This window comes from Neovison vison, chromosome 4 (assembly GCF_020171115.1).
Source record: "Neovison vison isolate M4711 chromosome 4, ASM_NN_V1, whole genome shotgun sequence".
NCBI lineage: Eukaryota > Metazoa > Chordata > Mammalia > Carnivora > Mustelidae > Neogale > Neogale vison.
Window position 1 is genome coordinate 226912004 of NC_058094.1, and position 141832 is coordinate 227053835.

Sequence of the window (141832 nt, forward strand, 5' to 3'; positions counted from 1 at the left end):
GACCCACCCCTGCTTCTCGGTCTACAAAGTGAGCGTGAACCCCAGTGGGCCAGTCTCAGAACCGCGGTGGGGGTGGAACGGAATAACCCAGGCAAAGCCTTCCGTGCACTGATCTGTGTTTAAAAAAACGGTCGCTATTTTTATTATGAGACGGTTTCCAACGCACACAGGGATCAAGCTCCAAAAAAAGCTCATTTTACATTCAGTTGATTGAATCTGAACATACTTGCCCACATGAAGAACATCGGGCATTTGATTCGATTCCCGGTAAATACTTCCTCGTGTTACTGACGGGGCAGGGACCCGGGTGTGCCTCGCAGGGGCGGGGGGCTCTGCCGCGTGGGAAGGGGGCAGGCTCCCACCCACCGCACCCCAGGGCCCTTCTCAGGACGCTGAGGGCCAGAGCCCCGCAAGCTGCCTTCAGCCCCTGTCCTAGGACAGGTTTTCCTTCACTATGATTCCCTTCCCGCAGCGGTAATAAAATATTCAGGTTGTTTGGCGGTTGTCCAGACCTTAAAAAATATAAACAGCTGTCTTCTCCCCGCCCCCTCTGCCCTCCGCGCCCTGCATCCAATATTCCCGTTTCCTCAGTAGTGGGCTCAGGAAAGCAACCGCTACTTTATGACGAAATCGATCCCCCGAGTCCCTTCCCCTTCCCAAAGTTATTCCCATTTTTAAAGAAATGGGATCTAGAATTTCAGGTGGTGACATAGCGTGAGCCCAGGATGGTAGCACCGGGGCGTTAAGAATGCCTTTCCTACAACGTTGTTTCGGGGCTCGTCACCCCTCTCTCCTTCTCCCGTTCCTGAAAGCAGTTTCTCCAAGAGCCACAGCACTGTTTCAGAGAGCTGCAAGGTGGAGGGACTCTGACAGACTGTGGGACCTCGGATGGGTTACGCGCTTGGTCAGTGTCACTGTCGGTGACGGGGATTGGCCATTATCTGTGGGACACAAGGAGTACGTCCAAGCCAGTGACGGAACGTGTGGTTTACGGGTGACTGATGGCTAAGGTACTCGTATTGTCCAAGACAAAAATTGGGATGCACAGTCTGGTACAAATACATTTACGGGGACCCAAATACATTTATGGGGCCGAATCTTTGAACCTGGGATGCGGGCCAGAGATAGGGCAGCTAAAAGAGCAAGGTGGTGGATGGCAAGGGGCGGGCAGCAGAGCAGTGGACAGGACTGACATGTCTCTATCCCCGGGGCACAGACAGAGACAGGCACGGATGACCCCGCCATGCCCCCGCCCCTTCCAAACATAACAGAGAACCTGTTCCGACCTTTTTGCATACTGGAGCCCTGAACGGTGCCTGTCCTCTCTGTATAGCTGCTGGCCAACCTTTCCAGCTGCCTCTGGAGCATCTTTCCCTGGATACCCCAGAAGTGCCTCAAAATGCTCCTGCTGGTCCTTCTTCTGGCCCATGTCACAGCTTTGCCATGCAGACAGTCAAAAATAGCAATTATTTTTTCTTCTTCCCACCCCCATCCCAAGCGGTCCCTGAGACCTTTTGTTTCTACCATGGAAATGTCTTATTTATCCCAAGTCCCACGAAGATCCATCTCCGTGGTTTCCTAAATTATTTCCTCCCTTATCCACCTCCTCCAGGCACACACTGACGTGTGCACGCACACATACACACACACACACACCCTAAAACACTTCTGGATATTTATTGTCTAGAATAAAGTACACATGTCCTGGATATAACAGATAGAATACGTGCTAGCTTGCACTGAACCCCGAGCCATTTCCTGAAGTCCTCTGCCCTCTGTAAATGCTGTTCTTCTTTTCCCACTTTTCATTATTTTATTTTTAAGTGTTTGCCTCTCAATGGAGCTTGTCCTAGTTCTCCTAATCAGAATTAATTGTTCTCTCCTTGGTGCTCCCTAAAATGACCCCACTCTGTCCTAGTCACAGGCGGACTTGTACGCGTCTCCTTCTTGATACAGCCTTGGAGGTCCTCCTCTGTACACCCCAATCCCTTACCCGACAGCCAGCATCTAAAAGGGCCTTAATAATTATGTGTATAAGATGTGCTGAAAACCTTTTATTCTGGCAGAGGGCAATTGCATCTTGGGGGCATCTTGTTTCCTATCTCTGAAGTTTGGACCAGAATATGCCACCCCCAAAGATGCCACTTTGGCATAGGATTATTTTGAACTGAAGGCAATTAAGCAGCAGATGCAGGAGGAGCTCTGCCCTCTCCCTTTCTGCCTGAAAGCAGGACGTACAGTTCCTTCATCGCAGGTTCCCCCCACCCCCCATTGCCCTTCTCCTGAACCAGGGGGAAGGGAACATCCCGGTCCCAGGACACAGAAAGTCAGCAGTAAGGCAGGTCTGCCTAAACAAAACTTACTAAATAACCCTTGTTTTCCATTAATTTTTTCCATATGTTTACCTTCCCATAATCTACTGCCACTAGAGGCCCACACCTCGTTCATTTGTCTTGCCACTTTCTCCCATATATTGTCCTCTGTTAATGCGGTATATAGATGCCCAGGCCTCACTGCTTTTTAGAGTTCTCACCTTTTTTTGGGGGGGGGCTCCCTGTGTGTATATGAAACAGACCTTTCTCCTGTCCCTTTAATTTGCGTGTCCCAGTCACTTACCTAAGAGGTTGGAGGAATTGTTTTTCTCCCCTCCCCTACACTTACAACTTGGCAGACAAATGTTGACATCAGGAGCTCTCACCTCCTGCCTCAGGGTACAATCCTCCTTCCTCTCCACGTGGCCCATTTTAATGCCTGGGGGGCAGCTCCTTGCCTTCTCTAAACTCCCCAGGATGGGGCCCCTCATTTTCTCACATGCCAGCTGTGTTTTGTCCATTCAGTCCCAAAAGCAATTCACTTTGTGTTAACTCCTACTCAGGATTCAAGAATACCAGGTTGGGAAGCTTCTGCAAGTGAGTCTTGAAGGCGGAAACTGGGGAAGGGCATTTGAAGCAGGAGCTCAGAATGCTGTGTGCAGCGGGTGGGAACAGGTTCTGTTCAGTGTATGGTCCGTGGGGGTGACCTGCGTGGGGTGTGTGGTTGCCTTCAGACCAGTAGCTACAGAAGTCCATTACATGGCCAAATACTGGCCATTCCCATTGGCTTGTTAAGGGGACATTCACTCTGTGTATCACCCAAGTTGGAGTCGGGATTGTCAGGTTTGGTTCTGATTCTCAGGCAGAAAACCCATTCTCCTTCCTTGCTTCACACAACAAAAGGGACTCAGGGGAAGAGAAGTTAATTTCTTTGGGGGGACTGTTCAGTTGACATGGGGCTTGAGTGAGGGGCGCCTGGGTGGCTCAGTCGGTGAAGTGTCCAACTCTTGGTTTTGGCTCAGACCATGATGTGGGATCGAGCCCTGGATTCAGGGCAGACTTCTTGAGATTCTTCCCCCCTCCTTTCCCCTCCCCGGCTTCTCTCTCTCTCTCTCAACTAACTAAACAAATAAAATCTAAAAAAAAAAAAAAAAAAATTGGTGCTTAAGTGAATCCTATAGGCCTTCCCTTCTCTCCATCCTCCCCCCCCAGTCCTCCCTCTCCTCTTCCCTTTCCTCCCCTCCCCTCCACAAAGAGTTGTAGATTTGCAGTGTGTGCCAGCCCCCCTGCTGGGTGCTGGGGACTGATTCAGAGATGGGCAAGGTAGGATCCCCGTGTCCAGCGGCCTCGTCTCCTTTGTCAGCTAGGGATGTAAATCAGGATGACAGTCCTGGAAGGTCACCGCTATAAGACAGGCATGGGCTGCAGCCAGTGCAGAATGGAAATGCCAGGCCCTCAGTTAAAAATATTATGAAGACTTTCCAGAAGGCCACTTCAGTGGAGCATTAAACCAGGCACGGGACCCTTCTCAGGCATGGGGCCCTTCTAGTGAGTGTGTTCAGAAGCCAACAAAGGCAGCCCTGCCTTGCACTGTGTTCCTGCCCTGTGACCCAGGCGCAGAAGGGAAGGGGCAGGCAAGAGAGAGGCTGTAAAACGAGGGGAGAAGAAGGTCGCTGAAATCATCTGAGGCTGACATTCCCCACAAAAGGCCTCTTGTCTGCTTTCTTGGAGGAAGTATCCTGACCCCGCGATTATTTGCAGAATCACATCTCAAAGGGACCTTGGGTCCTCCTTCCAGGTTTTTCTTTTTCTTTTTTTAAATCATTTTGGAGAGGGAAAGACACTGTCTTCTGATTTCTCTGCACCAAAGTTGGGTCAGGAGAATGGCTGTGAGGAGGAAGCACGGGAGGAGGGGTATGCAGAAAGGGGAGACAGTTCTGATACTTTACTAAAGATGCCATTTTCTGAAACTGGCCAGCAAGAATGCGACTGGCGGCAATTCTTTCAGTTAACTGAGTTCTAAATGGAGCTGTGTTTGGCTGTGAGGCGGCGGTCCACACAGAGCCAACGGGGTTTACAGTTCCTAAACCACAGGTGACCAGCTCCCGTGGTTGGCAGGTCGGTGGGAAGCAGGATCTCGAATACCCAGCCACCTCATAGGTGTGAAACTGTACTTACAGTGACTCCTGAGAGGTAGAGAACCCTGTATCATGATGGCATAAATATTCATCTTTATACACAAACTGTGGGGTAGAGAAAACATTAGCAACCTCCTCTTTGCCCCATAAGGAGAGTGTCGGGATCAGTCTGAGATCAGGCCAGAGATCAGTCTGAGCTACTGCTGTCAAGAACTGTTTTCTTCTGGGAGCCAGACCTGCAGATGGGAACAGAAAAGACACAACTCTTGTTATAGCCTTTGTTCTAAAGTCTATTTTATCTGGGGTGCTTGGCTGGCTCAGAAGGTAGAGCATGTCCCTCTTGAGCATCAGGTCTTGTGTTCAAGGCTCATGTTGGACTTAGGGTCTACTAATAAGAAGAGTCAAGTCTATTTTGTCTGATGTAAGTATGACTACTCTGGTTTTCTTTTGGCACGTTTTTGCATGATTAGTGTTTCTCCATCCCCTTGCTTTCAATCTGCAGCTGTCTTTAGGTCTAAAATGAATCTCTTACAGGCAACATATAGATGGGTCTTATTATTTTTTTTTAAATCCGTTCTGTTACCCTATGTCTTTTGATTGGAGGCTTTCACCCAGTTACATACAAAGTAATTATTTTTTAAAGATTTTATTTATTTAATTGAGAGAGAGAAAGAGAGAGAGAGAGAGAATGAGCGAGGAAGAGAGGTAGAGGGAAAGGGAGAAAGCGACTCCCTGCTGAGCAGGGAGCCCAATACAGAACTCCATCCCAGGACCCTGGGATCATGACCTGAGCTGAAGGCAGGCGCTTAATGACTGAGCCACCCAGGCGCCCTAGAATTTGCTTTCTTATTCAAGGCGGATGAGGTATTCAGCTTGCAATGACTGGAAAATTTCCCAGTGGTTGTTTTTCGTTAGCTGGTTGGGTTAAAAACTAAGTAATTACCGGGGCATCTGGGTGGCTCAGTTGGTTAAGTGTCTGCCTCGATTTCAGTTCAGGTCATCATGATCTCAGGGTTGTGAGACCGAGCCCCGGGTCACCGTCTGTGCTGGGCATGGAGCCTGCTTCAGATTCTCTCTCTCCCCCTCCCTCTGCACACCAGTCTCCCTGCTTGTGTGCACACATGTGCACATGCTCTCTGTCTCAAAAACCAAAAACCCCCTAAGTACTAATGAGGTCAGCCTCGAACACTTGATTCCCCTGTAGCAACAGTAATTATAACATTATAATGATGATAACTGTCGTTTCTCGAATGCCGGCTGGGTACCCGGCACCACTGTAGGTGTGTCACAAAGATTGTCTCTCTATTCTTTGTACCAGTCCTCATGAAGCAGGTCCTATTATTTCCTAAATTTTACCAAGATGGAAACTGAGGCACGGAGAGGTTAAAGAACTTGCCCAGGAGCACAAATTTATAAAGTCAGGGCTGAAATTCAAAGTCAGGCCATTTGAGTTCAAAGCTACGACTTTTCCCCAATATAAACTATTCAACTCTGAATTAGACAAGTTTTAGCGTCATGAGAATTCAGGGGGCCTTGGCATCGGGAGAGCTAGTGAGAGGATATAAGTGGTTAGATGCAGCTCGTGTCCATGCGTGGAAAAATGTCTCAAATCTTAAGTAACAGTGAGGCTCAGTCTATATTAACTCTTTTTAATAGCTTGGTTATCATCCAAATAGCCAGAACAGAAGTCAGAGATTGTGGCTAAGAAATCCAAGAATATGAGAATTACTAATTAGAGGGAAAAGCAGCTGCTGGGAGCCAAGACAATGAGGACAGTGAACACTTTCTAACCTGGCATTTTTATAAACTCTCCATGCAGCTCAGAAGACCCTTTCCTTACCAATAAGGACAGTAAAGCTCAGAGACTGTGAATAACTCACGCAGAAACACATTTAAGTTTCTGAGATGGCGTTTGGACACATCCACAAAGACTTCAAAATTTGGGCTCTTCCCATACTCTAATAAAGAAAATTAATTTTATACATTTTTATCATTATTAATATAACTAAAAATGTCTGGATTAAGAATACAGTATGATTTTTATGTTAACCAATAGCTATTTGTTACTGGCTACATTTATCGGGAACACAGTGACTCTTCTACAAATTGTTCTTGCTTAGAATTTATCTCGCACCTGGGTCAGTAAAGCGAACACAAGAAATAGTGATCTAAGACATGGTCCAGACACACATTGTTGCAACCAGAGTTTCCGCTGGATGAGAAGACACAGACTTAGCTGGCCTGGTTCTCGCTCCCTGCTCCTCCCCCCGCCACTGTTCAGGTGCTCCCCATCATTCATGCTGCCCTCTCTAAGTTTCCCTGCACCACTTCTCCAGCCCCAAAGGACCAAGTCAACATCTGGTGAAGCTATTTTGAAGAGGCACAGTCTTGCTTTGTTCATTCTAACAACCTAAGAGTTCCTGTTGTGTTGCTTTTAAAAGAACGTTCTAGAATGGACATCAGCAAGGAAAGGAGAGGCGCCTGGGTGGCCAATTCCTTCAGAACCTACTGCTTCTGAGACGGCACCCTGGCAAGAGACATTTGGACTTCGCTGTTGGCAGTACGCTCTGTCCAGAGTGCCTGGCGTCCAATTACACTACTCAGCGGTTTCATTCCTATTGGTAAAAGAATTAGATTTTTCTTGGATGCTGCTCAGTCTCTAGAACATATAGTGGTTGCCTAATGGAAGTTCATGGGCAGTTGTTACTGGAAATAGAAAACGTTCAAGGTGAAGAGCTCAAAATTTTCAAAGTGTCTTTGCAATGATCAAAGGACCAGGTTAGTCTGAAGGTCAGGCTGTTGGGATCCCTCCCAGCTCCGTATGCACATTATCTCCGTGCTTCCAGATGCTGGGGTACGACATGTTAGCACCAGATGCTGGGGTACGACATGCTAGCATTTCCATGTTTTCTCAAGAGGGCCTAAAGAAGGGGCCCTGAATGACAATGAAGTTTTAATATATCCTAATTTGTAAAGTTTGAGTCCCAGTTTTCTTTTTTGATTAAAAAAGGTATTTATAATACCTACCTCATGGGATGTGATGGAGAGTAAATGTGACAATGTACTGAAAATGCTTTGTAAACTAAGACATTATTGTAATTCAGTTCTCCATCAGAGTTGGATAGGACTTCATTACAAATAAAATTATAATACTATTTGGTAGAATAGTCGGCCTTATTAATATGCACATCTATAGATTTGTTTCTAGATTCTGACTGAGACATAGAACTGGTGATTGATCTGATTAGAGGTATAAAGAACCTCACCCTATTTTGTTTGAGAAATGAGGAAGTGGTTTTGAATTGAAATGGAAGGTTGAGTGAACTTTGAATGGAATCTTGAAGGATGAAGACGATGGGTAGGTGACGAAGAATGTTCTAGACTGACTGGACAATACAGAGCGTTTGGTGTGTGGTCTGGGGGGCTGCCCTCATGTGTCAAGAGCATAATGTGAGATGAGATTAGGAAAGTAACTCAGGAGAGGATCATGGAGGACCTTGAGGGCCACCATCAGGGTTTGGGTCAAATTCCATAGTAATTCATAGGGATTTATCAAAGACTATGGCGAAAGAGGCTGTTGGCATGATGTACAAATTCCCTGTATTTTGCCATGACGCCTCTTGTAACAGTATAACTTCCCCAAAAGATGTCTTGGACAGGCAAAGCACGGAGACAGGGCAGCTAGTGGGAGACCACTGAATAGTTCAGCCAGAGCGACGGTGGGATAGAAAGCCAGGCTGCAGACGCAGGCGAAGCGGGCAGCCTGAATTAGCCGGACTTGGCTGCTGAGCGATTTGGGAGGAGGGCAGCAGAGAAGGGCTTCCGGCCTGAGCAAGTGCCATGGGTGGAGGCAGGAACACACGGGAGCTGGAGTTGGTCTGAATATGTTCACGATTTCGGTGATTTCCTTACCCATCCTTTGGTTTGGGTCTGTTATCAACTCTTTGACACACTTAACACACTCTGGCCAATCAGCTCTGGTCTGGATCATTTCCTCCAGCGGTTGCCAAGACCTCCGGGAAGTCCATTGAGTGGTGTGACAGGCCCTTCTCTTAAAGGAGAATGCCAGCTACTTTCAAAGCAGTGGGTACTGAGTTTTTGGTACTCTTCTCTGTTCGCAATCTCATGGCAACGGGGAACACACAGATCGTTCCTGCTTACAAGCTCCACGATTTAAGATTCACAGAGCTGCTGGGTGAGCAGTTTTTGAAGACAGCCTTTGGTTTTTGTGTTCTTTTCCCTTCTTGGCCCAGCACAACTAGGGAAACACAGGAAATGAAGGTCACTTTGTCTGGGTGCTCACTGATTAAACTGCATGAGATTGGCAATCTCTAAGCCTTGATTGTTTTGTTTTGAAGTTGTCTTCTTGTGGGTACATATGCATCATTCCCGGCATCAAAAGGTATTTCTTAAAAGTTCCTTTGAAAGTGGTCCTGGGGCGCCTGGGTGGCTCTGTCAGGTTGTGATCTCAGGGTCCTGAGATCAAGCCCTGCCTGTGGGCTCTGCGCTCAGTGTGGAGTCTGCTTGGGATTCTTTCTCCTTTTCCCTTTGCCCCTTCTGCTCATGTTCTCTCTCTCTCTCAAATCAATAAACAAAACTTACAAAGAAAAAAGTCATCCTGAGTTATTCAGTTGTCAGGAGAGCAGTTGGGGAAGCTTACAACATGGGCCTTGGAAGAGATGTTGGCCTTTTGGGAAGTGTTCCGGCTTCCACATTTCTGCCTGTTGGGAGAAGGTGGAGTAGGAATCACGCTGGGGAGAAGCGCAATAAAAAGACGCCTCTTTCCGCTTAGGAAAGCCAACTACAAATCGAATGAGTAGAACTCTGCAAAGTATCTTGGAACTAACATCTTTGGCAATATAATTCCTAGAGGTCGTACTTGAAGCGCTCCTTTTAGAACGAGGTTCATTTCTCTGTGGGTGTTTTGTCCTAACACCGTGAAAAGCTGTGCCCTCAGTCTCTGATGTATAGTTTATAATCTAAGAAGAATGACACAGAAGCACATGTTGTAATATATAGAAAATGTGGCAAAAACATGAATGTACAAGTTATGCCTAGTGTTTGCTCTCCTTTGCTTTTGATGACAACAAAAAAGTAAATAAAAGCAAATGTCATGTGTAATTGAGAGCTTTAAAAATTTCCTGATGGCTTTTATTTATTCAATAATCATTCATTGAGGGCACGTGGGTGGCTCAGTGGGTTAAGCCTCTGCCTTCAGCTCAGGCCATGATCTCAGAGTCCTGGGATCGAGTCCCGCATCAGGCTCTCTGCTTGGCAGGGAGCCTGCTTCCTTCTCTCTCTCTGCCTGCCTCTCTGCCTACATGTGATCTCTCTCTGTCAAATAAATAAATAAAATTAAAAAAAAATCATTCATTGAAAGTGGCTACAGGGTGTTAGGTAGTATCCAGTGAACTGGACACAGAAGTATATAAAAGACATGCTTCTACTATCAGCGAGCTCCTGTGTATGGGAATGACAGAAGTGTCACCATCACAATGCCATCAAATAAGGCAGAGGTGGGAGGGGGCACAAGGCTCTCTGGGAGCACAGAGGAGAGAGTGATGAGGGGAGGGAAAGCTTCACAGAGGTGGCGTATTATTTGAGAGAGAGAGAGAGAAAGAGGGAGCACAAGTGGGGGGCGTGGAGGGCAGAGGCCAAGGGAGAAGCAGGCTCCCTGCTGAGCAGGGAGCCGGACAGTGGGGCTCGATTCCAGAACCCTGAGATCATGACCTGAGCCGAAGGCAGATGCTTAACAACAGAGCCATCCAGGAGCCCTGTCCATATGCTTCATTACTAGCTAGTCCCAGCTCCACTGAGGCATCTTTGCTGTCAAAGCAAACTGGGCCATATATGAGCCTTGAGGGCCTGCGGGGCTTTGTACATATTTCTCACCCCAGAAATACTCTCTCACCCCAAATTCTCCACCACGCAGCTACTCTCCACCCCACCCTCTGGGTGTCAGCTTAGATATCATTGCTTTGAGAACACTTGATTGACTCCCAGGTTTGGGTTGGGTGCCCTGCTAATGGCGTTCTGGGCACCCTGGACTTCCCCCAACTTAGCATTTACCACCTGGGTTGTGGTTGCCCATTTACTGTCTCTATCCCTCATTAGACTCTAAGGTGTGGAAGCAAAACCTGTGAGTCCTCTGATTCCTGTTTCATGTCCAATATAATACAAAGCCTACGTCACAGAAGGGACTTGATAAACATGTACTAAGTGAAAGAAAATAAGAGATAAGGCTGAGCCACCGTTTGCAATCCAGCGTTGACCTACAGCATTCTGACTAGGATCCTGAAAGAGCAGGAACCGGCAGGCCCTTGGCAACACCCAAAGCAGGCAGGTCACTGTTTGTCCCTGGCCTTGGGCCCTATTCTGGGATTTCTCCACCCTCCTGACCTGTCATTTCCCTCTCATCTTCTACTCCTCTCGCCAGTTCACTTTAGGGGGGAAAAAAGGAGTGAACATGGGTTACCTAGAAAGACTCACTCATCTGCTACTTCTTCTAGGAAAAAACACATTGCTTTAAATATTAGTCAAACTACATGGAACTAAGTCTCCAGAAAGCTCCTAAAAATTAATGTGAAGAATTTATGATAGGGCAGAGAGCTGGAGGCAAGTAGGGCTTTCGTGCCTTCATAATATAGTGGGTAGGTGCTTGCCTGCTTTGCCTCCCCTTCCCCCACTAACTCCTTCTAAAAGAAGTTTATTTATTTAGTTATTTCTACACCCCATGTGGGCCTTGAACTCAGGGCCTAGAGATCATAAGGCACATGCTCTACTGACTGAGCCAGCCAGGCACCCCTGGTCCCTGTTTCCCTAAGCACTCTGGGAGAATCATCTCATGTTTGATGCTTGACAACATCTTCCCATGATGGTCTTGCTGTGGTGTTACTCCATCTAAGGTCATGGACTCCATCACTTCTGACGGTAATTGTTTGTTTGTTTTTTAAAGATTTTATTTATTTATTTCACAGACAGAGATCGCAAGTAGGCAGAGAGGCAGGCAGAGAGAAAGGAAGGGAAGCAGGCTCCTTGCTGAGCAGAGAGCCGGACATGGGGCTTGATCCCAGGGCCCTGGGATCATGACCCGAGCCAAAGGCAGAGGTTTTAACCCACTGAGCCACCCAGGCGTCCCTGACGGTAATTGTTTTATCTTTAAGGTGAAGATTACTCATTCACTCAATAAACACTTATGTGCTTCCCTTGCATGCACCAGATACTGTGCTGAGCACCAGGTTGCCCGCGGTGAGACAGACACCAGCTCCATCCGGGTGGAGCACACAGTCCAGTGGGGCGGCGCCGGGGGAAGCACAGATAAACTAGCTTTAAAAATGTGCTCCAGGATGGCACCTGGGTGGCTCAGTAGGTTAAGCTGCTGCCTTCGGCTCAGGTCATGATCTCAGGGTCTTGGGATCGAGTCCTGCATCAGGCTCTCTGCTCGGCAGGGACCCTGCTCCCCCCCCCCCCGCCTGCTGCTCTGCCTACTTGTGATCTCTCTCTCTCTCTGTCAAATAAATAAATTAAAAAAAAAAAAAGGTGCTCCAGGCACTGTCGAGGAGAGCAATAGGTCTTGAGATGGAGTGAGGTGCAGGGAGGGGACCTAGTTAGGATGATTCGGGACAACTTCCTGAGAAGGTGACATTCCAGCCGAGATTTAAAGCATGAGAAGGAGCCAGGCCCCGGAAAGGAGGTCACGTTCACTGTAAGTCAGTTAAAAATAGCCCCCAACCTCTCCAGCGGCAGCATTGGACATCCACGCCGGGCGGCCTCGCCGCCAGTAGTAAAGATGGCGGGCGGGCGGCTGGGCGGGGCGTGGCGTGCCCGCGGCCTCATTGGCCGACGGCGCAGCGTCACGTGGGCGGCCGCCGAGCATCCGGGCCCCCGGCGGCGGCGCTGCGGAGGCTCCCGGGAGCGGGCGGCGCGGCGAGCGGACGGCGGCGGCGCCTCCCCGGCCGCCCGCGTGGGCCAAGCGGCACGCGCGCCGAGCATGGCGGGCTCCCTGCCTCCCTGCGTGGTGGACTGCGGCACCGGGTAAGAGCCGCCGGCGCCCGCCCCGCTCCCGCGCGGCCCGCCCCTGCCCCGGCGCCGAGCACCTGCTCCGCGGCCCGCCCCGGCTCACCTGGCGGCCGCACGACGCCCCGCCGCGGGCCCCGGCCCGGCTCCCGGCCGCCACCTGTGCGCCCCGCCCCCGCCTCCGGGCCCCGGGGCCACGCGCGGCGGCCGCTCACCCTGAAGGGCGCCGGTCGCCGCCGCCGCGCGCGCGCCTCGCCTCCCGCTGCACCCCTGCTGACGCTCCTTGCCTCGCACCTGCGCGGCCGCGCCCCTACCTGTGCCCCCCGGTGCATGTCACTTGTCGCGATCCCGGACCGCTGGCCGGGGCCGGGTTCACGTCGCTCCGCCCGCGCACACCCTCGCGCGGCCGCTCGGCTCTCTCGGGGCGCCGGTGGCTCGCGCGGACCGGGCGCTCGCCCCGGTGCGCGCCCCTCGCCGACTCGCTGGAAAACAAACGTGGAAAAGGCTCCATTTTGAGCAACAAAGTCTGGATTTGGGGCAGCCTCTGTGTGGCAGAGTTTGTTTTTTCCCTTCCCCTCTTTACGTTGTGGTCCAGGGTGTTTCTTCCGATGTTGTTACGACGCGCGGAAGGGACCTCGGAGCGTCTCCTGCACTTGGTGGCCCGAGCCTGGCCGGGCGGGGCAGCGCGTCCCCGGGCCCGGCCCGCGAGTTCGGGCGCCGCCGCCGGGGGGCCGGAGTCGAGTCGCTTCCAGATTTCCCGACACGGGATGTTACGTGTTTTTGTCAGAAAATCTCCCACGGCACGTTCACCCTGGCCTTGATTCTTGCCTGTAGGAGAACGCGCTGGGGTTGGTTTCCTTGGCAACCTTGCGGGGGTGTCGCCTTCAGTTTGTGACAGTCCATCTCCTACGGATCAGCTTTCCTTTTGCTGCTGAAGCCACTGGCCTTGGTTCCAGACTGGAAAGAGCGGCCTCTCGGCTTGTGCTGATTCTTTCTGAAATAAGTCTTGTATCAGAAGTTTCGCGGCCCTTTATTTTAGAAGTTGCTCTGCTACCCAGAACACAAGCCCAAGTCAGAATTGCTGTGACCTGCCCCCCATCGCTGGATCCTCATGCATTCCCTTCTCCCGCAGTGTGGGTGTTCATCCCGTGCCCCCCGAGTTCTGGTAGTGTCAGGAGTGAAGGCAGCAGGTCAATGTAGTTTTTCCACCTGTGCATGTGAAATTTCGGCTTTTGTATTTTTGGTCTTGTAAACCTATGGAAATCGAGAGCATTTCTTGGTAATGGCATTAAAGTAATGCCCCCAGAGTTTGTCCTACCTTAAATATTAGTCAGCTGGGGCCTTACTCATCATTCTTGCTATAAATGTCTAAGCCGTGGTGCTGACCTTTTGAGGTAAGCGGTAAATGCAGCTTGGAGATGTAACTTCAGTATATCATCGTTTTATGACCCCAGATCAATGCAGTTGTCTTTTGTCTGTTGTACGCTTTGGCAGTCTGTTGTAGACAGTGGCAGGGAATCGTCTTTCTAGGTTTCACACGGACATATTCTGTCCTGGAAGCGACTGTGATTTACCGTGGATTCCCAGGGTCCCGAATACGGGCAGGAGGAACAGCCTCGGAGGGCTTAAATTCATCTGAGCATATCAGTAGTTCTTACATTTCCCAGAGAGCGGAAATTGTTCTTGACTTTTACATCAAAATAGGACCCAAAAAAGGGTAAAATGCCCATAAAAATAAGGACAAAGGAAAAAGACCTAGGTAGTCATCCTAAACTGTAGACCAGTGGTCACTGTGGTTGGGCCCCACATTTGACCTTAGTCTGCCTGTCTGACAATATTATTAGTCATTGTCAGTTACTGCAATTCTTGTCATCAAGAAGGAAGAGAAATACCCTTCTAGGGTGAAAAAGCATTTTCCTAGTACTAAATTCTAAAAGAAAAATTCATGTGGAACTACACGTAATGAACAGTAGTGATTTAGTAGACAGTGTACCAAATACTACTTTTTATGGTAAATAAAATTCATCCCGGTAGCCGTGCATCCTCCTCTAATAATTCCTGAGACCAGCTCAGCACCAGTGTGTATGGGGGGGATGGGTAATGCGGACCAAGGTACCTCTTTCTTCCAGAGATAAAGCTTATTTTATATAAAGGGATTACAGCACTGCCTTGTTTTCAGAGAATATTCTACAAATTCTAGTCTCACTTCTCCTGCCCTTTTTTTTTTTTTAAAGATTTTATTTATTTATTTGACAGAGAGATCACAAGTAGGCAGAGAGGAGGAAGCAGACTCCCTGCTAAGCAGAGAGCTGGATTCGAGGCTTGATCCCAGGACCCTGAGATCATGACCTGAGCTGAAGACAGGGGCCTAACCCACTGAGCCACCCAGGTGGGCTCCCTCTTTTGGTATTTTTTTTTTTTTAAGTTTTTTTTTTTTTTTTTTTTTAAGTTATCTTTATACCCAGTACAGGGCTTGAACCCACAATCCCGAGATCAAGAGTTGCATGCTGCACTGACTGAGCCAGCCAGGTGCCCCTTTTCTTGCATTTTAAAACTTACTTCGAAAAAATTTCAGATCAACTGAAAAACTGCAAGCAGAGTACCAAAAAACATTACCCCCCCCTTATTTTTTTTTTTAAATTTTGTGGGGGAGGGAGGGAGAGAGAGAGAGAGGAGCAGGTGTGGAGGGAGGGCAGAGCGAGAATCTTAAGCAGACTCCACACCCAACGTGAAGCCCGACACGGCAATGATCTCACAAGCCTGAGATCATGAAGTCAGCGGAAATCAAGAGCCGGATGCTTAACTGATGAGCCACCAGGCACCCCTCCCTCTACTGTATATTTTTCATCCATTTTCACCAACTATTAACATTTGCTTTATCATTCTCTGTATAACCTATACATATTATTTTTCTGCACTGAGAATGAGTTGCAGATATTGTGCCCTTTTATACCAAAATAATTCAGTGCATACTAAGAGGGACTTCTGTATAATCAGAGACCATTGATCTAAAGTAAAAAAGCCTGACTTTGATGCAGTGGCGCTCTCGAATGTACTGTCTGGATTCCCATGAGTGGTCCCGTGTGTGCTGTGGACTCTTCTTCCTCTCCCTTGTCCAGCACTGCACCTGTCTTTCAAGTCTCATCCAACGGGACCAGGTCCTTAGCCTTGTTCTGATTTTCAGGACATTGAGATTTTTGGGAGCCAGTTGCTATGTATATTGTCCCCCGTGTTTCCCCATGACAGATTCGGAGTATGCATTTTTGTCAGGAATATTGCAGAAGCAACACCAGTCCTTTTCAGTGCATCGCACCAGAATCTCCCCAGCCCCAGCATTCCTGAGATCTAACCGACACGTGACATTGTATGAATTTAAGGTGTATGGCATTCTGATCTGATATATTTATGTATTGCAAAATGATTACCGCCATAGATGTAGCTCACACCTCCCTCCCATCACATAGTTGCCATTTCTTTTCCATAGTGAGAATGATTAAGTTCTAGTCTTTTAGCAACTTCCAGGTTTATAATACAGTGTTACTGACTGTAGTCACTGCGCTGTACATGAGAGCCCTCCAGTCGGATGGCTTCAAGTAGTGATATGCCTCCCCAAGTTCACTGGGCTATTTGGATAGGCAGATGTCCCCTAAATTCCCCCATTGCTTCGTTAGTTTTTTCCTGTGTTATTAGTGTCATTTATGGAGAGAGATTTTGAGATTATGTAAATACCTGTTCTTCCTTAAACTTTCACCCATTAATCTTCATATCTGTTGGTGATTTTTGCCTCATTGATAATTGTAGTGATGATGACCTGATTGTGATTACTAATACTCGGTGTTATGTCTACATTTATTAGCGAATGTTTTACTATGAGGGCACACTTTCCCATAGTTCTCATCTCCTTATCATTTGTGTAGATTATTTTATTCAAAAGGTCATTCTTACGATATTAAATGGGTTATTATCTGTTGTTGGCATTATTTGTTTTGATGCTTAAATTGTTTGAGATTTGACCAATAAAAGCCCATTCAAACTGTTTTCTGGTGTTCTTTAGACATGTCCCTATCTTTTTTTGGTTGTTTTTTGAGCCTGTTGCTATTACCAGTAGAGACTGCCATGATTGTCTTGCCTGTGCATGCCTCTTTTTGTATTTTTTGCTGGGTATCTCTGGGATAGGTTTCTAGGAGGGGGATTTCTGGGTTAGAGAGTAACTGTATATGTAGTTTTGCTAGTCGGTGTGAAATCCCACTCAGCAGTGTGTATCCTCACCAGCAATGTATGAAACTGCCTGTGTCTTCTTACAGACTCACTAACAGAATATATTGTCAATTTTTTTTTATTTTTACCAATCTAGAGGGTAAGAAATGATAATATAGTTTTAATTTGCATTTCTTATGTGGGAATAAGGGCATCTTTTCATTTGGTTAAGAGACATGTACTTTCTGTATTGTGTCTCATCGTTTCTCTAGCCCATTTTTCTGTGTGTTTTTGGTCTTGTGTTTATTTGATTTTGGAAATATTAGGGTGTGTTGGAGGTCCCACAGACTGCTCCTGGCTTCAGCGATCTGCTAGGAGCAATTCCAGGACTGTAGTGAAAAAGTACAAAGCAGAATCAGCCAAGGGAAAAGGCACATGAAGCAGAGTCAGGAGGAAACCAGGAGCAAGCTTCCAGAGTCCTCTCTCCCGGGAGCTGCACAGACGTGCTCCGGCAGCCTCCAGTTCTGACAGCACACCAAGGAAGCTCGTTAAAGACTCGGTGGCCAGTGTTGTTGAGGCTGGCCACGGCACCCCTGCCGTACGCATACCAAATTGCAGAGCCCCAGAGGGAAGGCAGATAGGTGTTCAGTGTAAACTACTATTAGCGTGGTTGAGGTCCAGTGAATGCCATTGAGGGAATGGCGAGAACCCTCCTGAACCCACAGTTCCCAGATGCCAGCTGAGTGGCCAAGCCTAGAGAGCAGTCTTGGGCCGGTGAACTCTTTTCTGCACTTTGGGGCGTTAGCTCTTTAGGGTGGAAGTCACAAATACATGTTTCCTGTAAAGAACTGAGATATTTTGCTGATTTTTTTCTTATTAATTTAATTGACAGAGACACAGCGAGAGAGGGAACATAGCAGGGGGAGTGGGAGAGGGAGAAGCAGGCTTCCTGCTGAGCAGGGAGCCCGATGTAGGACTCGATGCCAGGACCCCGGGATCATGACCCCCGAGTCGACGGCAGATGCTCAATGACTCAGCCACCCAGGTGCCCTCAAAGGTTTTTTTTTTTTTTTAAAGATTTTATTTATTTATTTGACAGACAGAGATCACAAGCAGGCAGACAGGCAGGCAGAGAGAGGGAGAGGAGGAAGCAGGCTCCCTGCAGAGCAGAGAGCCCGATGCGGGACTCGATCCCAGCACCCTGAGATCATGACCTGAGCCGAAGGCAGTGGCTTAACCCACTGTGCCACTCAGGCAAAGTAATCACATTTATTTATTTTTTCCTTATTGTTTCTAGATTTTGAGTTAGAGTTAAGAAAGTCCCCCCACCACCCCATTTCTAGGTTATATGGTGATTTTTTTCTAATGGTTTCATTCCTTCCCTCCCACCCCCCTCCCATTTAAATCTTTAATCCATTTGGAATGTATCCTGGGATATGGTATGAGGAAAGGACCCAGTTGGAACTACTACTGTCTTTTTTCCTTCTGCCTATCCCATTTGTTGCAGCATCATTTACGGGAAAAAAAAACCCAAAAAACAAAACCCCATGCTTGGAGATTCTGTCTTTATCATGTACTAAATTTGTCAGTGCAATTGTGTTTATTTCTAGACCTTGTTTCGAGTTGCCTCAATCTATTTATGCACAAGCCACCGCCACCACAGAGTTTTAATTACTGAGGCTCTAGAATGATTTCATACCTGGTGGGGCTGGCCTCGCCTGCACATCCTTTCTGTTTTTAGGGCTTTCTGCTAAGTTTTTGCTTCTTGTTCCTCCAAATGAACTTGCAGTCAGCTTCTCTAGTTCCACAGGGAGAAGGCCTGATGGCATTTTGATTTGGATTCTATTAAATCTATAAGTTAATTTAATGAGGACCATCATCTTTGTGATGGTGAGTCCCCCCACGGAAGAACAGGGCATCTCTTTCCATTAGATCAAGTCTGTTTTGTGTCTTTTAGGAACACTGGGTTTCCCCCAGGTAGATTTCTTGTTAATTTTACACCTCAGTGTGTGATTTCTGTTTTGCTCTCATAAATGGTGTCTTCTTTTTCTTTATGTTTTCTGTTTTTCTTCAATACATTAAGGATCTTAGTTTTTTTTTTTTTTTAAGATTTATTTTTATTTGTTTGACAGAGATCACAAGTAGGCAGAGCAGCAGGCAGAGAGAGAGGAAGGGAAGCAGGCTCCCCACCAAGCAGAGAGCCCGATGTGGGGCTCCATCCTAGGACCTTGGGATCCTGACCTGACCTGAAGGCAGAGGCTTAACCCACTGAATCACCCAGCCGCCCCAAGGCTCTTAGTTTTTTTGCGCCAATGTTGTAAACTGCTACTTTGCAAAATAGGTTGTATTTATTTAGGTTGTATAAATTTTTTCCCTTGATCTTTAGGGTTTTCCAGATACAAAGTCTTTGGCAATTAGACAGGGTTTACCCCTTCTTTTCTATTGGTAGGGACTCTATTTGCCTTTTTTTTTTTTTTTTTTTTGGACACACTGCAGTGACCATTATCTCCAAAATAATGTTAAATAGGAATGGAATTAGTGGGCATTATTCTTTTCTTCTTACTTTAGTGGGGGCAGCTTCTGGTGTTTCTAAAATAAGATGCTGACCTATGGAATGGGAGAAGATATTCACAAATAACAGATTGGATAAAAATCTACGAAGAACTTACCAAATTCAAACCCAAAAAACCGAAAATCCAATCAGGAAGTGGTTAGAGGACATGGACAGACATTTCTCCAAAGACGACAAACTTACGGGCTTACAGACATGAAAAAATGCTGCACATCACTCAGCATCACGGAAATACAGACCAAACCCACAATGAGGTACCAACTCACACCAGTCAGAACAGCTAAAAATTAACGAGTCAGAAAATAACAGGTGTTGGTGAGGATGCGGAGAAAGGGGAGCCTCCTGCACTGTTGGTGGGGAATGCAAGCTGGTGCAGCCACTCTGGAAAACAGCATGGAAGGTCCTCAAAAAGTTAAAAATAGAGCTACTCTATGACCCAGCAATTGCACTACTAGATATTTAATATGAAGGATACAAAAATAGTGATCTGAAGGGGCACATGCACCCCACAATGTTTATAGCAGCAGTGTCCACAATAGCCACACTATGGAGAAAGCTGAGATGTCCATCAACAGATGAAAGGAAAAAGGAGATGTGATGTATATCTACAATGGGATATTCCTCAGCCATCAAAAAAAGAATGAACTCTTGCCATTTGTAACTGTGGATAGAATTAGAGGGTATTATGCTAAGTGAAATAAGTCAGGAAAGACAACCATAGGATTTCGCTCATGTGGAATTTAAGAAACAAAACAGATGAGCATAGGCATCAGAGAGGCAGACAAACCATGAAAGACTCTTAACTCTAGGAAACAAACTGAGGGCTGCTGGAGGGGAGGTGGGTGGGGGATGGGGTCACTGGGTGACGGCATGAAGGAGGGCACGTGATGTGATGAGCACTGGGTGTTACACGCTACTGATGAATCACTGAATTCTACCTCTGAAACTAATGATACACTGTATGTTAACAAAGTTGAATTTTTTTAAAAAAGATTTTTATTTATTTATTCATTATTTATTTGACAGACAGAGATCACAAGTGGGCAGAGAGGCAGGCAGAGGGAGAGGAAGGCAAGCAGGCTTGCTATCAGGCAGAGAGCCTGATGCGGGGCTTGATCCCAGGACCCTGGGATCATGACCTGAGCCGAAGGCAGGGGCTTTAACCCACTGAGCCACCCAGGCGCCCCCAAAGTTGAAATTTTAAAAAAAGGTTTTATGTATTTATTTGACAGCACAAGAAGGCAGAGCAGCAGGCAGAGGGAGAGGGAGAAGCAGGCTCTGTGCTGAGCTGGGAGCCCAATGTGGTCAGTATAAGTGTGAGCGACTTGTAGTTTGTGTTTTTGGGGGAGTCCCTGTCAGATTTTGAGATCACTGTTAGACTCTCTTCACAAAGAAATTGATAAGTGGCCCTTCTCTTTCTGTGCTCTGGAATGGTCTGTTGTAGTGGGATTTTCTGAGAGTTAAGGTCTTGGTAGAATTACCGCATGAAACTGTCTGGACTTAATACTTGTGTGTGGGGAGACTGCTTCTCATCCTGTTTCTTTCTTTTTTCTTTTTTTAATTAAAAAAAATATTTTACTTATTCATTTGACAGAGATCACAAGTAGACAGAGAAGCAGGCAGAGGGAGAGAGGCAGGCAGAGGGAAAGGGGGAAGCAGGCTCCCCACCAATCAGAAAGCTCGACGCGGGGCTCGGTCCCAGGACCCCGGGATCATGACCCGAGCCGAAGGCAGAGGCTTCAACCCACTGAGCCACCCAGGCGCCCCTCTCATCCTGTTTCTTATAAGACTGTTGGACGTTCCATCTCTAGTGGAATCAAGTTTTTTTGTACTGTATTTGTCTAAACATTTTTCATTTCATCTAGATTTTTCAAATGTAGTTGCTTTGTGAAAGGCACTGCTGCCTCCTGGAGCGCCTCTCCCAGCTGTTGCTGTGCCGTGGTGCCAGCGTCCTGTTCCTAGTCTCCTGAAAGCATGAGAGATCTGCTTTGTCAGAAAGTAAAAGGATGGTCAAAAACGTACCGAACAAAGGCAGACCAGCAGAATGCAAGAGTATGATTTAAACGTGATGTTAAAAGTTTTGATAAAAATTTTGATTTCATGAGAGTAATATGCACACTAATTAAAAGAGTCAAGTAGTGCTCAGAGGCCAATGTGCCATCATGCGGGGTGCTGTCCTGCCTGCTGCTCAGAGGCCAGTGTGCCATCATGCGGGGTGCTGTCCTGCCTGCTGCTCAGAGGCCAGTGTGCCATCATGCGGGGTGCTGTCCTGCCTGCTGCTCAGAGGCCAGTGTGCCATCATGCGGGGTGCTGTCCTGCCTGCTGCTCAGAGGCCAGTGTGCCATCATGCGGGGTGCTGTCCTGCCTGCTGCTCAGAGGCCAGTGTGCCTGCGGTTCTCTGTCTTGCCCAGAAACAACTACTTTCAGCTTTCATCTGTGTCTTCCGGCGTTTATGGATGTCCATGTTTCTAAGTAATAGGCACATGGATCTATTTTTTGATTACCAATTTTTCACATTATCTGTTAATTTACTGTTGTTAGATGATGGTGTCTCTCATTCTGCCTTTGCCCTGTTTCTCCTTCCCTGTTCTCCCAATAGAGAGATATTGTTACATTTTCCACTTAATTTGTGATCAGCATTTATACTGTTCTGCCTATGCAAGTATATGTCCTCATTTATGAAAGTATACTACAAGTATTTTTGTTTCTTACATTTTGTTTTTATGGAAGTTAGTGATTGCCTTTTTTGTTTTCTTTGTATCCACTGCTAATTATTTTCCATATATTTTTTTAAAGATTTTATTTGTCAGAGAGAGAGGGAGAGAGAGCAAGCACAGGCAGACAGAATGGCAAGCAGAGGCAGAGGGAGAAGCAGGCTCCCCACCGAGCAAGGAGCCCGATGTGGGACTCGACCCCAGGACGCTGGGATCATGACCTGAGCCGAAGGCAGCTGCTTAACCAACTGAGCCGCCCAGGCATCCCAATTTTCCATATATTTTTTTTTTATCATGAAAAAACTGTATTTAGATTTAGCCAGCTGGACTCAGTTTAGATGATCCCAATTTTGTTGGCAACATCCAAAGCATCATAGTCAGGGGCCAGCCGAACGTATGCCTTCTTCTCTCCATCAGGCCTGATTAAGGTGTTGACCTTGGCTACATCAATGTCATAGAGCTTCTTCACAGCCTGTTTGATCTGGTGCTTGTTGGCCTTGACATCCACAGTGAACACAAGTGTGTTGTTGTCTTCTATTTTCTTCATGGCTGACTCAGTAGTCGGGGGAACTTGATGATGGCATAGTGGTCAAGCTTGCTTCTGGGGGCGCTCTTTCGAGGGTATTTGGGTTGCCTTCGGAGACGCAGAGTCTTGGGTTGTCAGAACATAGGTGATGTGCGGATCTTCTTTTTTTTGTGACTGTGGACGCCTTTAAGCACCGCTTTCTTGGCTTTCAAAGCCTTTGCTTTGGCTTCGGCTTTGGGAGGGGCAGGGGCTTCCTTCTTAGCTTTTGGCGCCATCTTCGTAAAAGGGATTTCCCCAATTTTCCATATTTTTAAGTAGCCAGCTTCTCAGTACAGTTTTCCACAAGGCTAATCACATTACAGATCCTACCAGAGTCCGTTTGTTTTTGGAGACCTCCCCTTTGCAGACCTCTGTCCTTCTCTCTGGGGTAATTGCCTCCCAGGTCTGCCACTTAGCCTGGGACTTTCCTTATAACCTTCTAGGCCTTTCCTTTGCCTTTCTCCTGGATTGAGTGTGTTTTCTGAATCCATTCCTTCCTGCTGTCTGCTTTCCTCCCTGCTCGTAGTCCTCTCAGCTTTGGGGGACAGGGGCGGTGACCTAGCAGTACAGGGGTTTGTGGTGAGTGCCTTTGCTGTGCCTGGGTCCTGAGTCTCATTTCTGCCCATCTGACTTGTGCACGTTTGTCATCCTGGTGTCTCCTGCCATCAGTCCAGGGGTTCATGAACCTCTCTCCTGTGTGTCTGTTCCATGTCTTCTTTTTTGGTTTTCTCCTTTGTTTTGGTGGAGGGCATCCTCCAGTAGCTTTCTCAGAAAGAACGTGTGGGAGGTGAATTTTTAAAATGTCTTGCTTTTCTGAAATGTTTTTTCTCTAATCCCTCACTTGGTTGATTGTTAGGGTGTAGTATTTGGTGTTGGAAATAATTTACCTTCAGAATTTTTAAGACACTGATTCTTTGTTTTCTTGCTTCTGGTTTTGCTGCTGAGAAGTCTGAAGACTTTGTGCCTTTGACTCCCCATTCTCCTTTTTGGGAGATTTTAGGATTTCCACTTGGTACTGGTTTCTGAAATTTCACAATGATGTGCCTTGAAGTAGGTTTGTTTTCCTCTGTGCTGGGCATTTTGTGAGTTCCTGCAGGCTGGAAATGAGCATCTTTGAGTTCTGGGTAATACTTTTAGATTATTTCTTCCTCCACTGTGTGTGCATCTTTCTATCTGTCTGTCCTCTGCTCACATGCATGCCCTGTCTGAGACTCCTGTGGTTTCTGTGTAGAATTCTTGGGCTGACTCTCTGATTTTCTTGTCTCTCTCATTTTTCATCATCCAGTCCTGGTTCCTTGCTTCTAGGATACACCTTGCCTTCTCTTCTTACCCTTCTCTTCAGTGTTTTCAATTCTGCTCTTATTTTCAATTTCCAAAATTCTTTGTGTTTTCTAAATGTTCTTTTACTAATAGCCTCTCATTTTGTTTTTTGGATGTGGTGTCTTCTCATAGGGTATTGAGGATCGTGGTTTTCTTGGTGGTTGTGCAGGTTTCTCCCCGAGTAGGTTTTGTTTCTTCTGAGTTGGTTTTTGATTTGCATGCTCTCACCCTATTTGATGATGGAGGCTTTCCTCAGATGTTGGTAATTCCTGGCTGCCTGCTCATGATGAGAAGTCAAAAAAATAAAATGAGCATTGGACTCTCAATGTGTAGATTTGCTTATTGATTTTGAGCTTCTCAAAGGGTGATACAGGCAGGTTGTTTTTTGAAGAGTCTTCTGGGATTTAGGGTCTATCAATCTTTCCTTTTGAACTGCTCATCTCCCCAGAGATTCTACTTGGGATCCTCCATTTGGTGGGCCGGGCCTGGGTGCTGGTGTTCTGCGAGAGGACAGGAAGAGAGAGGAGGGCGTGGGAGAGGGTGTCTGAGCATCCGTTTACTGTGGATGCAGGCCAGAGGGCCTTTGGTATCAGGATGGTGCTGGCTTCACCTGTGCCCAGTGACTCCGGGGCCAGAGACCTTTAGCTTTACCACCTCCAGAGAGTCAGCTTCTGGAGAATGCTGGGGTCAGGGAGGAGCTGTGGCCCCCAGCATGTGGGTGGGGAATCTCACCCAGGCTGCCTGGTTTGGGCCCTTCGGTCTTAACTTCCAGAGGCTCCTGTGCAGCTGTCTATTTCTGGAGCCTTTAAGGATGCAGGCGTGTGTGCTGGGCTGGTTCTCAGCTTTGGCCTCTGCCTGTTTTCCTCTCCCAAAGACGGTTACCCCGATCCTCAGCTCCTCTGAACCAAACCTTTGTTATCCTCAGCTCCTCTGAACCAAACCTTTGTTATTGGCGCCTCTTCTTTCCTTCCTATGGTTGTGGTTTAACACAGCTTTAAAAAAACCATTTTGCTTTGATTTTAGTGGGGCTTTGGGACAGAGTAAAATAATTATATTATATATTTAGTCTACCATTTTAACCTGGAAGTTAGAGTTCACTTTATAGTGATCAAAATCCACAAAAAGACCATACCTCATGGTCTTATATTTACCAAACACAGATCAAAAAATGCTGCTTATAGAAGGACAAATGGAGAAGTATATTCAGTAAAGGCAAATTCACAGATCACATAGACAAAGAAAAAAAGGTATTGGATTTAGAGAAAATAATGAGTAAATTTGAAGTTATGTATTAAACTCTTCGTCCTGGAAACCGAGACTACCCTTTTCTATTCAGTAGCCCAAGGAATGTTTGAAGCATTCGATCGTGTTATTAGTTTACAGTATACAATACAGAGAGGGCGTGTATTATTTAGAAATGGTAACTGAGATCTGGGGATAGTTTTAGTTTTTTTTTTTTTTTAAAGATTTTATTTATTTATTTGACAGAGAGAAATCACAAGTAGGATGGAGAGGCAGGCAGAGAGAGAGAGAGAGGGAAGCAGGCTCCCCGCTGAGCAGAGAGCCTGATGTGGGACTCGATCCCAGGACCCCGAGATCATGACCTGAGCCAAAAGGCAGCGGCTTAACCCACTGAGCCACCCAGGCGCCCTAGTTTTAGTTTTATCAGAACCATAGTCTAAGGCCATTGCAATCACTTTTTTTTTTTTTTTAATTGAAAACCTCAGGAAGGAGTAGGGCTGTTTTGGCTGAAGTTTGGGGTATAAGACTGGACCTCATTAGGGGTCTCAGTGGAAAGAACCTCCCTACAGGGTACAGTTTGAAAAACACTGTTCTAGGATGTGACATTTCCACTTTTAAACATAGATTAATTGAGCTTAAGTTGTCACCTTCTGCTCTAGACACATGGTTGTAGGAGGAATTTTAACTATATATAAATATGTTGAGTTGACAGTAGTCAGATTAATTCTCTTGACGGCAGAATTGAAAAGTCTGTGTGTTACTGCTGTGGAAAAATAGTGGCGTTTACCAGAAGAGTGAAAGAATCTTTGCACCAGGGCTGTTTAAAATGTTTGGGGCAAATGAGGATATATTGTATTTACAGGAGGAGACTTTGGAAGGACACGTAAGAATAGTAAGTGGTGGAAGGCAGAAGTGGGGTGCACGGGGCAGGATGGGGAGTGAGACTTCTTCATGGATGCCTTTTTATGGTGTTTTGAAGTCTGGACAATGAGGACAGACTTGTGTACAAGGCCGAGTGGTAACTATGGGTATTGCCTTATACAGCTCCTCGTTCTGTTGCTGTGTGAGAAGGGGTCTCAAGCCAGGGGACGTATGGAAGTAGCCTTGAGTTTGAGAATGTGGCGTAGTTTACATTTTCTTGAGAATGATGGCTACCTTTACTACGCTGGCTATCCTTTTGGAAGAGAGCGTTCAAACAAACAAAAAATCAAGGGCTTTTAACATCAGAATTGTTGGTCTTGATTCCTTATGTACACACCTGGGAAAATTTGATTGACATAGCTCTTCCCATTTGGATGAAAAGATATATAGACCTGGAAGAGAAATAATATGAAATTTTAATACAGCGAGGGACTTTCAAAATTGAAATGAGACAGGAAGTTATTTAGGAAGATAATTGGTAGATATGATCATCTCAACTGTCAACGGTTGTATGCCAGGAAATGTATAACTGGGAAAAATTGGTGATGTGTATAGGAGCAAGGATTCATATCCTTGGAACGTAAGGATTTGCACAAATTGGTAAGGTACTAAAGCTCTAGTAGAAAATTTTCTAAGGGTATTATGTGGAAAAATAAAGATAACTCAAAAACCTCAAATAACATTTTAAAAAAGATTATTTATTAGAGATGTGCATGTGTGTGCAGGAGGGGCAGAGGGAGAGAAATTCAAGCAGACTCTGCCTGGAGTGTGGGCTGTCGCAGGGAATCGATCTCACAACCCTGAAATCATGATCTGAGTTGAAATCAAGAGTCAGGTACTCAACCAACTGGGCTGCCCAGGAGCCCCTCAAAATGATCAAATAATGGATCCTTTTACTTTTTGAATTAGGAAATATTTCCTGGAAATGGTAATATGTAATATTTCCTGGAAATCAAACTGTTTAACACTAGGTAGGGATTATTGTTATTTATCTTTTACAGATGAAGAAGCTGATGTACAGTGGGATTAATTTACATGCCCAAAGTCATAGTGCTGTGTTTTGGACCCAGTGTTGCAAGTCCCATTAAACTCCCTCACATCACAAACATGTGCTGTTTCAAAGAGTGCATATTGCCTATCTGTGTATGGCACTAACGTAAATCTCCATTTTCAATGGCTGTAGAGCATTTTATGGAATTATTATGATTTATTTAGTATGTCCTGTGTTGATGCATTTGGGTGTTTCCAGTTTTTTGTTGTTGTTTTGCTATTATAATGCTGCAGTGAACATTTTTTGTTCTTTTCTTTGCCTACGTCTTAAAGTGCTGCTGTGGGGTAAATTCCCAGAAATGTGCTGTGTGTACAATAGGGGATACGCATTTAAAATTCAGATAGAGAATGTGGAACTTCCGTGTATAATGACTCCCCGGCCTTTCACTGCTGCCCATGTGTACTCCCTACCACCTTTTTCAGTACCGGCTGAGGCTGAATGGTCTTGGAATCAATTTGTAGGTGAATTTAATGCCATTTGACATTTCTTAAAAAAACAGTACTCTTCCTGTGTAAGAGTAAGGCCTGGCTCAGTTTATTTGCCGGCTTGTGTGTGGAGAGTTCCTCGTACACGCCTCTCCCCATCTCTGCATCGCTCTGTGTGTCGGTGTAGCGGAGTCTTGAAGGCAGTGTGACCCCGTGTTGTTGCCCTTGTGATCGGGATCTTTTCAACCAGTGTGGATTCTCACTTCTCGTCAGGTTTTTGTCTGTGTATTTAGTAACTGGCCATCTCACTGAGTTTCTCATTTCGTTTACTTTTCTACTTGGTTTCCTTAGGAAGTCCGGGTCTGCAATTCTCATTTACAAATACATTTTGTCTCCTCCTTCCCAGTGTTACTCGTTTTATTTAGTCATTTGTGATTCGTGTTATCTAGTGATTTCTAAGCATACTATCAGAACCCTGGGGTTGGGACGGGAGATGCTAAAGATACAGGAATCTGGGGATTCCCGCCAGGGGTTCTGGGACGGGTACTGAGAGTATATATTTTTGATGTTTCCTTGGTGATCTGTTCAGAAGGTTTGGTGCAGATTTTCTGGAAGCCTACCCAGGTGATCTTCAACCTGCCTGTCAGAGAAAGTAGGCCATGTTCCAATTAAATCAATTTGAAATCCCATTTCTAATAGGTAAACGTGTGGAGCAGTATTTTGAGGACCGGGGCCGCGCTTTTCTCCTTCCTGTCTTAGGATCCCCGTGGTACGCCTGCTCCATGCCGCTAGCTGGGAAACTGACTGGGAGAGAAAAAAAATGCTGCTTTGTTTTCATAAATGGTGTCTTGAACACAGTCCTTATTTAGTAGTTGTGTTTTATGTGTTGATTTTTTTTTTTTTTTTTTTTTGTTCTGCTCTTTATATAGTTGTAAAATTGCCTCTAAGGGGGCTGCCAGGCTAGAACTGGATTGTCGTCCTGGGAGAGGCTTATAGGGTGAGTGCTTGTTAGGCCACATTTACGCTGTTACATTTAATATGTTCTCATTGAAGTTTGGTATGAGCCTCGGTTGATGAAGATGTTATTAAAATAAATCTTGTTAAACATTCATTACATTGTGATTATTCAAAGAACGAAACCTCAAGTGTATTTGATGCTCTGTAAGGAGTAGCAAAATCTAAAGATACTGAGTTACCTTAAATAATCTGAGTCATTTGTACTTTTGCTACTGTTTTTAATGGTTTCAGTTTGGGTAGGGGAGCTTATTATAATTTGTTTATACATAAAAACATTCATATGTCTTTTTTTTTTTAAGATTTTATTTATTTAGTTGACAGAGATCACAAGGAGGCAGAGAGGCAGGCAGGGAGAGAAAGGGAAGCAGGCTCCCTTCCGAGCAGAGAGCCCGATGCGGGGCTCGATCTGAGGATCCTGGGATCATGACCTGAGCCAAAGGCAGAGGCTTAACCCACTGAGCCACCCAGGTGCCCCAAAACATTCATGTGTCTTAATATTAGTTTGCCTCAGTGATGAAAATTGTTGTTTGCTTAATGTTACTGATGCTCCATTACCCATGTGACAGATGACAGAAGGCCACCCTTGAGGGCTGTCTGTCCAAGAGAGTGCTGTGCTTGCGGGATCCCAGCATTCCAGCGGCTGCTGGCTAGTGGCCCGTGGTGGTGGCATCATCAGTTGAATTTTGGAGCTGTGGATCTAAGCGTGCCCCAGCCCATTTCTGCAGTCACATTTTGCTGCTCTGGGCTGTATTTCATGACTGCAGGGTATAGGACACAGTTGCAGAAGGAGAGCTGATATCTGCAGGGTTTACCATTTGCATTTTATTTCTCCCACCGCGCAAGGTGTTTGTCTCTGGCCTATAGAGTCACGTACAGCAGGAAGACTGAACACAGCCACAGACCATACTATGTGTGTGTTTTCTGAGATTTTTGAAATTTTAAATTAGGAAATTTTTCAAATGTACAGAAAAATAACAATAGTGAAAAAGTAAAACCTATAAATAGCATGTTCTAGCGCTTTCTCTGTTTCCCTATTTATATATAAAACGTACCCTAGGAAATAGGTTGTATTATTATCCCCATTTTACAGATGGAGAAACTGAGGTACAGATAGGTATGGTAACTTGCCCAAAGCCACACATTTGGCGAATAACGGAGCTGGGACTTGAACCCGAGCAGTCTTGTGCCAGAGTGTGTGGTCATAACCAGTACAACACACGCTTCACTTTCAGAAATAACACAGAATAGTAGATAGAAATGATACTTAGCACCTAATCTTAATAAGTGTTAATATTTTACTGTATTTGTTTCAGGTTTTTCTTTTCTTTTTTTGAAAATAATCTCATCACAGAGGCAAGTGCTTTTTCACCTATAAATGAAAGATTTTGCTAGATGATGGGTCTGGCTTTTTGTGGCCCATCACCTTGCATTTCTGACTTTCAGCATCCCCCTTTCTAACACTGCTCCTTTGCCCAGCAGTTGGACAGCAATGACCTTTCCTTACACGGCTAAGAACTCACTAGGCAGATCTTGCTGGAGTGCTTGCTGCGTCCCAGGCACGGTGCCGGGGCGGGGCTGCAGTCAGGAAGGAGTAGGTTCCCTCATCCTGTGGCTTGAAATCCATCAGTGTGGACAGGCAGAGATTCTTGAAGCTCGAGATGCGTATTTTTTGGGGGGTGGGTGGGTGGTGTGGCCTTTTAAATAACACAATCTTAAATTTGAGGATTTTAGTCATTTCTGACCTGCTTGCTGGGCTTCTTGAGCCTTGGGTCAGAAATTCAGTTCGTTTGTGTTGATTGTCTGGAATATACTTCCAGAATGGTGGTTGAATTGGGAATTTTTAGAAGTTCAGGATATGTTGTCTGTCTTCTGGAAAGTCCCCAGCTCGCTCTGGGTTGACTTTGAAACCTTCCTCTGGGCCTGGTGAGCCCTGGCATGGGGTCCACTTTGTTTGTGTGTCTGGTTATTTGTGGAACTTGGGGGGCCCTCAGGTGGGTCTCGGAAACTTCTTTTGGGGCCTGGTGGCTTTCAGAGCCCAGCCTTGCCTGGGTCCTTGTGGCACCAAGACGTCAGATTCCTGGAGACTGAGCAGTAAGGCGTGATTTAAAGGGAGCTCACTTGCCGTTTTTGGCTCACCAAAGCTTATTCATTCACTGTGTGTTCAGAAATAGTAAAATTAGCATATGGTAAAATACATTGAAAAATCATAAAATTAACTTATTAGAATTTGGAATGTACTACTACATCAAAAAATTTTAGTATTGAGCATCTTAAAATAATTTATAAAAAGGAATAAATTAATAAAGTCACTTTTAACACTGTTGGGGAGTTTTCTTCTTCATTACGAGCCTTACTGCAGAACGTTGGCTCACTTGTCCAGACTTTACTGTTCATTACCGTAGGCCTAATAAGAAAGGAAGAGCTGATGAGTCTTTTTGGTTTTCAATTTTTTATTTCCAGCAGATGGTTCTCAGTGGTGGTCCCCCCCACCACTTTTTTTTTTTTTTTTTTTAAGTTTAAGGGATTAGCAAATGCTTTTGGAACAGATAGTAGGATTTTGGCATTTGTTTTAGTTAAGACTTTTGGAATCCATCACACAGAGGATCTTGACAGAAAATGGGCTCCTTCTGAAATGAGATGATAAAGAGATGCTCCTGTCAGATAGTCTCAGGAGGTGGCAGTAGCTGTTTCTAGACATATGCCTTGACATTTTAAGAAAATTATATAATCATTTTTACCCCCCCCCCCAAAGTTCATGAAGTTTGAGAAGTAAGTACACTTCTTATGAGAGCCAGCTCTGGAATTTAGCCTGTATATTCAGATTGGGTTTTACCCACCACTGCCCCCCCCGCCCCTTCACCAGCTGCTTGGCTTTGGGCAGCTGAATTAGCTCCCCAGCGCCTCAGTGTTCTCATCTGCTAAATAGGGATAATATTTACTTTCTCTACGGGTTTTTTTTTAAAAAGCGGAAGAGTGTAAGTGCACTTGTACGTTGGTGGGGACGCAGAAATGCGGTTTATGTGTGATTGCACGTGTGCAAGCTTGTCCCCGGTAGAAACGAGCACAGCGTGTTCTGTTCTAACAACAGCTTGCTTATCCGAAACTAGGGTTTGCTTCTCAGTCATCAGAAGCTTTTTATTTATTTATTTAATTCAAGTGGCCGCTCTGAGGCTTGCTATTTTTGGACTTGGAGAGCTTGTAATAGAAGACGCTAGTGGGATCCAAGGGAGAGTATTATTGTCTAAACCTGTGTTGATGACTTTGTGCTTTTAGGTACACCAAGCTTGGCTACGCAGGCAACACTGAGCCCCAGTTCATTATTCCTTCATGTAAGTACAGCCCCCCCTCGCGTTTCTAAAGGATTGGGGTTCTCAACAGTCTGTTTTTCAAGGCGTATGATTTGACCTGTCATCTGCTTTCAGAAGGCTGTTCTGGGGACCGGGGAGGGTTGTAATATTGACACACCTAGTGGCTGAACATTGCTGTGGACTGTCACTGCGGCCTGAGAAACCCCAGCCTTCCGACCCTCAGCCTGTCTCCTGATGAGCCCCTTGTCACTGTCACTGGTGCTTCCCCCTGGTTGGTTGGCAGGGGCTTTTCCTTCAATCAAGAATTTCGGAGCTTCTTTGAAGAAGCAGATCGGGTCCTTTAAGGTTAATTCGTATCTTAAATGAGTCTAGTTTCGTTGACTTGGCAGCTCTGTGGACTAAATATCCATCGCGCTGCACTATTCACTCTACTGAAAGACCTTTTTAAATTTTTTCTTTCTTTTCTTTTCTTTTTTTTTTTTAATGAGAGGCCCGATGACTGTTTCATTTTGTTCAGAGTGTCTGCTTTTGTTTAAATTTTAGTCCATAGAGGATGATCAACTTCAAAGAAGAAATGTTCTCACATTTTGACAACAGTGTATCCTCCCCACTCTTTGTTCCCCACAGCAGCGTCCAAGGTCGGGTCCGTTGTTTATAGGGAAAAATTCTCTGGAAGTATTCAAATTCTGAGTTGTTACTTGGGGACGGTTTACCAGAGTAATGTCTGTCTTTCCAGAGTAAAGGGAAACGCTGCCTCCTAAATGTAGCTCTTGTAAGATGAGTTGTGATCTTAGAAATTCTGAGTGGTCCGAGGCCAGTGACGTTTTTGTAATGACTGGCTCTTGTGAGCAGTATGGAACAGGGAAAGCTTAGGAGAGCTGGGGACAAGGAGCTTAGCATTTATTCAAGGGAAGACAGAAGCCCTTTTGGGTGCATATGTGTATCCTCAGGTTCCTTGAGCACAGTTGAGTCACCTCATTCTATTTCCTGGCCGGCAGGATGAAGTTGATCGGAATTTGACGTCTAGGTTTGAATTACCATGGTGGGGTGTCTTCAATGAGAGGCATGATTTGTCTGCTGTATCTTTAGTTAAAATTCATAATCTGGTGTCACAGTTTGCTAGGGCTGCCATTACAATTACCGCAGACTGAATGTCATAAACAACAGAATGTATTTGATCCCAGAATGGAGTCCAAGATCAAGGTGCGGTCACTGCTGGATTCTGGAGTGGCTGCCCTCCTTGGGCTGCAGATGGCACCTTCTCACCCTGTTCTCACTTGGCCTTTTCCCTGCGCTCAGCCCCTGTTGTCTCTTCCTCTTCTTAGAAGGCAACAGTTCAATTCGATTAAGACTCCACCTTATGACCTCATTTAACTTTTATTACCTCCTCCTAGTCCCCATCTCCGAATGCACTAACACTGGGGGTAGGGGGTCCAGCGTAGGAATTTTGAAGGGACACAGTGGAGTCCGTCACAGTTGGCACTTTGTAGGCCAGATGAGTCTTTTGTGAATTTTATCATCACGAGTGCCCCAGAACTCGATTGTTCCATGCTGGACTGATAAATTGGACTTTCTGACTTCTCAGAGCAGATTGGATTTAACCTTGTTAAGTGCCACAGCTCTAAAAGGCTGACCTTGCACCTTTTACTTGAACGCGTTGCCATTTAAAACTGCTCGCAGCGTTCAGCGGGCTGGCCCATTTAGCCTGTCATCATTAACAGGGTGGGGAACCGAAGTCTCTTATTAGCAGGATTTCATTCGCTGTCAGACTGCAAGGCGGCTCTCAGACGGGTGCTGTCAGAACCTTCACAGTCGCAGAAGCTCGAAAGAGCACAGAAATGTTAAAGAGGTGGGAGTAAAAGAACAGGTACATTGTTGGCTGAGTTTGCTGCACGAGATGGAGAAGCCCCGGGGGGCGAGGTGGGAAGGTATTTGGGCAGAAGCAGGGCTGTTGGGGTAGGTAGAGGCCTCGGTTCCCTTGGGCTGTTGGCTTCACTGCTCGTCTTGGTTCTGGGAGTGGAATCATTCTTCTGGCTGGAGAGGCTCCATTCACAAGGTGAAGTTCAAGACCCGGGCTAAAGTGGCACCTGCTGAGAAAAGGTGGCGTTTGTGTGGACGTGTGGTCAGGCTCGCGGATGCTGGTGGACATAGGGCCGGTGGACACAGGGGCGAGGCACACTGGGCCTGTGGAGAACCGACGTGCCCTGATGGTGTAGGAGATCCCAGCCCTGAGCGGAGCGGTGGGGAGCGTGGTTGGAAATGTGCGGGAGGACTTGGACCGTGAGAGACTTGGTTCTCTTAAGGAATTTCAGTTTTATTTTGCATCCAGGAATTTTCAGATTGTTCCTTGAGGGGCTCCCTCAGGCCTGCCCCCTGGACTGGCGAGGTGCCCAGCCCTGAGCCCCGTCCCGCTCTACCAGAGCAGCTCCCCGGGTATCCCGTTTGTTTGTGCTTATGTGCGCGGGATTTTCCTGATGGTTTGAGCAAAGGTTTTCCCTACCTTTCTTTTGCTTTAAGTTGTCGGAGTATATGAAAGTCACTGAAAAGTTTCCAGCAGAGGAGTGAGTGTGTGTGTGGAGATCACCGTCTCTAGACAGAGGACGTGGGAGGTGCCGGGAGGGGTCAGGAGAAAGGAAGTACATTTCAGACATTCTGCGTTTGCAGAGTTGGGGTGTAAAAGTCCTGTGGGCATCGGGTGATAGGCGTCGTGCTCACGGGAAGGTCTAGACGGGAGATACAGACTGAGCCCAGATTTTTTTTTTTAAAGATTATTTATTTATTATTTTTTGACAGACAGAGATCACAAGTAGGCAGAGAGGCAGGCAGAGAGAGAGGAGGAAGCAGGCCTCCAGCTGAGCAGAGAGCCTGATGCAGGGCTTGATCCCAGGACCCTGGGATCATGACCTGACCTGACGGCAGAAGCTTTAACCCACTGAGCCACCCAGGTGCCCCTGTTTTTGTTTTTTTTTAAATGAATTTTTATCTCAGCCAGTAATTTTTAGAAGATAATATGGCGTAGGCCCATGTGCCCACCACCTGGCATGAACAGATGCTGCCGTGATTTCATCTGGTGCGTACGTAGTAAACACACGCATCAGAGTGGTGCAGCCCTCTCCCTTTTCCCCCAGCCCGCCCGCCTTCCCTAGGACTTCCTCCCCTGCCAGGTACTTCCTGTGGCCAGTGTGTTCTACCCTGACCTTCTAGGCACAGAGCTCCTCGGCTGGATGTCGCATTGGTCTGTCCTTTACATGTTTGCAAATGACACCGTACTATGAATTACTTCTGCATTGTCCTTTAAAAAAAATCCCCCGGGACGCCTGGGTGGCTCAGTTGGTTGGACGACTGCCTTCGGCTCAGGGCGTGATCCTGGAGTCCCGGGATCGAGTCCCACATCAGGCTCCCAGCTCCATGGGGAGTCTGCTTCGCTCTCTGACCTTCTCCTCGCTCGTGCTCTCTCTCACTGTCTCTCTCTCAAATAAATAAATAAAAAAAATCTTTAAAAAAATAAATAAATAAAAAAATCCCTCAATAATGTGTTTTTACGATTTATCGATGTTGATGTGAGAAGTTCTCGGTCAGAGTTCTAGCATTTGAATTTCAACAGTTCTTCTTTTCATTTGGGCATTTTTCAGTTTTCTCTGATATGCAGAATGGTGCTGTAAACCTTTCTCCACCCACACGTGCTAGCTTCCCAAGAGAAAGTAGCGCACACATCCTGCAGGTGGGCACCTCTTCAGCCTTGCGGCTGTTGCCAGGTGGCTCTTTGGAGTGCCTGTGCTGGTTTAGACTCTCATCACCGGGGCGGAGGGGTTCTGTTTCTGCACAGCCTTGACAGCAGTTGATGTTGGTAGACTTAAATTTTTGCCGGTCTAATGAATGTGCTTTTTCTCTGATGACTAGTATGGTTGAGCACCTTTCATTGCCTGTTCATCATATCTTTGCCCACTTTTCTTTCTTTCTTTTTTTTTTTTTTAAAGATTTTATTTATTTATTTAACAGACAGAGATCACAAGTAGGCAGAGAGGCAGGCAGAAAGAGGGGGGGAAGCAGTCTCCCTGCTGAGCAGAGAGCCTGATGCGGGGCTTGATCCCAGGACTCCGAGATCATGACCTGAGCCGAAGGCAGAGGCTTAACCCACTGAGCCACCTAGGTGCCTGCATTTTTTAGTCTTTTTTATGGAGTTTTATATACTCTGAATATTAATTTTTTTGCAAATATTGTCTCCTATTTTATGATATCTGTTTAAATGATTTTTTAAATGGAGAAATTTAAAATTTTGATATGGTTAAAATGTCATTATTTTCCATATATAATTTGTTTCCATCTTAAAAAATACATTTCTGTTCCAAAGTCAGACTTTCTAAATCTGAATTTTCTTCGGAAAAAATTTTGCGTTTGTTTTTTGAATATGCTGTGAGGTAGTTACTTCCTTTCCAAAAGGAAGGACGCTTGTCCCAGGGGCATTTATTAAAGAGTGCATTTTAATTTGTCATGCCTTTTCAATCATATTGAGGTACCATATATACTTAGGAATATTTCTAGTGTTTTTATTTTGTTTCATTTTAAAGCTGTCTAAATACTATTAATTTAGCAAGTGTCTCGATTTCTGGTAGGTATGGTTTTTCCTCCTTTGTATTTTTCAGAATAACCTTGGCTATTCTTAGGACCTTACTCTTTTTTTTTTTTTTAAGACTTTATTTATTTAATTGTGAGAGAGAGAAATTGTGAGTGGGCCAGGGGAGAGGCAGAGAAGCAGATCCTCTGCTGAGCAGGGAGCTCAGTGTGGGACTCAACCCCAGGACTCCAGGATCATGATCTGAGCTGAAGACAGATGCTCAACCCACTGAGCCACCCAGCACCCTTAGGCCCTTACTCTTTATTATAGATTTTAAAACCAGTTTAAGCTTCATGAAAAATTGTAATGGGATTTGGTTAGAGACACACCTAATTTATAGATTAATTTGGGAAAATTTGACATCTTTATGAATTGAGTATTTCTGTCAATGAATATGGTATATATTTTTTGTTTATTGATGACTCTCATATTTTCAGTAATGTTTCCTAATAGTCTCCATAAAACTCATACACCTTTTTTGAAAAAAAGATTTATTTATTTTAGAGAGAAAAAATGTGCAAGAGCAGGGGGAGGGTCAGAGGGAGAGGGAAAGAGAATCCCAAGCAGACCCCATGCTGAGCATAGCCCCCCCCCCCACACCTGACAAGGAGGCCTGATGCCAGGTCCCTGAGATCATGACCTGAGCTGAAACCAAGAACTGGCCATTTAACTGAGCCACCTTGGTGCCCCAGACTCATACACCTTTTGCTAGATTTAACTTTAAATATCTTTATGTGTTTGTTGCTGTTGTGAATTTTCTAAAATTACATTTTCTGATTAGTAATTGCTAGCATATAGGAATGCTATTGAGTTTTTTTGTTTTTTAGTCCAACAGTCTTACTTCTCTTATTTCTTTTGTTAGCTTGCAGATTCTTGTAAGTTTTCTATGCAGACCATTAACTGCAAATACTAGTTATTTTGTCTCTTTCAATCCCAATATTTCGTATTTTTTTCTTGGTCTTTTGTACTGGCTAGAACTTCTTCCTTGCCACAGTGACTAGAGCTGGGTGTTTCTGTCTTTCTGATTTTATTTTTAAAAAGTGTTAAGGCTGGGCGCATGGGTGGCTCAGTGGATTAAGCCGCTGCCTTTGGCTCAGGTCATGATCTCAGGGTCCTGGGATCGAGTCCCACATCGGGCTCTCTGCTCAGCAGGGAGCCTGCTTCCTCCTCTCTCTCTCTCTCTCTCTGCCTGCCTCTCTGTCTACTTGTGATCTCTCTCTGTCAAATAAATAAATAAAATCTTTAAAAAAAATAAAAAAAATAAAAAGTGTTAAGGCCTTTTAAAAAAGATTTATTCTTTTAAGGGAGAAAGAGAGCATGTGCACATGTGTGAGTGCAGGGTCCGTGGGTGGTGGTGGTAGCAGGGTGGGGGGCAGAGGCAGAGGCAGAGGGAGAGAGAATCTTAAGCAGACTCCCTGCTGAGCTGAATGCAAAGCCCAATATGGGGCTGGATCTCAGGACCCTGAGATCATGACCTGAGCTGAAATCAAGAGTTGGATGTTTAACCAACTGAGCTACCCAGGCGCCCCTGTCTTTCTGACTTTAAAGACAGTGATATTAGTGTTCCACTAGTGGTTACTCTTGGTTTTTGTGGAAATGCTTTTTTCAAGTTAATGCAGTGCCCTTTCTAGCCCTTTCTATTCCTAGTTTACTAAGAGGATTTTTTTTTTTAAAATTGTGGATGGATATTAACATTTAAGGCCTTTTGTCTATCTGTTGAGATGATTATATGGTTTTAGACAGTTGAGCTCCTAATATGAATTATATTAATATATTTTCAAATATTGAACTGTCATTTATTTCATTCATGAGATAAGCCCTACTTTTATGAAATACCAACTACCTGCTGAATTGTATTTGGCAATATTTATTTGGATTTTTGCATCAATGTTCAAAAGTGAGATTGGTCTGTAATTTTCCTTTCTTGTACTCTTTTTGTCTGGTTTGAAAATCAAAATCATAGTGGCTTTTAAAAATGAGTTTTCCAGCTTTCTTTTCTGTTCTTTGGAACAGTTTATGTAAGATTAGGATTATTATTCCTTGAAGGCTTAGTCAAATATGGGACATTCTTTTGGGAAATGTACTAGATATATTAATTAAAACATTACTATTGTCTGGTAACTACTGTGGCAAGTGTTTCTGAGATACAGAATTTATATCCAAGTCGATGTACTCGCCTCAGATACACTCTTCTGATAATCTTCCTTAGTTACCCTCAGATGACTTTTTGGCATTAGGAAAATAATCTGTCTCTTCTGGATACTCTTATTTATTTTTAAAGATTTCATTTATTTTTTGACAGAGAGAGACAGTGAGAGAGGGAACACCAGCAGGGGTAAAGGGAGAGGAAGAAGCAGGCTTCCCACCTAGTATGAAGCCTGTTGTGGGTCTCGATCCCAGGACCTTGAGATCACGACCTGAGCTAAAGGCAGAAGCTTAACGACTGAGCCACCCGGCGCCTCTCTTCTAGTTTCTCTTCTTCTGTACCCATGTAATTTTTTTCTTTTTCACCTGCAGAACTTTTATATTTTTCTTTATTAAGTTTAATCTTGTAAGTTTTGTTAACTTACAGGTAACTGAGGGGTTTTTTTTTTAATTTGTTTAAATGATTTGCAAACTATATTTTATTTGTCTTCAAATAAGTTATTTTGAATAATTTGAAATAATTATAGATTCACAAGCAGTGTAAACTATAGTGTGGAGAGGTCTTGTGCCCCCTTCTCTGTGTTTCATCATCAACTATAGCTTATGGGATTATAGCACAGCATTAAGTCCAGGAGCTGGACACGGGTGCAATGTGTGTGGATTTCTGTTCATTTATCCCATTTGTAGATTCCTGTAATCATCCCTGCAGTCAGGCTACACAGCTGTCACACCACCACAGCAATCTCTCCTGGGCTATCTCTTCATAATTTTTATTTTTACCTCCCTTCCCCCTCCATCATTCCTAACCTTTGGCATCTACTACTGTTTCTATCTCTGTGATTTTGTTTTTTTGAGAATTTTTAAAAAAGATTTTATTTATTTATTTAAGATTTTATTTTTTTGACAGAGATCACAAGTAGATGGAGAGGCAGGCAGAGAGAGAGAGAGAGAGAGAGAGAGAGAGAGACAGAGAGAGAAGCAGGCTCCCTGCTGAGCAGAGAGCCCCATGGGGGACTCGATCCCAGGACCCCAAGATTATGACCTGAGCCGAAGGCAGCGGCTTAACCCACTGAGCCACCCAGGCGCCCAAAGAGTTCATTTATTTATTTAACAAACAGAGACCAGGCAAAGGGGCAGGCAGAGGGGGGGTGGGGAAGCAGGCTCCCCTGCTGAACAGAGAGCCTGATGCGGGGCTCGATTCCAGGACCCTGAGATCATGGCCTGAGCTGAAGGCAGAGGCTTAACCCATTGAGCCACCCAGGCGCCCCTTTGAGAATGTTTTATAGCTGGAATCAGATGGTATATGTTCTTTTGAGATTGATTTTTTCACTTGGCATAATGCCTTGAGATCCATGTATCAATAGATTGTGTCTTTTCTTATCTGAGTAGTATTCCGGGGCATGGATATACCACAGTTTGTTTAAACATTCATCTACTGAGGGACATCTTGGTTATTTCTACTTTTTAGCTATTACAAATAAAGCTGCTCTGAAAGTTGTGTGCAAAAAAAATTGTGTACAGGTTTTTATGTGGACATAAATTTTTATTTCTCTAGATAAATACCGTGTAGTGCAGTTGGTGCATTATAGCAAATTTATGTTTAGTATTGTTAAGAAACTGCCAATGTTTTTCCCAGAGTGGCTGTTATCATTTTTCATTTCCACCAGCTGTGTGTGAGAGAGCCAGCTTCACTGCATCCTCACCAGCCTTTGGTTTTGTCACAATTTTTTAGTTCAGCTCTTCTCATCAGTATGTGGTGAGATCTCATCATGGTCTTAATCTTCATTTCCCTAATGACCAGTGGCGTCGAACGTCTTTTCATGTACTTATTTTCTGAGTATCCTGTTCCATTAAATGTCTCTTCATGTCTTTTGCCCATTTTCTAATTGGATTGCTTATAATTTTACTGTGAGGTTTTGAGAGATCTCTATATGTACCAGATATGAGTCCTTTGTTGGATATATGGTTTGCAAATAATTTCTCCCATTGTGTAGTTTCTCTTTCTGTCTTCTTCCCAAGGTCTTCTGCAAAGCAAAAGGCTTAGCTTTTCATACACCAGCTTTTGGATTCATTGGGTTTTCTCTGTTTTTCTATTTTAAATTTTATTGATTTTTGCTCTTATCCATGTATCTTTCCTTTTTTTTTTTTTTTGTTTTGGATTTATTTTGCTCTTCTTTTTCTGGGTTCTTAAGGTGCAAATTAGATGATTGATTTGAGACTTTTTCTCTTTTCTGTTGTAAGCATTTAGTGTTTAAAGCACTGCTTTTGCTGTGGCAATATCAAAATATCAAAAACACATTTTGATATTTTATATTTTCACTTCCATGTCTTTCATGTAGTTTTTGGTTTCCCTGAGATTTTCTCTTTGACTCATTTAGAACTATGTGGTTTAGTTTCTAGTTTGGGGGATTTTCTTTCTATGTTTTTGTTACTGATTTTTGAGTTTATTCCATTATAGTCAGAAACCATACTCTGTGTGACTTAATTTTTAAAAATTAAAAAAAAAGGCTTAATTTATTTATTTGGCAGAGAGAGAGAGAAAACAGGCAGGGGGAATGGTAGGCAGATGGAGAGGTAGAAGCAGACTCTCCACTGAGCAGGGAGCCTGACATGGGGTTGACTCCAGGGCTCTGGGGTCATGACCTGAACTGAAGGCAGACACTCAAACAACTGAGCCACCCAGGCATCCCTGTATGGCTTTAATTCTTGAAAAATTATTAAGGTTTCTTTTTGGGCCAGTATAAGGTTTGTTTTGGTTTGATGGGCACTTGTAAACAGTGTATATTGTGTTCTCATTGGGGTAAGTGTTCTTGCATATGTTGCTTAGTTCCTGTAGGTTGATGGTATTGTTGAGTTCTTCTGTCCTTGTTCTATCAGTTGTTCAGAGAGAGGTATTGAGGTCTATAACTATAATTGTGGGTTTGTCTGTTTGTCCTGTCAGGTTTTGTCTCATGTATTTTACATTTCTGTTTCTGTTAAGTGCACATTTAAGATTGCCATGTCTTCTTGATGGACTGGCCCTTTATTTTTTTAATGTTCTCTATATTCTCTTTCTTTGCTATAAAGTTTACTTTATCTGATCACAGTATAGCCACTCATACTTTTTTTGATTAACATTTGTGTGGATATCTTTTTCTGTCCTTCTGCTTTTAACCTACATATATCTTTATATTTGAAGAGAGTTTTTTGTAGACAGCATAGAATGAAGTTGGGTTTTTTAAATATACTCAGCCAATATCTGTCTTTTAATTGATGTAGTTAGACCACTTATATTTATTGTAATTATTGATTAGTCCTTTTTCTGTTTGTTCTGTTTTTTTGTTTCACCTAGGTTTGGGGATTATTTAAGCATTTTTATAATTTTATTTTTATTTATATGTTTTTGTTTTTTTTGAGTGCATCTCTTTGTGTAACTTTTTAAGTGGTTGGTGTAGCTATTACATCATCTATACCTAACTTCTTATTCTATTGATGGCAGCACCTTACTAGTCTGAGTGCAAGGTCTCTTTACCTTCCTGCCTCTCTAGTATAACATACATTGAGAAGGACATCAGTGTTATAATTTTTGCTTCAACTGCCAAACATAATTTAGAAAAACTCAAGAGAAGAAGGAAAGTAATTATGCTTATTTTTGTTCTTTCCATTTTTCTTCCCTCCTGATGTTCCAAGATTTCTTTTATCATTTCCTCCCTGTGTAGAGAACTTTCTCGAGCCATTCTTTTAGAGTAGGTATGCTGGTGACAAAATCCTGTTAGGTTTTGTTTATCTAAGAAGGTCTTGATTTGCTCTGCTTTTAAAAAAAAATTTTTTTTTTGAAGATTTTATTTATTTATTTGACACAGAGAGAGAGTGATCACAAGGAGGCAGAGAGCCAGGCAGAGAGAGAGGGGGAAGCAGGCTCCCAGCTGAGCAGAGAGCCTGATGTGGGGCTCAATCCCAGGACCCTGAGATCATGACCTGAGCCGAAGGCAGAGGCTTTAACCCACTGAGCCACCCAGGCGCCCCTGCTCTGCTTTTTTGAGGGATTTTTTTCTGAAAGAATTCTGAGTGGCCAGTTCTCTTAGTACTTGAAAAATATACCATTTCTTTCTGGGTGCCCTGATTTCTGATGAAAATTTGTTGGAGGCTTTCAGAATTTTTTCTTTGGTCTTCATTTTTTAGAATTTTGGCTGTAATATGTCTTGGCATGGATTTCTTTGGGTTTATTCTGTTTGGGGTTTGTTCAATGTTGAATCTGTAGGCTTATTTCTTTTTTAGTCAAATTTGGCAGATTTTTAGCCATTATTTCTTTGAATACTTTTCCAGCCCCACCTCCTCTCTCCTCTCCTTCTGGGACTTGGAATGCAGGCATGTTAGTGCTTTTATTATATATCCTATGTGTCCCTGAAGCCCACTTCATTTGCTTTGTAGTCTGTTTTCTTTGTTGTTCCGATTGGGTAATTGCTATTGTTATATCTTCAAGATCAGTGATTCTTTCCTCTGTCCTTTTCTGCTGAATTCATCCACTGAGGTTTTTATTACAGGTATGATGTTTCTTAGTTCCAAAATTCCATGTGGTTTTGTCTGTATTCAGTCTTTGCTTTCCTTTTGTGTTTCTTTGCTGAGACTTTCTTGTATCTTCCATTGTTTCAGGTGTGTTTGTAATTGCTCATTGAGGTATTGTAAGCTGGCTCCTAAAGTCTTGTTTAATAATTCTGTTATCCATGTCTTCTTGGTGTTGGCATCTGTTGGTTGTCTTTTCTCATTTCATTTGAGATGTTTCTGGTTCTTGCTATGGCGAGAGATTATTTTTACTGAAACCTGGACATTTTAGATACTATATTCTGAGATTCTGGATCTTGTTTAAATCTGATGTTTTGGCAGGTTACTTCTGATATTGCTCCAGCAAAGAAAGGGAGAATGCCCCCTTTAGTGCCAGTTTGGGGTTGAAATTCAGTGTCTCCTCTTGGCCTTTGTTGACATTTTGTTGGGTGTTCCTGCTCATTGAGGATGGGAGTTCAGCCTTCATACTAGGTCTCAGCGGGTGATACCCTGGCTGAGAGGGACAGGGGTACCTTGTTACTGCTGGTGATGGTGGAAGTCCTGATTTTCTACTAGGCCTCCTCTGATGAAACCCCAGCATTGGAAGCAGATGGATGGATTGATTCTGCTGGGTGGGGTGGAAGGCCGGCTTCCCCCCAGGGCGTCTGCACTGTGGTGGTGGTGGTTTCCCATGCGTTTGACTGGAGTCAAACAGGTGTTGTTTAGAAGTTTCTTTTGTTTGTTTTGTTTTTTCATTATCTTTTCAGACTGCCCCTTTTATCTTCTTAGGCTGGAGATAGCAGGCATTTTTTTGGAGATACCTTTTTTGTTTTGAGCTCATTGGTGTTTCTGGGTTGCCAGCTTCTCTAGCACCCAGTCTGGGTTATAGGAGACGAAAAGAAGACACAGAAAGTCACTGGCTTGTTGTTCCTGGGATCCGGTGGTCCCAGCCTGTCTGCCTGCTCTTCAGCTTTTGGCTCGTTTCTTTGGTCTGGAAGGTCTAGGGGTCCTGGCTGTACTCAGTAAGAGCAACAGGAAATTCCAAGTTTAATTAGTTTTGTAGATAATATATTCATATGCCATGGAAATTAAATGGTATAAGGAGATACATGGTGAAGAGTAACATCTCCCACTAACTTCCCCTCTTAGAGGACAGATGTCATTTCTGGTTTCTTATAAGTCCTTCCTGAGGTATCCTGCACATACCAGCAAACACACGCGGCATCTATTTTCAAACCCCTGGTGGCATTTTGCCATGTCCACTCTTTAACATCTCGTGGTTTTTTTTTTTTTTTTTCAAGATTTTATTTATTTGACAGACAGAGATCACAAGTAGGCAGAGAGGGAAGTGGAGAGAGGGGAAAGCAGGCTCCCCGCTGAGCAGAGAGCCCAATATGGGGCTCCATCCCAGGACCCTGGGATCATGACCTGAGCCGAAGGCAGAGGCTTTAACCCACTGAGCCACCCAGGCGCCCCCCACCTCATGTTTTTTCTCATGACGCTACATCTTAGTGATCCTTTTAGATTCGTATGTGAAGACCTGCTTTATTTTTGTTCATGGCTTCATGATGCTCCATGGTGTGGAGATGCCTCCTCCATGTAAGCAGTTGGAGTGTGTCAGTGTGGACACCATTACCAGTTATATTCGTTCTCCTTTCCTTGTCTGGGTCTTCTCTGCTTACACCCAAGTCAGGGTCTGAGACTGTATGTTGCGGGGGCCTGGAGATCGCGGTCGGGATGACACGGATCCTTACTCGGGGATATGTCATATGATCTGTGGATACTCATAGACAGTCTTAGATAGCGACTCTCAGACACATTTCTTTGCCATGTTCCTAAGGACTGTGTGGACCACGTCTTAAAACTCTTCACAGGCACAAACAAAAGATTTTGACTATAAGCTTTATATACCTTTAATCTGTTTCATGGATTTGGTTGCTTCTTATTATAATAATGGTTAATAATAGTTAAAAGAAGTATACTTTATGGTTTAAAAATTTTTTTTAAAGATTTATTTATTTATTTATTTGTCAGAGAGAGAGAGAGAGAGAGAGCAAGCACAGGCAGACAGAATGGCAAGCAGAGGCAGAGGAAGAAGCAGGCTCCCTGCTGAGCAAGGAGCCCGATGTGGGACTCGATCCCAGGACGCTGGGATCATGACGTGAGCCCAAGGCAGCTGCTTTACCAACTGAGCCACCCAGGCATCCCTGGTTTAAAATTTTTTTTTCTTATTTCTAATGGCCACAAAAACATAGATCTGCTATGATTTGGGGTCTGAGTATTTTGATTACCTTCTTGGGAGGGCTAAGATTTACTTTCTTTTCGTTAAGATTTTTGAGTGTGGAAATGTCACCTCAGTAAGTTTCACATTTTTCTCTGTGCAAGGTGGTGATTTTTCTTTTGCATAATATGTTGCCCCCAAATTCTTGGTAAACTTGAATGATGTCGTGAGTTGCAGAATCTTTATGCCCTTGTCTCTTCACAATTTTTTATTTTAACTTGGCAGTTTCATTCTAAATTCATGCATAATTAAGTTTGATCTTGCCCAGAGGGTAGACTCTGTCACTGTGGCACGCACTGTGAGGACCGTGGGGTCTGCGGCGAGCCATCTTGCCAGGGGCCCTTCCTGGCCATGACGTGCGCGTCAGGTGATCCAGTGGGAGTCTGTCTGTGTGTGGCGTGGTCAGTCTTCAGAGGTGGTTTTTGTTTCTACAGATCTTCTCAGCCAGTTAGGGCCCACCAGACCTTTCCGCCCTGTTACAGCCTCAGGGCTCTGGGCCTGCGCGCCGCCTCAGACTTGGACACCCTCCTTAGGCTCTGTCCCCGGCGTGTCCTCACCACACCTGCTTGTTCAGTCCCGCAGAAATCCTGTTGCTTGGATTTGTGCCACGTTTTGTAACTTGAAAGCTTTGAGTCTAAACGTGGCGGTGAGTTGGAGTGAGGAAAGGAGGTGGGCAGAGTGGTTTCTGTCCTGGACGTTTCCCTTTCACCTCTTCCCCTGTGATTGCAAGAGATGCCTTTCTGAAAAAAATTCAAATTCACTTGTGTAGCTTTATTGCCGTTCTTCGTTTGTAATAAGTTATCTGAAATAATATTTCAGATAATCTGCTTTAAAAATAATTTTATATGTTTACTAATTTGTTTTGGAGTAAATTCGATGAAGATGAATTAATGGGAGCTCAGAGTGTGACCACGGCTTAGGTCACCCTAATAATAATAATAAATTATTATAAAAACTATTTATTTATTTATTTAAAGATTTTATTTATTTATTCATGAGAAACAGAGAGAGAGAGAGAGAGGCAGAGGGAGAAGCAGCCTCCCCGAGGAGCAGGGAGTGATTCGGGACTCCATCCCAGGACCGCAGAATCATGACGTGAGCTAAAGGTAGACCCTTAACCATCTGAGCCACCCAGGCGCCTGAGACTTAGGAGTTTAAATGGGAAATTGAATCTTTGGGAAGCTTCCACATTTCATTAGATGTTTGATTTTGGAGTGAAGTCCTGATTGATTATTTACTTCTACGTATACTCCCAAATACCAAGGTTAACCTCTTTTTAAAATAATAGATCATGAAGCCATTGATATTTTTTTACATAAAATACCTATTTGATTATTGTACTTTTCATGATGGATTTAGCCAGCAGTTTCCTTATTTTTCCTTTAAATGAAGTCAGTTGTTTTTCTATAATAAGATTAAAAATTCATGTTTTAAATCTGATGCAAAGTTTTAGTAAGATGACTTGAGAGTGTATAGGTATTATTTTTTAGTTTTCTTTTTTGTGTCGTATTAGTAACTTGGTCTACTTCTATATTGTCTTTTAAAAATTGGAACCTATTGATATATACTGTATTCCATGGGCATTTCATTTACTATCTCGAGGGATTTTTTCCAGATGAAACTGAGAGATTTAGTGATGCAGTTTCTGTCTGATGAGCAGCAGATGAGTGAAGTTCCTTTGTGCCCTTCTGGAAAGAATGCTGCGACAGAAAACTTGTTTCTGTATTTTAGGTACTCATCGATGGTGCCTTTTCGGGAACGTCTCAAAGCCCTAATATTGAAAATGTACTTGTACATATATGGGGATTATAGTAGCCTTTCTTGGTCATTCAAATAAATGTGAATCGTGATGGAAATCTTCGTGCTCTTTTTTTCTTTTCTTTTTAAGGTATTGCCATCAGAGAGTCAGCAAAGGTAGTTGACCAAGCCCAAAGGAGGGTGTTGAGGGGAGTCGATGACCTGGACTTTTTCATAGGGGACGAGGCCATAGATAAGCCCACGTATGCCACGAAGGTGAGCTCCCGAGAGGAATTTGCTGCTTTCAGTGTGTAGCCAAGAGCGGACAGTGGAATGAGTAACATAAAATGAGATTATCTGGAAATCGTACTTAGGAGTTATGGGTCTATTTTTATTCTTATGTTTAAAAAGAAGGTTTTTTTTATTCTTGCTTGGGGTATTTTTGATGTGGGAAATCAAGTGAATTCAGAAAACTCTGGAAGACAGAACTGCCACAGCCTCGCTGGGTTACCCACGGGAGTGGGGTCTGCTGCTGTGCCATTGATTGATTAGCCTGTCCGGGATGGGCAGTTACAGATGGATTACTTAAAAAAAAGGACGAAAATTAAGTAGACATTTGTTCTAGGGAAAAAAAAAATGCTCCCGACTGAATGGTACTGGGGCTCGTCTGCACTTTTCCGTCCTTTGCCCATTGTTGGGATGGTTCTTTGTGCTTAGCAGTGGGTAGGAGGCGCGTGAACGCAGTGGGAGCCTCTCCGGGGGGTGGGGGGTGCGTGTCGTTTCTGGGCCCGAGTCAGCGCCAGGCCCATGCAGGAGGCCGTACCCCCACCCACCCGGTCCGCCCTGGGCCAGCGTCGTGGGGCTCTTGGTGTCACTGCCGTGAACTGAAGCTGGCGTGTTTTGGTCTCTCTTGCCGCAGTGGCCTATAAGACATGGGATAATCGAAGACTGGGATCTCATGGAAAGGTTCATGGAGCAAGTGATTTTTAAGTATCTTCGAGCCGAGCCTGAAGATCACTACTTTCTGATGGTGAGTACCTGCCGCCAGGAGCGCTGCGTCCCTCAAAATTCCCAGTTACGTGGATTGTGGGTTTTTTTCCCCCAGATTGCTTAGACTTTAAAATCAAGATATTCTTCTCTGGAGAGTTTTTAATTCCTGTTAATCTATTTTTATGAATCGGGGTGCTTTTTGGGCAAGTAACAGGAGGCTCCACAAAAATGTCTCAAATCAAAGGGACTCATTTTCTCTCAGAACAGGAAGGCCAGAACTGGGCGGTTCCCAGGCCGCCCACCTTGGGCTCTAGCGTGGCCTCCTGTGCTGGTTCCCTGCTGGCCCCAGGGTGGCCGCCCTTTCCCCGCACGCCCCCCCCCCCCCCCGTACCACCTCAGAGGTAGAAGTGCTTTGTAAGAATGAAGAGTCCCTTTCCCGGGAACCTTCCCAGCAGACATGTCCCATCTGTCCCCCTCTCCAGCAAGGGGGATAGAATTACCCTGATGGGTGTAGATTAATCACATTTCTTCCCTGGGGCTGGGCAGGGGACCATCGCTGATCACCCGCCCCAGGAGGGCAATACCTGAATTACCAAATAGGCCTCAATTTGTAAGGAAGGCAGAGGGAGGAATGCACTGGGGTAGGAAACCGACTATGTACATTGATAGCCCCCTGAGGTAACTTGATGACTGTGATTTTTCTTTTTTTTATTATATTTATTTATTTGACAGAGAGAGAAATCACAAGTAGGCAGAGAGGAGGCAGGCAGAGAGAGGGGAGAAGCAGGCTCCCCGCCGAGCAGAGAGCCCGATATGGGACTCGATCCCAGGACCCTGAGATCAAGACCCGAGCTGAAGGCAGAGGCCCAACCCACTGAGCCACCCAGGCGCCCCTGTGATTTTTCTTTATAGCAGAGGGAACTGAGTCAAAATATTATTTTGCCAGGGTTTAAATTTTTTTCTTTTTTTTAGCTTATTGTTTAAGTAATCTCTATACCCAACATGGGGCTTGAACTCATGACCCCTGAGATCAAGCGTCTCCTGCTCTTCCGGCTGAGCCAGCCAGGTGCCCCAGGGCTTGAATCTCATTATAAAATAAAATTGAGCTGAGTTATGGGTCCTGATTATGGTATTTAATTGATCTTGTTCAGATAAAATAAAACATTACAAAGAAATGAGGAGAAATGTCTCTTGGTTATGGAATCTTTTCTAGTTGTTCTACTCAACGTTATGTGTTTCCTTCCCTGAAATGTTCTTTTTAAGTTAAAATTAATTACATGTTCACAACACTTGCTTTAGAGAGAGCAATTGCATGTAACATAAGCTGCATATTCTTTTTTTTTTTTTTTAAAGATTTTATTTATTTATTTGACAGAGAGAGATCACAAGTAGGCAGAGTGGTAGGCAGAGAGAGAGAGGAGGAAGCAGGCTCCCCGCCGAGCAGAGAGCCCGATGCGGGACTCGATCCCAGGACCCTGAGACCATGACCTGAGCCGAAGGCAGCGGCTCAACCCACTGAGCCACCCAGGTGCCCCCATAAGCTGCATATTAAAACGTACATAATTTCGGGACGCCTGGGTGGCTCAGTTGGTTAAGTGACTGCCTTCGGCTCAGGTCATGATCCTGGCATCCTGGGATCGAGTCCCACATCGGGCTCCTTGCTCAGCAGGGAGCCTGCTTCTCCCTCTGACTCTGCCTGCCACTCTGTCTGCCTGTGCTCTCTCTCTCTCTGACAAATAAATTTAAAAAAAAAAAAAATAATAATAAAAAAAACCGTACATAATTTAGCTTTGGATTGTTTCCACCCAAGTATATTGTCAAATGGTCCCAGATCCGATTATATAATTCTTCCTAATGTTAAATATGGAGTGTACTTTAGAATTATCTGACTTAAAGTGTGCTAACTCTAAGGCTAGTATGGTAGTTAGGGGAATCTATATATTTAATGTCTATTAAAGCAAGTCCTCGAAAGTGCTCTGATCTTCCTTCTGGTCGTATCTTCGCAACTGGGAACAGCCGAGGATGGGTCCTGTGTTTTACAGGCCCCCGGGAAGTGTCTACGCTGCGAATCTGCAGAAGCCAGGAGACTGACCGCGTGTGTCTGCACGGCTTTGTCTTGAGAGCCAAAACAAGTTCCCACCTGCCACACTTGGCATTTTTCCTCCTCTAGCCCACCACGTAACTACCTGTTGGATAGGATTTTAGGAGCAGGCGCTGTGGCCAGCTGCTTCCTTCTGTCTGCCGCAGCTTGCTGGGTCAGGAGTTCTCCCCTTCACTCCACATGCAGGAGGCCCCCAGGACATCGCCACCCAGGAAGTTTCTCCTGAAAGAAATTTTTTTCCAGTTTAGCTGGCATATATGGGCCGGTGAGGCAAAACCACTTGCCAGGAAGGAATCAGACATGTTTGAATATGGAAAAGCTGAAGTCCGTTGGCCCAAAACGAGTCTCTGTAATGATTGTTGGTAAAAAAATCAAGTTTATTAAAGATAAGACAATATTATGTTAATGCACATTATGCTTTGAATTCTGCATGTCTCTTCATTGCAGGAGGGGCTTGAGGAAGTGGTGAGAATGGTAAATTTCTTTCAGGTTTATACCCTTAATCATCAGTTAATGGAATAGTTAAAGGGGAATAAAGCAAGTATGGAGATTTATGGCTAAGTCATAGAAGTTAATTGAAGACATGTACTGAACTGCTCCATCAGTAAGAGCTCATTGGTGTTCGAGAGTCTCAGAGGCCTAAACCATAGGCCCTCGGGGGCTCACAGAATTGTTCCTTCTGACTGCTGTGAGCAGTCGCCCAGACATGTGGGCAAGGAGACGCTGCACAGCTCGTATTTTTCGAGAAGTTTCAGACTCCCATCGTATTGGTCATGTGGACTGAGCAGACAGCAAACCGGAATTGTACTCTTTTCTTCAATACTGAGTTGCTCGGAGTTCAAAATAGAATCATGTATTTTAAGAAATGGCAGTGCTTTCGAGTAGAAATTGAGTTATAACTTCTGAAGAGATTTGCAGATTTTTTGACTATGAATCAAGCGAGAACAAGTGAGTAGCATGTGCTGTCCTAGAAGGCCTGAGGATGTGGAGCTCCGGCGTCCAAGAGCAGGGCAGGTGGCCGTCCCCGCTTGAGGGAGTGGGCGAGGGGAGAATCTCCCGTCCTCTGCCTTTTTGTTCTGTTCTGGTCCCACACACACTGGTGAGAGCAGATCTCTTTACTCAGTCTACTGAATGCTAATCTCCTCCGGAAGCAGCCTCACAACCTACCCAGAAATCATGTGTAACCCGCTCTCTGGGCATCCCTTAGACCAGTCAAGTTGACACGTAAAACTAACGATCGCACGTGGTGTGCCCCATTGGCGAATGGTGTAGACTGTCTCTGCATGGTCCCGTAGCCACCAGCCAGGGCAAGGGCAGAGCTGCACGTCCTCAGGTTCCCTCTGTCCCCACTGGCCATGTGCTTCCCGTACTCTGGTGTATTGTCCTCTCCCCTCCCCCCCTTCCTTGAGGATTTATATTTTTGAGAAGGTTTCTTTGTTGCTGTTAGAGAGGCATATGGGAGTAGAGCAGTATTAGGTACATGTGTTCATTTTGCTGTCTTTATCCAGAAATATGGATTGGTTTTTATGGTACTGATTAATTATTCATTTCTGAATCAATACCAGATGATATTTTACCATTGTTATGAACAAAAATGTTTATGCTGCTTGCATTCCTGGGATATTTTAATCATATGCTTCAGTATTTAAAAAAATAAAAACTCGATACTTCACCTTAGGTCTTCTTAAACATAATGGTTTGGGAAAGTTTTATTTAAATCGATGTGTGTTCGCTTTGGCAGCACAGACAGTAATTGTGGGAATGATACAGAGAAGATTAGCATGGCCCCTGTAGAAGGATGACATGCAAATTCGTGGAGGGTTCCATATTTAGAAAAAAAAATAAATTTGATCTCCTAAAGGAACAGCTATTGGTAGGAAGCATAGAAGAAATGGAGGATTGAGGAAGAAATGGATTTTTTATTATGTTGCTTAGAACCTTTGAAGATTTTGCCCTTAATAATGCTGAATTTGATTCAGGAATCAGGAGAACCTAATTATATTATAAATGTTCCCTTAAGTGGAAATATATAGATTTTAGTGTAACTTCTTTACAGGTGGTGAATTGTTTGGCAGCAAGTAATAAAAGTGTAGAAAACAGTCAATTAAACAAGTTAGGGGTTTTATTTTTCTTCAGTAAAAATACTAGGGAGGCCAGTGCTGTTAATGACAGTTCTCTGGTGTCATTGGAGATCTCTGGGCTCTAGTATCTTTAGCGTATGGCTTCTACTCTAAGGATGCCTCATGGCCACAAGTTGGCTGCTGCAGCTCCAGTCGACATATCTGCATTCCAGGAGAGAAGAGAAGTCTCCTCCGCAAATCCTAACCTTATAAGGAGCTTTCCTAGGAGCCATAATCTATCAGCTTTTGCTTCTTATTGGCCTGAACTTACTCACTTGGTCATCTCTGTCCACAAGGAAGTGTGGGAAATGCTTTTTCACAGGGCTCACTCCCACCTCCTGTGAGTGATGGGTACTCTGTCAGTATGGCAGAAGGGAGAGTGGATACTGCATATGATGTGACTGCAGGTGTGAGGACAGTGGCAAAACAAGAATTGAGCGGTTTGCAGAACGCTGGCTGGATCCTAGCTGTGTGGAGACTGCCGGGGGTTCTGGGGGGCCCGCGGGCAAGGGAAGGGCCCAGTCGGGGTGTGCTGCTGCTCCTGTGCTATGGCTCTCCTGCTCCTGGTGAGTCTCTCCGGGTGTGGACTCAGGAGACAGGGCGTTGTCTTTGGCGTTTCTGTGGCCCTTCGCCTACAGGCTGTGACCCAGGGCTTCGCCCCTCTGGGGAAGGTTTTCTTCCCGTTCCAGAACTGTGAGTATGACAGAACATTTGGAGACTGCCTCCGGGACTCTGTTCAGTCCTGTCACAGTAAGCGGACTGATTAACATCTGCTGTCTTCTCGTGTGTTTCGGTGACGCACACTGAGTACCGTGTCCCCTGCCCTCCCCTGGCCCTTCTTTCGTGGTGTCCGTCGCTCCTGTGCTAATGGCCCTGCACTCAGCTGTCCAGTGGACGCTTCCTGTCTGTTGAGCTGTTCTGGTCTCTTTAGATGTTTACTGTGTTTCCAGTTTCTTGATTTTATTAGAAACAAAACAGTCTGCCCATACAGTTTCTTTCTACATTTAGAACATTTTTCCTCTAAAAAGAACTTACTAGTGTTTGATATCGGGGTCCAGAAGTGTTAATATCAAGTCTTGGGGTACCTGGGTGGCTCAGTTGGTTAGGCGTCTGCCTTCAGCTCAGGTCATGATCCTGGGGTCCTGGGATCAAGCCCTGTGTCCGGCTCCCTGCTCAGCGGGGAGTCTGCTTCTCCCTCTCCCTCTGTGTTCTCTCTCTGTCAGATAAACAAATAAAAAGCACCGCACTCGTCTTTAGCTTTACCATCTCAGGCTCTGTCCGCAGCAGACAGAGGCCACTCTGTCTGTACTCCTGTCAGCATTGGTTGATACCTTTTTTGATTATTTGATGAAGTAAAAATTCAGCTTGTTTTTCATTTGCATTTTTCGAGAACTTGACCGTACACATTTTCTCACAGGTGTACTGGCTGTATTTCCTCCTGTGAATTGCTGGTTCGTGTGCTCCGCTCTTGTGCATTTCAGTGTTTTGTTGCTTCTCTTATTGCTATGATCTCCCAATTTTTTTGTGATAAAATGTACACACTATAAAATTGATCATCTTAGTTATTTTTGAATTTATGATTTGGGGGCACAAAGTACATTCACCCTGTTTTGCAGCCATCAGCACTGTCGCGTCCAGAACTTTTCATCTTCCCAAACTGAAACACTGCCCCCATTAAACACGCATCCCTGTGTCCTCCCCCAGCCCTGGCGCCCACCCTTTTACTTCCTGTGTCTGTGAATCTGACCACTCCAGGGCCCTCATGCACGGGGCTCCACACGGGATTTGTCCTTCGGTGACTGGCGTATATCTCTTAGCACGATGTCCGGGGTCATCCCCTGTAGCAGGTGTCAGGACGTCCTTCCCTTTTAGGGCTGAGGAAGATCCCGTTGTATGCACGTCCTGTGTTGTGTTTTTTCTGTGAGCTCTTGGGCAGAACAGGAAGCTTTTGTTGGCATCAGAGTGTTTTTTTTTTTTTAAAGATTTTATTTATTTCAGAAAGAGAGATCACAAGTAGGCAGAGAGGCAGGCAGAGAGAGAGAGGAGGAAGCAGGCTCCCTGCTGAGCAGAGAGCCCGATGTGGGGCTCGATCCCAGGACCCTGAGATCATGACCTGAGCTGAAGGCAGAGGCTTTAACGCACTGAGCCACCCAGGCGCCCCCAGAGTGTGTTTTTCTCAGTTGATTTTTTTTCTTTTGTAGGCTATGTTTTTTGAGCATCTATAACTTGAAATTTTCATGTAGTAAATCTAATTCCCTTTGATGTTTATACCCTGTCTTTATCCATTTGGGGTTATTTGGAACGTGATTTGACACTGAACTTGAACCCAGGGAAGATTTGGGGAGCCAGGGTTAATCTACTCCCTGCTCCCTGCTGGCAGTGTCTTCCTGGAGGCTCACCTTTTGCTGTAGGTCACGTAGGGAACTCCTTTCGCATGGGCAGGAAACACCCCCTGATCTGTGTGACCTATGCCCGTGCTCTCCAGACCTTCTCAACCTTTCTCTCTTGATGCTGTTCCCCTTCTATGCAGTTTAAGTGCCCCCCCTTTAAAATTTTTTTTTTTAATGTATTTTGACAGAGCGAAATCACAAGTAGGCAGAGAGGCAGGCAGAGAAAGAGGGGGAAGCAGGCTCCCAGCTAAGCAGAGAGCCCGATGTGGGGCTCGATCCCTTGACCCTGAGACCATGACCCAAGCAGAAAGCAGAGGCTTTAACCCACTGAGCCACTCAGGCGCCCCCGGCTTCCCCCTTTGTAAAAATAAACTTATTATTGAAGTGCTTGGATTCCTGTTCAAGGTGAGAAGACAGGATAGCTTTCTTTAGTTGATGTTGTTTCTGCTGGTCTGAATAGCATATATGGATAATCACAGCTGCATTTCTTGACTACGTGCCCTATGCCCAGGCTCCCCGCCTCCCAAGTATTAACGTGTATTAACTCCTTCATCTCATTCCACGACAACGTTGAAGTGGGTAGGTAGTTCCTAGGCCCATTCTTCAGACTGATGGGAGGTTCCGGAAGACAGAGGCCCTGCAGCCGACACGCTGGACTCCGCAGCCGCGACCCTGTGCGGTCAAGAGAAGTCTGTCGCAGTAGGCACTACCGTTTGCAGTGTGGAGTGTGTGCCCGGCACTTCACGGGTCCAACCGTCCGGTGGGGGGCACGTTAACATAAGTCAGATATTGTTGAGTGATTTTTTTTAGATTCCCTAATTACGACCTGCTTTTGTGGATGACTTCATTATTTCTCTCCTGTGTTTTAAGATTGCCTTCTCCGTCCCATCCAGGGAATATATTGCTTCTAATTATGGTGATAAAACTTTCTTGTGACACTCTGTTTGAGCTTTGTTCTCTTGCGGTGCTGGAGTTGAAACCGAAGGGGGCAGCTGGCGGGTCGCTAGGCTGGTTTGTTTGACAAGGTGACATGCACGCCGCGCAGAAGTCGGAAGGTGCTGGAGACTGTTGCCTTCTCCCCTCTGCTCTGGTCCCCAGACCCTCCTCCAAGAGGAAACCAACCTCCTCAGTTCTTTTTTTTTAAAAAATTTATTTTTTATTTATTTTCAGCATAACAGTATTCCTTGTTTTTGCACCACACCCAGTGCTCCAGGCAATCCGCGCCCTCCCCAATACCCACCACCTGGTTCCCCGACCTCCCACCCCCGGCCCTTCCAACCCCTCAGATTGTTTCTCAGAGGCCACAGTCTCTCATGGTTCACTCCCCTTCCGACAACTCCTTCTCCTCTCCATCTCCCCGTAGGAGGAGGCGCCTTTGAAACCGTCCTCAGTTCTTAACCAGCTCGTTGTTCTCTTCCAGAGGGAGCTGTGAGCAGGCAGACGGATTGTGTGTGAACTCTTGTTCTCGTACAAACGGTAACCACGTCTGCCTCTTGTACACCTTGTTTTCTTTCTATTTAAGAAAGTAAAGATGTGGCGCCAGACGTGTGAGGTGGAATCCGCCCTCCGGGTGGTTTGTGAATGTCTCGTCCGGTCGTGTTCCCGGTTCACGTCGCTGCGGGTGGGGCTCCTGTCCTGTCCTGTCCTTGTCCGCGTTTGCCCGTGGAGCAGCTCCCATCTCTCCCCGCGCTCTGCGTTCTAGAAGGTTCTCATTACAAGTCACGGACCCCGAAGATCCGTTGAGCATGTGTATGACTCGGAGACGCCTCTCTCTTTCCTGGGCAGCTTCTCCCGGCTTGTGTCCCCGCGGCGCAGAGCCCGCTCGCTCCTCCTGGCGGCCGCGGCGCCTTCTGCTCCGTGGACACGGCGTGACTTCGGTCCTCGCGGCCTTCACGGCGGCGCGGGGGCTTCTCGTCCCCTCACGCGAGGCCGCGACCTTCGCCCTTCTGGAGCATCTTGGTTGGGTGGCCCTCTTGCCTACGGGATGTGACTGGCTGTCGTCTCACGGTCCTACAGACAGACTTTTCTTTTCCGTAGCGGAGTTTCTCACTTGGGTTTGCGGAAGCTTTTAGTAAAAATAACTCACTTTCATGGAGCCCACGGCGTGTGCCAGGCGCCGCCTGCAGTTTCCTTACAGCCCGTCCGTCCCCCGCCTCTGGTTGCGGCAGACAGAGGGGTCGCTCCGCAGACGGAAAGCGAAGGCTGGGGTCGAGCCCCGCGGCCAGGACTTCAGAACCCTCGTGCGGACTCCGCGGGTCGCTGCGGCGGCTGCTGCTACCCCGACCATCGTGTTTGCTCTCTGATGAGCTCTTTACACTATGTTAAGCTTTCTCTGTTTAGTGTATCCTATTTATGTGTTAATTTTTCTTAAAACTCTGGCTCCGTGAGGCAGCTGGGTAGCTCAGTTGGTTAGGCGGCTGCCTTCGGCCCAGGTCACGATCCCAGTGCCCGGAAAGGCCCCGGGCAGGGAGCCTGCTTCTCCCTCTTCTCCCTACTGGTGCTGTCTCTTGCTGTCTCTCTCACTGTCTCTGTCTCTCTCTCTCAACTAAAGAAATAAAATGTTAAAAAAAAAGCAACTCGGCTTGGTTTTCTCTTTGCTTTGTAACAAGTGTGTATTCTTCCTAATAATTTGGTATTTTTAAAACATTTTTTAGTGTAACTATACATCTATAGTTATTTCCGTACAACTCTAGCTGTATATATTTACCTGGTATTTGTTTAGGGGTGAGTTACTGTGGTGAGTAGCACGTTGGTGCACTTCCACGTTTTCTTACCTCCTCTTCCGTTCTTCTACCCCCTGCTCTGGGTGGGTGGTTACCGATCACGTTCCACTGTCGACACTCATAACATTGTGTGTGCCAGTGCGTCCCGTGCCTGATCAGTCTAAAACAGTGTGTTTGATTCCATGACAAGAGGATATCACTGTCTTTATATTCTCTCAGCTTGATACTATTTCTGCTGTTTTAATTTACAACATTTGCGTGCTGTTCTGTCCGTCCCAGGAAAGAGCCATCTTTCCTTCTACCTCCTGCGTGGATTAATGGTGCCTGTAAGTCTTCGGCTGTACTTGGTGCGTTCTTCTTGTTTGGCTGAACTTTATCTTCTAGTAGAGTTAATTCCCGAAGGGCTTCTCCAAGTTCTTATATGTTTAAAGATAATTTCATTTTTGTAACAGGCTTGACCAGCAGTGTGACCAGACGTAGAATTCTTGGGTCACACCTTCCTGCTCAGAGGACTGTATGTATGGCCCCCTGTGTCCCAGTGTTAAAAGCTCTGTGTCTGCCCAGGGCGGCCGTACTTTCCCCGCTTGACAGGTATCAGAGTGTGTGCAAACTGCCGTGACAAAGTAGCACAGGCTGGGCGTCTGACACAATAGGCATTTGTGCTGTCACAGTGTTTGAGGCTTTAGGTGCGAGATCCTGGCGCTGTCCGGGTCATCCGTGGTGAGGGCTCTCTTCCTGGCTGGCAGGCGGCCGCCTTCTCGCTGTGTGCTCACGTGGCCTTTCCTCTGTTGACGTGTGGAGAGAGCTCTCGCGTGTCTCTTTCCTTTCTCAAAAAGGCATCAGTGCTAGTGGATCAAGGCCCCACTCTTAGGCCCTCATTTAACTGTGACCACCGCCTTAGAGGCGCCATCGCCAGATACAGTCACTGGGGTTGGGCTTCAGCATAAGAACTTCAGGACACAGTTCGGTGTATAATGAAGGGTAATGTGGACTTTTTTTTTTTTTTGGCCAAAATGCCCAAAGAATTTTTATTTATTCTTTTTTTTTTCTTTTTGCAGCATTATATATGGGAGGTATGTCCATATTTATTGACATGGAAAAATGTTCACAACCTATTGCTGAATGACAAAAAGCAGATTTATTTATTCTTTTTATTTTTCTATAATCTTCCTATTTGATAACGATGATTATTTTAAAATGGATATTTGAATTTTTCGAGCTGTTCTTGGTCTTGATTTGTATCTGCTTTGCTTTTATATCTTCCTGGGCATGTATGTTTTGTCTGCTGTTTGTTTTTCCTATTTTCTCTCTTTCCCCTCTTGTTTTCTTTTAGTGTTTCCATGTGGCGCCTGGCTGGTTTCCGTGCGCTCTTCCCTCACCTCCGACCGCCGAGTAGTTCTTCCTCCACTTGCTGTGTGCGTGACCTCGGTCTGGGCTGGGGGGCCGGGCGGAGTCTAGGTGAGGCTGCCTCTCGCCTGCGCTTTCCTGGCAGCAAAGATGTTTCCTGACCTTGCCTCCTGCATTCTGAGGGCAGGTGGGGCTCGGGGCTCGGGAGGCATCTCCAGCTCCTCTGCTCAAATGGACACTGTGGTTCCGAGCCAGGGCTGACGCTTCTGCTTCTCTGGGGAGAGCTCTGCTCTTTGCCTGGGATCAGAGTCCCTGGTGTTCCCTTTTGGTGTCCATCTTCACGTGTCTCGGTTGAATTTTTACTGCCCTTGGCAGCTTGCAACAGGTCTTTCCAGTTTCAGGGTATTTTAGGTGTTACGTTCTTCTCTGTAACTTGTTCTTGTTTTGGTGTGGTTAATAAAAGCAGGAATGTTTTGGGGGGTCTTTGCCATCTTCAAGCTTTTAGGACCCACGCCCGATTTCTTTATTTAATCACTGTAAATGTACTCTATCTGTAAAATTAGGGAATGGTACAGCACCCTAATTAATATGCTTTCAGGTTAATTTTTTTATGGCTGTGATGTAATTACAGGAAATTTGGGCAAAGGCTAAATATAGTCGGTGTTTTCTTACAGACAGAACCTCCACTGAATACGCCAGAAAACAGAGAATATCTTGCAGAAATTATGTTTGAATCATTTAACGTACCAGGACTCTACATTGCGGTTCAGGTAAAAACAAAGTTATTTTTACAATTCCCAACAGAGCTTAGCTGTCCACTAGTGGACGGAACGGTGATTCCAGAGGCTGTCTGTGGGAAGACTGAGCGGTGTGTCCTTGCCTTTCCCGCTCCCTTAGTGCACACCCCACCGCACTCGGGTTTGAACTCCAACATTGTAGAGAACATGTTCTGTGTTTGGTTTTATGTTTACACTATTGATACAGGATTTATCTGGCTGTTTGTACGTGCATTAAAATCTGTCGTATTTCTCTTCGGATGACAAGATCAGGAAGTAGGTGTGGGTTTTTTTTTTGTTGTTGTTCTTTCACTCCTGATCATAGTAGAGGAAAGATGCTGTAGAGTCTGTTAAAAAAGAAAATAAATAGCTTGAGAGGGTCCCCCTTATGGATTTCAGGCTCCTGTTGTTCCCTGAACCGACAACTTCCTCTGAAGCTCCTTGCTCATAGCGCGGGGGAATTTGTTGGTTTGGGTGGTTTTTTCTCTGCCATCCTATATAAAGGAATTGGCTGAAATTTTGGGGAATAATGGGGCAGGTGTTTCCCAAAATATTTTCTGCATCATACTAGTCCCTTTTAAGGAAAAGGAGGAGGAGTTGCATAGGAAAATAATTTGGGAGATCCCACACGCTGTAGCCTGCTGGTGGTGATTCACAGTGAGTAGCAGAGTAAAGGCCCTGAGAATGCCTGCGTTGAAGAAATCTGTTCATTCCAACACTTCCAAATTTATTTAACCAGAAATCTCCTCTTCCCCAAGTTATTTACATTCTCTGGAGTAGGAAGACACTTTAGGAAACACTGAACCCCAGCCAAGTGCTTTGAGGCTGCCTGGAGAGGGTTTTATGTAAGAACAGATTCTCAAGCTTCGTCTCAGACCAAGGTTTTCCAACCTCAGTGGTTCAGAATGCACAGTTCTCTGTGGTGGGGGCTGACCTGTGTGTTGCAGGGCGGTCGGCATTTCTGGCCTCTCCCCACTGGAAGAAACACCACCACCAGCTTCCTCTTCTCCAAGGGACAATCCAAAATGGTTCTAGACATTGCAGAGATTTCCTGGGAGGCAACCTTGCCCCGTCTGAGCACAGCTGCCCTAGTCCTACCAGATCAGAATATCTGGGTGTGAGGCCTAGTAATCTGTTTTTTCTTTTTTAAACTCCACAAGTGATCTTATCATATCCGTGGACCACACTGAGAACTAGTGGCTTAGAGATTAAAATCTTCTTCCTCTATAGTGAAGTTCCTCTCTCATGGGCTTTCCTTTGTAAACGTCGATTTATTGTATTGAAAACTTGACCCGTCCAGCTTAAGTGTACTAAATTTGTGTGTTGTGCAATTTGGAATTTGAATTTTGGAGCAGTGGGGGCTTTGACGGGGTTGGGGGGGAGGGTGGAGGGTAGGGCAGGTTGAGATTTGCTTGGAGTAGCTAAGAAAGAGCTTATCAATGAGCCCGAGAACATGCAGGCAGAACACTCGAGAAACAGTTCCCGTGTGCTCATGCTCTCTGCATCTTTTTATCCAGGCAGTGCTGGCCTTGGCTGCGTCTTGGACATCTCGACAAGTTGGTGAACGTACGTTAACAGGGATCGTCATTGACAGCGGGGACGGGGTCACTCATGCCATCCCAGTGGTAAGCAGGATAGTCAATGCCTCACTCTCTGTAGGCCTCAACTAGTTTTGAGGTAAGGGAAGAAATGAAAGAGAAAATCCCTTCTGTAATTAAAATATCACATTAAAAGTCATGGCTGTACTTAGAAAAGGTAACAAGAGGTTTTTAACCCAGGTATATGGGAAGGACAGATGTCTCTTCACCATGGCACTGGAGGTTTTCACTTTGTAGCGGCAGATGTCCGCAGTCGGGGCGTGAGCGGCGGTTCGGACTCCCTGGCCTCCGCATGCTCCTCCCGGGGTGGCGTCACCCGTGGACTTTCCCCGGCTTGCGTAAGGAGCTGCTGGGTAGATGTCATTGTGGAGACGGATTGTTGGCTTGGGGCGCGACCCCGTGGAGGGTTACTGCTGTGTTCTGGGACCGGGTGTGTATGGCTTTGAGCCTCTCATGCTTTAGAGGAATCATTCGAGGAATTGTGTCTTGTTTTTTAAAAAATGGATTCAAGAACGAAGAAGGAGAGATTGTACATTTTGACTTGCAGAGTGCTCTGCAATGTCATTTTTTTGGTTTTAATTTTTAAAACCTTAGAGAAGTGATTCCTAATTCAGGCTTCAAGAGACATCTGTAGTCAGGAATTAGAAACGCCAGATTTGTCCCGTGCTACATCCGGGGGTCCCTGCTGGAGAGGGGGAAGGAGGCATCAGGCAGGCCTGGCTGATGCCTGCGGACCCTGGGCTGGGAGCACCAGGGCCCCCTCAGCACGCTTACTCCTCTTCTGGGTCATTGTGAAGTGTTAGTGCCACTCGATGTGTAACACTGACGGGGAGATTCTGGCATTGGGCTGGTCTCTGAGGTCGTGCCCTCCAAGCTCAGTGCAGCCAAGCCCCGGGGGCAGGGGTGCCGGAGGGGCTGCTGCTCAGTCCATCCGGTCTCCAGTGAGGAGAAGTAGAGGGAGCAGATTCCACAGAGTGTGCAGGTCCACAGAGGAGGTGGTTTTAGACGTTTTATCTATGCTTTTTAATCAGTTTTTTCCTGATTATAGAAATTACCTTTGTTGTACAAAATTTCTGTAAAACAGAAAGTAACATGACCCATAAACCTGCCCAGAGAACCACATCATACTTTTGTTGGGAGAACCTTCCCAGTTCTTTTTCTTAGGTGCACAAGGATGCATGTTTTAGGCAAAACTGGGATATTCTGTGTCTGATTGTGTATTCTAATTGTATACTTGATCTTGAAGTTATGTTTTGCATATTGGCTTGTTCCTAATATTTTTTCTCATGGTTAAATATTCTGTGAAGAAATATTTAATAGTTGCATTGTAGCCCATCATGTGGGTATGGGATAACCCATTCATTTATTTTCCTGTGGTTGGACACGTAGGGTTTTTTTTTTTTTTTAAGCTAATACTTACTTAATGCTGGTCAACTTCATTTTAGAAAATGTTACATGTAGTGCATAGAATATGATAATTTAGTTTGTGAGTTGTTTATGTTAGCTAATATTCTTGTGAGCTTGGGTCAGTCTTCATTACTTTAATAATTTGTACCATCTTTTATTTCCATCTCAAAATATTTCACAAATAGCTCGGACACTGTGGAGAGGCCAAATCTTTTACTTCTAGAGTTCAGGTCCATCAGAAAGCACACGAGAGGAATTTGGGCACCTGTCCTTGCAGCTTAACTGCCAATGTGTCTGGTGCTGGTAACCCTTAGCTCCAACCCACCCATAAGGTGAGGCTGGCGGTCACCGCTGTCCCCCGCCTCCCGTGGGCATGTGGCATAGAAGCCGGTGCTGGAATGTGGAGTCTGGAGCGTCTCCTGTCTTTGGCTGGAACTGTGGTAGGAAGCCGTCCACTCTGGCCACCAGCCCCCGGAGAACCATGGCTTCTGGGGCAACTTGTGCCCCCAGGACAGCTGGTGAGGGTCTGGGGCCGCCTGTGTGCGGCCGGCATGTGAACTCCTGGCTTGCTTCCTGTCTGGGCCCCACAGACGTGCTTTGCCAACCAGGCACGCAGGCTGTCTAGCCAGAGCGGCCCAGCTCCTGACTAGCCCTGCTCTCCAGCTGCACAGGGTTAACCGACCAGAATTAGTCCTAACACGTGCAGCTCTTGGTACCATAAATGGGACCATTTATCAAGTACCAAGTACGTGCCCCCAAACAGTGCTATGTGCTTGACTTACTGTGTTTCACCGAGTCTGTTGTAAACTACGTGTGGGTTTCGTTGCCCGTATTGTGGAGGCAGGTTTTGGGGCTGACATGTGTTGACAGGCTTGTGCGTGGTCACTCAGCGGACCGTCTCGGAGCCGGGATTTGCATCCAGGTTGTCTGAGTCTAATCCCCGTGTGCTTAGCCAGATTGTTGACTCCTGAATGTCAGTAGGTTCATAGCTGGTTTCCCACTTTATAGGTAAAGCTTTTCCCTTGTTCCTGTTCACAGATGGCACGACTTTTTGGAAATGCACTGGTTTTTCTCTTCACTTTTCTGATGTAATCATTTTGGTTGTTTGCAGAGAGTCTCAGGTTCTGTTAATGGGCTTGTGCATGCAGTCATTTTCAGAGGCCTCCTGTCCTGAGCTTCGCTGGGACTGGGGGTCCAGGACGTGCTGGGCTCCGAGGGGGCAGGACATACAGCGTCCGGGCGCTCTGCCCGCTGGGGTCACTCACTCCGGCCGTTCTGCCTCCTCTTCCCCCCAGGCAGAAGGTTACGTCATCGGAAGCTGCATCAAACACATCCCGATTGCAGGTAGAGACATTACGTATTTCATTCAGCAGCTGCTAAGGGAGAGGGAGGTGGGAATCCCTCCTGAGCAGTCACTGGAGACCGCAAAAGCCATTAAGGTAAAAACAGATGGGGAATGGGCCGGGGAATGGGCCGGTTTGGGGGGAGAGAGAAACGGTGTTTGGACACTTCCCCTTGCTGCCATCACCCCTGCTCCCTCCCTCCTTCCTCTCCCCTCCGGAGAATGTGGGTCTTGTGCCTTGACCACCTGAGCTAAGGGACTGAAAGCCTGGAAGCTTCGCCTTCTCCGAGCGCAAATGCTGTGGAGGCTCCGCTGTAAGCGCAAACAGCTTGATCCCTGGTACTGAGCACAGGCGCACGTAGTACAGCATCATTTAATTGGAGCCTAATTAGATGGAACCTTCAATTAACTGAATGTGCCTTCCACATCTGCCTCTGTGCTTCCTTTCTGCAAAGAGGCGCAAGCACCAGCACAGCAGAGCTGGGCGTCCTGTGCAGCCGGCCAGACCTCAGACCGACGGCGGGTGCTCGGCTGAGCTTCTGTGCCCTGGGAACGACGGCTGAGAATGATGCCGTTCTGGGATCTCAGACCAGCAACAACGTCCTCCTGCACCTCCTAGGCTCTGGGCACCGTGCTGGAGAAGCCGCAGGAGGTTTGACCGTGTAAATCAGTAGGATTAGAAGAGAAATGGCTCCCTGGTCCTCAAACTGTCCACGGGACCTGGCCCATCCGTTTCGTCTTTGTATTGCTCTGTGTGTGGCAGCTGACAGACCCTTTCTGAAGGGACTTCTCTTTTTGGGTTTCAAAATCAGGGCAGATTATTTTTTTAGCCAAAAGGCAAGAAGATTTTTAGTAGTGCGAGGGTAGCTGTCATAGTTGAAGAGGGAAGGGTTTTGTCTGTTTGGAGAGGAGAGCGGTTGTGACGTGCGACCTGTGACCACGAGCGTCTCCTGTTTCGCGGAACATGGGCCGGCTGGGGGGTGAGCCTAAGCCCCCGCTCCCGTCTGAGCACCCAGTAGTGGGCTGATCGAAGGAGAGTCATCAGAGAGGACCCACATTTTGTGTGCCGCTCTTGGTAAAAACTGGCATTTTCCGGACAGAGTGCCCTGGTGTAGGCCAGGGCTCCTGCTCGGAGGATGGCCAGCTGCCCCAGCGTCCCGGGGACAGGAGTGTCGGGGGTTGGGTACTCCCAGGGCTAGAATAGTTTGCCCTGGTGAACCCGGGGGCAGAGTTTACAGAAGGAGTCTAAGACTTTCTTTTAGATTGCAATATTTCCCAAGATTTTCCTTTTTTCCTTGCCTTTCTTCAATGAAAGAAATTTGGATATTTGATCCATGTTCCCTCGTCACCCCGCATCTGTTACTAATGTGATTCAGGATTGAACTACCTGTCCCTGACACTCAGGGCTCTGTCTGGCGAGTGTGAGTTCCATTTGTAGGGAAGGTTTCTGAGTGTGCTGTCCTGGTCCTGGCAGTGGGGTCCACTTTGCTCACAGTCTGTCTGGGGACCCGTTGTCACCCGGCAGCTGGGGCCTGCCATTCGGGCTGTGACCACGTCCTGCTCGGCGGTGAACGCCGGGAGTCCTCCGTGCCCCCCGGATGAGCTGTGCGGGCCCCGTTATGTGGCGTAGCCTGCTGTTGCTTGTCTCCTCTCTGCTTCCTGTGAAGGAGGAGCTTCTGGAAAGAGTGGTTGAGAGGCACCCCAGTGTCGTGGTGGCCCTGTGGCCGTCCCCCGTGGCCACGAGCCTGCACACAGCATCAGTGCGGCAGGAGTCCAGAGTGTAAGACCCACCGCGCCGCCCTGCAGCCAGGTCTGTGGAGGCGTTTCCGGTATGAGCGAGGCTGCAGGCAGCAGACCAGGCCTCTGACTGCTTCCCGCCCCTGTCCAGCCCGGGAGCTTTCAAGTCGCGTGGCCCGACTCACCCCCCTCTAGCGTCAGGGCACACGTGGTGGTAACCACCGTGGCTTGTTGGTCTTGTTAATTTGTGAGAGTGTGTTAAGGATGCTATTAGAATTTCGGGGTTTCGGGGATCCTAAAAAACGTAGAACTCGGTATTAGGAAAACACCTGCAGAGGACCTTCGGGACTGTGTAACGGCACCCCCTGTGCACCCGACAGTGCCAGACCTACGGAGCCCATCAGGCCTTCGCCCACGGGAAGCTTACTTTCGGGAGCTGGTACCCCAGTGCCACCTGCCGGCCAGCTGAGGTCAGCTGTGGGGACAGAGGGGCCACCCACAGATTGCCTGTCACACGCTACCAGATGCTGAGGGAATGCCGGGCACATCTCGGGTTGGCTGCTAACGCCAGGGCGAAGAGCGTCCTGGCGGCAGCAGCTGGGACCCTTAGTGCTCCCGTCTACGCTGCCTTTTCTATTTGTTCACAGCAACTCCCTCCTCGAAGCACACTGTCGTTTACTTATGTGTTATGGCCATCGGTTACTGTCCAGCTCTCAGCCAGAGCGTATGTTCCAGTGGGCAGGGGTCTCTGTGTGTTTGTTCCTTTGCACAGCCCATGTGCCTAGGCCCTCAGTGCGTACTTGTCACAGAGCCGGTGACCGTGCCGTGTCACACTGCACAGCAGGCTCACAGCTGCATTATTGATCATGGTAGGCATGAGGGTCTGCTGGTCCAGTGGCCTGGTCCAGTGCTGTCTGGGGACCTCAGAGGAGTAAGGGAAGATGAGACAGGACACTTAAAGATTTTTATTTATTTGAGAGAGAGCGAGAGAGATCAAGGGAGAGGAAGAAGCAGGCCCCCCACTAAACAGGGAGCCTGACGTGGGGCTGGATCCCAGGACCCCGGGATTATGACCTGAGCTGAAGGCAGACACTTAACCGATTGAGCCACCCAGGTACCCCGAGACAGGACACTTAGTAGACACATTTGGACATTGTTTCAGGTAATAGGGCAACAAAATCTGAGAGAGTAAGGCAGAGATTTACAGCTGAGCTGCAGAGAAAGCCGGCTCCCATACCCAGAATCAAAGCACAGCCCTGTCTGCTGTGAGAGGGGAGAGCAGGAGGCCCGACGACACGTCCACACTGGAGTTCTGGAGTGTTTTGTGCGGGGGGTCACTGGGTACTTCTGTTGGAGGGAACAGACTCTGCCTAGTTAATGCCTGGTGCCGTCTTTGTGTTCGCGTCTGCAGGAGAAATACTGTTACATTTGCCCCGACATAGTCAAGGAGTTTGCCAAATACGACGTGGATCCCCGGAAGTGGATCAAGCAGTACACGGGTATCAACGCCATCAACCAGAGGAAGTTTGTCATTGATGTGGGCTACGAAAGATTCCTGGGGCCCGAGATTTTCTTTCACCCCGAGGTAAGAGGTCTGCTTTGGACTGTGCCAGAGTGAGGCGTCCGTGGAGCGACGCTGCCACCTAGTGTGCCTGGAGAGCAGTGCGGGAGGACTGGATTCCTTGGAGGCTCTGCCTGGTGCCCGGCCCCTGCCGTCTGCCCCTGCCGTCTGTCGGGGTGGCTGTTCCAGTCTGTCTCCGCACACACCCGCTTGTTAGATAGTTAATGACTGATCACCGGGGTGGTTGGGAAGAGCAGTGGAAGGTAATGGGATTAAAGTCAGTCTCACACTGGAAAGCTAGTTTGCCTCAGGGACCAAATGAAAGTTGCTTCTTTTTTAAAGTGGGCTAACACAGAGTCTCTCCGTCTTTGGAGGCCGTCCTTCCTGCTCCCAGTGTTTAACCCAGGACATTGGTTCTGCAGAACAGTTGAAGCTTCGGTTGGAGGAGGACTAGCCTTTCCATCAGTTACGTAGTCTAAGAATTACAGATGTCACCATTTTAACTATTAGTCACAAAGAATTACTACTTTTGCAGGAGGAGTAATTGTGAGGCAACATTTTTAAGATTTCAATAAAAGGCATTTCGTTTGTATTTCGGTATATATTTCTGCCCAATTCCGTTTATACTCACTAGGTCGCAAACTGTGGCCTATTTCTGGGTGCGTCTACGCCCCTTTCGTCCAGGAAGTGGCGCAGATGTCCGAGTTCCTGTCCTCTAACAGCATCGAGCTCATTCACGAAGGCCTTTGCTGATACTGACCTCAAACAGACGTGAAACGGGCAGGGTCTGGTGAACAGCTTAGAGAATTGGATGTTACCTTCTTCTTCCTTGAGACTAGTGTACATTAAAGCTTCTCTTGATTTTTAAAATCTGCTTACGATGTAATTGAATTATTTATACTTGAGCGTACTTAACTCAGAGAATGAAGTACAAGGTTGGTCACTCGGTAGCTTGATCAACACCGTCTCGGTTTTGTCATTTTAAAGACCCCGTCTTCAGGTTGGGGCACAGGGGGCTCAGTCCATGAAGCGTCTGACTCTTGATCTCAGCTCAGGTCTTGAGCTCAGGGTGGTGAGTTCTGAGCTCAGGGTCATGTGCTGGGCGTGGAGACCGCTTAAAAAACATAAACCACCGTCATCATATCAGGCAGGCCTCAACCCGTCTCGAGCCCGCTACCATGATCTTTCATTGTCCTTGGGGTGCTTTTGGTTATGTCTTGCCCAATTTCTTTCATGACATGAATATTTGTAAGTGTTATGCTTGTTATGTACTCATGGTGTTTCTCGTTAGGTATCATGCACATGCTTTTATAGTCTCTCATCAGCACGATACATCGCATATTCCTAACACAGGACTGGTCTCATTGTTCAGTTTGCTAGTTTTCCTTCACTAGACCCAGCCATCTCCTCTCTCGAGGGGACATCTGTCTTCGTCGCTGCCCAAGTCATGTGGGGTTCATTTGGCAAATTACACCGATATGAGTGTGAAGTTTTGAAATGTACGGTAAATCCCGTATCTGTCAAAGCTACTTTTAAAAAAGAGTTTTCTTTTGTTGTATTGAGAGAAATATATAATGTTTCTTTTATATTTCTGTAAAATATAGTTTGCCAACCCAGACTTTATGGAATCCATCTCCGATGTCGTTGACGAAGTAATACAGAACTGCCCCATCGATGTGCGCCGTCCGCTATATAAGGTATGATTAGGTGCTTCGATTTCATTTCAGCATTAAAGAATTCACAGACATTCCCGTTCCACTCTTGTTTGATAGGCTTTGTTAAAGGCTGGTGTGATGGTAAAATATTTTTCTTAGACTGGGGGTGACTTAAATATGGAAATAATGACTCGGTTAGCTGGAAATATTGAATTTAAATACTCTAGGATTTTCTATTCTTATCTGGCAAGCTATATTTTAAGTTGGACCTCAACCATGTTTATTGGTTGAAAGAAGATACTTCCCCTTGAGATCCTCTGGTCTTGTTTCATACATGTCTGGGGTTTGGTGCCAAATGCGGTGTAGCCAGAGGAAGTTAGAGCCTGAGATGAAACAGTCAAAGAGAAAATGGTCATATAACATTTTCTCCAGAATTCTTTGATTGCAAGGTATTTTGGACCTCGAAATGAGGAAGAGCTAGCCATGTCACTGTAGGACAGAGGAAATACTGCTGACAGCCCCATGTCGAGAGCAGAAGGCAGAGGTCTGCTGGCGTTCACGATCAAGTGGCTTCTGCCTGAGCACGTCTCCCTGTCAGCCACGGCCCATGGCTCCGGCCTGCCTCCCACGGCCGCAGGTGGCGCGTGTGGCAGGGAGAGAATCGGGCTCAGGGAGGACAGCTGCTGAGTCCTGTAGCATCTGTGCGGCGGGATACTATGCAGTTAGTTTAAGGAGAGTGAGGTAAATCCACGTAAGTTCAAATGAAAAGATGTGAGAAAGCAAGTTATACCACTCACACATACTGTCACGTCATTTTATGTAGAAATAGAGCTGGCATGTGCCTAGAAGAGGACTTGAATGTGCGGTGTCCTCAGGGGTGGGGAATGGACAGTTTTTACTTTCTACTTTTTGTGTTTTAAAATTATGGGAGATTTCATAGTTAACAAATGTTATTTTTATTATTGGAAAAAATTCATATGTAGATAACTTCTTATGGGTGGAAACAAATTAAAATTCTATGTTTATTTGTTGCGTATCTTTCTTCTCAAGTAAAATGTGCAAGAGAGGGAAACTGACGACCGACTGGGGGGGTTTACTCACTTCTTACTAGTGAAAGAGTAGCACGTGCCCTTCCCCCTTCCTAACCCTCACTAGCCGCCGGCTGTGTCTCCTTGTCCCCGAGGGTGAGAGCAGGTGTGCCCAGCTCCCACCAGCGGCTGCAGATTGCTCCAGGGGGTACGGGGGCAGGGTCTTTCTGGTGACACTGTAGTTCACGCTCAGTGGATTTCTAGGATTCTCAAAGAAGAGATGGCCTTGGAGACTGTGTGGACTGAGCCCAGAGATGGGCAGAGGAGGCCAAGCTAGGGGTGCTGGGCCATGTGGAGCCGCTGTCCGTCAGGCTGTCTTTGATCCCGCTTCACGTCTCTCGTCACGGGACGGGTTCCTTAACCCTGGTGACGGGAGCTGGTAAGGCTGGGAACAGTCTCTGCTGCTTCGAAGAGGAGAGCGTCTTTCCTTCCACCGTGTTCTGCCCCCGGTTCGCTGGAGGAGTGAGCCTCCTGTCTGTCTCCTTGTGGGGGGGCCTGCTCCTTCCTGTCTGGCCAGTAGTCGCACTGGGACGCCATTTCCAGCGCAGAGTCTGAGTTGCTAACAGCAGCGTGCTCGGAGCGCAGTCATCAGAAGGATTGCAGGTCGGAAAGGATATGGCTTATGACGCGGGGCAGGGAAGATGAGTTCTGGGGCTGGGGAGGAGAAAGTCTCCTGCAGCAGCCGCTCCGATCGGGTTCTCTGCCCCCTCACCACTCGGGAGGTCCAGCCTCCAATTCTATCCACTTTCTGGATGCTCGCAGGTGACTCCGTAGCCACCACAGAAGCGAGATGTGCACAGGCAGGGCTAACAGCTTGTCTCCCTGTGGTCATCACTGGGTGGAAGGGTGGACCGGGTTCAGCCACAGCCCCAGGCGGGTCAGACCCGTGAGGCTCCTGCAGTGAGAGTGAAGAGGTACCAGCGGGTCACTTGGCCTCAGAGTCCTCCTGATGGGTGTGGGGTGAAGGCAGGTGAGACAGGTGGGGAGACCTTCCCTCGGTGCTCGTGGCTGTGCACGCTGCTCCCTGGGCCACAGGCTGGGAGAGGTCAGTGCAGAGCTGGTGTAGAGGGTTGGGTGCTGGGACGGGGAGGTGGGGGTGGGTTAGGACTGAGGATGGGACTAAAGTCCTAATGCAAGGGCTTTAACCCAATTACTTGCATTTCCCAACGTATTTATTTTTAAAGGTTTAATTAATTGATTTATTCAGAGAGAGTGAGTTGGGGGAGGGGCAGAAGGCGAGAAGGAATCTGAAGCCGGCTCTGCTGAGCGTGGAGCCCGACTCGGGGCTGGATCCCATGACCCTGAGATCATGACCTGAGCCGTAACAAAGAGGCAGGCGTTTAACCAACTGAACCCCTCAGGTACCCAGCCCAACACATTTTTAACGTCTCAGATTTCTATCAATCCTGTGCTCAGGAAGTTGGAGAAAGTGGTTGAGCTTCTAAATGTAATCTTTTAAATGATAGGAAATTTCAGATCTCCTCTGTGTGGTTAACTGCTGTCCGGACGCCCCTGACCTTGTTCAGAAACAGTCTTCAGTGTCTCCATCTCTGAACAGATCACGTTATTCACAGACGTTAACAGATCGCTGCGTAAATGGCGACAGCTCACTGGCCGGGTGCTGATTTGTGTCGAGAACAGATGAAACGCGTCCCGCACAGTGCTGTCGTGAGGCGGCTGCTGGCTCCCGGTGGCCCCGCTGTGTCCGCGGAGGCCTGTCGTGGGCAGGGACATGGTCCTTCAGGCCTCACACCCTTCTGTTGAGGTCCTGTTTGCGGATCGGAGGAGCGAAGTGCGGGGGAGCTCACGTAGCTGCGGAGCCAGGCGGCTGGGTTCAGGGTCTCGTCCCACGTCCGTCGACCCGCGACACTGAAAGTTACGTCACATGCGGAAGGAGGAGGACGCTGCCACGAGGGAAGGCCCGTCCCTGACCACCTCATCCTGGGGGCCGTCGTCTCTCCTGGTGGTGGGGAAGGTGCTGGCTGGGCCGCGGTTGTCGGTGCCAAGGTGGTCTTGGCTCCTCGCGTCACCGCCGGTGTTCCTGTGGTGGCCTCTGTGTGGCGATGGCAGCCTTGCAGGCGGCTAGACCTTCAGCTGGGTTAATGGGGGAGTTGATGGGGCTTTTCTGCTTTGTTGTGGGGCCAGGCTCTATGCGCTGTGCAGAGACAGGGACACAGAGGGTACCGCACCCCTTGCCCTCTTTGTGAGCTATCGAGGCTCTGCTGGAAACACCCGAGGCGCTCCCGGCCCTTGAGTAACCCCTGGTCAGGCCTGTGGACAGGTAAGCGGGGATGGTGGGCAGACGAGCACTTAGAATCTTTATAGAAGCAGAACAGCTTTTCATTTTCATTTTTATTATTTATCTTTAAAAAAAGGTATTTATTCTTAAGTAACCTGTACACCCAGTGTGGGGCTTGAGCTCAAAACCCCGAGATCAAGAGTCGCACGCTCCACATCAGGCGCCCCATGATTTTTTAGATGAAAGTAGTTCCCATCTAATTTTTATTTCTTTCTGGTGTGTAGATGGAGGGATAGGAGTTTACATGCCTCCTTCTCTGTTCAGCTGCTACGTTATGGAAGTGGGGCCTGGACGGGGGGACTCGAGTGAGACCCCGGTCTTGGTTAGGCCAGTGATTTCCCCAGAAGGCCAAGTTGTTACAAGGAGCAGGTGCTTCCGGAAACGGGAAATTTTTGGCCCTGGGGGCTTATAGCCACACCTCTGGTGGAGCCCCCATCTCACCCCGGGGATTCTGATGGAACTAGGCTGGGCCTGGGCGTCTGGACATTAAAAGCTTCCCGGAGGGGGATTCTAACGCGCAACTGAATGGAGAACCGTGTTACCCTGTCAGCAACTAGTCTGCTCCGGGATTAGTCAGTGTTTAGTAACTTTATGCTCTACTTGAGGGCAAGACCAAGCTTGCATTGCTCTGTGATGTAGCTAGGTGTCTTCTGCTCCTGAGTTTCCTTGGTCACACCAGTGCCCCACTAACTGCAGCCCTCTCTTGCTGCTAAATTAGACGATGTGTGTGTGAGAGGTGGTTCTCGTCTTCAAGAACTTCTACAAAAGCTACAGATAATCAGTAATTCTGGTGGAGCCACTACAAGCTGAATGTCATGAAAGCGAGTTGTGCAAATCATGCAGCGATTCTGGGGCACCTGGGTGGCTCAGTGGGTTAAGCCTCTGCCTTTGGCAGACTGCATTTCATGGAGGGGGTCCTGAAAGGCTGCAGAAGGTGGTGGTTGAGCAGAGTCCTGAGGGCTTGGCCGGGGAGGGGGGGGCTGCGGTGAGCGGGAGGACAGAGTTTCACAGGTGGCGGTGGGGGAGTGGGGCAGGCGTCTCAGGGGTCTGTTTGGGGTGGATTCCAAGATGGCACTGAGGGTCATCGGCAGCAAGTCTGGGATGGAGGGCAGGGCCAGAAATAAAATACTGTTAAACGTGCTTTAGCACACAGTGGGTTGGGAGTTGTTAAAAAGTCTTATTCATTATGTTTGTCAGCAGATGTGAACACATCTTGATATAGTTCAAGGAATGATTTTTCTGTAACAAATGGCTTGAATTGGGTGTACATATTTTAATTATGGTAATGTCTTTTATTTATTTTTTAAAAGATTTTATTTATTTATATGACAGAGAGATCACAAGTAAACAGAGAGGCAGGCAGAGAGAGGGGGAAGCAGGCTCCCCGCTGAGCAGAGAGCCCAATGCGGGCTTGATCCCAGGACCCTGAGATCATGACCTGAGCCAAAGGCAGAGGCTTAACCCACTGAGCCACCCAGGTGCCCCAGAATCGCCTTTTAAATCAGAGAAGCATGTTGCAGAGTAAATGAATTACATTTATTATTTTTATTTTTAATATTGAGTAAGTTAAAATATCTTTAGTATTTAAGAGAGTAAAATACACATGTTAAGATATGTTTTTCCACCCCTTTTCTTTTTTTTAAAGGTGAGTAGTGATTTTTTTTTTTAAGATTTTATTTTTTTATTTGACAGACAGAAATCACAAGTAGGCAGAGAGGCAGGCGGAGAGAGAGGAGGAAGCAGGTTCCCCACTGAGCAGAGAGCCCGATGCAAGATCATGACCTGAGCTGATGGCAGAGGCTTGACCCACTGAGCCACCCAGGCGCCCCTCCACCCCTTTTCTAAATAAGCATTTTATTCAGATGAAATCCTGATTCAGGTGTGACATGTGAACAGATGGGAGGGAAGCTGCTCTGTTTGGGGCAGGGCATTGGGCAGAGAAGGTTCCAGAACTGTGCTGGTTCGGCCTGACTTTATGCCTGTATCCCCTGTAACTCTCCGTGGCACATCCTGCTCATGTGTCTGGCACTGCACGGTTCTCGGGTCACTTGGGAGAAGCAGGGACGTCTGCCAGGGGAGGCCCAGCACAGGACGTTGACTTGCCGAGCCGAGGGCTATCAGAAGCTCGTTGTAACCTGAGCGGTGAAGGCGTCCGTGGCGCGTCCTCTGTGTGGACAACGCCGAGCAGACGTGCACTGAGCACCTGCAGGAGGCCAGGCGTCACCGCAGGGCCCGAGGTCACAGATGGGCAGTGAGCTGGGAGGGCACGGAGGGGACGCTCACTCCGACAGGGCTGTGAGGGAGAGCGCCTAGTGAGGGGCTCTGGCCCACGTTTTTCATTCTTGATGCACTTTTCTGTCATGGCGGACACGGTCTGTGTGTGGTTTAGTAAGGCTACCACGAGGCAGGTGTGGCCGCAGAGCCCTTGGGGTGTGAATAGTGTGGCCAAGGAATAGCGTTCAGAATTTTGTTGACCTTAATTTGAAACATAAGTGGCCACATGTGGCTCATGGCTGTCACATGGGCCTACTGAGACCCGCTCTGTGTCCTGAAGGCTGGTGACTTCCGGTCGGAGCAGGGCGTGCAGCACCAGGAGGGGGAGGTTTGCTGGTTGGCGGAAAGGGCAGGGCTGGGGTGCGGGACGGTGTGTGTGGTCTGGAAGGCACTCAGCGTCTCCAGACCCGACACGGTGGATGGGAGTCGCGGGCGCGGAGCCTGGGGTGTGCCGGGGCCCACGGCCGGGGCGGTGTGAGCTGCCGGGTACTAAACGGGGCTCGGGGTGGTGTGGCCTGTCCGCCTGGAAGGACCTTGCATGGAATTAGTTTTCATCCCAAGGGCGCTGAGGGTTCTGTGCAGGGGGGTGACACAAGCCAATTTAAGTTTAAGAAGCGCAGCACCCGAGGAGGTGATTGGGGCTGGGAAGGCTGCAGGCCCGGTGGGAGGTGCCCGGGCCGGGGAGGGGGCGGGAGACGCAGAGGGAGACGAGAGACGGGCTCTGCGGTGTCTGGCGGCATTTTGATGAAGCGGGGAAGAGGTCTGGGTTTCTTGATTGCACGTCGGGGAGGTGGGGATGTCATTGACTAGGATAGGGACTGCAGGGGAAGGAGAGCCCGCTCCGAGTCAGAGGAGTCCCAGCTTCGGGGATGCTCAGTTGGATACACAGGCTGGAGGGTCAGGAATATCTGAGACTTTCTAGGATCGTCGATGTGACTGTCACCGAGGGAGAGTATACAGGTGATGAGATAAGGCTTCGGGTCGCGCTCACAGGAAGGTCAGATTGTAGGCCACGGAGGCCATCAGTCAGGGTATCTTGAAGAAGACTCAGTAGGCTCTTTCCCCCCTAATTCTGTGTCTCTGTATCGACCTGTCTTCTCCGTATCTCTGCATCTTTGTCTTCTCTCTTCCTTCCTCTCTACGTGTCTGTCTGATCTTGCTCTCGCTCTCCATGTTTTTAAAGAATCGGCCTGCTTGCAGTCTGGCCGGCCCAGAAGGTTGCGGGCAGGCCGGCAGGCTGGAATCCCAGGCCGGGTGCGCACCGCAGCCTCAGGGCAAGATTCCTTCTACGTGGGAGCCTCAGGTTTTCTCTTCACCCACAGCCCTGAGGGTCCTCGGTACTTAACCACATCTGCCAGATGCCCTCACAGTGACGTCTAGGTTAACGTTGATCAGATCCCTGGGTGTGACGGCCAGGCCAGGCCAGGTGGACGCATAACGTCAGCCATCACAAGCTAAGGGGGGGTGTGGAAGAAAGAAAAAGAAAACTCTGAAGCCAAGGGAAGACCGCTGTCCTCCGCCCTGCCGGGTGTTGCAGAGAGGCCCCGTGGGATGAGGGCGGAGAAGTGGCTGGTGGGTTTCCCAGGAGGAGGCGCTCGAGCGTCCTGGGGGAGTTGGGCGGGGCCCGATCACAGCAGCTGCGGGAAGAAGAGGGGTCACGAGGAAAGAGGGCGTGCGGACGTTCTTGGGAGACGTTTGTCTTAGTCGTTTCATCCCCCAGACCGGGCAGCTGTTTACCGTCGGCCCTGGAGGTTCACCTGCGTTTCCTGTGCGGCCCGGGGCTGCGTCCTGCGGCCCACCTTTCAGAGATCGGCTTGTTCAGGCTTGGCTGGGTTTGCTGTCTCTGGCGCCCGCCCGAGAGGCGAGAAGCTCTTGTCCCTAAAGAGGGACAGCCTTTCAGGACTGCAGTGTGGGGGGAGAGGGGTCCCAGGACTTTCTGATGGGGCTGTCAGCCTGGCCTGGGGGGGGACACTCCCCCACAAGCACTTTGCACCCCAGGGAACCCGGGAAGCGCGGTACAGTTACACAGCACGGTGGGTGGGCAGGGGGCCGTGTATGTCTGCCAAACGCGATTGAAAGTAAGCAGTCTCTCGCCCAGAATCTGCTTGGCGTTCCAGGAGTTCCAGGACTGGGAATTCTTGCCATTTCTCGTGCCGTGTTAGGTGTCCGTTGAATGAACGTCCTGGCGGTTACATACTTTATTTCAGGTCCTTCTGACGTGGGCTTCGGGTGGCAACAGGCTACGGGTGGTGTCGACAGCGGCATGTGCCGTCCTCGTCTTTCCTGCTGTACGGAAAGGGCCTTTCTGTTCGTGAGGGGCTCTGTGACGGAGACTTCTGTTGGCCACCATGAAACAAACATCTGTGCAGCCAGGTCAGGCGTTAGCGGTGGTTGCCGAGGCCAGTGAGAAGTCCAGCCAGCCCGGCGGCCCGAGGAAGCAGGTGGAACAGCCTCGCAGAGCGAGCGGAGCCGTTCGCGTCCACGGCCATGCAGCAAGTCAGGGCTCCGCATCGTAAGGTGCAGCTTTAGTCTAGAATCATCGACTCTGTAGGTGAGCAAAGATGATTATCTCCAACTTGAAATGCATTTAGAAAATTTGAGAAATCCCAAAATCTTTCATAAAACCGAGGTCACTCCTCTGTGATCGTTGCATATCATCACTGTGACCACCGTTCTTGGTCATGGTTTTGAGACAGGAGCGGTGGCTCCGTCGGCTGCGCGTCTGTTTTGCGTCCTGTGTGTTCACTTGGCATTACGATTGTGAACATTTTCTTGAGCAATCCGCATTCCTCAAAAACCTGATTTTTAATGGGATCTAATGCTCTGTCCTGTGTCTGTTTTAGTATCCAACTCTTTCCTTACAATTAGAGTTTTGGTATTTTGTACCTGGGGTCAAGCTCTCTTTCTTCCCCGGACCTCATGTGACACTCATGGCGGCATGTCCTCAGTGATGCTGTCTGAGGCGGCCGGTTCTGATGGGAGCATTTGCCGACAGGAGCCCCGCAGCTGCCTCCTGGCCGCGTTGCTCGCCGGGTTTACAGTCTGTGATCCCTCGTGGACGTGTCCCTGCCAGCTGTGGTGCTCAGAAGCCCAGGCTGCGGCCAAACACGAGAACCAGACCTGTGACCTGGTCTGGGCCCTGCAGACCTTCCCCCGGGGCTGCTGCTTCGTGTGTCCGTGGGAAGGAAGCTGCTTGCTTGGGGGGCGGGTGCCATCAGAGTGGGGGTCCGGGACTACGGCCTGTGTTCAGAGGCTGAAGAGCAGAGTGAACAGTTCCTTGTGGGTGAGCGGGTGGAGGTCAGGGTTGGTCCTCTGTAAGTCCGTCGAGATTACCGGGTCGCTTTAGAATTTCTCTGCTCCGAGCGAGGCTTGAAATGGGGGTGAGGACTGGAGCTCCCTCTCAGGGAGGGCCCGGGCCGCAGGGCCCGCTCCTCCGTTGTGCGCAGCAGCGGCACCTGGGAGGAGCCCAGCGCTGAGTGCTCGTGGATCTGGCCGAGTGCTCGCTTCCTCGCGCGGGCAGAGCGCGGCAAGGCAGGGAAGACCTCGGTGCGGGTCCCTCGGGCTTTCTCCCGCCGCGCTGCTCGGTGCGGAGCCTGCCCCTTCGGCGGGTCCTCGTTCATCCCAGCCTTCTGTTGCATCGCCCTGTTCACACATTTCCGCTGGAGGTAGAATTTACTTGCAATAAAACAAACCCACTTTAAGGACAGTTGAAGGAGATTGGACGAGTCTACACGGCCGCGGAACCGCTGCCACAGTGCAGGCAGAGAAGGCGACTACTGCCCGCACACGGTCCCCGTTCTCTGCTGGCCGTCCCTGTCCCTCAGCTCCAGCTCCAGCTGCTGGAGGGCATGGACCTCTCTCTGTCACTACACGTCAGACCTGACCTTCTGGGCCTGTCTGTGCCAGTCAGCACTGCTGGATGCGACCCCCCAGGGGACTTCCCCCACCCTACAGAATTCGGCTTGTTTCTAGGTTTTGGCTACGACAAAAACCTGCTGTGAACATCTGGGTGCAAGTCTGTGTGGATACGTGTGTAGTTCCCTCGGGCACATAGCCAGTGTGCCATGGTGGTGTGTCTGCGTGTGCTTCACTTGACAGAGACCCGCAGACTTTCCCCAGAGCGGTTGTGCCGTCTGTTCCTCTCGTAACCTGAACTTGCTGTGACGGGTTTAATGGGTGCGGTCCGCGTCACGGGCGCTGTCCGCCGTCCGTCCCTGTGCTTGTTGGTCACCTGTGCACCTTCTCTTGTGAAGTGTCTAAACTTTCTGCCTGTTTTTTTATTGGTTTGTTTTACTGAGGTGTAAGGGTTGTTTTCTTTATTCTGGACACAAGCCCTTTGTTAGATATGTATATTACAAATATTTTTCCTAGTCTGTGGCTCGTCTTTTCATTTTCTTAGTGGTATATTTTGTTTGTTTGTTTGTTTGCTCTTAAGCAGTCTCTGCCGAGCGTGGGCTGGCTCCCGTGGCCCGAGATCAGGAGCCCCACGCCCCACTCCTGAGCCAGCCGGACACCCCTCTGAGCGGTCTCTTCTGACGAACAGAAGTTTCTCATTTTATGAAGTCAAGTTTATCCATTTTTACCTTTTATGGTTAATACTTTTTTAGCGTGCCATCAAAGAAATTTTTTTGCCAACATCAAATTCATGAAGATTAAAACAATTTTCTTCTAGAGATTCTCCAGTTCTAGCTTTACGTTGACGTCTGAGCCGTGCTGAGTCGCACCGTGTGTGTGAACGGTGGCAGTGGTGCCCACACCCTCCCGTGCCATCAGTGCCTCTAGCATCACTTGTGGTCCCTTCCGTTGAAGTACTTGGCCACTAGGTCGAAAGTCCTTTGGCTGCATGTGTACGTGGCACTTTTGTTGCCCGAATGAGAAAATGGATTTTACGTGTTAGTTCTCTGAAGGCGACCCGAGATCTTGCAGTGCTCTGAAGTTCACGGTGAACGTTCATGTGCGTACCTGGCTGAATTACTTCTTAATTAAAAAATCCATTACAGGCGCCTGGGTGGCTCAGTGGGTGAAGCCTCTGCTTTCAGCTCAGGTCATGGTCTCAGGGTCCTGGGATCGAGTCCCGCATCGGGCTCTCTGCTCAGCGGGGAGCTGCTTCCCACCCACCCCGCCTGCCTCTGCCTACTTGTGTCTGTCAAATAAATAAATCAAATCTAAAAAAAGATCCATGACAGAGATATGACAAATAATTGTAATAACCCGGACCAGACCCTGGACTGGAGGGACAAAAGTGCCGTAAAGACGATTACTAGGTCCCGTGACTAAACTGGGGCAGGGACGGCGGGTCGGACGAGAGCTCTGTGTTCATGCAGGTTCGCGGCGATGACGGTCGTGCTGTGGTGACGCGAGAGGATGTCCCTGTCCTTGTTAGACGCGCGGAATGTTTACGAGGGAAGGACCTTGACGCATGTGATTTACTCTCAGATGATTAAAGAAGGGCATGTGCGTGTGTGTGTGCGCACGTGTGTGCGTGTGTGTGCGTGTGCACGCGTGTGTGCGTGTGTAGAAAGTGTGAACCATGGAGCAGGCGTGGTTAGCTGTTCACAGCAGCTAAGTCTGAATAAAGGGTGGTACCGCTTTTGCTACTTTGAAATTACTTATTTCCAAATGGTAACTTCTTTCTTTTCAAATAAAAAGTTTAAAAAAATCCATTACATCAACTTGTTAATATTTGCCTTTTCCAAAAACGTAGGATTAAATGTATTAAAATAGCCATTAGTGGTGATTTTTTAAAAACTAGGTTACGGTGCTTATCTCGTTTGAAATGTAAATAGAAATTTACTTGAAAAATAAATGGCCATTTTAGATGGAATCTACTCATTTTTTTTTTTTAAAGATTATTTATTTATTTATTTATTTATCAGAGAGAAAGAGGGGGAGAGAGCAAGCACAGGCAGACAGAATGGCAGGCAGAGTCAGAGGGAGGAGCAGGTTCCCCGCCGAGCAAGGAGCCCGATGTGGGACTCCATCCCAGGACGCTGGGATCATGACCTGAGCCAAAGGCAGCTGCTTAACCAACTGAGCCACCCAGGCGTCTCTGGAATCTACTCAATTTTTGAAGTATTTTATGATGTTGGCTTATGTTGCAAATTCTCTGTCTCTGAAATCCAGCTATGAGTTCTGTCGGGTAAACAGGCCTATTTGAAATTTTTCTGTTGGTATTTTCTATTTCTTACAATATCTTTAAGTGCCAAGTTTGATGTGAGTAATTTAAGATTATTAAGAGCCCCATGCACAAGATCCCTGTGTATGTCTTAGTCAAGAAGACGGGGTCACTATTAAGTTCTGGCATCCCTCCAGGGACTTAATGTCAACGCAGCTGTGTTTCACCAAGTACTGTTTTATATTTGATCCATTTCTACCACAACAAAATGAATAGAAGAAGCCTTATAATCTGCCAGACACAGATGATCTGTTCTAGGGCAGAAACGGGAAAGGATTTAGAGTGAAATCAGTGCAGCCAGTAGGTTCTTGAAAAGTGATGCTTGCTTGATCTGGTCAACGAGAGCCATCTTGTCCATTTACCATGGTCAGTGAGAGCCATTTTGTCTTCTCGCAACGGACAGTAAGAGCCATCTTGTCCACTTACTGTGGTCAACGAGAGCCATCTTGTCCACAGGCCATGATCCGTGAGAGTCATCTTGTTTACTTGCCGTGGTCAGTGAGAACCATTTTGCCCACTTGCCGGGGTCGTAAGAGCCATTTTGTCCACTTTCTGTGGTCATGAGAGCCATCTTGTCCACTTGCCTTGGTCAGTGAGAGCCTTTTTGTCCACTGGCTGTGGTCAGTGAGAGGTCCACTTGCCATGGTCATGAGAGCCATCTTGTCCACTTGCCTTGGTTAGAGCCATCTTGTCCACTTGCCTTGGTCAGTGAGAGCCTTTTTGTCCACTAGCTGTGGTCAGTGAGAGCCATTTTGTCCACTTGCCATGGTCATGAGAGCCATCTTGTCCACTTGCCTTGGTCAGAGCCATCTTGTCCACTTGCCATGGTCAGTGAGAGCCATGTTGTCCACTAGCTGTGGTCATGAGAGGCATCTTGTCCACTTGCCATGGTCAGAGCCATCTCGTCTACTTGCCGTGGTCATTGAGAGCCATCTTGTCCACTTGCCGTGCTCAGTGAGGGCCATCTTGTCCACTTGCCATGCTCAGTGAGGGCCATCTTGTCCACAAGGAGGACCCATTGATGTTTTATCTCACCACTTGTCCCTCTGAGCATCTTAATTGACTTATTCACTTGCCATGGTCAGTTCTTCATCACTACTCACACAGTGAAGTTTGTTTGTACATTTGCTCACAGTGTATTCTGTGTAAGTAAATCTCATTACAACCTGGATTCAGACCACATCTAATTTAGTCTTTTCAGTTCTGCTGTTCTATCTGTCTGTTCCATGTTCCTATCATTTGCTGAGTACAATCTAAGCTTATGACATTGTTTTCTAAGCTTTCTGACCTCTCCAGAATCTTCTTGGTGGGTAGGGCCATCTTGAATCTTGCTAGGATTCATGCTGGTGTTTTTGTCAGGTTTCCCTGTGTTGCATTGTGTCCGAGTTCATTTTCTTTGACCATATTAACTGTGTCGACCTCGAAAGAGTGTAGTAACAGTGTGGATGGAGCTCCAGCCTGTGGTTTAAAGCTCACACTCATTTCACAATGAGGACAAAATAATTCTGGGTAAAAAGCAAAGCAATGGAAAAGAGGGTTATTTGTCTCTTACCTGTCATTGGGTGTGACCTTGCCTAATGGATTCTCCTGAGATGCACCTGCTCCCCAGATGCCTCCTTTCTTTCTCAGGGGCCAGTGGGGTGGGTGCATGTACGTAGCTCTCATTAATGGTGGTAAACAGGCACTTGGATCGAGTCCTACCACCTGTGCAGGGACTCTTCTTCCCAGGCCCAGTAATTACCAGTTCAAGGACCCTTGCACTGACCTTCCTGGGCACCTCTCAAGAGAATCAAGATTCAGGCACAGAGCAATTTCTTTCTTCTGCAGGAAACAGGCAGTTTCTTTTTAGAGAAAATTCTGAAATGAGCAGCTCTAAAATGCTTTTAGGAGATTCCAAATACTAACATTTTAAAATGTAAATCTTCACAGTGATAGAAAGTTGTGTTTTAAAGTTTCATTTTTCGTTTTATATTTTCTAACTTTTTTGAGATCTCTAGGCCCCTTTGGGAATCTCTAGATTCCTGGAATTTGGACATATTCCTCCAGCCTGTGAGTGAACTTGCAGCATCCAGACAGTCTTTGCTCTTAGGGGCTCCAGAGGTCTTTCTGATGGCACCAGTGACAACAGGTGTGCGTGGAGGGGACTAGGAGGTTGTCTGGCGATCTGGCCGACTCCAGGCCGTGGAGGTTTGTTGTGCAGGGAAGGAAGGACAGAAAGAAGGAATTCAGAATGAAGACGAAGCATTCTTGCATAAACTCCAGTCTCGTTTAGCCTTTTGCCCTATTTATTTATTTATTTGACAGATCACAAGTAGGCAGAGAGGCAGGCAGAGAGAGGAAAGCAGGCTCCCCGCTGAGCAGAGAGCCCGATGCGGGGCTCCATCCCAGGACCCCGGGATCATGACCTGAGCTGAAGGCAGAGGCCTCAACCCACTGAGCCCCCCAGGTGCCCCAGAAGCCAGTTCTAATGTGTTTCAGCTTTCCTATTTGTCTGCCCCTAGAAACTTGCTCCTCTCTACCTGCCCACCTTTAAGTGTGCAGAGTTTGAGGCAGTCGGGAAAATACATCCCATGTAAGAGCGGTCTGGGCGAGGGAGAACAGGGGTAGCAGAGTAACTCCTGCAAGACGAGGACAGCGGAGCACAGCACGGTTCTATCCAGCCATTCAGGAAGGACCGGGCGCCAGAGGAGAGAGGGACGGCGTAATCTGTGATGGGAGTCACAGGGCTTCCGAGATGTGATCGAAACCAGTGAGTTTGCCTGAGAGGCCCGGCTTTTCCTGACACTGAGACCTAGGACAAGCTGCTGCTTTTGACGTTCACTGAGAGTGAAGGTCACTTCTCCACTTATCTCTGCAAGAGGCAGTGAACTTCTCACTGCTCTGTCCGGAGCCATGCTGAGGGTGGGGAGCCTAGATTCATGGTCCTTCGGGTGGGTACCGAGAGGCAAAGTGCGCAGGTAGCTCTCCGATGGCCTGTGTTGCTGTAGTAGTGACACTGATGCCCTTCACCACGTCCTTCACAATAACCGCATGCGGTTTGCCGATGGGGCAGTGGACGACTCTTGGTTCATGGTATTGGGTATCCAGCTAAAAGCAGCTCCACGTCTGTGGACAGTCATTTAAGGGGGGGATGACTCAGTCTTGCTGTGACTTTGAGAGATGACCACTGTGGCCCTCTGCCCCACCCTGCGAGGGGCCATCCGGGGGCTTCCTCAGGAACCCACGGGGCACTGCCCGACAGGTGGCTGCTTTGAGTTCAGGCCACGGAGCAAGGCCATGGTCATCTTAGCCTGGAAAGGTTTCAGAAGAGTTGTCTGTGGTGGGGTTTGAGAAATCAAAGTGAGTGAAAAACAGCAGCAAAAAACTGAAAATAAAAGCACACTTAGGGCTGTGAGATTGCAGCTGGGTGCTGTCCTTCCCCCCGCCAGCCCCCCAGCTCCTGCTGGATTCTTTCCTTCCAGAAGGTAGTTGGCTGGTCTGACCAGCATTTAGAAAACAGGACCAGTTGCCAGTGAGGCTTGTTCAAGGGTACGATGACCAACACATCAGAATGCCTTTAAGTTGTGATTCTTTTTTTTTTTTTTTTTTAAAGATTTTATTTATTTATTTGACAGACAAGAGATCACAAGTAGGCAGAGAGAGAGGAAGGGAAGCAGGCTCCCAGCAGGACCCTGGGATCATGACCCGAGCCGAAGGCAGAGGCTTTAACCCACTGAGCCACCCAGGCGCCCCTGAAGTTGTGATTCTTACCAGCAAACAGATGCACAGTTTGTGTCCGCAGGTGACTGCACCTCTCCGGGCGGAGGTGGGTTTGACTTCATCTGGTCCGTCTGGCACTTGGTCCTGCAGCTCTCGCCTCTTGGTGGTGTCCTGCTCGAGTGTCAGCTCCCACGGTGACCCCCAGTTCCGTGTGTTGCCCCCTTGACTCTGACGGGAACCGGACCCTCTCCTCTTGTTCCCCAGAGAGTTCTCCCCAAGGAGACCGAGTGCGGGAGTGATTATTCACGACGCTGATCCGGGGATAGGATGCGGCTTGAAAGATCTGGGTTCGCAGTTTGTCAGGGACAGACAGACGACGGGTGCCTGATGGTCTCTGTGCTGGGGGGGGGGGCTGTCAGTAGAAGTTTGCCCCCAGGAAATGGAAGTGGCCGCTGGCTGGGCTTCCTGGGGACTGAGCCCACACTGTTCCGAGAGCAGTCAGGCCTGCGCCCATTCAAGTACGCCGGTGAGGACTGGCCGAGGGTGAGGTCTGCTGGTGGAGAGACTTCAGGGATGCTCTGTCTGCTGTGGTCATTCCTGAATGCCCTCCGAGGGGGGCTTCCCTGCTCAGGGGTCTGCGGTGCTCAGTGCTGCTTCCTTTCAGTAGGAGGGTGGAAGGAGGGGGGCGAGGGCAGCCCTGCGGCATAGGTCAGGGCTCTGGGCTCTCACAGTGCTTCTCCCGCCATAAATCAGAATCCTCCTCATTCCTGGCCTTGAAGGCCAAGTTCAGATTCTCTCTCTCTTTTTAAGATTTTATTTATTTATTTGACAGAGAGAGATCACAAGTAGGCAGAGAGGCAGGCAGAGAGAGAGAGAGGAGGAAGCAGGCTCCCCGCTGAGCAGAGAGCCCGATGCGGGGCTCGATCTACCTGAGCCTAAGGCAGAGATTTAACCCACTGAGCCACCCAGGCGCCTCTCTCTCTCTTTTTAAAGATTGACCTATTTATTTGAGAGAGAGAGAGAGCGAGCACATGCACAAGTGGCCGGGGGAGACAGTGGACAGTGGCAGAGGGGGAGGGAGAGAGAAAATCTCAAGCAGACTCATGGCTGAGCGTGGAGCCTGGTGTGGGGCTTGATCTCACGACCCTGAGATCATGACCTGAGCTGAAATCAGGAGTCAGATGCTCCACCCGGGCGCCCGCAGATCCTCTCTTAGAAGCGGGTTGTACACGAGACTTCTGAAGGTGATAGAAAATGTCGGTTCAGTTTGGTGGCCGCTTGCAGCCAGGTGCTGTCCTGGCCCGTCCCCAGCTAAGGTCTGGCGAAAGCCTCCACCTCTGGCGTTTCTCTTCAGCCAGCCACTGGAGGGTGCGTGTGGTTGACGGGCCGTCTGCTGGTGGGTCACGAGGGAGGCGTTTCTCTGGGCAGACACTCAGGGGTGGAACTGGCGTGGATCCCAGGGAGGAGGCAGGATCACGAGTGGCCTTGCCCGGCCCCTGCTCCTTTTCCTCCCGGCTCTGAGCTCGCCGGTCTCGCCCCAAGTCTGCGTGGGTGCTGGGGCGCCTATTCTGGGAGTTAACAAGAAAGAACAGTCCGTTGTGGCTCCGTGCTGGCCGCCTGGAAAGGGGTATTGTAACATCCTGTCATGTCACCGGTGCCCTGGGTGAGCAGGGACAGGGAGGTGCACTTCCCCTTCTGTGCCGTGTGGGGAGGGTTGGCTGTTGGGGGCTTACCGGAGGGGTCCTGCTCCGCCACTCCCGGGTCGGGAAGAGCAGGGGCCGGCCCCGCACGTGTCGTGTCGCTACAGGGCCTTGAAGTAGGGCTTCCTGGCTCTGGGACGGGTACTTTATTTTCCTTGTCTACCGTTTTCTCAGGTGATGGTTTCTGTAAAAAAAAAAAAAAAAAAAATGATCAGGATATACCTACTTTTGCTTTCATTGTCCTAATTAATGTCCTGTAGCCTGAAAGAATGACATCTGCCTCATCGGAATCCGATAAGAGATTTAGTAAAGCTCCCTCCTCCCCCTTCTCTTGGCCGCTGAGCAGGACGTGCGTGGTGGAGGCCCGTGGGCAGCGCGGTGGCTCTCCCCGGAACCCCCAAAGGCACGCTTCCTCCCTGGCCTCACCCTTTGAAAAAGGTTCAAGTATTAATTGAAAGGACCCCCCCCCCCGTGATTATTAAGGCAAAACAGCTGCAGACCTCCTGTTGCTTTGGCTTTGGGTCATTCTAGCAAGTCAGTTTTTTGGTTCAGAGTGTGTTTGGGCTCCTGGACCCTGCGGAGCTGTCCCATTGTCAGAGGAGCACGAAGGGCAGACTTTCTGTGTCCGCTTGGTTATCGCTGAGGAGAACTACCGGGAGGCAGAATTTTGATAGCATTGACTTCGCCTCGACTCGTCTGCCCACGTGGTGGAATGTGTCGTCACGGGAGCAGTGGGGCGGGTGACCAGGCCAGGGCGGGTGGGTGATTTCATCAAAGCAAACCCCTCCGCTTTGTGTCTTGTAGAATGTCGTTCTTTCAGGAGGCTCCACGATGTTCAGGGATTTCGGACGTCGACTGCAGAGAGACCTGAAACGCGTGGTGGACGCGCGGCTGAGACTCAGTGAGGAGCTCAGCGGAGGCCGGATCAAGGTAGGGGGCGGGTGGGACGGGTGCGTTAGCCTGGCCGCTCCCGGTCCTTCCCGCGGCCGCTCCCCTTCCCTCCCGGGACGCTCCCCTTCCCCCGCCCCCAAGCACAGCTGGTCTCCCCCATGCACGGCCGGTCCCCACCTCCATGCACGGCCAGTCCCCCCCACCCCTGTGCACAGCCAGTCCCCCTCCCACGCACGGCCAGTCCCCCTCCTGTGGGCCAGTGGCCGGGGCCTGAAGGAGGAACAGGTTGGTTTCTCAGCTGCTCGGTGAGACTACATTTGGGGATTCGCCGCCTGAACTCCTTCCAAGAGTGTAGCTTAGGCTGGCGGCCGCCGGGCTGGCCACAGCCCCTTGGTGCCCACGCTGACCCATGGCTGCCGGCAGTTTCTCTGTCTTACAAGAGATGAGGCCTGTTGTGTGACGACCAGCTTCCAGGGAGAGGGGTCCGTTCGCAGTGAGGGTCTTCCACGTCCTTTGCAAACGTTCTCATTAAACTAGAATAACTAGGTGTAGCAGCGAGTTTCTGTGTGTGCCCCTCTGAGGTCATGTTCCGAATGCGCTGCTGTGTTCCCTGAGCTTCCAGGCGGGACCGGGCTCTGGCGTGGGGAAAATGGGAGCAAACACGCACTCTTCAGCCCAGAGGATCATACTCTTGGTGAAGGGTCATTTCTCACAGTAGTTTGGGACACTTGATCTAGCTCTGTGGGGCTAAAACAGCTAATTCGTGTTGTAAAAAACACAAGTTGGGTTAATTGCTTGGATTGTTTACTGTTTAAAAGGCCTTTAGCCTCGTGAGAGCTGCGCCTCCTTGACCGGGGGCCTCCTCGGCACCACTGCGCTGGGGTGGGGGGCGGCTCAGACACTTCCTCCCGGAGGCCACGTACGGCTGATCCCCACGGAGGGACTCGGACACAGGGGACGGGTCTCATGCCAGTGGTGGGAGGACGCCCCACTGTCAGCGCTCGGAGGGGGTGTCTAGTCAGCCGGAAGCTTAGCGGTGACCCATCGTGTGCCCTGGCGAGTGACCGTGTGCCGTCTGCTTTCCAGCCCAAGCCCGTGGAGGTCCAGGTGATAACGCACCACATGCAGCGGTATGCCGTGTGGTTCGGGGGCTCCATGCTCGCCTCAACGGTAAGTCCTCCCCAGGCTGTTCCGTGTCTCCTGCCTGTGCCCTCTGTGGGGGGGGAGCAAATCCGTCCGGTCCCGGGTGGGTGGAGCGCGCCCGCACTGTGCCTGGCACTCGGTCCCGGAGAGCTGAGATCCGTCTCTGGTGTTTCCCTTGTGCAGCGAGTCCCTGCCGGTCAGGGGTTACAGATGATATGGCAGGTGAAATCCAGACGTCACCCCTTGCTTTAGTCATTAATTCCTGTAACCATTTCACGTGACAACTCCTTTTTCTCCTCAAATTTGCCAGTAGCTAGTGAAATGCTAATTCCGGGGAGCGTGTAGCTGGTGTAAGGGGGACCGAGTCCATTTTAAAGAAATGAAATAAGGTCCCAGTCTGTAGCTCGGGCCTTGGAGGGGCGCGGAGCTTCCCGCAGGGGCCTGGCTGAGGGGGGGGTGTTGGGGCAGGACTCTCCGCCGGTGTCCTGGGGTAGGACTCCGACCTCCTTTCGGAAGGGTCTCGAGATTCCCTCTAACCACTGCCCCGCAGCCCGAGTTCTTCCAGGTGTGCCACACCAAGAAGGACTACGAGGAGTACGGTCCCAGCATCTGCCGCCACAACCCCGTCTTCGGAGTCATGTCCTAGCGGCCGCCTTGCCACGGTCCCCCGGTCACGTCGCGCTGGTGAGCAGGTGCCGTCGGGGCTCGGACGAGACCACAGCTCCTGTAAATAGTGGCGTTTGGTGTCGATGTCGAGAAGCGTGCTTGCGTCGCCGAGTGCATGAGCCAGTCCAGTGCACGTCACCCGTGTGCCCGCTGTCCGACGGCCCTTCCCCCGCCGCCCCTCCCCAACCCGCCCCTCGCCTCCGTGCCTCCCCAGCTTCTAGTGGGCGAATCCAAGTCTGGAGGAATTCACCTGCGACTTGAAAAATCGTTAGGAAAAAAAACCCAGAAGATGACGCAAAATAGTCCCCCCAGGAAAGAATATGGGGCTGCAAACCCTTTTCCTCCCAGCCTATTTTTGTAAATAAAATGTTATAAACTTGAAATACAAATTGATGTTTATATTTCCTATCATTTTGTATTTTCTGGTATTTGGTACGACTGGCTGAATCTGAGCGCGGGTAGATGCTGGTGTCACGGAGTGCCGTGAGAACACGTTTTTCATCGTGGGCATGTTCTGATATGTGTGTAGGCAAACAAAATCCAACAGCAGACTTTTTTTGGCCATGTTTGCTAGAAAATGATTACACTTTGTTGGAGTGACATGAAGTTTCAACACTAAACACTGTCGTATGAGAATCATTGCCGATAATGTACCTTCCATTTTCCTGTTTGAACTTTCTGGAACTGTTTTATAGAAGACGCTGGTTTGCTCTTGGTTGTGTTCGGTGAGATGCTGCCTTGCACCCTTGTAATAAAAGCACTGAGACTCTTTATAAAGATTTCCTGTTGTGCTGTGCTCGTCTTTCGGGTGTCCGCCCTGTGCCCAACCGGCAACTGGTGCCAAGCTTGCGGAAGGAAATTTCCCAGATCGAAGAGGACTTCCCGTCTTCAGTGACCGCTGCATCTCGTCCGGGAGTCCAGGAAGTGCCGTGGGATGGGTTTTGGGGGCAGGGTGGGGCGGGAGTCTCTTACGGATTCCCAGCAGCCCTTCCTGGGAGTTCAGAATCCTTGCCAGCGGCTTCTAGTAACTGCTCTGACGTTTGCTGAGTAGATCGCTGGCTTGAAAGGTGCTTGGCTGAACGGAGACATTCAGTGTTCTCCATTCTTCGTGTGATACTGACATTACTTTCTAAACTGGTGCTTATGGTATTTGTTCTAAGCCACGAAGTAGGTTTTATTCTCTGAAAATTTGCCTTAAGAAACATTTAGTTTTGTTATTTAAGTTTAGAAGCGGGTATGAGAATAATAATGCCAGTTCTCCACTCAGAGAAGAGTGGGGAAATGTGAGTTTTCCATGCTGTAGGCAGTCCCTGCTTGTTCTTGAGGAATCGTCAGTGACCCCAGACCCTTGGTCTCCCAACGGGAGAGTCTCAGACCACTTGGTTCTCGGGATCACTGGACTGTTTCAGTTTCTCCTGGTTTCTCCAGCCACGTTCCTGCCTGGTGTTCCGGGCCCGTGTGTCTGCCTTCATCGACATGCGGAAGCAGGAGCACGGCATGTGCTGGGACTTCGCTAAGTGCAGCTGCACGTGACCTGATCTCAACAACACGCTACGTCAGAATCACTGTGATCCCCATTTTCCAGGTGGGAAACTATGGCTGAAAGGGATTCAGCGCATGCCCACGAGCACGGCTAGGAGGCAGAGCGTGACTCCGTCTGTTCTAACGTGTGCTTCCTCCGTCCGCGTAAGAGTAGGAGGAAAACAGCAACCCGGGGGGGGGGCGGTGGGGGGTCTGCGGAGTCTGCGGAACGAATTCCATTCGATACCCGAGTAAGAGGAGTCTGGAAATGGCCGTGGGTAGGTACAAAGTATTTCCCCTCTAATCCAAATCCCTTGGTAAGGAATGTGTTTAGGAAGCTGCCCATCTAGGACTTGGATGTGGAATTGTTTTCATTTTCTTTCATAATGCTTTGCCAGTGAATGTTTTGTCATACGGATCGAAAGTAAGATACAAGAGTTGTTCGACGGAGCGCCCAGAGCTATCATGGGCCCATCGTACATGTTCCGTAAATTCCGGCCGTTGTCTATCTGTTCCTGGGCCCCGAGAACCGTGCTCATCACAACTGCGTTAAAAAATAGTTTCGGTGGGAGAAGAGAATTTTAGGTTCATGAACTAAATGGCCTTCAGAACTTCCAGTAAGAAAACATATTTTAAAAAGCTCTCTGTATAGAATGGTAGGATCTAAACATCACCCGGGTTTTTCTCGGTATTGAATTGCAGATACAATTGAGTCACTTTTATTATCCACGTAAAAGCCACCCTTTGCTGGGGGCGCGGCGGCTGCCTTCCCGCCGAGCTCCGAGCTGTGAGCCCTCCTTCCATCACCAGCACGCGATGACTTCGGTTCGGGTGACACGGGTTCCGTGGGCGAACGCGTTGAACGCACTGAGATTTGGTATCACCGCTGATCTCGGCGCCGGACGGTGCCAGCATCCCGGAGTGAGCGGCCCCAGCAGGGCTCCCTTTCCCGGGAGTGCTCCGCATCCCCTGTGGATGAAATCCCCATCGAGCCAGCTTCTCACCCGTGCCCCGCTGATGCCCTGTGCCCTGCCCCAGACTAAGGTCCTTGGAATTGGGGGACTGATTTTTGTACCCCGAGGACCTCCTGACACCTGGCACAGGGTGAGCGCCCAGTAAATACTGAACCGAATTCCTGTTCACATGGAGACTCCCTGCCTGGGGTTTCTGGGCTGCCTGAGCTCCGTACTGAGAAGTGTTCCGTGTTCAGGGAAGCTTGTACAAGAGCTGGTTGTAATGTAATGTCCCAAGTTAATGTCCCAATTAACTATCATTACCTTAAGACTTGCAATGATATTAAAATCTAGCTCTACATAGTGACCCCGATAGACATCCCATGTACCCGGAAGGTGGACGAGGGACGCCATGGCACATCTCAGAGCATCCGCACGGTGACCCACGAGGGTCCGGTGGAAGAAACTGCCCCGCAGACCCCTTGAAGACTGAGAGTATTTTATGGTGGTAACAGCGGGTTCATTCTCCGACTTAACTAATAGGAATTAAGAGCTCTCATGCGACTGAAGCACCGACCGTTGTGTGATTAATTCCTTCTTTACGATCCCTCCATCCTACCTCATTTGTAAAAATTACGATTGTGCCAAACAGGCTTGGGAGGTTAATCAAGTGCACAGTTTATTGAAAACCACACGAGAGACCCATTAAGAATATTTATCTGTTAAATAATTCTTTACTTAATTGAAGAATATTTCATAATGTTTCCTTTAAAAGTTGCTGTCAGGCTTGTTAAGTAGAAATATAAATTGATTGGCAAAATAATTGTATGGGCCCCTAATTGGCAATTATGTCAATTTCACATGGTCAGATGGAAAGAAATTTTTTTTTAAATAAAGATTTTTATTTATTTATTTGACAGAGAGAGAGATCACAAGTAGACGGAGAGGCAGGCAGAGAGAGAGAGAGGAGGAAGCAGGCTCCCTGCTGAGCAGAGAGCCCGATGCGGGACTCGATCCCAGGACCCTGAGATCATGACCTGAGCCGAAGGCAGCGGCTTAACCCACTGAGCCACCCAGGTGCCCCAGAAAGAAATCTTTTTGAAAAGGAGAAAAGAAACTATAGCTTGATATTGATATTGTGAAAGGATTTTCTAATGTTGGGATGTTCGTTCTTACTACCCTGTGTTAAGTCTCAGAAGGAAGCGGTTTATTCCCTGGTTGACTTCTCAGGTTTTACCCTTTTGTCTTTAGGCTGGGCTGCTGTGGATGATTTCTAACTATGTGTGTGCACGCCTTAATAAGTGTTATTAGTTTAGTAGGATTTGCTACTAAAAATTTGAGAACTTGATAAAAGGACTAACTTTATTAAAAAATTAATCATTACAAACCTAAGGGTTTATAATGTCAAAATATAAACGATATGCTGTGGCCATATTTTCAATATTCAGGGATCAGATCAGCTGTAATAATTGATCAGAGCTCCATTTAATTCACCCTTGGCCACAGGAGCACTTTACTGGCAGATACATTTTGAGTAGTTTCCCACTAGACCTTCCTTGGCCTTGAGTAATCTTTCTTCCTGCTTCTGGTTCGTACTTGGCAGTGGTGCCCGAATGCTGGAGGGTGTCAGCGAGGGTGCTGTGTTGTTGGCTTACGGTAGTACTGCGGAGCCGGGGGCCTGGGGCACAGAACAGGTCGTCTGAGATCCCGAGGACACAGCCGGGCGGTGCACCCGCTGACCGTTGGTCCCCTGAGTCCCAGGTTTCTTCTCGAAGTGCCTGTGAGCCATGGTGTGCCAGCCAGGGCTGCGGTGCAGACGGACTGGAATGTCCCCTCCTGGGGGACAGATAAACTTTAATTACAGAGTCAGATTGTGACCGACCACGGTGGGGTCCTGGGGGCCCGGTGCCGGTCTGCAGGCACATAGGGCTGGAGCCAGCACGGGAGCCAGGGGGTGGGGTGCAGGCCTCTGAAGGAGCGGTGGGCAGCCGAGTTCCCAGGGGTGCGTGGAAGCAGGTTAGTGAAGGATGCGTGGGGAGAAGGTGTCTGGGAGGCGGTTACCGTGGCAGTTTTCAAGGCAGCGCTAATAGCCTGGCATGGAGGGCAGCAAGGAGATGAGGGTGTCCGAGGCGGGGCTGGGGCAGAATTTTGGCCTTTCTCTTAAGAATAAAGCACTTAAGCAAGTACAGGGGGATTCTCAGATTTGTGCAGACATGCCTGGGAGTTTCTACCAAGAGCTGTACCTTTTCCCGAGTCACGGGGTGGACCTGGAACGGTGGGGTGTCAGGGGGGTCGTGACGCAAGCTGGACGGGAAGGAATGCTTCTCTGGAGCTTGGGCTCGCGAATGGGCAGCTCCGGAGAAGTCCGTGTGAGACCAGACGGCCTGGGAGGCTCTGCCAGGGAGGAGAAGCTGGAAGCTTTATGTCTGAGTCTGTACAGCAACGGGCAGAGTCGATTAGGAGTGTCCAAAGGGAGTCAGAAATGAGAATGGCCAGATCCTGTGATCTCTAGATGAAGGTAGGGAGCAAACATTTTGAAGTTTAGGGATAATAAAATACATAGCTGGTGGATGCGGTTTTCAGTCTTGAAACAGAACGCTAATTTCTCCAGCTGTATGTAGAAATAGCAAGGTCTTTTTGAAGCCTCAGTGTGGTGCTCTGTTTCTTTTGCAGAGAAATCTACTGTGATATTTAAGAGTGATCAAAGCATTTTGGATAACATCACAGTGCAGAGAACGGACTCCTCATAATAATTAGAAATAAGCTAGCTAGGGGCACCTTGGAGGCTCAGTCAGTTGAGTATCTGCCTTCGGCTCCTGTCATGATCCTGGGATTGAGCCCCCCATCCAGCTCCTTGCTCAGTGGGGAGCCTGCTTCTCCCTCTCCCACTCCCCCTGCTTGTGTTCCCTCTCTTGCTGTCTCTCTGTCTCTCTCTCTTCCTCTCTCTGTGTCAAATAGATAAATTAAAAAAAAAAAAGCAGCTATGTAGAGAAATAAATTGTGAGCTGTACCGGTGCCAATGACTAACAGATGCTGTTCCACCAATGGGTCCCTCTCAGCTGGGCTTGCATATGAACTTGGGTTTCTGACTATGCAGCCGTTTCCTTGAACTAAATTAGTATGTTTTAACATTCATTCATTAGGTCTTATGTTCACAGTAAATTAAATTTTATAGGTAATTGAAACACTATGCCATGATAGAAATGCCGCTGTCAAGCTGGTGCAGCCACTCTAGAAAACAGCAGGAGGTTCCTCAAAAAGTCGAAAATAGTGTTACCCTACGACCCAGCAATTGCACTACTGGGTATTTACCCTAAAGATACAAATGTAGTGATCTGAAGGGGCACGTGCACCCGAATGTTTATAGCAGCCATGTCCACAATAGCCAGACTATGGAAAGAACCTAGATGTCCATCAACAGATGAATGGATAAAGAAGATGTGGTATACATATATACAATGGAATACTATGCAGCCATCAAAAATGAAATCTTGCCATTTGTGACGACGTGGATGGAACTAGAGGGTATTGTGCTGAGTGAAATAAGTCAAGCGGAGAAAGACAATTAGATGATCTCCCTGATATGAGAAATTCGAGAGCCAGGGCAGGGGGTTTGTGGGGCATAGGGGAGGGAAAAAATGAAACAAGATGGGATCAGGAGGGAGACAAAGCATAAGAGAATCTTAATCTCACAAAACAAACAGGGTTGCTGGGGTGTGGGGGGTAGGGACAAGGTGGTGTGTGATGGACCCTGGGGAGGGTGTGTTCGATGGTGAGTGCTGGGAAATGTGTAAGCCTGGATTCACGGACCTGTACCCCTGGGGCTAATTATATTACACGTTAATAAAAATAATAAAACAAATGCCGCTTTCTGAATGAGGGGTACGAATGTTAGTATAATACGGCACTCAACCTAAATGTCCCCTAATGGCAAAGGTCAGTGGCATTATAAATTTTCTAGAAATATGGAGCTTATGTCCTGGTTGATTGACTGTTGAGTAACTTTTTAAAAAATTTAACTAAAAATTTTTATTTTTATTTTTTTACATAATTTTTACATAATTTCTGCACCCAGCGAGGGGCTTGAGCTCATAACCAGGAGCTCAACCACGCTCTTCCGACTGAGCCCGCCAGGAGCTCCTTTTTCATTAGGTTTTAATGTTAATTGCGGTGTAGGTCACGCGCAGGGCCACGCCGGTTCCAGGCGTCCCGCGTACTCGCCCGCGGTGACGCACAGACGCCGCCTCCGTGACGCACAGACGCCGCCGCGGTGACGCACAGACGCCGCCTCCGTGACGCACAGACGCCGCCAGGGAGGTGCCGGGAGATGCCGGCGGTTCCCACAAACCCCAGCCCGGCGCGGCGTGGGTCCGGGCTCCGTTTCTCCGCGGCGACAGCCCTTTCCCGAGTAGGGGTCGAGTAAGACGGACACGGTGCTGCCGGCCGAGCCTTCGCCCCCGGTTCCCTCCGCACGAGGCCTGTGCTCGGGGCGCTCCGAGAGGAGGACGGTCTCGCGGGCCTGGTCGCTCCGGCGGGCGCCGTGTCTGTGGGACGGCGTTCCGCTCCGCTGTGCTCCTTGTTTTTTTTTTTAAGATTTTATTTATTTGACTACAGAGATCACAAGTAGGCAGAGAGGCAGGCAGAGAGGGAGGGGAAGCGGACTCCTAACCGAGCAGAGAGCCCGATGCGGGGCTCGATCCCAGGACCCTGAGATCATGACCTGAGCTGAAGGCAGAGGCTTAACCCACTGAGCCACCCAGGCACCCTGTGATGTGTTCTCGACTGGCGACTTCAGAGGCTGGGTCAGCTCTCCGTTAGCTCTCCGTTAGCTCTCCGGTTAGCGCTCCGGTTAGCGCTCCGGTTAGCTCTCGAGTTAGCGCTCTGGGTAGCTGCTGGAACTCAGATTCGTAGTCCCCGCCCTCCGGCCTTTTTATGTCACGACAGCATCTCTTCTGGAGAATGCAGAGGAAAATTTAAAATGAAAACTGCTCTCCTTCTAGATCGGGAGAAATAATTTGCAAATTATTGTGACATTGTAAGTCGTGCGCTCAGCGGGGACGCAACCGCAGGCGCGGGCGGGGCAGCCTCACGGCGGGAGGTGGGGGGGGGGTCAGCCGGGCCCTGCGGGGGGCCGTGGGCGCGGGAATGCCCAGGGCGGCTGACTGGAAGCAGGAGCCTCTGGACCGGTCGGGGCGTGGATTTGGCCTCGCCCTTGGCCCCAAATCGGAGGTGGGGGACGCCGGGGCAGCCGGCCGTTGCTGATCGCACCCGGCCATCGGGGGCTGATGGCTGCGGGTCGTGGGCTGGAGCTCTGTGGCCACGAGCCTTTCCCCGACCTCCGACTTACGGCCGACGGGGAGAGGCAGACCCACTCCCCCGACCCGTCCTGGGGGCTCCTGCTTCCAGCCCGGACTGATGTCCCCGAGTTGTCACGACGCCCGTTGCCGCAGCGCTGCGTCCCCTCGCAGGAGCGGGCACGGGACAAGCAGCTCCAGGCCGGACGTGCGCGGGGGTCTGCGCCGCGGTGCTCGTGGGCTCCCGAGTCTTCTGGCAAAGCAGAGGGGAAGAGAAACACATTCTAATGTCCTAGGCGGATCCATCACGCTTCACGCCTGAAGAGTAGATGAGCGCCGCCGTGGGGCTGTCCGCGAGCCTCGTGCCTCCCCTCGCGCTCGGGGCACTGCTCGGGGCCGCGCGTTCAGGGCCGCGTCCTGCCGCGCCCCAGCCCCGCACCGCCGCGCTGAGCGCCCCGCGTCGGTTACCTGTCGCTGCGGCCCGGAGAGGGGCCCCGCCTCTGCCCTGATCCCTGGGCCGCTGCAGCGTCCTGCCTGGCGGAACGGCTTTGTTCGCCTGGGGCCTGGGCCACACGGTGTCAGCGTGACCTCCAGAGTGGCTGGGCACGGAAGGTCGGTGCCTGGTGGAGGGTCGTGGCCACGTCCCTGAGCCGAGGACTTGGGGCCCCGTGTTTGGGTGAGCTTCCCTGGTCGGCAGAACGCTGTGTGCGTCACCACACCGGGAGGCCGCGAGGGGTAGCGCCGTCCACAGCCCTGGGCCGGGGACAGCTTGCAACGCCCTCACCCGCCTGGAGCCTGTCCCTTGGCTGACGCTGAGCTGTGTCTGTTCACTGTCCTGAACCATAGCCATGAACGGGACAGGGTTCAGTGCGCTCTGGGAGTCCTTCCAGGGAATTGCCAGACGGAGGGCGGTCCTGGGGATCCCCCGCCCTCCCAAGCCCTGCAGACCTATTGACTAGACTGTTAGGTCCGAATTCCATGAATTTCCAGGAATCTATTTGCCCTGTCTCAAAATCCCCCCTGGGCCGGGAAGGATGAAGCATTTATGCATTGCTCCGGCCCCCCACCTCCCCCACTTCCCCCTTCCCCCTGCTGCACCCCTTCCCTGCTGGTACAGTTTGTCCCTCAGGGTGTCTGATTTCATGCATTTCTGGAATGAGGTGGGTGAGTCCCTGAGCACCAGTCAGTGAGCCTGGGGCCAGGGCAGCGTGGGGTGTGGGGGGCGGGTGGGCGTGCTGGTCCCCGGGGTGTGTGTGTGGGTTGGGTGCGCTGGTCCCCTGGTCTGCTGGGCCACGCAGGAGGGGGCCGGTGGGGGAGCCCCGAGGGAGGAGCCCATAGCACGGGCGTGTGGACACTGCAACCCTCTGCTGGGATGGGCTCCTGAGCTGCCCTGCCGAGGGCAAGGGGCCAGTCGTGCTCTGGACGTTGGTCACAGTGGAGACTGGGGGCTTAGTTTGATTTTTAAACTAAATAAAGCTGCTGCCTCCGTGAGCAGCCCTGCAGGTAACACGACTGGTAAGTAGGGCCTCCTGACTTCCACACACCTCCTGCCTTTCATTTTGTCCCTGGCTGGGCTCAGACCTGGGCGCACACACGTGAGGCTTAAGGTCAGCGCGAAGCCGTGATCTGGCTTCTGTCACAGTTCGCCCGGCAGCACGTGACAACTTTCTTCATTGTCCAGTAAAAATGATAATCCCCTGCACGGTTCTTCTTTCTGAATCACTCATTTATTAAAACATATTTAGTGTTTGTTCATGATGGACAAATTCCCATGGCCTCTGGAGAGGTGTATGGTACATAGTTCCTGTGCTCTAGAATCATAATCTTCATTTATTTTTTAAACATTTATTTATTTATCTGAGAGAGAGAGCGAGCGCCCACGTGCACACAAGCACACAGAGGGAGACCGGGAAGGAAAGAGGCAGAGGGAGAAACAAGCTTCTCGCTGAGCAGGGAGCCGGATGCGGGACTCGATCCCAGGATTCTGGGATCATAAGAGCCAAAGTCAGAGGCTTTAACCCACTGAGCCACCCAAGTGCCCCTAGAATCACAAACTTTTTTTTTTTTTTTTTAATTTACCAGGCAGTGTTTTTGGAACCAGGCGTACAATACAGTGAGGCAACACGTCCCTACGACACCCGGTGCTCTCACAGCACGTGTCCTCTTAGACCCCATCCCGTGTCTCCCCGAACCCGTCCCCCTGCCCACCTCCCCTCTGGTCACCACCAGTGTGTTCTCTAGTTCAGAGTCTGTTAGAATCACAATTCTTAGCCAGGATGGCGATTGATGGGGACGGCAGACCGTGCAGCTTGTGGACCAGCTGATGGCTTGGGACCCTGGGCCAGAGACCGCATCGGGCACAAAGCCCCGCCCAGCGATGGACCCACTCAGGTTCTCCACTCAATTTCATTTTCCTTTTGGTCAGGTACAAGTTGATTATCCAGGCTCCGGGGTCACCCTGGGTTATGAAGTGTGTCAGGAAGAAGCTTCCTCCCCCTGCCTGCTGGGTCGGGGGTGCCCTGTTGGGTAGGTGATATCCAGTGGGTGGTGTCTCCAGGTAAGTGGCTCATTCTCCTGCCTTTGAGGAAGGCAATTGGAATGCCCAGCTTGCTTCAGGCTTCCTCAGACCCTTACTCTTTCTCTCTCTCTTTTTTTTAACGTTCATTTGTCTCCAGTCTAATGCTGAGTATGTTGCCTAATGTCCTGGGTGGGTGCGTCTGACTTCTGTCTCTGCAGTGGCAAAAAGCACATGGGGACAGGCTGAACACAGGGACCATCGGGATCCTTTGTGCAGGGACAAGAGAACTGGAAGAATGAGAGAAAGATTGTCGGGGAGGAAGTAGCTGGCCCAGCGTCCCCGTCATCAGGAGGGACACACAGATAAACGCTTGTTCCAATATCAAGTTGTAGGTTCTGTAGGATCAAATTCTTTGAACAATTTTAGAAATCAAAATGTTACTATGAACCAGGACCAGAGAGAACCCAGGGCAGCTGAAGACCGAGGCCCACGTTTACTGTTCGACTGAAGCATAAGACGAATCCAGGGGTAAGAGCAGAAAAAAAACCAACAAGAAGTAATTTAAGTGATTCTTATTCTAGAAGCTCTGTAACCTTTCCTCGAGGGTAAGTAATGATTCCTATCAGGCAAGTCGGAAACTATGCCCATTTCATGAATCTAATTATTTATAAACAAGCTTTCCAGGGATAGGGAAGGTTAGTTAATCGACCTAAATATTTTTCCCTCCACATATTTATTGGGCTGATGTAAGGGTGGAATTTTTATTTGCAAATAAAAGAATCTACCTATTTTTGACTGCATGTGATGGAAAACTGCATTGTTGGTAGTTTTAATACTTTTTTTTTTTTTTTTTTTGGTTTTTTGATTTTGTTTTTCTCCTGTAGCTAACCATGGCTACCATCAAGCTTTCCCTGGAGACCTCAGGGACCCATGCTCCCTGCAATGTTCCGACCTTCCAGCCCTAGATAGAGGCCCCAAAGTGGTGGCTGGAGCTCCAGCCAACACCTCTGCGTTCCCACCAGCTGGTGAAGGAAGTGATGGAAAGAGCATGGCTTCTCCCTTTTCAGGATACCTCATGGAAACGCCATCCCACACCTTCTAGAACTTGATCACATGGCAACAGCCAACTGCAGGGGGTGGTAAACAGTTATTTAGCTGGAGGGCCATGGGCCTCACTAAGAATCAGTGGTTTATTATAAAGGAATAGGGAAGTGTTGGGCAGTAATGAGTGATCTCTGGCCACAGCTGAATTGAAGGATCAATTTTTATAGATTTCTTTGTAAAAAGGGTGGGCTGAGGACTCTAGGGACAACGGTGCTGAGCCTTCTTCCTGGCCTGTGGGCTTCCAGGCCGCCTTGCCCTGTGGTCTCAGGGGCGCTGACATTCACTCCGTTCCCCAGGAGTCCGTCTGGCCAGCCTCCAGGTGCACTGAAGGTTTCCAGGGCTCTTTTCTTTGATCTTAAGGAAACCCGGCCCTTGCCTGGATGGTGCGCAGGGATGGCATTGAACTCCCTGTGAGCACAGCCCCTGGGAGTAGGAATGAGACCATAGAAATACAGAGAGGAATCCTTCATTTTAACCTCAGAGTTTCTTTTCTTGTTCTTCCCCCGCCCCCTGAACATTTATTGAAGATTTTTATCCCTTCTGCAGTAGGCACAATTCTAGGATGGTCCCCAAGATCTCTTTTTTCCTCTTAATTTAAAATCAATTAATTAACATATAGTACATCATTAGTTTCAGAGGTAGAGGTCAGTGATTCATCAGTTGCGTGTGACACCCACGCTGGGGGGGGCTTTGATCAGCAGGAGTGGGTTCTCTCCCAGCTCTGGAGGCTGGAGGTCTGAAATCAGGTGTTGGTCAGGCCATGTGCCCTCTGCCAGCTTCTGGTGCAGGCTCGTGCTCCTTGGGGTCCCTGGGCTGGTGGCTGCATCCCTGCAGTCCTGCCGTCTTCCCTCTGTGTGTCTGTCCGCACGTGTCTCTGCTCTTATAAAGACACCTGTCATTCTGAGCGAGGGACTTACCCTACTGCAGGGTGACCTTGCCTTAACTTCCATCTGAATTTCATCAGCAAAGACCCTGTTTCCAAATGACGTCCCATTCTTAGGGACCAGCGGTTGGGACTTCAACCTAGCTTCTTGGAGGACACGGGTCAGCCTGTTACTGCGCACATCCACGCTGGGGGCTCGTGTTCCCCCCCCAACCCCCACCCCGCCAGCCTCTGCGGTGTTGGCGGACGGCACCTGTTCGGACTGACCCGGCTGTGCACTAAGTAGGGGAATATCATTCTTCTACACGCTCCAGCTTTTAAATTCTCTGTTGGTTCCAGCAGCACCGGGAGGGATCTTGAAAAATGAGAAGGAAAAGAAATTGAAAGATCCAATTTTCCAAAAACTCTTGGATGTGAGGCCTGGACTAAAAGACTTGGCTCTCAGGACGCCTGGGTGGCGCAGTTGGTTGGACGACTGCCTTCGGCTCAGGGCGTGATCCTGGAGTCCCGGGATCAAGTCCCACATCAGGCTCCCAGCTCCATGGGGAGTCTGCTTCGCTCTCTGACCTTCTCCTCACTCATGCTCTCTCTCTCTCAAATAAATAAATAAAATCTTTAAAAAAAAAAAACAAAAGACTTGGCTCTCCACATGATTGTCCAGAGAAGACTGGGTCCTTGCCACACACAGGGTGCTTCTTGGACTGGAGGCATCAACGTCTCCCAGGAATTGGTGAGCCTTGTGGCCTCCCAGGTGCTGCCCCAGACCCACCAAATCAGACTCTGTGCTTAATAGGGTCCTTGGTGCTTTGCGTGCACAACCACGTTTGGGAAACAGGTCTAGAAGAGAAGAGCGGAGGAAGAAGGAAGAGAGAGCCCGAATCTCACATGTTGTGATAATTCCAGCCAAGCAGGATCCCTGGTTAAACTCGGAGAGGCTGCTGATTTAGTGGTTGAGAAGTTCTCATGGGAGCTGAAGGGAAGAGAGCTGAACTGGGGCAGAGTGGGGAGGGATGGGGGGCAGGGTGAAGAGGGACAGGACAGGTGGGGAGGAATAGGGCAGGGTGGGGGTGGGGTGAAGAGAGATGGGACAGGGTGGGGAGGGACGGGGTGGGGTGCTTTCTTGGGCCGGACTCCAAGGTGGTTGACCAGAGGAGCAGAGGGGCTGAGGGGGCTGGTGGTGTCTTTGGGGCTGAGTTCTCTCTGGCTGGGGAAGAGTGATGGAGGAATGTGTGGGGCCCTGGACACTAAGCGAGGGCTGGGGGGCAAGGAGGAGACCAAGGAGGTGCCCCACCATTCTGACCCCTCACACCGTGGAACCCACCAAGGTGACTAGTTATTTTTTTGTTTATTTTTTCCCCCAGCTTCATTGAGTCTAATTGCCATGCAATCGTGGGTACGTTTAAGGTGTCCACAGTACCTCCTTCTGAATGAATGTTGAACAGACCAAAGTTGTAAATTTTACAATTAGAAACTCACCCAAAATGCAAATGAGCTGTTGAAGCAATTAGCTTGAGACTGAAGACTGAAGTGAGAAATGACAAATGTCCTTCCTCCAGGAGGGTTGGGGAGGGGGGCTGTGGAACTGGGGCGGAGGAAGCCAGGGGCATGTGTGGCCCCCTTCTGGTCCCTTGGGGTTCTGCCGCATGGGGAGTTTCGTGCTGACCCTCCCCTGCCCACTCGGACCTGGACAGGAGTCAGACTCTCACGGCGTCATGTGGAAGAGTTAGGATTCTATAGGTTGAAGCCAAAGGATGAGCCTCATGTGGACATTTGCAATCCGTGTAACCAAACGCCTGGTACTCGGTCTCGTTCTTGACCACACGAGGACCTGGTGGCTTATCTTGCAGGGACGCTGAAGAATCAGTGAGGATACTGCGTGTCTTCTGCAGAGTCACTGTTGGTATGATGGTGCTCACATTTGGCTGATGTCTGCGTACGGGAGTGTCACTTAGAAGAATGGGACCTATGGCCCCCATTCTAAACATTTGCAGGTCTAAGGCAGGACATTCAAGCCACGTCACAAAGGATGCCACGGGTCAGGGGCTCCAGGGGTCAGCACAGCGTGTGGTTATGTGGGCTCTGTGGCTCGGGAGGCTTCTGTGGAGGAAGAGACATCATTTATTTGAGAGAGAGAGAGAGAGAGAGAGAGCGTGCACTAGCAGGGGGGGCAGCAGAGGGAGAGGCAGACTCCATGCTGAGCAGAGAGCCTGATGTGGGGCTCAATCCCAGGTCCCTGGGATCATGACCTGAGCCAAAGGCAGACGCTTACCCACTGAGCCACGCAGGTGCCCCTGGAGTTAGAGACTTAAGGCAGATGCTCAGGGACCAGCTGCCCCATGTCCATCAGCCGGGGCTGAGAGCCTTTGGCTACCCGCTGGGGTGACCTTGATGGGTGGGCCTGGGGGAGGGGTGCTCTGGGGAGGATCTGGGCAGGCCGGGAGCATCCATTGGATTGAGAAGATCGGAAAATGACCAAGGAATTGGGGCATATGTTTCCGCAATGGCACTTTCTGCAATTCTCATTAGTGGTAGCAACTGGGCTCCGCGATTTTTTTTTCCATGCAGTCCCAACAAAACCCATTAAGTCTTACTGCAGCCATACGTTACCACGAGTCCAGGCCGTAAGCAAGAGAAGACCTATTTAGTCTGACTCCTGGCTCTTGGCTTTTAATGGAAAATCAATGTATTTCAGCTTATTAAACTATTAGCACATATTGGATATTAACTCCACTTCTTCTTTAAATCTCTCTCTTCCTTCCCTCTCTCGGGTGCCGGGAAGGAGCCTCTAGGTCTTCAGAGATGGCGCGGGAACCCTGTGGGAAGCAGGGGAGCAAGCCAGACGCTCACTATACGGTTCTTGGGCGCCCAGGGAGCTTTATGGTCGCATCACAAAGTTCCTCAAGGCTCCTAAATTCCGTGGTCAAGCATGAGCTTTAAAATGTCACGTTGGGGAGTGGTCCTGTGTGGAGAGCACGTTCGATGCATGGCCGGTGCCTGGTTTCAGGGGTGCAGATGGTGTCGGGGGTGGGTATAGGCTAGGGGAGGGGCACTTTCTAAAGCCTGGAGAAGTCAGGGTGATTTTATGTACCTCGTTGTTTGGTCGAGCACGAGTCTCGATGTTATCGGGAAAGTACTTGTTGGGTGTGATTCGGATGAACAGTAGCAGTTGGCTTTGGTTTTTATAGTTATTTGTCTTTAAAATGTTACCATTTGAGTATAGTTGACACAATGTGACATCAGTTTCAGGCGTACAACATGGTGATTCGACGTCTCTGAACGTCAGGCTGTGCTCCTCACATGAGTAGCTCCCGTCTGTCACTGTACGACACCATCATGATCCCACTGACTCGATTCCCTATGCTGAGCCTTTGTTCCCGTGACTCCTTTGTTCTGTAACTGGGAGCCTGTATCTCCCCCTCCCCCATCACCCCTCCCCTCCGGCCAGTTCTCTGTACAGATCCATACGATCTAAGCGAAAGATATTACCCTCCATAATGTGGGTGGGCCACATCTAATCAGCTGGTGGCTTTAATTAAGGGCAAAGACCGAGGGTTCCTCGAGAAGAAATCTGCTTCAAGACTTGTAGCAGCTCCTGCCTCAGCTTCCAGCCTGCGTCCTGCGATTCAGGACTCCCAACACCGACTTTTACCTGGGTTTCCAGACTGCTGGCCAACCCTCCCCGTTTCACACTTTCCAGGTCCTACAACTGTGTGAGCCAGCTTCTTAAAATAACATCACATCCATGTCTGTGTCCTATTCGATCTGCTCTCTGTGATGCCCGTACACACCTGAACTACCAGCCCCCTCTCTCCAGCCAGGGGTTCTGGTAACTGCTGCCGTGCTCTTTCCTTCCCATCCCAAATGCAACCTCAGGATCTTCTGGAAGAGTCCATGATGAACACAGTCGTTCAGAATTGGCAATAGAGAGGAAATCTGTTTGCTGTTCTGGCATTAGGGGATTCTCTTTGAGGCTGTGGGGTAATAAAACCAGATTGTTCTCATATTAAGTACCTTCTAATTGATTTTTCAGTAACATCGGTGGGTTTCTGATGCTGAAGTATGGAGCATTTCTTGGCACACGCCTGGCTGGGAGCTCACCGTGGGCAGGGCTGGGGAAGGGGCCGAGGTGGCGATGGCTTCACTAGTTCCCGGGACCTCCGCTGCTTACCGCAGTCAGTGAGCCGCGATGAGGGGGGCTGGGTGGCATCGCCGAAGGGGCAGTGGGTGTGGGTCATGGGCGCCGTGAGCTTGGGACCACCCACTCCATCGGTTTTGGAAGCTGATGTTCATCGAGCAACCCCGTCCAGTCCCCTACATACAACAGACACAGCAGTCACTGGGCTGACGGAAAGTCGAGTCTTTAACCAGAAAGGGGAGACGGCAGAGGAAGGACTTTGTATCAGTGGGACGTGGGTGCATGTGGGGGGCTGGGCACAGAGAGACATCACAGTCAGGAGGAGACGTCCTGCAGCTGAGGTAGGATTTGCACAGAAGGGGAAGGCGTCGAAGGACTTTAGGAAGCTAGGAGGCCACGGTCAGTTACCAAGGTTTAAATGGCGTGCTTGAACAGTCTGAGATGAAGAGGGAAATTTTTATAAGCTTGGACTTTAGGGACAAAAAACCGCAGTGGCTAACAGCCCACAATCCCAAACAGTCCTGATCGATGAAGGACGATGCATCCAAGGACCACTGCTCACGTGGTCCAGCTCCCAGAACTGTCCCCGTCTCCAGGCTCCTGAGTCCTTTGCCGCTTGTACAAGCTGGTGGCAGCCCCGGCGATCACCAGCCACCACCTGAGAGGCCGGTGCGTCCGGGAGCATCTGGTCGGTGCAGAATCGCTGTCCCCTGGTGCCCCGTCAACACCAGCCACAGGGTGGGAAGGGGGACAGGGGGAGGGCCGCAGGGGACAGGGGTCCCGCTCGCTCCGGTTGCCTTTCTCTGCATGTTCTCTAAGATATTTCCAAGTTGACTACTTGGGTTCAGACAGCAAGCTGGCCAATTCCCCCAGTGCCGGAGCTGTGTGGACGCGAGCCTGCTGATCTACGTTTGCCTGGGACGGAGCATGAATTCCCTTATTGGCCTCTGTCAATAAGCTTTTCTTGCAAGGTCTTCATTACTTCCTAATTGTCAGGATTTATTTGCTTCATTTTTCTTGTTAGGAAACATTAAAATATTTAATCTCCAATCTTGGGCTGCTGTTAATTTAAAAGCTCCTCCTCGTTTATTAATGGCCTCATTTGTCATTTCAATCAGCCCCCTCAACCGCCACAGCCCCGGGCGGTAGGGGGAGTGTCACCCACCTCCATCCTTGGGACGGGGGGTCCCCCTGTAGTGCGTGTCCTGCACCAGCTCCCTTCTTATAAGGACACAGTCATGCTGGAACCCGGCAGGCTAAATCCTCTGACCGACCCCTCTGTGAGTTTGTGCCTGACTCTCCGCTGCTTTAAATGGCTTGAGGTTTGCCAGAGTCCGTGCTCTACTTTGTAAAAGCTGGTGACAGCGGTCATCGTAATTAGCAGATAGCTAGTTAAGGGGAGGTCATGGAGCAAGGTGGGCCCGGTTCCAGCATGACTGTGTCCCCCCACCGCCCGGGAATGCTGCAGATTAGCCTCTTCTTCCCCCTACATCCCTCCCCGCCAGCAGCCCTCAGAAGCTCCGTCCACACCTGATCTCGGACTTCCATTCGCTGGAACAGGGAGATGATGAATTTCTGTCTTTAAGCGGCTCAGTTTGAGTTTGTTAACAGCCCTAGCCAACGAGTACAGTGCTCGCGTTTGAAATTTTCACGAAGGTCAGCACCTGCCGGGCCAAACCAAAACAGCGGGACACTGACTTTGGCCACAACAGCCGGAGGTCTGCGCCATTTCAAAGACTCAGCCACATTGTGAAAATGTCCCATGATGTTTCTCCCTGAACTGACCGGCAATCTTGGAGGTGGAGGGTTCTTGGCCTTTGCCTCGTCAGCTTGCAAGAGAGGGGGAGACCAAAACTTTGCTAACCCTTCCAACAGAGATCTTCCCTCGGACCCCCTCTGGCAGGTGTGAACTGTTGGTAATGACCCTGGGCAGCTTACGTGAGTACAATACCAGGCATGGTTCTAAATGCTTTCCGTGAATCAGTTCCTCTGATTTTCCCCTCAAACTCTGTGAATTACTGTTGTCATGCCCTGTGTTTAGACTTGGAAACAGGTGTGAACTAGGTAGCTGCTGGCTGGTACTTAATAAACAATGTCGCTTTTATTTTTTGTGCCTAAAAAGCTCTAAGGATAAAATTTTTTTTCTTGTTTCTGTTGTGTTATTTTTCTTTAGTCCAATAAATAATTCTGGCCCTCATCTCCAAGATTGGTGGGAAGGCTAGCATCTCGTTGGTGTTTGGATGATTTTGTGGGTGAGTGGGGGAGAGGTTCATAATTCTTCCATGCGTGAAAGTTGGAAACTCGCTTATTTTTAAGTCAGGGATGGTGATGGAAAGGGAACTGGGCGGAGACAAGTCAGTGAACACACTGGAAACCAGCGCCCGCTGTCCGCCGTATTTGTGTTCTTCAATGTCTTGCCCAACAAAGACACAGCGGTCCTCTGGGGAGCAAGATACTGCTCACATCTGGATTAAGGGATGGGTTTGCCGGGAAGCTTCCTGAGGCACTGATCTGTATGTAATACATATTAGACAATATTTGAATGACCCAGAAACAGAGTACCAATTTCCCTATGTCCAACATAACGGACAAAGGGTACACTTTTAGCCCCATTTATGCAGAAGTAGATCCATTAAAGGTTCATTACCACCAATTCCACATAGGGTGAAGTATTATCTTACATTCGGGGCACTTAATGAATGTCTTATTTTGAATACGAAGAGGTATGAAATATTTATTAATAGAAAAGTCATTTTTTCCTGCTTCCAGTGAATATACAGTAGGTATGAAGACTTGCTGGGAAGGGACACCGTAGTCCTTATTTTCTGGGCCTAACACATGACCTCATTTGTCTGTGTAGCTGTCTCACTTGTGAGCTGGGCTGGCCCCAGGCTTGTGTTCCTTGATGTTTCCTCTTACCTCTCTTTCTGCACTGCTCCCACCCTCTGGGAGCCCCAGCTCTCTCCCTCACACACCCTGCACACCACCCCTGCTCTTGTGGGCCCTGAAGACGGCCCCTTCCGGCTTTCCAGTAGGGCTACTGGATAAAATACAGGACGTCCAGCTAAGTGGACATTTCTGATAAATAACACAGAATTTTTTAAGCATAAGTGTGTCCCATGCAATACCGATGGTACTTTCCAAACATGACATGGGACTTACTTATGCTAAAAAAGAGATGCCTTGTTTATCTGAAATTCAATTACCCGGATGCTCTGCGTTTTTATTTGCTAAATCTGGCTAATATAGCAAATAATATTTGCTAGTGGTTTGGGTTGTTTCTTGGAGGAAATGTGTATGGTGTGTCTAAGGGGTTGTGGAATTGTGTGACTTACTGATTGATTGAGTAGGTTAATCTGTGTCTTATAATTTCACAATAAAACCATCTATTTCACAAGTGAAAACAGGACATTTTAAAAATTGTGTTATGTTAGTCACCATAAAATACATCATTGGTTTTTGATGCAGTGTTCCAAGATTCATTGTTTATGCACCACACCCAGGGCTCCATGCAATCCATGCCCTCCTTAGTACCCACAACCAGGCTCACCCAGCCCCCCACTCCACTCCCCTCCAAAACCCTCAGTTTGTTTCTCAGATTCTACAGTCTCTCATGCTTTGTCTCCCTCTCCGATTCCCCCCAACTCCCTTCTCCTCTCCATCTCCCCATGTCCTTCATGTTATTCCTTTTGCTCCACAAATAAGTGAAACCATATGATAATTGACTCTCTCTGCTTGACTTATGTCACTCAGCATAATCTCTTCCAGTCCCGTCCATGTTGCTACAAAAGTTGGGTATTCGTCCTTTCTGATGGAGGCATCATACTCCATAGTGTATATGGACCACATCTTCCTTATCCATTCGTCTGTTGAAGGGCATCTTGGTTCTTTCCACAGTTTGGCGACCGTGGCCATTGCTGTTATGAACATTGGGATACAGATGGCCCTTCTGTTCATGACATCTGTGTATTTGGGGTAAATACCCAGTAGTGCAATTGCAGGTCATAGGGAAGCTCTATTTTTAATCTCTTAAGGAATCTCCACACTGTTCTCCAAAGTGGCTGCACCAACTTGCATTCCCACCAACAGTGTAAGAGGGTTCCCCTTTCTCCACATCCTCTCCAACCCTTGTTGTTTCCTGTCTTGCTAATTTTGGCCATTCTAACTGGTGTAAGGTGGTATCTCAATGTGGTTTTGATTTGAATCTCCCTGATGGCTAGTGATGATGGACATTTTTTCACGGGTCTGCTAGCCATTTGTATGGAAGACAGACATTTGAACAGTCACTCCGCTGAACGGAATGCCTTCCTTATACACGACATCCTCTAACCCTTGTGCAGTGCTTACGAGGTGGCGTGTTCCTTTCCTTTTACTAGTGAGCATCCGGCCAGGGCCAGCGCATGGACTGTTCTCCAAACCACTGACTCTCCTCTTGGTTGAACCCTGAACCCTGCCCTGGGCTATCCTCCATCTGTTAATTCATAATCGTGTTTATAAGCCTGGACCTGAGGATCTGGAGGCGAGTGTTAATCCTGGGTCCCAGTTATTAACTGGATTAATAACAGTTAATCCTGGGTCCCAGTTATTAACTGTATGAACCTCACTGTGTTTTTCCACCTCTTGGACCCTCAGTGTCTTGGTCTCCCAATCAGGAGAGATGGGGATGGAGCTGTCAGGGTTTCAAGGAGAGGAAAAGGCCGCAGGGGTGTGAAGGGGCTGGGATGGGCCAATGCTGGGGATGGGCCGTTGGCGCTGGTTCCTCCCTTTGTTCTCTCACTCCTTAGGTTCGGTTCCCAGAGGCAAGCGGCACCTGTCGAGGTGCGGGTCGGTGGGTGGTCAGTGATCGCGGTGGGTCTGGCTCTGGAAGCAATTTGCAGCTGCTTATCCCAGAGGAGGACGCCAGAGGGCGCCCCCCACCGCCGCCCGCCTGCTTGGCCCGCGCGGAGGAGCCCAGCAGGTGCCTCTGCACAGCAGAGCTCGCGCTGCCCGCCAGGGTCTGCTCTGAGTCGAGTCTGAAGTTACCTTTCAAGTCACTATGTGCAGCCGTAAGGAACCAGCGGGATGCAAGGTGGCAGAGCAAACTGTCCCTTCAGAGTGAATGTCCCCGTAAGACGCTCTCCAGGGCGTCCAGGGCCCCTGCTCCTGTCTGCTGCTCCTGGGCCTGGGGCCTCAGCCGGTGGGGTATGCCTAGGCAGTGGGTCCCGAACCCAGGAGGCCTGGAGGTCCCGGAGCTCCCTCTGAGACCCCAGCTTCTCACGCACACCTGACAGACAACCCAGCCCACAGCCTCCTAGCTGATCGGGGCCCTCCAGCTGTGGCCATGACCCTCCCTCGACAGCAGAGAAGGAAGAAACCCGCTCAGCTCGTGTGCACAGGAACGGTGCCGGGTGATGAGGAGCAAGTGTGATCCGGGCTCACGGCCGACTCTGGTGTGAAGACTTGGTGCCAATGAAGAAAGCGTTGAGGTAAGCGCGGCTCCCACAAGGTGTTGGTGCGTGAGCAAGCCGACCGAGTCCCCTGGAAACATCCCCTGGAAACGTCCCCGACGGCGCTGTCTGCTTTATTGACAACACCTTGAACCCTGAGAATTTGCCCTGTTGCTTTGCTGTCACAAGGGTTCCGTGAAAGTCTCCTGTGCTTTGTAGGGTTTAGTGGGTGGTAATGATTTTAAAAATATTTTCCCCAACGCCTTCTGGTTGTTGGCGAGTGTTGGGGTGGGGATGGAGAGGTGATGCCCGGGAAGTCTGCTGTGTGTGCGTGCGGGGGGCAGGGGCTGGCAACAGTGACCGTTCACACTTCTGGGGGTGGGGATGGAGAGGTGATGCCCGGGAAGTCTGCTGTGTGTGCGTGCGGGGAGCAGGGGGTGGCAACAGTGACCGTTCACACTTCTGGGCGTGTGGTGGTGGAGGCTGTGGTGGTGGAGGTCCCTGCTGGGCCACCAGAACCTCCCCTCGCCGAGGTTCCCCAGGGGAGATGGGACACCTGGGAGCCTCTTGGGGCAGCCTGGCTGTTCCGAGCCCTGGAGAAGAGTCTGCGGGGGGTAGGGTTGCCAGGCAAGGCTGGGACTGTGGCTCCTTGCGGTTGTGCGCCCTCTCGGCTGCATTTCTCTTCTCTCTGTGCAGCCCTGGGCTCACCTGTGCACACGCGCTCCCCTGCGTCCCACGAGAACGGAGCTGGAGAGGCCGGGCTGGGGGCTCCGAGGAGGCCGCTCTCGGGCCCCGGGACAGGCACACGGTGCTGGACACCAAGTACGGCGGGCGGAACAGCGGGTAGTTGGGAGTGTTGACTACTGACAGTGGCCAGGGTCCCCTCCGCCCGTCAGCAGCCCCGTCCATCCTGCTGCTTACCCCGCAGAGCCCTTTACAGCTTTGCAAGCTCAGCGTCTGCGTGTTTATGCTCAGCAGGGACTGACGACTGAGTATGTCCTCCTGTCTCACGTCTCCATCGTGTCACCTTCGCAGGAGGCCGAGCTTGGCCAGCAGATCGCAGTGAGGCTGTCTCAGAGAACATACAGGCTGCATCTGGTTTGCAACAGGAAACCAGCCAAGTTGGCGGGGTGTGTTCTTGGCTCTTGTCCGTCATGCATACGTCCTAGGCACAGAGATGTGGCTTTGGAAATAGATGCAGAACGGCTTGATTTTTGCCCGTGGCTGGTGCCGTCTTACCGTTGGTGATCTGGAGAAATTGGAATGTTCTTCCCTGCCCAGCAGGCTCCAGAGCTGGGGACGGCGGGCGGCCGAGGAAACCCTGTTGTTCCTTGCACTGGGCATTTGGAGATAAGAGGTCTGCAGACTGGTCGCCAGCTGCAGGGCACCCAGCATGGCAGAAGAAAGTGCTGTTTTCCAAAAGATACTGAGAGATGAGGAGATCCCTGACTTGCAGGGTATTTAATTCAAGGAAATGAACTTGTCTGTGTGAGAGGCCATTTTTAATGCTCTCGTGGCTGGTAACAGGTGGACATCGGAAGTGCACTCAGGGGCGCTCAGGGCTGTGCCACCTACACCCCCCAGTAGTGAAGGACTCACTGTGACAGGCAGCTCTTGGCTGAAGGCCCTGCAGGAACACCTCTGCTGCGGAGAAACCCCCAAGGCCACGCTCACTTCCTGGTCCCTGTTTTTCCCCCTGACTTGACTTGGCTAAGGTCTCTGTTCAGGCTGCACCCCCCCCCCGCCCCCGCAACTTCTCCCCTGGCTTAATGCCCCCTTCCCTCCCTGCCTTCCCCACGAGCGAATCCCAAGAAAGCTGTGTGTGCTAATCACCTCGGAGTTGGCTCCCCAGAAGCCACCCTGACAAAGCACCTGCAGATTTTACGAGGGAGACAGACCTGTGATCAGGTGATGGCCACCTGGCCCCTGGGGCAAGGGGGGGTCTGAAGAGAGGGGAGCAGGAGGAAAACCTCAGGCATGGAAGCATCTCTTGGGGGGGGACTTGAAACTTTAGGGATTTTTAAGGATGTAGGACTCTCCCAGATGGCCTGTGTGAAGAGGCAAGGTCACAGAGACTGTGCAAGGGGAGGTCACCGTGGGAGCAGCTCAGACAAGGGGGCGTGGGGAGACCAGACTGGACATGTGGAGTCTCAGGTGTCGGGATTCTACTCTGGAGCCCGTGGAGGCCACGGGAACATTTGCAGCACGGCAGGAACGTGAGTGTATCTTTGTACAAGAAAGACGGTTATTGCAAGGACAGTGCATGAAGGGGCTGGGGCTGGGGGGTCTGTGGACAGCTGGGTCTCCCAGAGCTTCCCCTCTGCCGACTCGGAGATGCAGCTGGGATCCCATCTCCTTTGAACAGACATTTATATCTTCCTCAATGTCGCCAGACCCCTTGGTGTGTGTCACAGGACGCCGCCCTGTGTCCGCAGACTCCCGCAATGTAAAGTCACGGATTACAGGGTGGGCCTTGGCTATACCTAGGATGTACTGAATCCTACCTTGGCTTCCTTTCATCACAACGAGAACAAGATCGTAGAAACTGGTGGAGGGGTTTGCAACGCCCTTCATGCTCTGTCAAGGGCAAGGCTCACACAGTTTCTGGCTCCTCTACTTCTCAGGCCTGCCTCCAGTTATCCAAGCAGCGCTGTGCTCTGGGGGTGGGGCACACAGAGACCCAGGGGGCAAGCACAGAGGGCTTTCTCGCAGGCTGTGGGCAAACAGAAGTCCAGCCACCTGCCGGCAGTAGCAAATCGGGGTTTTGTCTATTTCTGTGATGTTGTGATGAACTTGTGCCCCATCTGTTCCTTCTCTCTGGGCAGAAGTTGTGCATGCCAGAGAGATCTAGTTACGGGGTTCTCTTCTCTCTAATCTGTGCCGATCAGAAAGAACACATGGGGCTTCCCTCCAAAGGAATGGTCATCAGTAGATAAGCTGGTGTTTGGGGGCCTGCCTACCAGCAAGATTCTTGGCCTTTGGGTGCACCTTGCTTAAGAACACGGGTTAGCTCTGACTTCTTCTGGAGGAAGGAGAAAGGATGACATAAGAAGTCTGCAAGCTTCTGTTCATTTGGGGGTTTTCCAAGTGTCTACTCTTATTTATTTAATCTTCAAATCTTATTGAGAAGCTACTATGTGCCAGTGTGTAGTTTGCTAGGGTTGCCATAGAAGTCTGTCGTGGACTAGATGGTTTATCATCTCAAGGCTCTGCAGACTCAAGTCCAAGATCAAGGTGTGGGCCAGGCTGGTTCCTGGGGGCCTCTCTCCGTGGTGTGTGGATGACCATTTCACCTTCATGTGAATGCCTGTCTTCCTGCCTCGTGTGCATGTCTGTGGACCTATTTTTATCAATGTTGAGGGGGGTGGTTCTCTGTGCCTCCAGGATTTTGATGGTTCCCTTTGCCAAATTAGGGAAATTCTCCACTATAATTTGCTCCAATACCTTCTGCCCCCCTTTCTTTTTTCTTCTGGAATCCCAATTATTCTAATATTGTTTCATCTTACGGTATCATTTACCTCTCGAATTCTCCCCTCGTGGTCCAGTAGCTGTTTGTCTCTCCTATGCTCAGCTTCTTTATTCTCCATCATTTGGTCTTCTATATCACTAATTTTCTCTTCTGCCTCATTTATCCTAGCAGTAAGAGCCTCCATTCTTGATTGCACCTCATTAATAGCTTCTTTGATTTCAACTTGGTTAGATTTTAGTTCTTTTATTTCTCCAGAAAGGGTTCTCTAGTATCTTCTATGCCTTTTTCGAGTCCAGCCAGCACCTTGAGAATCATCATTCTGAACTCTGGATCTGACATATTACCAATGTCTGTGTTGATTAGGTCCCTAGCCTTTGGTACTGCCTCTTGTTCTTTTTTTTGTGGTGAGTTTTCCCGCCTTGTCATTTTGTCCAGGTAAGAGTAGATGAATGAGAGAACAAAATACTAAAAGAGTAGCAATGACCTCAGAAGAATATACTTTAACCAAATGAGAAGAGACCTGAAACTGGGGGGAGAAGAAAGGGGGGAAAAAAAGAAATAGGGAAAAAATATATAAGAGGGGTGAATAGAATAGAGCCACATACTTGATTTTGGGTGTATTTTGGTCTGTTAGAAGAAACTATCTCCCAAAATTTTAAAGAAAGAAAAAGTTGCGTATATATATATACAAAAATAAGAGTAAACACGATGAAGGGTTGGGATATGACTGTAAAGATGGAAATTAAAAAAGATTCTAAAAAAGGAACTGATAAGAAGTTGGTTGAAAAAAGAAAAGAAGGGGCGCCTGGGTGGCTCAGTGGGTTAAGCCGCTGCCTTCAGCTCGGGTCATGATCCCGGGGTCCTGGGATCGAGTCCCACATGGGGCTCTCTGCTCAGCGGGGGCCCTGCTTCCCTCTCTCTCTCTCTGCCTGCCTCTCTGTCTACTTGTGATCTCTGTCTGTCAAATAAACAAAATCTTTAAAAAAAAAAAAAAGAAAAAAGAAAAGAAAAAAAGGAAAGAATGTGATCAGGCTGGAGACTAGAATAAACCCATGCGCTAGATTTAGGGTATATTTTGATTAGAAGAAATTGTATCCCAAAATTTTAAAGAAAAAAAAACCTGTATGTGTACAAAAGATAAGGTTAAATACAATGAAAAGATAAAAAATGACTATAATAATAAAAACGTAAAAAGGTTTAAAAAAGGTATTGATAAGATAAAATAGTTAAAAAACATTAAAATAGGAAAGAAAAAAATTTAAAAAATAGAATAAGAAAAAAATAAAATTAAAAACATTTAATTAATTTTGCAAGACTAGAGAATCCTGGGGAGAAAGCCATGAATTCCCTGCTTTGCTTTCCCCTCCTCCGGAATTCCGCTGTCCTTGCTCGGTGAGCTGGGTCTTGGCTGGATGTTCTTGTTCGTCTTCTTGAGGAGGGGACTGTCACCGGGATTCTCAGGTGTCTTTGCCGGAGGCAGAACCAAACCGCCCTTGCCAGGGGCGGGGCTAAGAAATGCGCTCGGGTTCGCTCTGGGGAGATTTGTGCCCTGACGCTGTCCGTAGAGTGGAGGCGGGGAACCAAGATGGCGGCCGCCTGGTCTCCGGCTGGGAGGAGCCAAGAGCCCCGGTGGCTGCTCAGTGCGCCCTCGGAGAAAAGCGCTCAAGCCCTCCCGTCTCTCTGGTCTGTGGCCGCTCAGAGCTCCCCCGGCCTGTGACCCAGCGTTTCTGTCTCTGGCGCACAGTCGCCCCATTTGGCGTCTCCAAGCCCAGCAGTTTCCTGCCGCGGGCTCCCGCGCCGCTCCTCCCGGAGCAGGAAGGTGAGTCTCCCGGATCTGCCGCTCGCGGTCCCTGCGGAAGAGCAGTGGCGCGACTGTGCCTTGGGTCAGTGTCCGGTGACCCCGAGCCGAGCGCTCACTCCTCCGCTCCGTCTGTGCCGCCGCCGCCCCCCCCCCCCCCCGCCCGTACCCAGGAGCTCCGCCCGCTCCGGCGGCACCGGTCTTTGTGTGACCCCGCGCGCCCCGAGGCCACCCGGTCCCGTGAGGGCTCCTCCCCGCTTAGCCTCCGGCGGGGCGGCCCTCAGTGGAGCGGCTTCTCCAGGTTCCGATCTGGGGCTCCGGGAGCCGGCCCCGCCCCCACGGTCTCCTTCCTGTCGGTGGTCTCGGGGCCGCTTCGCTGCGCGCCCGCCCTTCCGGCAGTGGTGGCTTTCCTGTCCCTCGAGGTGCTGCTTTGCTTCTCGTCCATCTCCTGTTGGGTCTGCAGCTGTTCGGAGTGCTTGGATCACTAGGTAGCGGAAGCCCTGGGACCTGACGATACTTCGGTCTCCCGCTCCTCCCCCCCTTGCTCCCCACCCCCACCCATGGTCATTTCTGGTGAGTTCTGGGGACCCGTGAGAGCACCTTGCGAGGTACTGGGGCTGGAGCGCCGGCATGTCGGTTGCTCAGCCGGTAGCAGCGGGCCGGGGCGCTGTCCTTGTGCCTCTCGCCCTGTGTGCATGTGGGTCTGTGTTTGTGACTACGTATTTGTCTGTAGTTTGTGACAGGGCTGCCCCTGAGACCACGTCGGGGAGCGGTGGCGTTTCGTTAGTATAATTGGGCCGGTATTCTGAAGCCGGATGCCTCGACACAGAGCACGAGGCGGCCCTCCTGCGTGCCCTCCACCCCGACGCACACTCCATGCACCCTGGTTTCTCTCCGACCCCGAGGCTCCCTGCCCAGCGCACTGCTCACACGCCTCTTTGTGCGATTCAGGTCACTCTGTGTGCTTTCCTAAATGAAGAAACCTGCTCGCTCAAGCCCAGTTCATGGCGTCCATTCTGGGGGCAGAAAGGAGATTGCAGGGGACGTTTGCCATCCTAACGGGTGCTCTCTCCTGCGGGGCGCCTGTGGGGACTTCGAGGGCTGGTTCTCCTGGAGGACTCTGCCACAGGGATGCAGGCGGCTGGGTCGTGAGGGAGGAGGCTGCCTGGCTTTAGGGAGAGGTTTGCAGATTGGGTTTCTTCCTTTTGGAAACCATCCGGCAGTGTTCTCTGGATTGTTTTTAGAAATTATATGACCCATCCAGAGTTTCTAGTGTGGGGCCACAGTTTGAAGGTGTTTTTCAGGAGGAGTTATTTAGGACTGGGTCTGTAGAAACCACCCTGGGTGCCCCTGGAGAGCCCTGAGCCAGGCATGAGAGTAAATCAACCGGGTACTTGGCTCTTGCCTCCACTGCCCTGCGACTCTGGGGGCCCCATGCATCATCAGAGAAGCTCCTGGTGCCTGAGTTTTGGACCAGAGCACGGGTCTACTTGACCAGCTCCCAAAAAAGACAGCTTGGTAAGCTCCCTTGTAGAATATATGCTTCTAGAGTTTTCTGTTGGGAGACCTCTGAAGAGGTGCTGAGAACTTTTTTATAGGGCAAAGAGTCTCATCAGGCTGTAGCTACCCTCTCTGACCATGAAGTATGTTGAAATGAAATGAGAGAGAATCCTGTGTCTGGCTATAGCTGCTGGTGGAGGGTTGGGAGTAGAGGGGAGTAGAGGAGAGGAGAGGAGAGGGGAGAGCAGGTGCTGGTAAAGGGGGGTGTGGGGTGGAGGGGAGCGAGCAGGCGCAGACTAGGAGAGCAGGTGCTCAGAGGAGGTCTCGGCAAGGCCCAGGTGTACTCCTGCAGGATGGCTGGGGGGAGCCCGGGGAGAGCCGTGCCCACCCTCTTGGGGGGTGAAGTGGGCCTCGGAGAGTCTGGTCAAGGGGTTGGAAGAACAGCCGAGGGGCTTGTGGGGGCATGGTAAGGAAGGGTGGGGGTTTCCCGAGTCCCTGGACCAGTGCTGGGAGGCCGGGTGCTGCCCATGCTGCCCACAGCTTGGGGTCGGCTGTGGGACACCCCAGTGTGTCTGTGGGTGGGGTATGGGGCCCACCTTCAGGTGCCACAGTATTCTAGAAGGTTCTGGTCAAGTGAGGCTTGCACCTCCAATCTGATAAGATAGCTCATGGATACCCTCACTTTGGGGAGGCCATCATGCCTCTGAAGGTGAGTTTGTGGCCCATTATGAATGCCCTATAATGTGCGGAGGAGCCTTTTAGCAGCTCTGACTTCCCTGCCTTAGCCCCCATGCTGGCTCACCACCCCCAGGGCTGCCTAACCTCTGTTCCCTTCCTCGCCACTGGTCCCACCTGTCCCCTGCTCACTTCAGCATGTGGGGAGGTGGGCAGTTAGCCAGTGTGACAGGCTGGGGGCGGCACCGAACTTAGGAGGTTGGTGTCATGACAAGCAGGGCGGGTGACCTTTGTAAATCAGCGTGACTCTGAGTTTCTCTTTCTTTCAGTTGCTGTGTGCTACAGCAGCCAGCGTTGGCTCTTCTGATAGTCTGTGTTGCTATGGCCTGTCGCTGTAACGAGAAATCGGAGGTTGCTGAGACCTCTGGCTGGTCCTGTCCTGCAGGCTGGCAGTAGGACTGAGACACCTGTTGCCTTATTTGTGTAAATACCCGGTAGTGTGATTGCTAGATCGTAAGGTGGCTCTATTTTTAATTCTTTTGAGGAAACTCCATACCATTTTCCACAGTGGCTGCTTTAGTTTGCAACAGCAGCAACGGGGCACAAGGGTTCCTTTTTCTCTATGTCCTCACCAGCACCTGTTGTTTCTTCTGTTGTTGATTTTAGTGATTCTGACTCATGTGAGGTGGTATCTTACTGTGGTTTTGATTTGCATTTCCCTGATGATGAGAGGTGTTGAGCATCTTTTCCTGTGTCTATTGACCATCTGGATGTCTTCTTTGGAGAAATGTCTGTTCATGTCTTCTGCCCATTTTTAATTGGGTCATTTTAATTTTGGGTGTTGAATTGTGTGAGTTCTTTATATATTTTGGATACTAACCCCTTATCAGATACATCATGTGCAAATATCTTCTCTCATTCCATAGATTGTCTTTTAGTTTTGCTGACTATTTCCTGCACTGTGCAGAAGCTTTTTATTTTGGTGTAGTCCCAATAGCTTATTTTCACTTTTGTTCCCCTTGCCTCAGGAGACAGATCTAGAAAAATGTTGCTATAGTCGATGTTAGAGAAATTACTGCCTGTGCTCTCTTCTAGGATTTCTTATGGTTTCAGTTCTCACATTTAGGTCTTTAATACATTTTGAATTTATTTTTATGGTGTTAAAAGAAAATGATCTTCAATATAATATTTTCAACAATTATACATAATGATAACATATGCTAAGTAACTGAAAATAAATAGTCCACAGTGTAGGGTCCAAGTACAGATTCTGGAGGGGGCTGGGACCTGACTCCAGCTCTTTTCTTCCTAGTCAAGAGATGTTTAGCAAGTTACTGCACCTCCTCTATACCTCTCTTCTTTCGCCTATCAGATCAGGTAGTAGTAGTATCCACTTCCTAATGCTGTTTGAGAATTAAGTGCATTTACATGTCGAACAGTGCCTGGCTCATTATAAATTCCCAATGATTTTCAGTTTAAGATGTTCCCTAGGAGCTGAAAGACGTAAGGAAATACATGTGCAGCTTCCCTTAGACTTATAGGTGGGTCAGCTTTTCTGGAAAGATGGGGATGATCCTGGAGGTGAAGATGGGGTGGTGACTGGTGGTGGGTGGAGGCCAAAGGCCCAGAGGAGGGAAGGAGGAGAAGGACATCATGAACACATCAGGATGACATCGTTGAGACGGTGGTGTTGGAGGAAGAGACACTGTGCCTTCTCAAAGCTCACACGTGCCCACAAGCAAAGACAAGGGCAAGTCTTCCCCTCCCGAGACTCCCTTGCCCTCTGGGGACTTGCAAAACCTGCCTGATTTCCTCTGCTCATAACTCTTGATAACGTTAAATTTAATGGCAAAGAGGAAACCCTATGTAGGTGCTTGGCACTAGAGCTTCTTCTTATTCTTTTATAAAGATTGATTTATTGGTGCGCCTGGGTGGCTCAGTTGGTAAAGCATCTGCCTTCGGGTCCAGTCATGATCCCAGGGTCCTGGGATCGAGCACTGTGTTGGGCTCTCTGCTCATCAGGGAGCCTGCTTCTCCCTTTCTCTCTCCCTCTTCCTCTCCCCCTGCTTGTGCTCACTCTCTTTCTCTCAAATAAATAAATGAAAGCTTAAAAAGATATTTATTTATTTGAGAGCAAGAGTGAGAACAAGTGGAAGAGAGCTAGAGTGTGGGGAAGGACAGAGGGAGAGGGAGAGAGAATCTCAAGCAGGCTCCCCGCTGAGCACAGAGCCCATGGCAGGGCTTGATCCCATAATCCTGAGATCATGATGGGAGCCAAAGCCGAGAGTCGGACCCTCAACTCACTGAGCCACCCAAGCGCCCCCTCAAAGTTCCATTTAAACTTTAGTTCGATTTGGTTGGCAAGAAGAAAGGTCAAGATCTGTAACCCGAGGTATTTTGTAAGCTAATAAGAGCATTTATTCAGTTTATATAGAGGTAGTTTTGCTCATAAGAGATTGGTCAAATCAAAGTTACTGGGTTAATTATAACAAGTTGGTAAGTGAATTCAATTATCCATGGCAAACATTGTTCTTAACTTTGAGAGAATAGTCAGGGTTTTCTGTAGCAAGGAGTCTTGAGTTTAGGCCCTGAGCTGGGCTCCATACTGGGCACGGAGCCTACTTTAAAGAATACATACAAACTGGGGCACAGTTGGTTAAGTGCCCAACTCTTGGTTTTTACTCAGGTCATGATCCGATGAGTTGCAGGATTGAGCCCTGTGTCGGGCTCTGCGTTCAGCCGGGAGTCTGCTTAAAGATGCTATCCCTCTGCCCGTCCCCCCCTCAAATAAATAAATCTTTACAAAATATGCACATTTATGTGTATATATATGTATGTAATATGTACTTGTGTGTGTGTGTATAATGCATCATGGCCAAGAGGGATTTATCCCAGGAATGTGAGGTGATGTGACATTCGAACTTCGGCATCACCCGCCCATCACCCGCCGTATTGACACATTACGAAAGAGAAACCATACGATGATCTCAACAGATGCAGAAAGAGCATCTGACGAAGTCCAGGGTCTGTTTCTGACCAGAACTTCTGGTGAGTCTTAATACAAGCGCTTTTGCAACCCGATCAAGAGATGCCTGATGTCCTGCTTGACCATGAGAGCAGCTTCGTGCCAACCCGCTGGAGTGTGCTCACACGGAACAGAACGACTTCCTCAAGGAACGACAACTCAGCCAAATGACGAAAGGACACCCAGAATACAGTGCAGTGAACATTAACATTAGAGCTTTCCAGCGAAGACAGCCCCAGACCCAGACGGCGCCACTACTGAATTCTATGAAATGTTTCGTGAAGAAATAGCTCCAGTCTATGCTCTCAGTTTTTGTGAATTCATGGTCTTTTCATTAAACTCTCTGGTTATGCCCTTTGAGTGTACCTTTCACTTCCTTCTGGGACCCTGATGGACATACTCTATATTGAGACAACTCATAAAACCAGAAATAGATGGTCTTTGGGAAGGTACTGAGTGCACTATATTTTATAAATCAAAACAGCATCACATTTCCCCCCAACCTGGGTGCACAATCAGTACTATTTATTCAGTGTTCAACCAGGGTTTGCTGAGCACAGAGTTGTGGGTCCCTTGTCATTACTCCCCATGCTCTCAGCAAGGACCCACAGCCCTGAGCTTGGAACCCTGTCACGGATCACTGGAAATCAGGGCCATCAGTCACCATCCCCTTGAAAATTGCCTGTGACTTAAGTCTCGGACCCCAAACCTGGCTGGTTAACAGAATCAATCAAACCTTCAAAAATGCTGATTCCTAGGTTCTGCCCAAGACACCTGAGTGTCACCCCCAGTGGCTCTGATGATCATCTGTGATTGAGATCAATGATTTCAGTAACTGAGAACCCCTATGGGGACTGGGGAGTTTGATTCACAGAAGTCTGGCTCTTGGGAATAAAGGTCAGCAATGAGAGTGAACAATTCACTTTCGGTAAATTCAGGGTAGCTCACCTACCGTCAGGGCTCATGGTACTTCCTGTGCTTCCTCCCTTCTCAGACATGTGGGAAATGTTTATTGGCCCCATGGTGACAACCAGCTTCTGCCACTGGTCTGCAAGAGGAAGGGGCATCTGTCACTCCGGGGAGCAGGTAAAAACCACCATGTGGTTATCCACACGCTCTTCCCGCTCGGCAGTGACCCTGACATCCCACTCTGGGGGCCACGCTGGGCATGAGCGAGCCATCCGCCGAGGACAGCTGCCTGCAGACTCCAGACCCACAGTGGAGTTCGAGTGAGCACCAAGTCAACCTCACCGAGAGAGTTTGAAACTGATTGTTATTCCAGCAAAATCTAGCTCATCTGATTGACCGTGGTTGAGATGTTGCTCAGCCGTGATAGATTAGGACTCTAAAATTGCATCGCGTCCTGGAATGCTATGGAAAAATGCTCAGGAAGGGGAATCGGGGTGCTTAAACCTGCCTCACCCACCAGGAGTTGGCTTGACCTTGACCTAAATCCCAGCAGAATATTCTCTGTAAACCGTGAAGGTCAAGGAAGTGGGATTGCTGGAGGACTTCCTGGAGGGAGCTTCCCGAGAGGCACTGACGGTGTGGCTTCTGTGTGCCTTGTGGGGGGCGGGAGATGGTCACCCCATCTCCCTTCAGGGAGGGGACCTGGACTGGTCCTGGTGACCGAGTGGCCTCAGCAGCAAAGGCTCACCCTGGCTTCCGTGGAGCTGGGCTGTGACTGTGGAGTGGCGCGTGCTGGAGGTCTGGCTCTGAGCTCTCAAGGACTTCCAGAGTGGTTGGGATGAAAGACTCCCTGACGGAGAGAACCACTTAGGGATGAAAGCGTCAAAGCCATTTGACACAAAAGCCCCAGGAAAGTGCTGAGATGGCGTTCGGGTCCGGCTTCTCCAGCGGCGATCGCTCACGTCGGGCCGTAGATTCTCCCAGCCGTGCTGTCCCTGACAAGATGGAGTACGTTCCCGACACCCAGAATTCTCCAATAAAGATTTCATTGTCTCGTTCCCCCCTGAGAAGTGATAAGTGAACTTGATATCTCTCTGTTCAACCTTCATCAATAAAAAATTTTTCTGGTTGGGTTATTCCTGTTGATTCTTAATGAAGTGGTGTTTTATGAGGTGCCGCTGAGTCCCGCACTTCAGAAAGAGCCGGGGATATATGGCCGGAGCGGACGCATTAAACATTGAAATGTGTATTAACGGCTGTGTGCATACATAACACAGCGAAATAAATACACAGTTATCGGGGATTTAATACACCTCATCCAGAAAGGGATAGATCACGCATTAAAGCATAATTACCGGCTGGAAGTAGAAGTCGATCACCTGCTAAACCCGATTTGTCAAGCCGACTCCCATCTGTCACCCGCCGAGCCTGACATATCACTGCCTTGCCCAGATGCACGGCCGCTGATTTAGACCCCTGGTGCTAATATACTAAATCGGTGACCACCCCTTGACTGAAATATATTGTCACTTAGTGGAGGATATCTCTGTGACGGAGCACATTGGCTGAAAATCACATCCACCGTACGGTCTGGTAAACTCAGCCGCGGCCACCGGAGACAGGCCATAGCTGCGTGTGGGGCTGGCTCCCCGGGGCCCTGGGCACGGGGGGAGGCCCACCATGCTCGTGGGGGCAGCTCCCTGTCTGGGAGTCGGTCAGCGATGGAGAGGGGTACAAGCCGAGGAGCCGTCCCTGCGCGGGGGACTCTGGGGCCGATGGAGGAGGCGGGTGTGGGGGCTTCCCGTGTGCTGCAGAGCCTTGGGGTGGAGGCTGGCTGCTCTGGGGGCACAAGTCGGACTGTATTTTTGCTATAAATTCAGCTTCTCCAAACACCATTTAGTGTGGGGGTGTTTGGGGGCTGGAGTGGAAAACCCTTTCTAGGCGCTTTAAAGGTTTTGCTTCTCCCAGAGCACTTGGTGTCCACCTTCAGCAGGTCTGACTCCCAGAGGGATGTGTGTGTGTGTGCTTCTGTGTGTGAGTTTGTGTAAGAGTTAATGTGAGTGTGCTTGTGCACGCTTCTGTGCATGAGCTGGTGTACGACATGGTGTGCGAGTGTCCAGGTGTGCACAAGAGTTGATGTGTGAGTGTGCACGTGGGTGAGTCGTGTGAGTGTGCACATGTGCGAGAGTTGGTGTGTGGGTGTGCATGTGTGTGCGTGTGAGTGTGCCTGTGTGTGCACACCACGTGGGGTCTGGTCCAGGACGGAGGTCTGTGCGCGCTGCTGAACCTGGCCAGGGGCTGAGGATGGTGGAGGCCGGAGGCGGCAGGAGCTGCAGACAGCCGCTGGCCCGGCGTCTCTGTGTTTTGGGAGCCAATGCTGTTCTGGAAAGGGCAGGGACGTCGGCTCCGTCCCATTCATTTCTGGAGGGCTGGGCTCTCCTGACTCCCAGGCCACCAGAGGGGCCCCATCTCCCCAGGGCACCGGCTGAGCCTGCGGGCACCCCAGCAGTACGGTGGCGTGGCAGCCGGGGCGGGGTGCAAAATGCCATGCGGAGCGTGATTCCTGGACCACGTGACGAGTGTCTTCAATCCGTAGGAAACCACACCCCGGTCATGTTCTGTGTAGCCACCAGCAAAGAAGGGCAGCCCCCGTCGCCCTGCATCCCCAGCAACACTGGGTGCCGTCTGTGCTTGGGGTTTTGCCGTCCTGGTCGGTGTGTGGTGGGATCTTGTGGTTGCCAAGGGCAGCGATCCAGGAACACAGATGAGGTTCTCTTCCGGGTCCATCCTGCCCCTCTTTCCCTGCACCCGTCCCACCCCCCAGCCCACCTGTCTTCTACCCCTCGGTGACTGTGCCCCGCCGTCGTCATGAGAAGCACCCTGTGTGCCCGGCAGCTGCACCCTCACGCCCCCCGCCGACCCTCCACCTGGGCTGTCGCTTCGGGGCTGTGAGACTACAAGGTGCTCTGTTCACACAATTCACAAAATGTGTCATAGACGAATAACCTTGACGTGCCCTCCATGTTTCCGTTCTGGAAATACCGCTCTCATTCGTTCCATCTGCATTTTGCTGCTAGAGACCCAAACTGATTTTAAGCCAGAATTCCTGGATCTCGTAGTCTGTTTCCTCACCTGTGCAAAGGACCTACTGGCATCTGAGGGTGAATTCCTAAATGATTGGATGATTCCTAAATGACCAAAAAGATTCAAAGGGAGAAAAAAACTGAGTAAGTGTGGCAGAGTCTTGGCGGTCACAGGGTGATGGGTGTCTGCCCGAGGCAAGCTGCTGTCCCGGAGCTTTTCGGTTTCTTCCCATATTTCTCCTCTGAATCTCAAGGGTCTCTGAAGCTCCCCGTGGCAGCAGCCCGGGGAGGCCCAGGTTGGAAGAGAGAGCAGACAGGTGACCGTCACGCACATGCTGGGTGCATTGGTGTCTTACCAGGGTCCCTTTGGTAATTCAGGGCTCACCAAGGGCATGAGTGGACATTATGAAGGGGACAGGGCAGTCCCGGCCTGCCTGCAACATGCAGAAGGGGGCTCAGGCAGCGGAGGCTTCTTAAGAATTCACCTTCCTGGGTCCCACCTCTAGAGGCTTCGATTCAGCAGGCCTGGGGTGGGGCCCGGACATCTGTGTTTTTCATACGCCCTTGCTGTGTACTGATTTGTGTTCTTCCCAAATTCGTATGTTGAAGCCCTTAATGCCGAACGTTCTGACTACCTGGAGATGGGGCATTCACAGAAGCAATTAAGGATTAATGAGGTGAAAACTGTGGTGCCCTGATCTGATAGGATTAGTGGCTTATGAGAAGAGACAGGAGCTCGCTGGCTCTCCGGCCCCGCGTGAGGACACAGCAAGGGGGTGGCTCTCTGCAAACCAGGAGGACAGCTCCATCCAGAAATCAAACTGGCTGCACCTTGATCTTAGACTTCCAGCCTCCAGAACTGCGGGAAAGCCAGTATCTGACTTTTTTTGAAAACTGGCTTGAATTCACTTTATTTGTCTTGTGTAATACTAAGTGGTGGCCCCAACTGGAGACTGGGTCCTCTGCATGGAGATTCTGTTGTGGGTCTTATAAGTTGTTGGCAAATTCCTAATAGGGAGATGCGAACAGGGTCTCTTTCTGGGGATATCTCCAGGGGTGAGACAGCTGTGGGTCTTGGGGATGGTGTCAGGGTGGCTTTGATGAAGTCACCCGGAGGGACAGTAGTGTCCCTGGCCGAGGGGCAGCTGTCTTCAGATCGGCCATCATCTGTAGCCTCTCGGGCATAGGGGCTGAGACAATGCCAGGGCCTCAGGGGGCGGGAAGGAGATGCTCTCGCGTGGAGAGCCACAGCAGCCTGTCATCTTGCATGGGACACTGTGGGGCTGTCGGTCTTGTTCCCCCAGTAGCCTCCCCGCACAAGATGCTGGAAAGGTGTGGCCAGGATCATGGTCCTACCAATGGCAGTGGCGACTTCCTTGGAGCACCTACCACCCAGACCAACATGTCCAATGGTCGTCTCTGAGGGCAACAAATGCCTTGAACCTGGTCTGCTAGCCAGCATGGGTCTGCTTTTGCTCTGGCGGAGGCTTCAAAACCCCATTCCTGAAGGATGTCCCAGGAAAGAATCAATAATCTCAGATTCTCTGATGGGCAGAGAGGAGAGGCTGATCCCCTCCAGGGACGTAATCTTCATGTCCTTGACTAGGCAACCCAGCTTGGTGTTGGGGATCCCCTTCTTGTCCTCCGTCTTTTTTTTTTTTATATAAGAATTTCTTTTCTTTCTGTTTAGATTTTATTTATTTATTTGACAGAGATCATGAGTAGGCAGAGAAGTAGGCGGGAGGGGGGAAGCAGGCTCCCTGCTGAGCAGAGAGCCCAATGTGGGGCTCGATCCCAGGACCCTGGGATCATGACCTGAGCCAAAGGCAGAGGCTTTAACCCACTGAGCCACCCAAGTACCCTGCTTGTTCTCAGTCTTGCCTCTGTGAGCTCTGTGGCCTCACTCATGACCATGACCACAACCATGGCTATGGCCACGGCCATGACTGTGGATGCTGCTGCAAAGACTCCCATTCCAGGACCCTGGATCTTCCAGGCCCTCCTGCAGCACCAATGTCATTGGCCATTTGCCGTTTTCTTGGAGAAGAAGCCATTTCTGACGTTGAAGCCACCTTGTGCGCTGTTCCTTATGGCAGCCAGACAGGCGATTAGACAACTCCAAGTGGTTCTGAGGCAGGGTCCTTTCATAGACAAGGAAACAAAGACATCACAAAGGGTTGTGTTGTTGGAATCAATCTTCGAACGCGCGTCTGTTGGCTTCCGTAGCCCCTGAGTCACTCCACCCTTTGTTGATCCAGCGCTGGGTTTGCCTTTGGAACTAGAGGTCACTGCAAGTGAGGGGTGTACCTTGGGCCCCCAGGTGTGGAGGGCCATGTGGGTTCTCGGCTCACGCTCTGCTCTGCTCACACCAGCCTCATGCCCTTCTTCATGGTGGTCTCATGCGGCTGGTCCTGTTACCCCTGTTTAACAGATAAGCACCTTGAGGGGCAGAGAAGGGAGAGTCGCCCAGGTGGAGAATGGCGGAGTAAGACGATTTGGACCCAAGACAGTCTTACCCTTTTCATCATTCTAGAAGTCTCCATGAGGGCTCTGAGGCTGATCCTGAGGTGACATTCCTGAACTTACTGGATCCCTTTCATGTGTCTCCCTCCTCATTTCCTTCCGCATTAGAGACCACAGAGCAGCGTCTTCCCAGGGTCTTGGGCTTGGTCATACTTCACTGAGGCCGCTCCCTGTATCTCCCTCCGCACTTGTTAGATTGTCCTTCTACCTGAAGATGGAAAGCCCATTCCGGGAAGGTACATATATTTTTTTCCAATTGATTTCTTGTCAAGACTAACAAGATCAATCAAATCATATGGCCAATAAAAGTGATTTAGCACTCATAAAGCCCCATGACATCTCCTACGCACCGAGAATGAATGACGTGGAGACAGAGCTGCTTGCCACCTCTTCCCTCCTGGTCACAGGAGGATGTCCTATCCACACGCTCAGCTTCTGGGGCTCCCTTCCCACCCAGCCGAGAGGTGCCAGGGAGGGCCCAGTGCGGGGAGCTCCTTGTGATGCTGGTAGGAAGCAAAGATACTAAGAAGGCGACAGGAGAGATTTTGTCCATGAACTAGCAGGAGGATGGAGCGATTAGGGAATATCTGAAATGTTCAGGAGAAGACACGATTGGTAAAATCAGTGCTTTCCATTTTGACCATGTACTGGGACATTCTGTTGCTTACACCCACCCATGGTCTCGTGAAGAGCAGTGCTCGCTGAGCTGTGATTGAACCATGTGACCTATCCTCTTTGGCCATGGCTGCTTGGCCAAGGCCAGGCATCGGGTCTAGGAGAGGTGTGAAGACTCCTCCCCTTGGAATCTGAAAGTGGGCACTTAGAGACTGAGCGGAGGGCGGAGGGATGGCTAAGAAGCCAAGAGTTATGGGGTAGCTCGTCCCATCCCTGGTGAGGCATGAAACTGAAGCTTCATGGAATCCTTTCCCTGGGGTCTCTGGAGGTGACCCTAGCCCTGTTCAGCTTCTCTTGGGATTCCTGGAGCCTAGCACTGCCTCATGAATTCCGTTTCCTGGAGAGAGCTGTGGGGGTGCGTATTTCAGACCACCACATATATCCTGATTGAATCATGCCTTTGGGGAATAATGTTTCCTACCTCATTCAGATCTTAGAGCCGAGAAATTGTACAGATGGCCAGCTTCAGAGACATGCAGTTCTGGGGGTGCGGGTTTGTAACCTGTGGAAGTGTTTCTTGTGAGCTGCACTAACATTTCTTTTGAATATTTTTAGATGCTCCTGTAGGCTCTCCTGTTTACCTCAGACCCCGCCATTCCTTTATGTCTTCTTCACACAGTGCTACTCCTGTCCAGCCCCTGAGGACATTTAGCTGTGACTCCTAACTGAGCCCTACCTTGAACTTTTTTAGCGAGGTGGTGACTTTTCCGAGGCCCCACTGTTAGGCATTATCACACCTGCGGCCAGGATCAAGTTTGTCTGACCTCTAAGAAAAGTGGAAATGGGATAGTAGCTGTCATGTTTAATTTCCCCCTGACTTTATGAAGATGTAATTGGCATATAGCATCATGCAAATTTAAGTTGTGCGATGGGAGGGTTCAGTGCATGTATCTGCTGTGAAATGACCGTCCCAATAAGGTTAATTGACACATCGTGATGGTTAATTTTATGTGTCAGCCTGACTTGGTCAAAGGATGCCCTGATAGCTGGTAACACGTAAGTTCTGGGTGTGTCTGTGAGTGTGTTTCCAGAAGAGATTAGCACTGGATTCATTAGACTGAGTTAGGGGATCGGCCCTCACTGCTGTGTGACCCCCGAGGGCCCAAATGGGGCAAAATGGCAAGGGAAAAGCAAAGTCGTTCTCTGTTGTTGAGCCGGGATAGCCACCTTCTCCTGCCTTCAGACATGGGGGCTCCTAGACGTTGGGTCTTCAGACTCTTACTGACTCATACTACCACTGGCTTTCCCAGTTCTTGGCTTGTAGGCAACAGAGTGTGGGACTTCTCAGCTTCTCTGACTGCAGGAGCCAATTCCCAGAGTACCTCCCCCCCACCCCTGTTTCTGTTTCTCTCCTTCTTTCTGTCTCTCTCTTCTCTTGGTTCTGTTTTTCTGGAGAAGCCTGATGACTCACTAGCCCCGTGAAGGAATCAAGTGTATGTCTCTGAGTCCCACATGTGTACATTGGTGTTTACCACTGGGTGATGTGTGCGAAGGTGGTCTTCCTCTTACTGTGCCCTTGGCCCTGAGCCTCTTAGACAGCAGCTGAATACAAGGGCAGCGCTATCGAGAGAAGGCTCGCAAGGCAGAGAGCCGTCCATTTCCCCTTCCTCAAGGAGCTGGCTCAGAAATTACCCCAGGAAATCCCATGTGGACCTCCAAGGTTCATGGTGGTTTTCTGGCATCTGGGATTTTTCTCAGTGCAGCAAAGCACTGCTCAGGGTTAGCGATTCTGAGTTTAGTGTCTTGGGGCCCATGGGGGAGACTTGTTTCTGACTCAGACTGAGACAGAGGGCAGCTAAAGTTTAACCGGAAGGTCCTCCATGCACCGAGGTTTCAGGGAAACAGGGCCTCTCCTGGTATCACTGGTGGGTACCTGCCTTTCACCAGTGGCCTTGATTCAGAGCCTATGTTCACAGATGTTGACCGCCGGAGTCCACAAAGCACCCCAGAAACACACCTCATGCCTAACTCTTCACCTGTCCCCAGGAGTGGGCGTTCTGGGGTAGGGAATCGCGCCCTCCTGCCGTCTGGCCATCTGGCCATCTGCCCTCTGTCATGGCTGGGGGCTCCTTGTGGGAGCGCGAGTCACGATCACTCACAGCAACTCGTCCACGCAGTGCTGGGTCCGGACGATGTGCTGCGGCTGTTTCTCAGGACGCGCATGGTCTCACCAGGAGCTAGTGTTTGGTTAAGCCCAAGGGTGTGTATTTTCACTCCCCTTCGCCCAAAACTCAGCCGGAGATTCCGAGGTGGTCAGGAGGGAAAGCAGTGCACACCCAGGACCAGAGTTACAGGGTCATACACGTGTGTACATGGGAGAAATCTCAGAAACGCTAAAGCCATCCACACAAATGAAAGCAATAATCGTGGGCAAATGATTTTGATTGATAAATTCCCTCTATGAGTTTTCGAGGACCAACAGCAGCAAATTAGTGATTCCCAAGCAAGCCTGGTAACAAATAGCTTTTTTGTTTGTTTGTTTTGGTGGTGTCAACAAAGTAGTGACTGTGGGGTCTCCGTCCCTGGCTGAGGTATGTGTCCTCAGCTCGCCCGCTCCAGGCAGCACCTGCTTCCCACGGAGCATCTTCAGGAGCTAGGACCTGGGCAGGGGGCTTCAGCCTGGAGAGGGGTGAGCCCTTCCCCCATACAGGGGCTCTCTGTCTGCTGCAGGACTGTGTATGTGAAAGAGCCAGGACCTTCTCACGCTTCACCGACCGAGCCGCCCCAGGTGCCCAATGTATCGATGTTGAGTACTGGGCCTCTAAGCAGTGGCAGGGGCCGTTTGGCCATTGGTGATTTGCCTCTACTACGTTTGCTGTAGAAACCTGCTCTGATCGGCTTCTTCTGTTATACGGGACCAGTCCCCTCCCTCTCAGGCCAGTGTGCAGATAATATTGGCTGAAGACCTCCCACGGCCCTGCTTCCCACTTGTCTTGTCCTGGGTGGGGGGATGGTGCGGTCGGGGTGGGGAGGGAGTGTAGGAGAAGCTGGGCCAGCTCGCCCTCTCTGGGCTGGATGCCTGGATCCTCTCCCTGCAGTAAGAGGTGAGGAGCCACTGTGTGTCCCCAGGGAGAGGGGACAGGCGGCTTCAGTTCTGAGCAGAAAATGATGGAATTGCTTGTTTCCCTGCAAGCAGCTTCTGTTGGAGGAAAGTGGGGAGGGGGCCCCATGAGGGCACCGAACACCCTACAGAGGAGTAAGGTGGGTGCTCTAGACAGTGTTCCTGTCTCCTCTCCTCTAATTTGTATGTTGAAACCTAATCCCCAAGGTTGAGTCCCCAGGGAACTCAACTGCCTTAAGGTTAATACTTCGCTAAGGGCAAAAGACAATTCTAGCTCAACCCAGAGGATTCTGTAAGTCAGTTTATACCTTAAAGTATAAAAAGTCCTTTAGAAATTTCCTTTATCTCAGGGCACCTGTGTGGCTCAGTGGGTTAAGCCTCTGCCTTTGGCTCCGATCATGATCCCAGGATCCCGGGATCGAGCCCTGTATCAGGCTCTCTGCTCAGCGGGGAGCCTGCTTTCTGCCCCCCCTACTTCTACTTCTGCCTGCCTCTCTGCCTGTTGGTGATCTCTCTCTCTCTGTGTCAAATAAATAAGTAAAATCTTAAAAAAAAAATTTCCTTGATCTCTAATCGTGTCAGTGATGTCCCTAGCTGTATGGCCGGGACAGGGAAGCCGGGACTCTGAGCAGCACGGAGACGAGGCCATGCCCGGGCCCCCAGCCAGGGTGACTCAGCGGAAGGAAGGGGACGGGTGCCGCCCAGGGCCCGCAGGTCTAACGATGATGGTCCCTGGGAAGAGGGGGAGAGGCGAGAGCGTCTGGCTCGGCGTGGCCTTGGGCCTCCCTCCCCTCCTTATTTCTTCATATTTATAGTATTTTTATCGCTTCAAGAGACTCGGAGCTAAGGTTTGCATTTCTCTTTAATAGATTTCCTGAGCCGTAAAATTACTTTACTTTTCCGTTTTCATTGAGTCGATTTTTGTCATCTTACCCGATTTTAAGGATTTTCATTGTGTTCATGTCTTTTGTTAAAAGGCACCACAGCAATTGTTTGGGGCGGGGGTACCGTTGCATGGACCCGCTCCCCCAGCCAGTTTCTTCTTCCGTCATTGGCCCAGAGACCTGTGGTCTTTGCCCCGTTGGTGCGACCTCCCCTCCCTCACCTCAGAGCCCTCCCATTTTCCTCAAACTCTTTGCAGTGCAAAGGTTTCTCCCCACACGGCGGGCCCAGGCGACTGGTCCTGTTTCTGAAAACCTGCCCTCTGACTTCGATTGGCTGCCCAGACGCAGAATTCTCTGGGAGCTTTGGGTCCCTGAGCTGCTAAGAGGCTTGCTACTGTTCTCAGCTTCTCCTAAGCGCACGCCCGTCTGAGCTGAGCTAGGAGTTCCCGGAGGAACATCGTCTTTTAGGTAGATGCAAATGTAAATACGGCCGAGACTCATTATTCCGACTCACGGGGGTAAGGCCAGAAGGCGTGTGGCAGCCTGGGCCACTGCGCTCCTTTACACAGCTGCACGGCTCCGCCCTCAAGTTCACCCCAAGGCTAGCGAGATGCGCGAGATGGGCGAGATGGGTCTGGTCGCCCTGCAAGATCCAGGCTCTGCTTTAGCAAATGAATGAATCGTTAATGATGCCTCGAGTTTGGTCTTGGCCTATTGTGTATTAACTGGCCCTTCTCTGTATCCAAAAATAATTTATTCTGTGAAATTAGGTTAAATGTGCACTGCAATCTTGTTCATGCTATTTATAAGCAAATGTTTCTTTCACATTTATTTTTATTTTTTAAAAAGATTTTATTTATTTATTTGACAGAGAGAGAGATCACAAGTAGCCAGAGAGGCAGGCAGAGAGAGAGAGGAGGAAGCAGGCTGCCTGCTGAGCAGAGAGAGCCTCTTTCACATGTATTAATATATTCCTTAAAACTTCCAGAAAACTCAAAGCTAAGACATATATACATACATATGATTTTATTTATTTATTTGTTTGTTCGTTTATTTTAAGTTGGCTCTACACCCAGCGTGGCGCCCAGCGCAGGGCTTGAACTCTCAACCTTGAGATCAAGACCTGCGCTGAGGTCAAGAGTTGGACGCTGAAGCTGGCCACCCAGGCACCCCCTAAGTTTTATATTTAATCTGAAAATTAATGCTAGTATTTTAGCAGCTCAGACCAAGGCCAACGGACACAAATTCTGAGTGAGTAAGGTCTGAGAAATGAGAGCTTGATTCTCGAGCACGGGCTCAAGGAAAAGGGGCCCATTTGGCTCTCGTTTATGCCCTGACATCACTGAGCTGGGCGGATTCCTCCTTCCTACACGGAGCAGGTCTGACGACCACGGGGCTGAGGAGTTGAAGGGGCACTGGGTCAAAGGGACCCTCCAGGAAGCAGGCGCCCAGACCAAGTGGCCCCTCAGGGTCGCATGGACGTGAGGCTATCTCAGGGTTACCCTCATTTTGGGGTGTTAAAAATGGGCAGAAGATGTGAACAGACACTTCTCCACTGAAGACATACAAATGGCTATCAGACACATGAAAAAATGTTCATCACCACTAGCCATCAGGGAGCTTCAAATTAAAACCACATTGAGATACCACCTTACACCAGTTAGAATGGCCAAAATTAGCAAGACAGGAAACAGTGTGTGTTGGAGAAATGTGGAGAAAGGGGAACCCTCTTCCACTGTTGGTGGGAATGCAAGTTGGTACAGCCTCTTTGGAGAACAGTGTGGAGATTCCTCAAGAAATTGAAAATAGAGCTTCTCTATGACCCTGCAATTGCACTCCTAGGTATTTACCCCAAAGATACAGATGTCGTGAAAAGAAGGGCCGTCTGTACCCCAATGTTTATAGCAGCAACAGCCACGGTCGCCAAACTATGGAAAGAACCAAGATGCCCTTCAACAGACGAATGGATAAGGAAGATGTGGTCCATATACACTATGGAGTATGATGCCTCCATCAGGAAGGATGAATACCCAACTTTTGTAGCAACATGGACGGGACTGGAAGAGATTATGCTGAGTGAAATAAGTCAAGCAGAGAGAGTCAATTATCATATGGTTTCACTTATTTGTGGAGCATAACAAATAGCATGGAGGACAAGGGGAGTTAGGAGAAGGGAGTTGGGGAAATTGGAAGGGGAGGTGAACCATGAGAGACTATGGACTCTGAAAAACAGCCCGAGGGTTTTGAAGGGCGGGGGTGGAAGGTTGGGGGAACCAGGTGGTGGGTATTGGAGAGGGCACAGCTTGCATGGAGCACTGGGTGTGGTGCAAAAATAATGAATACTGTTAGGCTGAAAATAAATAAAAACAAAACAAAACAAAACAAACCTGTGGCCCACCGGGGAAAAAACATTAGTGGTCTTAATGTGGTACCTTGTTCTCCTGGGTCAATTCTCATGTGCCGGAGAGAAAACAAGAGCTGCCGAAGCCCATGGGGGATTGGAAGGCGATGGCTGACGCCCGCTGCTAGCCCAGGGGGGCGCACGGCCCTACTGACGCTCATGGAAGTTGGGAGGGGCATCATCTGACAAAGTGACACACGGGCCATGTCCTTTCCCAGCTGCTTTCTGAAGAGCAGGAGTACTGGTGGCCCTTCCCTGTCCCCTCTCCCCCCTCCTCCCCTCCCCCCCGAGGACTGTTCTGGGGTTGAAATGGAACAGAAGCAATTAAACGAAGTGTGCGAATTACGGGCTCTTCGGGAAGTGCCGGGGTATTGAGTCCCACAAGCGTGAACTGTCCTCCTCTCTGACTTATCTGGGCTCATATTTCATCACTAATTAAAGTTCACCCAGGGAGGGTTCCCCTGAATGTCAAGTGCTCCTGGGCTCAGGCAGACTCTGGAGACAGTCCCTCTGCTGGAGGGAAGTGAGGACCTCTCACCGCCGAGACCCTCGTACACCGTGTGTGTGGGGCTGTGGGGGTGGCTGCTTTATTTAGAACCTGCTCACCCCCGCCCCCAAATACCTGACCTACCAAAATGGGCTCAGTGTCCTTAAAGCAGAGAGGATCTTCTTGGCCTACTGTCGCCGGAGGCTGACTTCCTGTTGACAGAAAGCCATACCGTGGGACATTTTTTTGGGTTAATGGTGTTACAGTCGTATCTAAATGGCAAATACAATAAAGTCGGCTGTAATTTGGACCACAGAGTGTCTCATTATTTGGAGGACAGATTGCTTCAGAACCCGCGCTGAGAAGGAGTTGGCCTCGGTTTTGTACAATCGGGGATGGAGCCATGAGCAATTTTTATACCATTTGGTTTAAATGCAAATGGTAAAATAAATAATTGCTTTGCTGCAGGCCGGGATATCTTACCAAGAACCACATGCCTGAGATGAATGTTTTAGAGGGAGAGCTCGACGTGTTCTCAGTTATTTCCTGTAGAAGAATTAACAGAAAAAAAATGCTTGTCCTAGCAATTTCCCCTTCTTGGATCACACACCGAGAGGCCACTGTTGGGCTGATTTGTGAAGCATTGTGACCTCTCCTACGGGCAGCGTCAATGGTGTTCTCATATTTAATCCACTGTTCTCGGTTAAGTATTAGTCCTCGGCTCGGTCTGTGTTAGCTGATGAGCAAAGACCATCTCTTACGTGGGGTGTGTGTGTGTGTGTGTGTGTGTGTGTGTGTGTTCATTCCCTCTCCTCCACACTAGACCACCTTCTAGGCAAATCTAATTTCCCTTTTCCCAACGTGTCTTAGATCTCCAGGCTATGTGTGCACACAGACAGCCCGCCGGCCTGTCCCATGGGGGTCCTTCTCGGCACAGTGGGGATACGACAGACTGTCCCAGGGGATCAGTGGCAACAGCCTTGCCCCAGCAGGACCCAGAGGGAGGATCCAGGAGCTTTCCCTCCTGGACCGCCCGCCGCCCCTGGAGCTCCCTGCATCTCTCCGGCCTCCTGTTTGCTTTGCCACGTGCAGCTTTAGCGCCATGTTTCTCGGGTCCCTGCAGTGTGAAGGATTGTCTGCCGAGTTTATCAGTCCCAGCTGAGGGAGACACCCTCTGTGGGTGACCTCTCCTCCCCCAGGCTGGGCGTTGGGGTCCAGCCATGGTCACGGCCAAGGACTGGGTCATAGGTTTTGGGCTTTCCTGAAATGTCAGCTCCGCCCTGGCTTCCGCCCTGGGGATGCTCTCATTTCTGCACAAATGGGAGAGGGGAGCGACACCCCATGGCGCTGTAACTCATGGGGAGTGGTGCCTCGCGATGGAGGCTTCCCTCTCACCTCTTCCCTCTCACCTGCTGGCGAGCTCTGGGATGCCTGAGGAGTCCTCGTGGGAAGGGGTGAGGCGATGGGAGGCCCTGGGGGAAAAGCACTGGCTCCCAAACCCTTTCCGTTAGACCGGCTGGGCTGGCAGGTACAAGATGGGCAGAGAGAGTGCAAGTCTGGCTGACCTGCACCAGATGGCACAGCTTAGGGCGCGGTGCCGTTGCCAGGCCCCTCTCTCCCTGGCCCCCGCCCCATCCTCCTGGGGTGGGGTGAGGCCCACAGGTTCTCTGGTCCTATTAGGAAAGCACAAGAGACACTGCATTTCAGACAGCTTGCTCCTGGTTGCTGGCCCTGCCTTCCCTTTCATAGACCATTCACTTAGACACGTGGGGACTATTTCTCTGCTCACTCGAGACGCACGTCTTTGCAGAGACTTGTGCTATATTGACAGCCCAGGTCTGTCTTTCTCAGGGACCTGGAGCCCCCTCTTTGAAGTGTAACCCTCTGGGGGGGGTGGCACCCCGCCTTTTGTTTCCACGGGAGCGCTGAGCCTGATTTCTGTGGGCGCCTTGCTCCACGTTGTAGAACTGCCTGCTGTCCTGAAGATGAGGTTTACTTTCCTTTTCGATCAGGGCAGTTGGAGATCGGACAGACGAGACATCCCCCTGCTCCAGCTCCTAAAATGCCCCTGCCCTTTGCTCTAGCCAAGGGGAGCTCAGACGGAGTTCTGACCTCTCTCCCCTGTGGCAATCGTCCTGAATACAATCTTCCTGGCCTGTTTTGCTTCAGTGCGATTTTGACTTTGACCTTGGCGTGGCCTGAGGGAAGACAGGAAGCAGAAACAGAGAGACAGAAGGAGAGTCTGTATAGCCTCAATATTTTCGTGGCTCCTTTGAGTTCTTTCTTGTGTGTGTGTGTCTGTCTGTCTCATTCTCTATAGAATGGGGTGTGAAAATTCAAAAGTAGTTGGGATTATCCCTGCTGTCCTGGAAAAAGTACCTGCCAGCTACAGGAAATGCAACTGTTCTGATTAATAATGAATCCAAAAGGACAATGACCACTATGTGACCAAATTATAAATAAGCTGGGGACAGAGACCCCTTTTGGAGCTGGTGGCTTCATCACTACCTCCTGGCAGCTTGGTGCTGGTTGTGCAGGCTTTTCCCCACCAACCCCACGTTTGGTGTCATTGGATTTCCTCTGCGAGCTACGGAATTTGGCCCTTCCTGGCTTCCTCCCTGTGTCGGGGGAGAGGATCGGTGCGGAGCGTGCTGGGAGCCCGGGGCTTGCGCCGCCCAGCCCATCGGGGAGGTGCTGTGAGCGATCCTGCTCAAGACAGGAAGCGTTGGATGATTCTGGCTTTGATCTGGAGCTGAAGCCAAAGAGTCAACTCAGCAGAGGCACTGACAAGGCTCTCCGACGAAATCACTACGTTTTTTTCGGTTTCAGTGGCCCTTCGTGGTGTCATCTATACGTGACCTATTTAAGATAAACTTTTCCCTCTCTGTGTGTACTAGCCTCTTAGCATCCCATTAAATGCATACCCTTTTTGCTTCAAAAAAGTATTTCCCCTGGGACTTGAAATTAAGCCTCGGTTTTTCTCCATTTTTCTCCCCAGTCTCTGCATACAGGAAGCGCCCGGCTTTCCTGCTGGGTGATGTTTGTTAGTGAACCGGGGCCAGAGTCCAGACCACGTTGCATCGGCTCGAAGAATTCAATAACTTTTCATCCCCTCATTTGTGTTTGTACTTGTGTACAGACCTGTGCATTTTTACCCCGTGCAGAGATTCACGTGACTTCTGCCAAAACCAATATTCCGTCAATACAAAGGACAGCCCAGCGTATCCTTTTACATGCATCGCCCACCCCCGTGCCCTGCCACGACTCCTGGCAGTCAGCGATCTGTTCTTTGTCTTTGCACTTGTGTCCTTTTGACGACGTTGTCTGAGTGGAACCTGCTGTCTGCGACCTGCCGCGACGGGCTTCCCCACCAAACCCTGGAGACGCGTCCCGGCCGTCGTGCAAGCAGGTCAGCTGCTTTCCGTGGCTGGGGGCTGTTTCACTGCGCGGGTGACCCAGGTTTGTGAACCAGAAGTTCAGGCATTGAAAGGCATTTCTGTCTTTCGCTGTTAGGGATCAAACTGCTGTGGACATTTGTGCAGGCGTGCAGGTGAACGCCGGCGACGGCGTGCTTTGGGCTCCGCGGTAAGTGTGTTTGGTTTCGTAAGCAGCGGCCCCGCTGTTGTCCGGGCCGCACATGGTGCATCAGACCCCCCGCTTCTCTGCATCTTCACCTGCACTGGGGTCGGGGTGGGTTCTCTGCTTCCACGGGTTGGGAACAAGATTCCATCCCCTCCCCGCACTTGTAGAGATGGAGATGAAAGCTGATCTGAAAATATAGTTAGAAAAATTCAAACGGGATTGAAATAGATTTTGTACGTGTACATCGTTGCTCTTTTCCTCAGTCACAGTGGGTGGGGGTGGGCTGGGGCTGTTGTCTCTATGGCTTCCGAGTAGCACAACTTCTTCCCTCTTCTGCACACTTTCCCCCAACCTGGGGGCTGGCCTCGGCTGAAGGGCGCACCTGCCCCTTGTCGGGGTGATGGGAGAGTCCCGGGGAAGTTACTCCCCTTCCCCTGCTCCTCCCACTGCTAAACCCCTGTAGTACCCGCCAGTCCTATAGCCATGACGACCATGACCGCCACTCCCACGGCCACCATTGGTACCACCACTACCCTTACTGCTATGATTGTCATTACTGCCACCACCACTAGGACCACTGTACCATTTCCATGACCACTGCCGCCGTGACTGCTACGGCTGTGGTCCTGACTGCTACCTGCCCCCCCGCCACTACCATCTCCTCCCGACGCCCGCCATGACTCCTGGAGTCACCATAACCACAACTCCTGGAGTCACCATAACCACTACCAGCTTTTCCCTTGAGTCAAACACTCTGGAAACATTGAAGATACATCATTGCCTTTACTCCTCATTGCAATCCGATGTCGTCACTGTTTCCTTGTTAACACTGAGAAACCCTGGGCCTCCAGAACTGCCTGGCGCTGGGCCGTAAGTGGGCTGCGGGGTCTACCCTGACCCTGACGTGCAGGGGCTGCGTCCGGTCTTACTTGCTTGGCCAGTTTCCTTCAGTCCTTGGTTTGCAGATGCATTTCTCCATCCGTCCACTGCCCCGTCCATCATCCTGAGCTGAGAGTGTGTCTACTCTGTGTAGGCTTGGGTCAGCTCAAGACGCGCTTCCATCTGGAGGGACCGTCTGGCGGGAAGAGCAAGTCGGGACATTAACTTAAAACATGACAAGTAACAGCCAAACACGAACAGTTCCCTCCGCCTTGCTCCCTGGTGCTGCCCGTCTTGCCTTGTACTCTGGTCTTTTGGGAAAACGGATTTGTCTAAATGATTGACTTTTCAATTAGCTTTAGGATTTCTGAATCCTTATTGACTTTCTATCTTTATCTTTGCCACTGGCTTGCTTGGTTGAACCATCTCCTGGCTCTGTACTTGGAATGTAAAGCATAGGAACAGATAGAATTTCTAATGAATGAGTGAAGCTGTCCTCACCACCTGTCCTCATCCGCTTTTTATAGACACTTTGCACATGGCATTTGGGGCTTGGACTAAGGATCCTTGAGTCCTGCCTGCCATTCCTCTCAACCCGTTTTTCTCGCAATGTGTGGTCCTCCCATCCCTGGCCCCATGGCTCCCTGTGCCGTTCTCCTGGATGGATCGATCCTTAGAATGCCTGTGTGTGACTTCCAAGAAGGACCAGAGCATAGCCTTGCGCCGTGGGCTCCAGAAGATTATTCCGTCCCATTCTGCCTGATTCCTGACTGGACATCTGGTATCTAGCGACCCTGTCTCCTGTGCTGAGTGAGCAAGGCTGTGGTAGAGTATGCCTTTCTGAAATACGTGCATGGAAGAAGCATCGATCTTCTAATGTGGTTGGATCCACAACAGTAAGACCCTTGAAATTATTTCCTTGTAGGTCTTTGGTTGTTTTTCTTTGAACAGATTGAAAAATAATGGGACAAGTGGGGATACTTTCAAGTTTTACTGCGGTCTGGGGGGAATTAATTTATTCCTTTGTAATTGAAGATTAGATACAAAGATTATTTTTTTAGCTGGAGGCTTTCTTAAGCCATGTAGAATTCTTGGCAATCAAACATTTTAAGTGTTTCCCCCATCTTTTGAATTTCTTTTTGTTATTTCCTGACTGGATTGAGGCACAAACAGATGGCGTATTTTCTAAGCTCTGGCTGATGCCTGAAAATAATACATTTCTTTTTTTCCCCCCTCTTGAGTAATAAAAACAAAATCAAAGCATCTTCTCTGTGTGCAGTAAGTTAATCAGATCGGTTGAAGTAAGTAGCAGAAATCACTGGAAAGGTCAAGTAGACAGTAGTTAAGAGCAGACTGTGGCCAGTCTGTGTGGGTTTGAGTCTTGGTTACTAATTGGCTATGTGACCTTGGGGAAATTATTTAATTTCTCTGTTCTTGGCTTTCCTCATCTGTACACTGAGGATAATAGTGAGACTTATCTCTTAGGGTTGTTATGAAGATTAAAAATAATATTTATAACTCACTTAAGACAATTTCTGGGTATATTTAGAAACACAGTAATTACTTCGAGCATGTTGTTTCTTTTCAGGAAATTGTGTGATTCCTTGGAGGAAGGGTCTAGGTGCCATTTGTGAAAGGCCTGATTCCTGAGGTCACGCAGGAAAGCAGCTCCCTCGCTCAGAAGCGTGACCCTTATTGATAGGAACCGGCTTGCTTTGGGAATTTTCCACATTCTTCCCATGTACAGTGCAAGCCCTCCGCCCACCCGCCCAGAGAGGGGGCTGCTACTGTTGTTCACTCTCCGCAGACAGGGAAACTGAAGCCTAGGGATTTAAGCGAACCTTCCAAGGTTGCCGAAAGAGTTGAGGTCAAACCAAGATGGGACCTGACTTGCTCTCCAAGGTACACCCTGTTTGCGTCCTCCAAGATACGCCCTGCTTATGTGACGCTTACCTAAGGAAAGCATAAAGAGGACCCACGTTATCGTTTGCGACACGAGTGAGTGGGGCAGTCTGTGGGAAAACAGTGGCATCTTCTGGAGCATTCATTGGTCTCCTTACTCTGCAAACATTTACTCAGCACCTGTGGGGCGTGAGCTCTGGCCTGGGGTCTGGGGGTGCAGGCTGGGGCTGGAGACAAGGACGGGAATGATCCCTGCGTGGTTCCCCCTGGTGGGACCCGCGACACACGAGCTTCATTGCGCTTCCTAAAGCAGAACATTTTAAGGCTTCTTTAGGCTTAAAGACTCCACATGGGAACAGTTTCCTC

At 49.2% G+C, this 141832-nt stretch overlaps 1 protein-coding gene, 1 non-coding gene and 1 pseudogene across 6 annotated transcripts; 2 read left to right on the forward strand and 1 right to left on the reverse strand.

The window, feature by feature from the left end:
- Nucleotides 1-12388: 12388 nt before the first annotated feature.
- Nucleotides 12389-89558, forward strand: ACTR3B (actin related protein 3B). Of its 5 annotated transcripts, XM_044246895.1 has the most exons (12): nucleotides 12391-12484; nucleotides 31764-31819; nucleotides 47249-47373; nucleotides 48017-48127; nucleotides 59443-59538; nucleotides 61062-61169; nucleotides 63845-63988; nucleotides 67040-67213; nucleotides 68794-68886; nucleotides 86884-87009; nucleotides 88057-88140; nucleotides 88664-89558. In XM_044246895.1, the coding sequence occupies exons 1-12, from the start codon at nucleotides 12441-12443 to the stop codon at nucleotides 88757-88759; spliced, it is 1257 nt and encodes a 418-aa protein (XP_044102830.1). In that variant the 5' UTR covers nucleotides 12391-12440; the 3' UTR covers nucleotides 88760-89558. The 5 variants fall into 5 exon arrangements, with proteins under 5 accessions (XP_044102831.1, XP_044102830.1, XP_044102834.1 ...); XM_044246896.1 differs by lacking the exon at nucleotides 63845-63988 and having other exon boundaries at nucleotides 12389-12484; XM_044246899.1 differs by lacking the exon at nucleotides 31764-31819.
- Nucleotides 51914-52021, forward strand: LOC122905723. The gene has a single exon (XR_006384415.1). It is a non-coding gene; the product is annotated as a U6 spliceosomal RNA (small nuclear RNA).
- Nucleotides 89559-126001: 36443 nt separating the features above from the next.
- Nucleotides 126002-127092, reverse strand: LOC122905226 (annotated as a pseudogene).
- Between the last annotated feature and the right edge of the window lie 14740 nt (nucleotides 127093-141832).

Coding starts and splice junctions, on each gene's coding strand:
- ACTR3B (XM_044246895.1), top strand. CDS start 12,441: ATGGCGGGCTCCCTGCCTCCCTGCGTGGTGGACTGCGGCACCGG. Junction 12,485..31,763: donor GTGGTGGACTGCGGCACCGG/GTAAGAGCCGCC, acceptor TTGTGCTTTTAG/GTACACCAAGCTTGGCTACG. Junction 88,141..88,663: donor GCTCCATGCTCGCCTCAACG/GTAAGTCCTCCC, acceptor ACTGCCCCGCAG/CCCGAGTTCTTCCAGGTGTG.